This window comes from Panthera leo, chromosome D3 (assembly GCF_018350215.1).
Source record: "Panthera leo isolate Ple1 chromosome D3, P.leo_Ple1_pat1.1, whole genome shotgun sequence".
Lineage (NCBI taxonomy): Eukaryota > Metazoa > Chordata > Mammalia > Carnivora > Felidae > Panthera > Panthera leo.
The window spans coordinates 31,328,541-31,450,436 of record NC_056690.1 but is presented as its reverse complement, the minus strand read 5'-3'; the positions used below and the strand labels follow the sequence as shown (position 1 = coordinate 31,450,436).

Sequence of the window (121,896 nt, the reverse complement as noted above, 5' to 3'; positions counted from 1 at the left end):
ATCCCCATATTCTACCATACAGTGGCCTTGTTTATAATGCCTGAATGGATTAAGAAATCTTGAACCCACTGGCCTGAACCCAGTGGGAAGAAGACAGGATAAAGCTAGATGTGTCTAATACTTGCTTCTTTCCTCCCAAGACACCTTCAGCCCAAACTATTAAGATCTTTCAAATTCCTGCAATTACCTTCTAAGATCACTGAAGTAGGACAGCCTATAGTTCCATTTCATCCTGGAGCATAAAGACTACAGTGGGGTCTTTTATTTGTAAATAAATGGGGGTATATTCTGTAACAAAAAAATAAACCAAAGATTACATTTGAAGGCATAATTTTATTACATTCACTACTGGGAGAAAGGTAATCTCAATGTATGCATTCTTTCTCTACTTCGTTGAAATCTAAATAGTACACTGTTGTATGCAAAAGGTTGTTTCAGTAAAAGATAGTTTTGGTACTTTAAAAGGCTGGTTTTGCTATTATTCTTGAAAAAACTAAGTCTCTTGCCTGACCTATTTTTCATGTCCTTTGTTAATTTGCTGAGCAAACCCTTTTCATCCACTTTATTTTTTTATTTATTTTTTTTTTTGACAGTCACAACAAAGTTTATTGCAATAAGAGGCAAGGCCAACTGATCGGGACCGACACTCTGGACCAGAGTGTGGTCTCATCCACTTTATATATAAAGTATGTAAGTTAAATCTCAGTCATAGCTCCCTCTTTATCCTGTCAACATATCTTAAAGACAGATATGCATATCAGACTTGGGGTGCTGCTCTGCCTCACTGCTCACAGAAAGTAGGGGCAAATTAATCCAAAGTACAAAGTTGACTGTAAATGAAATGGAGTTTACTATATATAGCAAACTGTATACATTTACTGTGTATGTACACACACACATACACATATATATGTGTGTGTGTATGTGTGTATATATATATATATATATATATATATATATATATATATCGGTAATTTATTTAACTTGATGCACATTACTATATTCTGTTAGCGTGCTATTAATATTCAAAACATTTACAAGTATCTCCTTTTAAGCTATTTGTAGCTTCCCTTAAAGACTAGGTTAGCAATATGGTAGCAACAGCATTTGATAGGATACAAATATTCCTGATGATAAATAATGACAAAAAAACTCATATTTCATATAATATTTTACTAAACAATTTCAAAGTACTCATCAGTATCTCACTTTCTATAACTGGATAAACACAATAATGAAACTGGAGGGCAACAAAATTCAAATGGATTGAACAAAAAGTGGATAGTCAGGAAAAGCAAATCTTAGTCTCAGGATTATTGACTTCTAAGAATCCCAAATTTACCCCTATTGGAAAATATGCCCTGTGCAATGTGAAAAATAAAAGTAATTTGTTTTAGAAAAGTTTCATATAAGATTTTAAAACAAGGCATAGTCTCAAGTGGTTAAAAAAAAATAAGAAATTTGTTAATAGCATTTAATATCTTCAAAATATGATTAATTAGCAAGCTAAAACATGTAAACTGTGTTTAGATTTGAATATGTGCTGTCAATCTGAAATCATGGGTTCCATTGTGTATCAGGAGACCAAACTGTTCTGCCTGAATAAAAGTGTGTGTGGTAACGCAACAGTGGCCCCCTCGCTGCTCCACCCTGCCTCCCCCACAAAAAAGGAAAGATTCTAAACACAGCATATTAACTTACAAAATGTTCCAATACAATGATTAGATGTATCATATGTAAGCCTTTTTTCCTTTAACTTATTCTCCAAATTTGGCCAAACTAAATATTTAATACATAAATCCTGCCCCATAGCAGTGATTCGCACAGGATTGTTTCTTGTAATCCCTTTGATATTCTCTTGCCTTATCATATCACTCAAAACAATGATGGTCTAGAAAGAGGTTCTGAATATCAACTCAAGGGTTAGAGTTTAAGTAAAAGCAGTTAGAGCAAAAGGAAACAGACACACACATCCTCAAACGCACTCAATCAGGGCAACTCTCCTGACAATGGCTGAATTTCATTCCAAACAGATTAATTTAATGATAGCTTTGCTATTAAAACAATTTTCAAGTAAAATGCTCAAGCATATTTCAATATAAGGAAAAAAGGATATTTCACTAAAAGGGAAAAAGCAGTTTAAAAGCAATTTAAAAATTTACTCCACAATGAAATGAACATGAACTCTGAAACAAAGACACAGAGAGAGTGTTGGCCTGTGGAGACAAAGGCCTGCCACGTGGCAGGGGGAGTGACTCAGCTCTGGGACAACCTAATGGCACTTTCCTTCCTCCCACACCTGTATCTGCTTGAGAACCACAAACTTGAGTCATGGCTTAAGAATATTTGATTTCAACAATAAACTTAAGGTAGTATTATTTTCACTTTTCCTCTGAAAGATTAGTTGAGAGAGAACACAAATGACTCACAGTAGAGATTTATGCTCTATGTATGTATATGGCCATATATATTTGTTTTAAAAATTTTGATTATGACAAGCTTCAGGTAAAAATCATTTTCAAAGGTTCAATTTTTCATTTACATATAACCAATACATCCTATTTACACATGTATGACTCCATTTTTATTCAACTTCCTTCATATAAAGTGTATATTTTAACTGGTGTGTAACTGTTATATACTGTTTTTACAGAAACACTAAACATCCTCTTATTCACTAGCAGTTTTGATAATAGTTTTGTCTCCACATTGAGAAATGAATATAGTTAAAAGCTCAATGTATAACATAAAGATGAAAACCCAGTGTTAACATCCTGTCTAGGGCCACATCAGGTATTCAAGGAGTCAACTGCCCCAATTGCATATATTATAGTTGCAACAAAACACAAAGCAAATATGATTCTTAAGACCCTGAAAAAGAGATCTGACTTATGAGATATTAACCACTGCTTAATGGTATTGATGTTCATTCTAACCTGGGTTCATTTTTTTTTTTCCCCAAAAGAACACTGATTTTTCTAGTAATATTTAACCTTAAAAAGGTATCTTAGGTCTTTAACCCTCAGAGAACTGGTATATTTTGGTAGCTAATCAAAAAAATAATCAGGAACATGTATCTTTGCGCAGTCTCCAAAGGGTTAAAGTGCAGAAATTGTCTGTCACTTGTTATATAAGGCACCCTATTCCACTTTTTTCTTAAAAGAAACTTTTTCTTTGGTTTCCTGTAATTTTTCAGTGAGTCTATCCTTTGTTTCTTCCATTTTCTCTGTGAGAAGCTCCTTGGTCTCTTCCATCCTGTCCTGCAGATACTCCTTAACAGGAGGTGGTGTTGACATGTAGCCCCGACTACGCAAATACTTCACAGTAAAGGAGGTTCCTCCCAAAGTCACGGTATATCGGGCAGGTGTTGCGATCTGAGGAGAAAACACAGGCAGATCAACAGCCAATCATGATTATCGTCTTAAGCAAAAACAATTTGAAATTAAAATTCTTACTAATAGCCAAACAGCATAAATTACTTTATTGCTTGATCAGGCCAACATAGTTACAGCCCACATGGTTTACCCTCCTAACAAGGGATGCTTCTTCTGTAAATGCATTTCACAAATATCTGTCACTTAGGCACTGACCCAAAGATTACAGAATATTTTTTTTAATGTTTATTTTTTTAATTTTTGATAGAGTATGAGCAGGTAAGGGGCAGGGAGGGAAACACAGAATCTGAAGCAGGCTCCAGGCTCTGAGCTGTCAGCACAGAGCCTGACACAAGGCTCAAGCGAATGAACCACAAGACCATGACCTGAGTCAAAGTCAGACACTTAACCAACTGAGCCACCCAGGCGCCCCAAGGACTACAGAGTATTTACAATAGAAGCACTGGGGCCTATAACCATGTGCTAGTGAACATGGGGACATGCTCATTGGGATATGAGGAAGATGGCTCAGGATCACTACGAACAACAAACATGCAAATGCTTCTGTTCCTTAAAAACCCTGCCAATCTATAGACTGTGTATCTAGAACTAAACCAGAACCAAACTACTTCAAATGGGCGAGAGGCAAACATGAGCCAAATGTTTATTCTTTACTGAATTTAGTTTAGTTTCACTTCCAAATCCCTTTGACTTTTCCAGGCCTTATGCTACTTTCTCATTACAACCCACCCTGGGTCTGGAATCCCAACTGGGAACTTCCAGGAAGCCAAAAAAAGTAGTTGGTACATATGTTGCAGACACACACAGGTTTAACTCTGACCAGAGATTTAAGGACTAAAGCTAAAAAGCAGACAAACTGGTCAAAGAGCAACACAAAAGTGGAGAGAGTCTATATCACATTCTGAGGCTTCCGTGTCAAAATTCAGTACCAAAACTCTTTGAAGGAGCCACCTCTGTTCTCTACCTCCAACTTCCCTCTTCATTCTCTCTTGAACTTACTCTAACCGAGCGTTCACCCTCCACCTCTCATCATAGTCACTGTAGAGGCCTGTGAACCATTAGAGGCAATGGAGATAGCCCCCTGCCCCCATCTACTCCTTGGAGCATGCCCTCACCTGGCTGCCACGCCCTCACTTCCCTGGTTTCCTTCAGCTTCAGAGGCTGCCACTTTCCAGTCCTACCTGTCCATTCCTCCTCCCGTTGCCTACCTCTGAGCACTATGGGGCAGCATTCAGTCCCTGCACTCCTTTTCTCTGCCTCGCTCACTCCCTTGGCAGTCTTTTCCAGTTTCATGTCTGTAGTGCCATCTATACATTAATGATTCTTAGATTTCCAGACCGAGCCTTTTCCCTAAATTCCAGTATATACAACCTCCTACTCATTTCTGCCTGCACATCTAATAGGATCTCAAAATATCATTTATTCAAAACTGATCTCATGATGTTCAATGGTCCCACCCCAAACCTGCTCCTCTTAAAGCTGTCTGCATCTCAGGAAATGGCAACTCTATTCTTAAGTTGCTCAAGCCAAACATCTATAAGACAGTTTCGACTCCTTTCTCTTGCATAATTTACATTCAACCATTAAAAAATTCCATCAGCTCCACCTTCAAAACATATCTAGAATCCACCTACTACTTAGTGCCTCTCCTGCTACCACCTGGGTCCTAGCCTCTATCAGCTCTTACACACACCACTGCAATAAACCCTCCTTTGCTAGGTCTCTGGGCTTCTGCACTTGCCCTGCTATATATACAGACAATACAGCAGCCAAAATGATTTTGTTAAAACACAAGTCAGATGCTCAAAATTGCCCAGTGACTTTCCATTTCCTCTGAGTAAAAGCCAGAGTGGCCTGTAAGGCCTCTGTTGCCTCTCTACTGTTCACTCATCCCAGCCACACTGGCTTCCTCCCTGTTCCCTCAAATACGCAAGGTATCCTGCAGCCTCAGGACTTTGCACTTGGCTTTCTCCTCCTTGAATGCTCTTCTCCCATACAGCTGCCTGATTACTCCCTCACCTTCTGGCAACCATCCCTCTGAAAAAAACAAAAACAAAACCAAAAACCAGAAACAAACCCCAAAAACAAACACATCCTCTCTTGCTGGTTTGTTCTCTCTTCTGAGCATTTACCATCATCTAAACACTGTGTGTGTGTGTGTGTGTGTGTGTGTGTGTGTGTGTGTGTGTGTGAACTTTACTTTCTTTGCTTAACTGCCTCCCACTATTAGAATGTAAGTTCCATGAAGGCATGTACTTTGTGCCATTTTATCGAATTAGTTATTCCCAGTACCTAGAATGGCACTTGGCACACAGTAGGGGCTCAAAAAATTTTTGTCAATTCAAACAAAGGTGCATTTTCAGGACAGTGCTAGCGGGCTGACAAGTGTGTCACAGTCAGTACCAGAAGGTCACACACAGGTTGTTTTTCTCCTCTTTGCCACACCTCTTTTTGGGGCTTTGCTTTATTGAAGCAATAAATCTCAGTCTTTGTTACTCCACCTGAGAAACTGTGGGTTACAGAAAATACCCAGGAGAATCCCCTGCACATTTCCCACCTCAGAGGGACAGTGAGAGGGAAGAAACACTGCTGATACTAACCTAACTACACGTACAAGTTCATGTTTCAAATCCCAACCTACAAACATGTACTGAGCACTAATGTGCCGACAAAGCACAATACCAGGCATAGCGAAAACAAAGAGAAAGGAGAAATGACTCTGAATTCCCATTCTAGGCTCTTAAAATCAAATAGAGAAACCAAACATTAAAAAAACAAAAACAAAAAAACCCTAACACTAGACCAGGATATGAACACACATAATATGGGAGCACAGGATAAGGAGCTATTATAATTAAGGAAATGATAATCATACCCATTATAACTAGAAACTTGATAATTTATGAATTTAATAAGTTTCAATGTTGAAAAACTCAGCAATTAAATGTTAAACCTCTGGTCAAAATTACAATAAAAAAGGAAATCTCCCAAGATTTCAGAGGATTTTAATGAAGATGACAGAACAAAACAATGATACTTATACTACTATAAAACCATAATTCTAAGCATTTTTATACAACAGAATTAAAGTAACATCTAGCTTCCAAATGTTTTCTACTTGTTTTCTTTCTTAGAATGAAGACATACAGAACTTCTTAACTGTCAACTGAGAAAAATTAGATTAATATGGCTAATTTCCACAATTCACAATGAATCTCCTTTTCTAAAATAAAGACCAATAGATATAGAAACTCTGTTTATAAAGATGTCATTGTCTCAAATCCAGAGAACAGGTATTAAAAACTGTAAACTTCTAAAATTAAATATATGTAATGCTACTAAGTCTAAGGTTTATCCCATAAAACAATTTGAACTAAACTTTATTATTTTACTTATTAAGAAGAACTATTATAAACTGTAAAAGTAAATGCTAAATATCACTAAAAGTCAGGTGGCATGTGGATCTCTGAATAAGGAAAATTAATATACTGTAAGTGGGAGAAATGTCAAAAAGATGACTTCTGGAAATTTGTTTCACATTTGTGTGATCACAACAGGTTAGGAATGATCTACCTATTTTCAAGGCACTTCTTCCTAAACCATCATTTTATTTATACTTAAAATTTTTATTTTTAATTAAAAAAAATTTTTTTTAATCTTTATTTATTTTTGAGAGAGACAGACAGCATGTGAGCAGGAGAAGAGCAGAGAGAGAGGTAGACACAGAATCGGAAGCAGACTCCAGACTCTGAGCTGTCAGCACAGAGCCTGACGCAGGGCTTGAACTCGCAAACTGTGAGATCATGACCTGAGCCGGTCAGACACTCAACTGACTGAGCCACCCAGGCGCCCCATACTTAAAATTTTGAAACTTAAAAAACATTTTAAACTGTAGCCATTAGACATACATGAAATTTGGTATTTTAAGTTACAAAAGAACTAATATGGAGTTTTATGAGGAACTGAGCAGGTCATTGGTTAAGTGTAAAGAGCAACTGATTTACAACTGTACTTACCTTAAACAAGGCATATGCTGTTAGGGCATTTCCACTCTGGGAATTTTTCAGAATGTTTACTACACTGTCAGGTAACCCAATGAGTTCTAGAAAAGGAACGACATTCACTCCTCTAAGAAAGAAACAAAGTAATTTAGATATATGTACACACAAACTTAACGGGATAAATATTTTCAAAAAATTTTCTGAAAACACCAAAACCAAATTTTGTTTAAAAGTCACTTCTGCATTATCGAGCACTGTGATTTCACTCTATAAGAACATGTACAGAACATTGGTGTTGTACCGTATCTGTTTGCAGCTTCTGCTTTGCTTCTGCACATGGTCATCCCTAATTACCACATTAAAAAAAATAGAAGGATCTAGCTGAGTTAAATTAATTGCTTTATGTGATCTAAAAGGAAATAAAGGACCAGAATTATTTACCTGGTCTTAGTTTCCTCAATCAAATACCACTTTCTCAGAAAGCTCCAATTCAAACTTCAAGACCTAAGCTTTTTTTTTTTTTTTTTTTTTTTTAATGTTTATTTATTTTTGAGACAGAGAGAGACAGAGCATGAATGGGGGAGGGGCAGAGAGAGAGGGAGACACAGAATCGGAAGCAGGCTTCAGGCTCTGAGCCATCAGCCCAGAGCCTGACGCGGGGCTCGAACTCACGGACCGCGAGATCGTGACCTGAGCTGAAGTCGGACGCTTAACCGACTGCGCCACCCAGGCGCCCCAAGACCTAAGCTTTTCACCTCTAAAATTTTATGTCAGGTTATACTATTATTGTAAAAGCAATACTACAGTATCACTTGTGTTATTATGCAAAGAAGAAATAATTCTATGGGTATTCTAAAAGGATGCCTCTATTCTATTAGCAGGCTTAAAAGGCAGGTGAAGAAGCAATTACCATAAATTACAACACATTTTTGGAGGGAGGGACAGAAGGCAAAGTCTCTAATATGAACTGTTAAGCTCTAATTTATTTTTAGTTTCCCTGATTATCAACATTTCGCATACTGGTGTGTGCTCTTTCACACTCTTGCTCTATCACTGTGTGTTGTTTTACAGACATTGTGACCCTTGACTCCTAAATCAGAACAAGGTTCTTGTTCTGTGCTTTCCTACATGCACATAATTATCACATTCAGGAAATGTAACATATAACATGAGTATATAATGATACACAATATATTATTTAATATTAAAATTTCCTGAATTGTCCCAGCATATCCTTTAAATCACTATCTTGTCATTTCTCTCTGGTCTCCTTTTCTCTAGAAGTACTCCCCAGAACTTTTTGTTGAAGAGGGCAGGATAGTTTTTGACACCGAGATTTTTGAAGCATCCAGGCCTGTTGCATGGGAGAATATCCCTCAATTTGGATTTGTCTGATTTTTTCCTCTTGATCAGGTTCAGGTTAAACATTTTTCAACAGGAAAACTGCACAGTTAATTCTGTCTGTCTCAGTGCATCATAACAGAAGCCACATGATGTCACTTTGTCCCATCGCTGGTATTGTGACTCTTGGTTAAGGTAGGCTCCACAGTGTGTTCCACTGTATAGATATTCTTTCTTTTTGTAATTAAGAAAGGGAATTGCCTAGATCCATTATTATCATGGATAGCTGTATCCTGTATAATATATAATAGCTAGCAAAATCCTAATTTATTCTTAATATTAAAAAAATAATTTGGGGGCACCTGGATGGCTCAGTTGGTTAAGTGTCCAACTTCAGCTCAGGTCATGATCTCATGGTTTGTGGGTTTGAGCCCCGCATCGGGCTCTGTGCTGACAGCTCAGAGCCTGGAGCCTGCTTTGGATTCTGTGTCTTCCTCTCTCTCTCTGCTCCTCCCCTGCTCGCATTCTGTCTCTCTGGCTCTCAAAAATGAATAAACGTTAAAACAAATTTTTTTTAAATAATAATAATTTGGGGCGTCTGGGTGGTTCAGTTGGTTAAGCATCCAACTTTGGCTCAGGTCATGATCTCGAAGTTCATGAGTTTGAGGCCCACATCAGGCTGTCTGCTATCCACACAGAGCCCGCTTCAGATCTTCTGTCTCCCACTTTCTCTGCCCCTTTGTTTGCACTCTCTCTCAAAAATAAATATTTAAAAAGATTAATTAATTGGGGGAAAGTTGTTATCCCTCTATGACTTCACTATAATACTACAAAATCAGGGACTACTCTCAAGAACATATGGCTGACCATCAAGGAAAATTACCTATCATGTATAAGAGGAAAGCAGATAACTGAAGGAATCTTTAAAAAGTTTTATGAAGTCGACTCTAAGTCCAATCTGGTTTCTTCTTTCTCCACCATCAGTTCCTTTTCAAATCTCTTTCTTAGATAATGACAGATCCCATTTAAAGCAAGACTTAGTACTACAAGGACTTAGCTATTCTGTGGATCGAATCAAGTCACAATGCACCAGAATATGCTAATTATATATTCTAGAACCAATACAATTATAAAATTATTTAATCATTTCCTAGCCCAGTATGTAAAATCTCCCTATTTAATAGCAACCATGAAGGGGGAAAAAAGACAAACATTTGGCCAAAAATCAGACAAAATTGAGTGATGGAAAAAAAAAACCTATCATAAAGATCAAACAATAATTACCTCAGACACCTTGCACAAGTATCTTTTATAAAATTAAGAAGTAAATACTTGGTTCTATTTAATTCTAAAATATTGATTTGACGGTTTCATTATTTTAAGAATAAAAATAACTCTTTCTTTGGAACTGCTGTATACGAAATACTAATGAGGGACTGATTTAAACAGTAATATCTACTTGTCACTTTTTACTTGGAAGTTTCCATGGTCTGACAGAAATCTGTGCTTCACAAACTGCCAGCTTTATGGATGTTTCAATTGATGAAGAAATACGCAAGAGCATAAACACATTCACAGTACAGATAAAATGCAGTAAAAATTAGGCAGGATTTTGCCTCAGAATGGATCTGTAACTTTAGAGACTTAAGGCCTAAAACACGAGGCATCTCACTATGATGCCCTATGGACAAAACCATCCTCACAAAGCTACATTTGATCAGAGAGCATTTCTGGTTGGAAGATGTAAGATCTCTGCAAGGTTTGCCAGATAGAACAGACAACAAAGCTTAAAGTAAAATCTATTAACATATACAATTTAGATCTCCCTGAAATAAAATGTTTCAGAAGTCTAAGATCTTTATCACTGAGTTAACTAAATACAGAATGGCATTTCGTTCTCTGATGTCTAGAAAAGTGGTAATAATTCTAGTTGTCAGAGTGACTAAAACAAACACTGGTCAGTAACACAGTGTGATGTCAAATGCCCATCTTCCAAGTTACAAACTATTTTTTCCCTTTCTTTTACTAGTTAAGTAGGTAATAAGCAAGTAACAGAGAATTTGCCCAGCTACAACAACAAAAAAAAATAAAGCCAATCTCTTGTCAGTTGAATTGAAAACCTATATTTAATACAATCAACTTCAATCTAGCAATAAAACCACATCGCAGTGAAAGATGCACTGCCATTAGAACATATTCTCAATCCTTATTTTGTAAGTATTACCTGTGATAAGATCGTTACTTAGAAGAAATCAACTTTCTGAAGGCATAGGATTTAATAAAAACATTAGGAACTGTTCTGGGAAGCAACACATCCTACAAAATTGAAATTAACTGTGTGATGGTAGAACAGAACTGGACCAGTGCAGTGGTGTTGGGTCTGGCAACCACAGTCCCATGCTGACAAAGAGCCAAAAGGCAAATTGTGATGGATAAAGGGACATGACTTTAAAGTGGATGTTCTTACCACCATGTTTATATACAAACCATTCTGCAGAAAAAGAGGGAGAAGGATAATGCACACACAGGGAACAACAGAATGTTACCACAACCACCTGAGTGCCAGACAACATTGAAAAAGTCTTAAGCATAATTATTCATATCACTAGGTTACTTGGGGTCTGCTTTTTCATTTATAGAACTCTTTTACTTAAGAAGGTAAGGAAAAGTAAAAGGAACAAAAGTGCTCCTTTTAACAGTCCAAATGAGACCTCATATTCAATTAATTAAAAACATAAATTGCTCCCTCCAAGGCCACCTGGCCAAATGCTTATAAAGGGCAACCTAAGGTGGACAGAACTATCACTCATATCATTTTCCAGAGCACTGCATCAGGAAACCCTCAATGGTTCAAAAAAGAACATTTGATATGTACACATTAATTAAATACAGCTAAATCCTATAATAATTTTTATTCAAAATGGTACATGATTTAAACCAAGGGCAGTTTTGAAGACTTCCATAAATATTACACATGTTCATAAAAATGTCATTAATGAGAAAGATAATTCCATTAAGTGTACATATAAGTATCTTCTATAAAGGATAATAATACATGATAAAGAAGGATATAATTGAATATTAGGAAGATAATGGAGAGAAAGATGTAAAGAGAATCAGAACAGCATCAACTACACAAGGTAAAAAACCCTTTTAGAACTTTTGTAAAGAAACACCTCTAATCCTGTGTTTTCCAAAAGTAGTCATTATCTTTTAGCTTGTAAAAAATAACTTTGTCCCCAAAATGACATATTTTATTAATACCTTAATATCAAACCATTAAATAAAACCAAATATTGAATATCAGTGGACTTTTAGAAAGAATAAAATAATTCTAGAGCCATAGGAGATTTTACTAAAATGTCAAAGTAGTGTACAACATCGGGCCATTTCATTGCCCTCAGGATGGTGAGCTCCTTCAGCTCTTATAGCCCAGGCCACTACAAGAAAAGCCCACACAGTACGTTCAAAGAACAGGCACACACGCATCAAAACACTTTGGTTACTAGTGTTAAAAACAAACTGGAAATCATTGAGATCTGTTTCAATGTGTGCTCCTGCTCCTAAAACACCATAAATAACTTACCTTAAAAGAAAGGAAGAATATTTATATTTAACAAGAAAAGCACATTTAGAAATTTTGTGTTTTACAATACCTACAGGCTAGGCCCACCAAATTAACTATTTTTAAAAGTTTATTTTAGTGGTGGTAAGAACACCTAACACAAGATCTACACTCTTAGTTTTAAGTATACAACAAATTAACTTCTGATTAAAACAAAAGACCTTACCTTGACATTTATCAGATGTGGGTAACACTAAAACATAAGTCTGCAATTTGTTTATTTTTGTATCTGCAACAGGTATTAGCCAGGTTTTGGCAAAAATATCATATTAACTTCCCACCAAAATCATACATAAGGCAAAATAATAGGTAATTTTTTATATTCATGAAAACTTCAAGAAATACAGAAGTATAGAACTTATGGTGCTGCCAAATTTCTGAACTCTCTTACATTGACAGATGAGCATAAGAGCACGGGCTCTGAAATAAGCCACCAAAATATTTTGGGAAAACCTAAGTTATTTTGACTTACTATTGCTTAATTTCATTAATAAAATGGGAATAATTACACTACCTGCTTCATATAGTTATGAGAATTAAATGAGATGATACCACTTAAAATGTTAGTATAATGCCTGTTATACACACAAAGCCAATTTAGCTAAGAAAATATCAAAAACAGCTATGACAAACAGTCATCAGTTAAAGACATTAAAGCATTAAAACTATTTAAGGCTTTCATTAGTACAATTAAGAAGATTAACATTCTGATAAAACAGGGAAAGGTGCTCAACCAAGCAAAAACTTACTTTATGGCTGCATAATAAAATGTTCCAAACCAAACACCAGAAGTTATTAGATGTACTGGAATCAAAACTTTTCCATATTGTCTAAATGTTTTCTTAAATCGCTGATAAAGACTAATAGATTTGTCTTGTAAAGGATCAGGCTCTTCCTTTCTTTCCGAAGGAGTTCCTGGGGATGTGGCATTGGATGATATAACCCTCTTGGATAAAATATCTTGCTCCCACTGTCTATGGTGAAGGACCCCCGGTTGGGGTGGATGAGCAGTAAATGGCTTCTTTTCCTTTGCAACACATTGGACAGCTGATAAGTGCAGCCATTGTTTTTGAGGGCCCTGTACCAAAACTACTCTGGATTCAGCTTTATACAAAAGTAATTGTCCCTTTATGTTTTGACAGTGTGGTTCCATGCATGTCCTATGTGCCAGTCGGAATATAGACCTTGATACATTCCATTGCATTTTGAAGAACGGTGATTAGTGGATTTCGGCTTCTACAGAGACTAGATAAAAAAAAAAAATTAGGACTATACATAGATTTCCATTTTAAACTAATCCACTTAAAAACAAATTAACTATTAGGAAATAAAGGACAGACACTGCTACCAAATCCACAGAAATTAATGTTAAGGTATGTAGTTCTAACATATCACAATTTTAAAACATTACTAAAATACATCATTTAAATAGGATATAGTAAACTAGTCTAGCAGACATCACAGAGGATAATGTTTTGAGGTTATCTTATTGTTACAAAAGGGATGTTTGTAGGACTTCTGTTTTTCTACAAAGAAGCTGTGTAGTATAATGGAAAAATCATAAGATCTAGAAACAAAAATCTGGGCCCTCATGTTGTGGGGACATAATTCTATACGATCGCCTTTGACATTTTAAGTCTAAATTCACTAGTAAAATGAGGATTACTTCACAGGGTTGTTATAGAAATTACATGAAATTTCTGATGTAAAACTGCTTTTGTAAGTGAACAAGCATCATGTAAGTTATTACAACTGTTAAGGTCTGATAAATAGTTGATACAAGTACCATTTATTCTATAATCCCTTTGGACTAAATTAATTGCTTTCGCCGATGAGGAGATAGTTTCCAGATATCTAAAACTTTTTGTCAGAAAGACAGTATAATGTAATTTTAGAAGAATATAGACTTTGGAATACGATAGACACAACTGAGTTAACAGTGTTATTATTTTGAGCAAATTACTTAGCTTCTCTAGACATAGGTTCTCCCACTGGTTAAACAGAATTACAATATGCATTACTATATAGCAAATTAGTTCCCTTCCCTTAATATCAGGGAGTGTCACCTGACCACTAATCTCCACCCTGACCCCACACCAGCAATCTTACTACTTCTACTACATTGTGAATAACTGATCTTATTTTTTAAACTGTACACTAAATAAGTCAACAGTATTTGAGTTAGCACTCCAATAAATACAGATACTCCATTTCACATGAGTATCTGTTATCTGGGGTACAAAGCTGTCTATCATTATATAAAAATATCCACTAATGAATTGTCCCCATATGATCTCCTGACTCATCCCTAATTAAAAATTAACATCAGCTTCTATTAGGCTCTCGCTGATAATCCAACAACACAATGTAAATAAATTATGAAATGAAACTGCATATCTGAAAATAGGCTCCCAGGAAACCTTTAAAGGGGATACTGAAGATTACTGCAATGAAAAGCAAAGTCAATGACAACAATCTGAAGAATCAGACCAGTTAACAAAAAACTACAGGGATGATAATAGGTGCTTCAAATAATGACTTAAATATTAAATGACTAAGAAAGACCATAGAGAAAAATGATTAAGTCCTTAATTACTTTTATGAAATTGACTTGTTATTTGTTGTGAAAGTCAAGCATTAAGTAAAGGATGTCTTATTGTGCTTTCTTACAGTCCATGTCCTAAGTTGTTTTGTTTTCTATAAATCTATGCTATGCCTATTCCAAAGGTGAAAAGCATCAACTGATCATTTAGTCTAAGAATTAGCTCAGGTGGAATTATAACCTAAAATTTGTCAAATATATATATGGCTTCATTTTTCACACACAAAAAAATTCCTTTTGAATATTTTACTATGTTTTTTTGGTCTTTATTTTTGTTGGATTTGAGGATTTTCTCCAGCACCATTATCTTTGAATTATTCCTGTCTGTGGCTTTAGTGGTGTTTTCTGAATCAAAGACTTTCTGTTTTGCTTTTAAATCTACTTCCTTTACAAGGCTGTTTTCCAGGAGTTCAAGTTCCCAGACTAACTTTCAGATAATCAGATTATTGTGTGTTTGTGAATAAAAGAAAAAAAAGATTAAAAAAATTTTTTTTATAAAGTAGTTTTATTTTGTAAGTTTTATTTTATTTTATTTGAGAGAGACAGAGACAGAGTGGAGGAAGAGCAGAGAATCTCAAGCAGGCTCCATGCTGCCAGCACAGAGCCCAGTGCAGGTCTTGAACTCACGAAACCATGAGATCATGACCTGAGCCGAAACCAAGAGCCAGATGCTTAACCGACTGAGCCACTCAGGTACCCCTAATTTTTTTTTAGTGTTTATTTTTGAAAGAGAGAGAGAGAGAGAGAGAGAGAGAGAGAGAGAGGCACGAGTGGGGGAGGAGCAGAGAGAGAGGGAGACACAGAATTCGACAGGCTCCAGGCTCTGGGCTGATGGCATGGGCTGTCAGCACAGAGCCCAACGCAGGACTGGACCTACAAACTGCAAGATCATGACCTGAGACAAACTCAATGCTTAACCGACTGAGCCACCCAGGAGCCCCAAAGAAAAAAAAGATTTTTAAAAAGCCTCTTTCCAAGCTTCCAGTTTGTACCCTTTTCCCTGGTTTCCCCAACTACTCCCTCCTAAAGGAAATATTTTTTTCCCATCCCACTTCTTATTGCCCATTAAAAAAAAAACACACATCTTTATTGAGATACAATTCTCATGCTCATTTAAGGTGTAGAATTCAAGAAATTTTAGTATATTCACAATTGTGAAACCATCCTCACAATCTCAGTTTAGAACATTTTCATCACCCCAAAAAGAAACCCCATACCCACGAACAGTCACTCACCATTTCCTCCCCATCCCAGCCCCTGCAACTATTAATCTATTTTCTCTCTATATTTGTGTATTCTGGAAATTTCATATAAATGGAATTATATTATGTGGTCTCTTGTGACTGGCTTCTTTCACTTAGCATCACATTTTTAAGAGTCACCCCTGTATTATTTGTTCCCTTAGAAGCCAACCTTTGGGCTAGTGGTTTCTAAAACTGGCTACATATTAGAATCATGGCAGGGTGGGGATACTGAAGGAAAGGAGAGGTAATCTGAAAAAACCAGATTCCTGGTCTCCATCTAGACCTAACAAATCAGAATCTCCTACTGCCAGGTCACACCTGACAGTATGAATTTGGGGATCATTTCTCTAGGCCCAGCAAATGGCTTCAGTGACAGAGGCAACATGGTGGCAAAGGTATCATCCATTATTGTTGCCGTCATCATCATCATCATCATCATCATCATCATCAAGATATTTTTGAGCCCCTAATATGTGGTAGGAGTTTTATAAACACTTTACATGTATTAACTCAGATTATCCTCATAACAATCCTATGAAGGAGGGACTATTGTCATCTTTTCATATTTGAGGACACTAAAGCACAGAGGAAATATCATTCAACTGGTGAGTGGAGGAGCTGGGATTCAAACTTAATCACTAAGCTATATGGCCACTTCCAGAAGAAAGAAACAGTGCCAATTTTCAGTAAACTAAGACATGTAAGACACATAATAAAAGTGCCCTAAGGAAATATAGGGCCCAAGAAATTAACCTTTTTTAAAAAGTTTACTTATTTTTGAGAGAGAGCAGGGGAGGGGCAGAGAGACAAGGGAAGAGGGAGAGAATCCCAAGTAGGGTCCTCACTGCCAGTGCAGAGCCCAAAGTGGGGCTCAAAACCACAAACTGCAAGACTAGGATCTGAACCTAAATCAAGAGTCAGACACCTAACTGACTAGGCCACCCAGGTGCCCCCCAAGAAGTTAACTTTTACCTTAAAATTAACTTTTAAATTAAAAACAAAAATTAAAATTAATTTAAATTAAATGGCAACATATGGGTAATAGCTACCATATTTGACAGTACAGCTCTATACTTCCAAAGTGATCACAATACTGACGACATACACAGTAAGACTCATTAGATTTCAAGGAACAAACCTACTTCAGATGAATGCAAGTAAAAGTAGAGGGCAAGTACAGACTGAGTAGTATCATACATATCCTGGAATGAACAGGCTTCAGGAACAATAAAACCAAAGCAAGGTAGGAGTTATCTTGTCTCACAGCAAGCACCTGTGTATAATGGCCTCAGCCCACTGGCAGTTTCCATTTCTGGATTTTATTAGTCTGTTCATCTTTTCAATTAAAGATAAAAGTTTTTGGTTATCGGTCAATGATGGAAGTGCTACTCCTCATAAACACTACTCAGATCAAATCAGTTATATCTGGACAAGTGGATGAGTGGCCTGAAGAAGCTGTGAACTAACAGGACTCTATTTCAGATACAAATGCAGAACCTGGAGTGATGAACAACTTAAATTTGAATTTCTTCCAATGAAATACAGTAATTTCAGTAATATATTTTTTAAATCATGAGACTTAGCATATAACAAAAGCTGCCTGTTATTTCCTACCCCTAGATATGAAATTCTCATATCTATAGATGAGGAAGTGTTCTAAACTGCTTATGCTTCAGTTATAGAAATAAATGATGAAATGTATTACAGGACCCAAGAAAAGTGACATGATTACACTGCTTGTTATGACTATCCTTTTCCACTTTAGAATTATGTCATAAAAGCTGTTAACACTACAAGTGAATGGCATATGATTACTGGTGCCTAATTCTCAGTATACAATCCTACCCTGTATGGTAGGGATACTGATTCTGTCATGACTTAATTTTCGTGAGCAGGCAGTAGAGTTTAACAACTGAGAGTATCCAAGAGGTCAGACTGCCCAAGTTCACATCCTGAAAACACTATAACTATAAACTATCTACTAATAAACAAGTTAATTAGCCCCCTTGTGCCCTGGTTTCCAATTTGTAACATGGGGTTAATAATAGCACCTTCTTCATAAGGTTACCAGATGAAAATAAATGTAAAAATGTTCAGAAAATGACTAGCATGTAGCAAGTGCTCATAAAATGTTACAAGTTATTATTGTAAGTAAACAAGATAGTCTGTTGCCCTTATTCACAGTGAAAACAGCCTAAGGATCAGTGCCTGAGCTGAACAGGGATTATACAGGATAAACGAAAACAGTTGCCTAGGATGGCTCTGGCACAAAACTTGAAAAACTATATGAAACTGTACTAATCAAACCAATAATATCCAGTCTCTTAGGCATAGGCCCAAGACCAGGCATGAAGCAGCAGTAATATACATGTCTGAAAGTCCGGTCTCTCATGTAGCAATTCTGAGGCAAAGAGAAGATGAAGACATAGTGGTAAAGAGTAAAGGTATAAAGCTTCCAGTTTCAGGATGAATAAATCATGGGAATAAAAGACAGAGCATAAGGAATACAGTCAATGATACATTAATAGTGTTGTACGGTGACAGATGGTAGCTACACTTATGGGAGCCTAGCATAAAGTATAGAATTGTCAAATCACTACCTTGTATACCTGAAACTAATGTGACATTGTATGTCAACCATACGAAAGAAAGAAAGAAAGAAAGAAAGAAAGAAAGAAAGAAAGAAAGAAAAAGAAAGGAGTAAAAGTATAAGGAAGCAGTGGGAACCAAAAAAAGAGAAGCCAAGTTAAAGGAATGATAGAGAAGAAAGAATGGATTGGAACAAATGCCTTTGAGAAAGCACAAATGTTAGAATGCTGTTGAAATTCTAGAGAAGCTATATCCTCAAATTCCAGTTCCATGAGGCAAATGAATTAGTTCATGAGATTCCTTTACTCCCTCTGTATCCTAACCAAACCCACACTGCTTAAGATTATATGAACATGTTTCTGTTCCTCACAACCTGGAACACTAAAACATTCAAACAGCACTAGAAATACAACTGAGTGCAAAAGGAATTAAGTAATTTATATTCCATTTTTATATACCAAATAACACGCTAACTAAAAAGACAGTTGAAAAAAATTCCAATAGCAAGATTTAGTTTTCTATTGTGTGAATTCAAAAAACTCTTGTCAAACAAAATCTTACTTGGAAGTTCAATAAAAATAAATAAATCAAAGCAAAGTTGCTCAGGTTAAAGCAGGAGTGGGAGGAATAGTCTTCTGGCTTGTTTCAAGTCCTCCAGCCCACAGGGCACTGTCACAGATGCCTTATGCAAACAAAATCACAAAGTAGACAAATCCTCTATAAAGAATGGTTCTACTTTGGGGCACGTGGGTGGCTCAGTCAGTTAGGCATCCAACTTCAGCTCAGGTCATGATCTCATGGTTCAATGGTTCGAGCCCCGTATCGGGCTCTGTGCTGACAGCTGAGCCTGGATCCTGCTTTGGATTCTGTGTGTCTCTCTCTCTGCCCCTCCCCTGCTCACACTCTGTCTCTCTCTCAAAAATAAATAAACATTAAAAAAATGGTTTACTTCTTCTAACTACCATTTTCCTGCAAGTCACAGCACAGCACTAATTCCTTCTGAAGTCCCTGAACCCCACAAACTACACAGAAAATTGCACTGAAAATGTAGATACTGGAATCTTCTTTTTCTCTGTGGACTTTAAGTTCCTGGAGACTGAGGAGTTTGTCTTGATTCCCAGTAGTGACAGGGACTAGTGCAAAACCTGGCATCCAGTGGGTGTTCAACTAATTCAATTCCATGAATGTCAACAATCTGTCAGTTTTTAAAAGACTTGATTTATCTCTAATAAATGACTTCTAAATTCAGTGTAGCATCTTCAATTTGGACAGTTTTGAGCAGTTAATAACTATAATATGTTAAGAGCTTGAATGGGAAAAGTAAACAACATATAATGTAAGCAAAGTGGAAATTCAAAGCATCAAAAGGAAATGTTACAAAACAAATACACTGTAACAGAAATGAAGAATGCCTTTAATGAATTCCTGGTGGATTTATAATCCACATACCCAAGGAAAGAATCAGTGAACCTGAAGGGATGTCAATAGAAACTTGCTAAACTGAAATGCAAAGAGGAAAAAAAAAAAAAAATGCACCCTTTCCCCATACCAAGACACATACAAAAATACCAGAACAAAACATCCAAGCATATGGGACAACTTCAGAAGTTGTAACATACACATGGTAGGAATGCCAGAAGAACAAAGAAAGAAGTAAAAGAAATATCTGAAGTAATAATACATGAGAATTGTCCAAAATTACTAACAAACACCAAACCACAGGTCCAGGAAGCTCTGAGAATCAAGTAGGATAAATATCTAAAATCCCTATCTGGGCATATCATATTCCAGTTGCAGAAAATCAAAGACAAAGAGAAAATCTTGAAAGAATCGGGGGTGGGGGGTGGACCTTACCTAGAGGGGAGCAGGAATAAAGTTAGAGCCAACGTCTCATCAGAAACCAGGCACAAAAGAAAGTGAATATTTAAAGTGCATTCAGAAAAATTATCAAAGTAGAATTCTGTATGCAGCAAAATTATCCATCAAAATGGAAAAGAAATAAATTATTTTATCAAATAAAAAAACCGGAGGGAATTCATCACCAATACACTTGACCTTCAAAAAGGAAACAACATGGAAATTTGGATCTACATAAAAAAAAGAAAGATTGACAGAGAAGGAATCAACAAAGGCAAAATCTTTTTTATTATTAATTGATGTAGAAGATAACTGTTTAAAGTCATACTAGTAATACGTTAGGTGATTAATAGCACATAAGTGAAATGAAAGATAGTGTTGTCACAAGGAATTGAGAATACCCTATGATAACACTCCACAGTAAGGCACATGTAACTACACATGAAGTATTATAGTATCATTTGAATATGGACTTAGATGAGATAAAAATGTATTATGAACTCTAGAGGAAGAAAAATACTATGTGATCTCACTTATGTGTAGAATCTTAAAAGAAAAAAGAAGAGGAAATCTGAACTCATATAGAGAACAAATTAGTGGTTGCCAGAGCCTGGGAAGGAAGACATATATGGCAATGGATGTTAAACAGACTTACCGTGGTGTTCATTTTGCAATATATACAAATATTGAGTCATTATGTTGTACAACTGAAATTAATATCTTATATGCCAATTGTATGCCAATTAAAAAATAGATGTTCAACATCATTTGTCACTAGGAAGTTGCAAATTAAAACAGTAATGAGATACTACTACACACCTATTAGAATAACTAGTATTCAAAACACTAACAAACACCAAATGTTTGTGAGAATGTGGAGGGAATGTGCTGGTGGGAATGCAAAATGGCATAGGCAATTTGGAAAACAGTTTGGCAGCTTCAAAGAAAGCTAAACATAGGCTTACTGTATGATCCAGCAATAGCACTCCTAGGTACTTACCCAAATAAGTTGAGAAGTTATGTCTACAGAAAAACCTCCCACACAAACATTAATAGCAGCTTTATCAGTAATTGCCCCAAACTGGAAACAACCAAGAAGTCTTTGATTAGGTGAATGGATAAGCATGCTGAGTACCTCCAAACAACAGACTAGTATTTACTGATAAAAAGAAATGAGCTATGAAGCTGTGAAGCCATTAAACGACACGGAGGAATCATGTTGCCTAGTGAAAGAAGTCAGTCTGAAAGGCTATATACTATATGATTCCAACTCTAACACATTCTGGAAAAGACAAAACTACAGAGACAGTAAGAACAGCAGTGGTTTCAGGGGCACCTGGGTGGCTCAGTTGGTTGAGTCCGACTCTTGGTTTCGGCTCAGGTCGAAACCCGTGTTTCGGTGCTGACAGCACAGAGCTTGCTTGGGATTATCTCTCTCCCTCTCTCTGCCCCTCCCCCAATCACTCTCTCTCTCTCTCTCAAAAATAAATAAATAAAACTTAAAAAAAAATTAAACAAAAAAAGAACAGCAGTGGTTTCAGAGGCTGCACAGTGAGAGAGGGAAAAGATAATTAGGTGGAGCACAGGGCCCTTTTAGGCAGCAAAATATTCTATATGATCCCGTAGTGGTGGATAAATGTCATTATACATTTGTCAAAACTTACATAAATAATTGTACAAGACAAAGAATGAACCCTAACACAAACTGTGGACTTCAGTTAGTACTTCAATTCTAACAAATGTGCCACACTACTACAAGATATAGGGGAAACTGTGGGGGTAGGGTTAGATAATATGGGAATTCTCTGTTATTATCTGTGTTCCATGTTTCTATAAACCTACACTTGTCTAAAAAATAAAACCCATTAACTTTTTTTTTTTTAAGTACACTATGTGGCCTTGCCAGATACAACTCATATTTAGTACAGCTTTAACCTGAAGAATAGGTATGAGGAAGGGATCAACTGTAGAACTCATCAAGCTGAAACATAACAAAAGGGATAGGAAAAGAATTGCCTCTAGTTATACAAACCCTCTCAATTACTATCAAACAGGAGGACACTCAAATTTGCTTCTTTCAATAGATTAATATTCTAATTTGTTCATTTCAATCTCTTGTCTTAATCACACCTTGACTGATGCTTAGAAAAAGTAAAAGCATGCAAGTTTATTTGTAGTATTTTCTGGGCTGTTACTCTCCTCCTCCTTAATGCATTTGATGCCTTCAATTTAATTTATATTATAAAATCCACCTCCTTCAACCTATTCTGCTTTTGAGCTTTCTAATACAAGAACTGAGCGACATATACAAGCTGTGGTAATGATGGAGCCATTGTTAAATTCTTAACCTTCAAGAAAAGTTAAATCATGCTGCCTAGTGAATTCCTAAAGAATTTCATTAATAATTGATTTCCAGAGCAGTCTTAAATGTGAAATGTATCATTTGTATAGAAAATCAGTGATTTTTTCCAAAATTACCATGTAAATATATTCATTTACATAAAATGTTTATATCTTTATGTCTTTACAGAGGGTCTAAATTTCACAAGGCAAACCATGGTGATCTGTAATCCTAACACTGGTCCAGAATCCACATGGTTCCACTTCTACTCCCTTCTTTTCTGGGCTGGCAGGTGTTATCCCATTGCAATGGGAAAAAAGTAGGCTTCGCAATCAGAAAGATCTGAGTTCCAACTTTTCTGGCATTACTTTACTTAGTTTTTTTCCTTATCCCTAAAATGGGGTTAATTACACTTTTATCATATGGTATTTATGACAATGAAATGAGATACAGTGTTAAGCATCTAGCATTTAGCATGCTGTAACAATAATTAGTTCTAGTTTTCCTTCTTTACCTTCTCATCTGTCAACCCAGCCAAATCAAGTTTGTATTCTTCCTTCATCTAAACTTTTACCATTACTCCATTTGGATGACCCATGCAAAATCCCAGCTTCTTTAGCAATGCATTCCACCTTGAAATTATCTGATATTGCCCCACAACTGAAATCCTGAAACTACACTATCCCACTCTCTGCAGCCTCTACTTTGAGCCTTCACTCCCTTACCTTCTGGATTCTAGTTCCAAGGCCTTACCCCACCCTACCTCCTTTTTTCTTTCAAATGTAACAGCTCCTCCAGGTTTCACTCAGAAGTCTTTATCCAGCTTCAATTCTATAGTGCATTACTTGAATTACTACTCTGTCAATCTGTAATACCAGCCCACAAAATCTAATCTGGAACTAGTCCAACTATCTGTTCTTCCTACAACTACATCTCAATAGCTGAGCACTAACATAAATCACACAACTGAGTAGATTAGTACCAGCATACACTGAGGGTAAATTACCTGATCTCAGAGAAAGGCTCTGAATGTTATGTGACAATCCACAATGGTTCTTGATCCAATCAGCTTCCCTTTCCCTTTCCTCTCAGTGACCATTCCACACCTTTCCCAATTTCTTCAATCCTCTTATACTTTATTTTCAGCCTCATAACATAGAAAAGATACAATCATCTCTCCTATTAAATTAAATTAAAATTCTACAATTTCTCTTACAATAAGGGCATAAGTACTTTTGCCTCACATAATCTCCTTCCTTTCCCTCTCTGAATGCATCACCCACTCTGTCTTCTCACTCTGCTCCAGCCACGATGGCCACCCTTACAGCTCTTCCAACAAGTTAAAGAGTATTGTAGGAATTTTGCATTAGCTGTTCTTTCTGCTTGGAATAGTCTTTCTCCAGATGTCTGCATGGCTAATTCCTTCACTTCCTACAAGTCATTCTTTCTTTTTTAATGTTTACTTATTTTTGAGAGACAAAACCTGCTTGCACACAAGCAGGGAGGGGCAAAGGGGGAGAGAGGGAGAGAGAGAGAGAGAGAGAGAGAGGGAGAGAGAGAGAGAGAGAGAGAGAGAGAGAGAATCCCAAGCAGGATCCACACTGTCAGTGCAGAGCCAGGTGCTTAAATTCACAAACTGTGAGATGATGACCTGAGTCAGATGCTTAACCAACTGGGCCACCCAGGCGCGCCAGTACAAGACTCTCTTCAAATGGTATCCACTTAATGAAGTCTAACCATCCTATTTAAAATTGCAACACCACTTCCAATCTTCCCCTCCTCCCCAACGTCCCAATCTTCCTTATCTTGCTCTGTTTCTTTTCTCACAGCACTTACCTTCTAACATCCTATATAATTTACTTATTTATTGTATTTACTACCTAATGGTCCCACAATAAAGACAAAACTATCCCACCTTCCCTTTAAAAACAAGCCAAAGTTATTAGGAATGAATTTTCTCAACTTCAGCCTTGCCCCTTTTAAAGTTAACTACATCAACACCCAACTCAGAATCCATTAACTTCCTCAGAAAAGGAACTATCTCAGCTCTCCACCATGTTCCAAATCTAACCTCTTCCTGTCTTTTCCAGGACTCCACTCAACCACATTTTCTTTATATTTTTTTACTGCTATTCTCCTTCCTATGTACTTCAACCGCCCTCTCCTCTGGCTTCTTTCCTTCAACATATAGATATGCCATTAAGAAAATAGGTCTCTCAGGGCACCTGGGTGGCTCAGTCAGTTGAGCATCCGACTTCGGCTCAGGTCATGATCTCACGGTGAGTTCGAGCCCCACGTCCGGCTCGTGCTGACAGCTCGGAGCCTGGAGCCTGGAGCCTGCTTTGGATTCTGGTCTCCCTCTCTCTCTGCCCCCCCCCCCCCCCCCCCGTTCGCACATGCGTTCTCGCTCTCTCTCAAAAATAAACATTAAAAAAAATTTAAAAGAAAGAAAATAGGTCTCTCTGTAATATCTGCCCAATTTCCAATTATCCTCACTGTATTTAAGGATCCCTAGTTCATTGGCAGCAGTTTCTGCTAGAACTCTTGACCCACAGAGAAGAGCAATCCCATAGTTCTTCATGGATGCTGGGGTTCTCCTCACCAATTTATTTCTCACTTTCATGGTGAAAGGTATCTCCACTAGACCCTCCCAGAGCGGGTGAGTTGTTCTTACATGATTAAGACACCTTACCATTCCAATCTCCCTAGGTCTCTGGATCCATTTCTCTGTAATATAGCAAGGCAGGTCTGGTATTTTAACTTCATTTGGGGGGGGGGGGGTCACCTTTTGTCCATGCTTCAGCCAACCAACCAAACCCCTAAGGCTACAACAGTGAATCCAGAATCTTTGCTTAGTGGTCCCTATTATCAATAAATTTGGCCTTGTCCAACTTTATGTTCCTTCCACCATTATCCCCCACCTTTAATATCCATTCCCACAAAAAATCCCCCAGATTTCTACATGTATAAGTCAAAATAAATCATGTGGTTTTTAGAGTGCAGTACACCTCGTTCTGGAACACACTTTGTAGCTTCCCCTTGAGGGCCTGCGGGGACTTGGGAGTCTACTTATAGGTCTAGAAACAAAGAAGGGTGGTAGGGGTAGTTCCTGAGGAGAATCAGTTGTCTTGCAAGGCAATTACCTCAGGGAAGGTACCATTACAGGGACTTCCCACAAAGCAAGGTTAAATTCTTCAAAGAGGAGTGGAAGGACTGCTTCTATGGGCAAAGACAACGGATTAAAATTTAGGCGTTCAGTACCCCATTCCAAATTTAAGGATTACATTCCTTCTCAATCAATGCCCTCATTTTAATAGCAGATACTCTGCTATACATTGTAATTCAGCCACTTTGCAGGATGAGACTTTGGGTTTGGTTTTCAGCAATCTCAGCTCTGCAATTACAGGAGATAAGTTTCTTTAAGGCAGATATAAAAAAATTTCAGGTTATTTATGTAGAGTTTGAGCTGGGAATCTGAAGACCTGAGTTCATCCTTTTCTTTTCCCTTTCCCCAGCACAGTTAGTAGCCAGCAGTCAGCAACCAGTCTCATTATACTTGTTAATTTGACAAAAATGTTTTAAGTCATCAAATATGTGATCATCCCATCCTTATCTTGTATAAATACTTGCAAAGGATGGTGATGTTCTGGGTTTTGCATATTTCTGTTGTCACATCACACTATGGGCTATCAGTGCCCTTTTCACTTATTAGTGCCTTTAAATCTAATTAGATTAGAAAGGTAATTCCAGGAACATCATAACCAATTCAGAAAACTCATCTTCAAGAATCTGCTTCTCTAGAACCACTCTCAGCACCAAAATTTGAATCAGGCAAGTTTCTCCAGAGATACAGAACCAAGAGAAAAAATTTATACATACATCTCTAGCTATCTATCTTTAGATTTATCTGTATTTAGATAGACATTTCTATTAGAAATCTATTATTATTTATCTAAATACATAAATATTTAAGATTGGCTCACAAAATTGTGGGGGCTAGCAACTCTAAAATGTGTTGGGTAGATCGGCAGGTTGGAAATTGGCAGAAATCAATGCTGTAGTCTTGAGGAAGAATTTTTTCTTCTTGAGACACTTCAGTTTAAAATTCAGGTCTTCGGGGTGCCTCGGTGGCTCAGTCGGTTAAGTGTCCGACTTCAGCTCAGGTCATGATCTCATGGTTTGTGGGTTCAGGCACCGCGTCAGGCTCTGTGCTGATAGCTTAGAGCCTGCAGCCTGCTTCAGATTCTGTGTCTCCCTCTCTCTCTGCCCCTCCCCCACTCATTTTCCCTCTCTCTCTCTCGCTCTCTTTCTTCTCTCAAAAATAAATAAACGTTAAAAAAAAAAAGTCAGGTCTTCAATTGATTGGATGAGGCCCATCCACATTATTGAGGGTAATCTCCTTTAAAGTAAATTGATTGCAGATGTTAACCAGATCTTTAAAATGCCATCATAATAACACACAGATTAGTGCTTGATTAAATAACTAGGTGGTATAGCCTAGTTAAGTTGACATATAAAATTAACATCACACATAATAAACTTACATTTTTCAACCAAATCTTACTTTCAACTATACCAAAAATCTTTTGAACAAGAATATCTTATGTGCTCCAAAAATGCAGTAAAATTTCAGCAGGAACACTTTGGCAAGTGTACTGGAGGAACAGTCCTTCCTCCAAGACTGGAGAAACAAAACTTCCATAAACAATTCTCTCCCACCTCAAAGAATACCATCATCTTTAGGAAGCTATAAGATTGTATCAACATTTACAATTTTTTTATGTTTCAAAAATGTGATCTTCAACTACACAACAGAAATCACACTTTAAAATTATACTTCTGAGAGCTATCATTTTGGAAACTAATGACTTAAAAAGAGGGATGGTATCTACTGAATCTGTTGCTTACCTTTACTTTGACCAAAAAACTTGCAAGTTACTAGTCCATTTCCTTTCACTGACAAAAGTATAATCCAAACCAGGAAGCAGGCTGGATGACTAATGAGCCAAATAATCAAAACAGTGCATAAAGAAATCTTATAAATGAATTGAAATAAATCTTGTATGTCCTTTAAAAAAAAAAAGGATTTTTACAAAACTTTTCTTGGTAATTCACTCATTCAATCATCACCCAAGTATGCCAGGCACTGTTCAAGGCACTTAGGTTAAATCACTGAACAAAATGATGATCCTTGCCTTGTTGGGAGCTCACATTTTAGCAAGTAATGTCTTTATCGAGTTATTTTCTCTCTGAATATAATAACCCAAGCACTGGGAAGAATCAAGAAATTTTCTGAAAATCCATTATGTGCCAGCCAACTTCTAGTTCTGAGCCTGGCCTTCTAGCAGGCAGGGTTTCATTGTTAGCACAGCTTCTGGTCTCTGGAACCAGCTTGCCTGGGTCCAAATCCTAGTTTATTACTTCCTAGCTTCATGACCTTGGCCAAGTTACTTAACCCTCATCTATAAAAAAAATAAATAAATAAATAAATCACAGCAACTACCCCACTGGATTATGTAAGAATTAAATGAGTTCAAATATGTAATGCACTTACTCTGGCACACAGAAAATACCAAAATATTTGCTATTATTAATTCAAATTTCAGAAAATCAGACATTACTCAGGCAATAATGGGGGAAAATAACAACAATAGTAACTTTTAAAACATTTTTGTCTGGGCCATTCACTCCTTCCACTACAACTACATTCAAGCGTTCTTCCTCTATTCTCAATTTACTGACTTTCAGTTAAGTTTTATAAAATTTACAAAATGTGATCTCTATATATCTCATGCATGACATCAATTCATGGTGGAGTTTGCATGCACACATATTTAAGAGGTTTTTAATCTAATGAAAAAATTTCTTAAAAAGTCAAAATTAGATTCATTTTCCCTAAAATTACAACAGCAATTATCTCAAGAAATTTTAGCATCAGAACCAGTAAATATGGCCACATGATAGCCTAGTTTTAATGCATGGATATGTACATAGTACATTCAATCCCTAGGACCTATACCTTTGCAGTTCTCAACATTCAGGAACTGAAGTTAATTCTCAAAACAGCTCACTCCATACAATTAAAAACACAAGCACAGTCATCTGAAATTGAAGGTTCATTCTCATTTGTTAAAAATAGGCCTCATTCTTGGTCCAAAGTTTATAGAGGGTCAACAACCTCAAAAAAGGTTAATGCCCACAATTTAGAAGTGACTGGATTGGAAAGTACATGCTGCAAATGTTGCCACCCCCACTGCAAAGTCTCAATGTAACTACCTACTGACAAGGCAGGCCACTAAAATACGTTTTCAAAGTTGCTTTTAAAGGGATCAATTTTGGTAAAGAATTCAAGATGAACTGTAAATCTAATCACGTTTTTATACCCCTAAGATGGGGGTGCTGAGGCACAACAACGTTAAAATATGCACGCCATCAGTAACTTTAGTTCACAGATACAGTTTTGACCCTAAGTCCCTGGTTGAAAGACCTGAACTATGGAAATCCCAAGTTTCAGTACAGTGGGTGCCATGGGCTCTCCAGTGGAAGCGTGAGGGGATGGCCAAAGTGAGTTTTCCCCCCCAACTATCCCATACCAAAGTCCAACCAACACAGAATAATACCACAATGTTTCTCAAGAATAGGGATGGGCTGCCCCCACTCCAGAATCTGACAGATGAGAATGGCCTCCTCAGCGGGAGGTATGGCAGGTCTTCCCAAATACAGCGGTAGGGAACGACCTACTAGTCCCTAAGACGTTGCTCATTTTTAAAGTAACTCCAAGAGCGGCGGCTCCCAGGCCCCTCCCTCAGCCGTCTTCTGACGAAGGGAAGAACAGAGGGCAAAGGGTTAACAAAGCACAAAGCTGAAAAACTATCCCCAAACCGGATTTGCCGAGCCAGGGGCCTTACAGAGAAGGGCGGGGGTGATCTCTTTCGGCCGCCAGGGCTTGTGGGCAGGATAGTGTGCAGGACCCCGGCCCTGCAGGCGGTTTCCCGGCACGGCCCGAGGAGCGGTGGTCGCCGGGCTGGTGTTGGGGTCACGCCCCAGGTATTTTCCCTAACATGCACCGAATTGAAGGTGCCCTCTCGACCCCTCCCTCAGTTCCTTTCAGGTCTTGGGCCCGGGCTACCTCTTAGGACGTTGAGGCCACCGCGTTTCCCGCCGCACAGGCCGAAAGACAGCTCCTCTGACGCCACGGCGGTGTCACTCAGGAGAGTGACCTGACCAAACGTGGGTCAAGATGCCGGAACCCACCCGGGTCAGGCAGACTCTCGCCGCTCCCGCCCCGCCGCGCCCCCCCGGGGCCCGCCAGCCGCGCCCACTAGCAACGTGCTCGCCACTGCCCGAGCCGCTCCGCGCGTCCCACAGCTGACCCCCGCGCGCTGCACGACGGGACTCGTAGTTCCGGCGCAAAGGTCGTACGACGCTCCACTCTCCGCGGAGAGCGACGTCACGTGATCCGTCCACTCCCCGGAAATGGCGTAACAACAACGCGTGGCGCCCACGGTCGCTTCCGCAAACAGAATCGTGGATGGATGTGTAGGTGAGTGTGGCGGCTGGGACGTTGGCTCTTCTTTGAGTTTAGGCCCTCTGCTGCCTTCGCTATTGAAGGAGGACTCCAACTCTTGACACGCGCTCGCTTCGCGTTAGCCCTGTTCCTTCAGTACCAGTAGCGAGGGATTTATTGTGCACTCAGCCAGGAGCTAAGTGGGCAGTACTTGTAGGAGTTGGCGGGCTCTGTTGCTTCTCCAGACCGAGCGAGCCGGGATCTGGAGAAGCCAGAATTGGAGCCTCAGGCCGCACCGCAGTGGTGCCGAGAAGGCGGGTTGGGGAGGGGTTGTCAGATCCTAAGAAGCGTCTGTAATGAGCGGCGGTTTGGAAATATGGACCCGAGGTTTAGTAAGAGCTAGGCCGCGCCAATGACGGAAGAGGGTGAACTTGTCTGAAGATTTCCCTTCTCGCCTCTGTTGCGTCTTCCTAGGCCCCCGAGTTGACCCCCATCTAGCAGGCGGGTCGGGGCGGAACACTTACCTGCTTGAGGTTAAGCCGGGTGGCCCTGGCGCCCTACTCGGTCGTTCTTTGGAAAACTGAAATGACGAAGACATGGCCTGCCTCAGAGGTGTGACTGGAAAGCCAGGTCGAAATGCCTATTTAGATATTTAATAAACTTCCATCTCTATGTCAGTTTACTCAGTACCTTAAGCTCCTTCCTTGAGGATTCTGAGGGGCAGCTTTCTTTAGTTTGGAGTTTATTCATGATTGCACTTTGATGCTCAGTTTCTACTCTTGCCCACCTCTGCGGTTCTTTGAAATTTTATGTTGTTTATTCTGACCTATTCGATTTTTTTTTTTTTTTGACATCCCTTTCGTGGTAATAGAGTTGCCTATAAAATACAATCCACTCTTACTCCTAATACTAATTTTAGGCGCTGATTGCAGCCAGCGATGTTAAATCACATTGGTTTATTGGAATTTAAACCAATTTTTGTTTCTTTAATAGGAAATAAGTGGCAGGGTGGAAAAGATAGGCATTTGATAATTTTGTGGCCAGTATTGCTACATAATGATTTTAAGTGGTTATTCTGAAAATTACATTTCTGGGTGATTTTTTTTTTCTTTGATTCAGTTCTTCCTAGTTTGGCACGTCTTGGTATTTTGTTACCTACCCCTTGGTTATTGAAAGCTAATATCCCTTGAAACTTTTCCTGGTTTATAGTGACTTGTTTTTACTTATTCCCTTAAGCAACCTCATTTCTTACTCTATTTCTTTACTCAAAAGACCTTTTCTCCCTTCTTCATAATTTTCAGGTTCTGAATTTGCTGAATTTCATGGATTTTTTGACTGTTGCTCTCCCTTATCCATTTGGTTTGAATAATACAGCCTGACATTTTAAAAGTGGTATTTAGGCTGTAAGCTTCTTGAAGACTAACCAAATAGTGCCTTATTGAGATCCTTGTAGTAGGAGTATAGTGAAATTGTCAAATGACTTAATAAATTTCTGTTCCAGGGCGCCTGGGTGGCTCAGTCGTTAAGTGTCTGACTTTGGCTCAGGTCATGATCTCACTGCTCATGGGTTTCAGCCCCGAGTGTGGCTCTGTGCTAACAACTCAGAGCCTGGAGCCTGCTTTAGATTCTGTGTCTCTGTCTCTCTCTGCCCCTCCCCTGCTCACACTCTGTCTCTCTCTCTCTCAAAAATAAATAAACATTAAAAAAACCCTCAAAAAAAATATTTCTGTCCTATAGTTCACTTATTTCTGTCCCCCTTCCATTTTACACATAGGTCTGTGAACATTTGAAACGGACTTAATAGTCATTAAGTTGCAGGCTGGGTCATGAAACTTCTTGTCCAAAGCTATTTATACTGTCTTTCCTTTCCAATTCTGACACCGATTATGAAATAAGGATTTCAGAAGTTAACTGTAGGTTCCCAGACTTTTCCTGTTCTTGGTGCCCTTAATATCTCTTGATTATTTTTCTTAGTTAACCATGAAGGATTACTAATGGGATGTATACACCTGTCAGGTACTCTCAAGCTTTGAAGTCAGATTTGACATTGCCAACTTCATTTCCTGATTCACATTGATTTCCTGTGGTACCACCACAACCTCAGCTTCACAAAGTTCTGATGTCATTGAAAGGAATGTAGTGCAGTCTATTCATTTGAAACCTCTATTTGAAGCTGTATTTGTGATATCTTCCAGATGTCAGATATCATGGTTTCCCTTAAAATTTTAAAATACCCTGCTGTACCTGTACAAGTTTGCTATAGTGTCCAGCTCACAATTTGGGAACCAAGGCTATAAAGTAAAGATCAGAGTAGAAATGAAACTAGTGCTTGTATAATACCCCCACTTCATCTGTCAGTTTCAATGGCAGTAATGACTTTTATGGATAAGATTGTATAAAGTGTTTGGGGATTATAGTTAGTACTTGCATATTAGCATATTCAGAGATTCATTTGTAATATATACTAGTTAATATTTTCAATATTCTCTCTATAATGAGATTTTTTAACTCGTAGTTGATAACTGAGATTAAATGGCTAGCTTCTGGTTAAAATTGTTTTAAAGTTTCAGCCTTGATGTTTACAAGTAATATCAAACTTTTGCCATTCCAGTGTTAGTTCATGAAGTTTTACCATCTAAGTAATCAAAAATGGAAAATTCTGTAAAAGCAGAGTGTGAAAAGATCTCTCTTGAAGAGGCAAAAGCATCAACAGATTCGGAAACAGAGTCTTCATTCAGTATTAATGAAAACACAACCACTCCTGGGACTGGGCCCTCTGAAAAGTCTCCTATCTGTGGACACGTAGACACACCAAAAAAGAGAAAAATGGAATTTGAAGATGATATTGTAAAGGAAAGTTCTAGTTGTGGGGAAGACACTCCAACCAAGAAAAGAAAACTTGATGCTGAAATTGTTCCAGAGGAAAAAGGTTCTGGTGATGATGAAGGCATTTCAAGGAAAAGAAGAATGGAAACTGATGATTTTCCAAAAGATGAACCTTCTACTGGAGATGGCACACAGAAAAAGAGAAAAATAGAACTTGAGGATGTTCCTGAAAAGCAAAAAGTATGTTGAATGTGTTTTCTTTTACTCATAATGGAATATGTCACATTGGAATGTGGAGCAGCTGTGAGAGAATACTGTTTTTTACATAATCTTAAACCTTAAGAATATAAGTTTGTAATTATTTTTTATCTATTTGTAATAGATAATGTCTTAAAACATAGAGTAGGTTTTTAACTCTGTAATTTAGTTGCTTTTATTTAGATGAAACTTCTAATTGAGATAATTTTTGTTATTTAAGAACTCTTATTTGACTAGAAACTTGAAAACCAGTTTTTATAGTTTGCTTTTTCTCGGTGTTTTAAAAAACCAGTTGATACATTTTTTTTCCTTTTTTGTTAGGTATTCATCACTTTCTTGTGTCCTAAATAGTAGAGATTATGACTTAAGATGATAAATTTCAGTATTACACCCAGCTTTACATTCCTTTCTTTAAAAACATTTCTTTTTAATGTTTTTATTTATTTTTGAGATAGAGAGAGACAGAGCATGAGCAGGGGAGGGGGCAGAGAGAGAGGGAGACACAGAATCCGAGCAGGCTCCAGGCTCTGAGCTGTCAGCACAGAGCCCAACGTGGGGCTTGAACCCACGGATTGTGAGATCATGACCTGAGCTGAAGTCGGACGCTCAACCGACTGAGCCACCCAGGCACCCCTACATTCCTTTCTTAATGTGATTCTTTAAATGATATTGTTTCTAACTTCTCATTGGTGTAGTACATGCAATTTTAAGGCTGATATTTAGCATGGATATTCTAGAACAAGGAACAGCAAGTTATTTTCATCTGGGAATACCATATTATGAAGGAATCTGAGGCAGAATCTAGATTTGAATAGAAAGAGTACTTCAGTGAATGAGTAAAAATTCTGCCATCAGTCTTGAAAAGTAAGGTGTCAGATAGGCCAGGCATTTGTCGTTGGTGGAGTGTGAATTCTTGTTAACAGAGGGGAGCTTGTATTATAACCACAGTTTTCAAACTTTATTAGCAGCAGAACCTTTTTTTCAAGTGGAAATCTTAAACCTGATATGTAAGATAGGTAAAAGATGAAGCACTTTGGTTGAACGGGGAAATGTGGGAATTTGAAGCCCTTTACCTACCATAGCATTTTTACAAAATGCTTAGTATCAGGTAAGGAGCACAAACTGAAACTTTGGAGTTAGATGAAGAGAAAAAAAAAAAAAAAAGCCACAAAAACAGAACCATTGACATGAATACAGCTTATTGAGTTCTAATTCCTTTATTATTTAATGCTTATGTGAGTTTTAGGATAATATAACTTATTCCTATTTTATTCTCTTATAGGAACCCCATCCACTGATGGACATTTATTGAATTGAAAAAATCAGAACTCTGGAAGAGTACTGGTTTTATTAAGACATTGACATTGACACCAAAATTATACAGATGAAAGATCAAGATGAAAATTTTAAACCAAGAGATGTTTTTAAATACAGGAAACGGGGGAGAACAAATCTTACATATGATTATAATTAGTAGGATTATGTGGTCAATGTCACTGCTTTTTGAAGTTTACCAATTTTATTAGTATTTTAATCCTTATGTAGGTCAGATGCTCTTTTAAGGCTTATTTTGCTATGTTCTGATCCTTAATTTTATTCCATTCTCTTATTTTCAGAACTTAGAAGAGGGACACAGTTCAGCAGTGGCTGCCCACTACAATGAACTTCAGGAAGTTGGTTTGGAGAAGCGTAGCCAAAGTCGTATTTTTTACCTCAGAAACTTTAATAATTGGATGAAAAGCGTCCTCATTGGTATATATGATTGATTTTTTATTTATAGTTTGGAATTTTTTATTTTAGCTTATGTCTCTTTTTTTTTTTTTTTTTTTCTTTCCAAATGGTTATACATTAAACTACTTGGTCTTTCATTCCTATTCATTTAATTATCCAACCTTGACTTGGTAAAATTGGAGCAAAAATGAAAACTAGGCCTTTAAGATACATTTTTTTCATATTTACTTTTGGAGTAAATAAGATATTGCTGAGTGTTTAATTGATATTAAGTTCATAAGTTAACCAGGCTTTCAAAAGGCAGTATGCTCCTTTTATACTAAGAATTAAGGTTACCTAGTGCTATTAAGTAATTATTCTATGTTACTCTAATAGTTTTGGACCAATGACTCATTGTTGGATTAAGCATTTAGCTTCTATTAAGTCAAGAAAATGGGCATTGTCATGATTTTTCATCTCTAGGCCTTTAATGAGTTGGTAAAGACGGTGGTATCACCACATATGTGGTAATTTTTTATTGAACTTGTACAGTGTTTGGAGAAAAGTAAAGTTTACTTTGAGGCTTGATAAAGACATCCAACTTTTTGGAGCCAGCCAGCATTTTATTTATGGAAACTCATCTTTAAAATTAAAATGTGGGGTGCCTGGGTGGCTCAGTCGGTTAAGTGTCCGACTCTTGATTTTGGCTGAGGTCGTAATCTCGAAGTTCATGGGATCCAGCTCTACACCTGCTTGGGATTCTCTCTCTCTGTCTTTCTGCCCCTCCCCTGCTCACGTGCATGCTCTCTCAAAAAAAAAAAAAAACATTAAAAAAAATTAAAATGCAAATCAGTGGAGAAATATGATTCAGAACATATTTATTACTCTATATATTTAACATATTAAGTAGATTCTTAGGTGAGTTTACAGAATTTTTAAAAGCCAGTGTGTTTTGAAGTTTTTCACAGTAAGATTTTGGTTTTTTTTTTTTTAATTTATTTAAAAGCCAGCCTCAGGAAAAGTGAGAATGCTTTTGTGATGACACTGGAAAGAATGAAGTGCTAATTATGGAGACTTTTTAGTAGTTTTGATGATAATTTACTAATTTTTATTTTACTTATTTTAAGGATTTTATTGTTTTAGTAATCTCTAAATCCAATGTGGGGCTTGAACTCACACCCTTAGGTCAAAAGTCACATGCTTTACTGACCGAGTCAGCAAGGCTTCCTAGTAATTTACTAATTTTTAAAGATATCTTATTCATTCTGAATAGTTATTAGGAGTGGGAACTAGGCTCATTATTTCGAACACATATTAATATTTTCTATCTCACTTTTGTTTTTCATACTCATTTTATTACAGAAATATGACTTATTTGTCTCTGCTAGTTTTCAGCTAGGGTAATTAAATGTTGCCTCCCAATTCCTACCCGCCCCACCCCCCTTTTTAAGGTTAGTATTATGGCATTTTTAGTCTATACTTTTAAGGTAATCTTTGAACCCTAATTCTCATTTCTTTTCAGTTTTTCTTTTCCATTCCTCATCATCATCAGTAACATAGATAACTTCTTCGGTATTTTTTCTGATGTGTCATTTGTTCTTGTATTTATTCATTGAATAAATATTTTTAAGTTCATCTGTATTTTTTACATCGTTGTATTATTTTTATAATCAGGGAAACAGGTCATTTTCAAAAAGTCATAAGTCAGATTTAACAAATTTTTTCTCCCTGCATATTCATGCTATTCTTTCTTCCTTCAGCAACTCTCTCATTGGGTGCTTTGCTGTCTGCACCTGTCTTTCTGATTCTTTTGCCACAGTGTGGTCTGTGCCAAGTTCTGTCTTTGGCTTTTTCCTTTCTCTTTTTAAACATCCATTCTTTGTCATTCATTTATTATGCTATTTAAGTTTTCTAGGGGAAAATTAAATATAGAACACTGTGCTTCTGTCAAAGTTACTTTAACATCCTATGGACAGTGAAAGGCAGAAATATTTACACAGAGTATTTTAGCAGTCACAGTAGTACACACATGAAATAGGAACTGTTAAACTCAGAATAATAAGGACAAGAAGAGTAGATCTAGGATTCAGCATTGTATCAGGTTTTTGAATTGCTGAATACTTCAGTTTTTTAAGAATATTAATAGGCCTTTAACTGATATTTGAACCATTTGGCTATTGATACATTGGACCATACTGATACTATTTGTTGGTTATTAATGTGATTTGGTAGATTGGGATGAAAGATTTTTTAGAGTGGTTTAAGAATTCTGATGATACTGGGGCACTGGGGTGGCTCAGTTGGTTAAGTGTCCGACTTCAGCTCAGGTCATCACCTCACAGTTCGTGAGTTCGAGCCCTGTGTTGGGCTCTGTGCTGACAGCTTGAAGCCTGGAGCCTGCTTCAGATTCTGTGTCTCCCTCTGTCTCTCCTCTGCTTGCACCCTGTCTCTCTCTTTCTCTCTCAAAAGTAAATTAAAACGTTTAAAAAAAATTAAAAAAAAAGAACTCTGATAGTAAAGTTAAGAGGTATGTATAGTTTTGGGACTTATATTTGTTTCTTATATTTGTTTTGGTGGTAAGCCTGACACCTTTTTTGAAAATCAAGCACTCTATGACCCCATAATTACTTTGATTTACGTAGGCATATTATAAGCTAAACATTTAGCTTTCGGAAAGAGAAAACTATAAAAATTACGAGTAGGTTTTTTCCTTATCATGAGCAAGTGTTGGATTTTCTTGTATTAATTAGAATTTAAAATGTCTGCTATTCAGTGTTGAATCAAATTCTAAGAGTAACCTTCAAAAACCTGTCTTAACTTTCTAAAATACCAGGCACATACTCTTTTATCTTTAATGCTAGAGGATGAACTTAACTAACTCTTAGTCATATTTTGAAATGTTTACCAAAAGTTATAAATTACATAAATGAATGTTTAATAGTTTATAGTAAATGTCAGGCAGAAGTTAGTAGGTTTTTAGGGGTTGCAGTTGATGCTGTAGTAAAAATGGAGGAAAGATCATTTCTTATGACTTATTTCTTTTAGGGGAATTTTTAGAAAAGGTACGACAGAAAAAAAAACGTGATATCACTGTTTTGGACCTGGGATGTGGCAAAGGTGGAGATTTGCTCAAGTGGAAAAAGGGAAGAATTAATAAGCTAGTTTGTACAGGTAAGGTAAATAATGGTGTGGGGAAGAATAATTCGTGATCAGTCAGGTAAATGGAAAATAAGCAGGATCTCATTATCACATGATACTAAAAGATCTTATAAGAAGATATCTGAGGCTGTGTGTGAGATGGGTGTTTTTTAAAAATGAATTATGAGACTTTACTGATGGTATTATGCAGTATAGTTAATGAGCCTGGTATAACTTGTCCTCCCTAAAAGGAAGGAAGTAATCAAAGATAGAGTCATGTCTAAAACACAAACATGAAAAGACTTCCACTGGCCAAAGATAGGACAATTTCATCATCAAAAAGAATAGTGATTACAGTAGATTGAAACATCAAATAAAGGGGAAACCCCCCCCCCCCCAAACCCTCAGTATTCACCCTTCGAGGTTGCTATAGGAAACTTACTCATCATTCTGAAATCCATAAATTAAGGGGTGGGGGCTGAGTATGTATCTTCCTTACCTTACGTGAACTGTATTTCAAAGTAACCAAATGGTTGACAAAGAAAATTCCTCTTAACTAAAAACTCCTAATGAATAAATGCAGGAGGAATGATGAAAATCACTATTTTCTACCCTCAATGAAATAATAGATCTAAGCAACAATCATAGAAGTTGCTAAATCTATTAGGTGAAAAGTTGATAGGAATTTAATAACTGAATGAATCAAGCTCCTGAACCCACTGGTCAGTCTTAACACTGAAGTAGGACAAGCAGATGTTATGTTCTTCCAGTGCAATGAAGTGTACAGCACCATCTATATAAAGTTACCTATTTTGACACTTCCCAAATTTTTGGTTTTACGAGTGCCATACACCTTTATTTTTAAGATTGAGGATGAGAAAACTTTTGTGCATGTGCCTATATCTATTGATTATAGAAATTAAAACTGAGAATTTAAAGAATATTTTTCATCAATAAAAAATAAAGTTTAGTGACAAGACTAAAAATATTTTAGTCTTTAAAAATATTTTTCCAAATCCCTTTAGAGTATAGAAAAATAGGAGACAACTAGATTTTCATACCTGTTTCTGCATTCAGTGTGTTTTGATGTGTTATTTTATTTGATGAATAGTTGTAGTGAAGGAGTATTTTAACACTTTTCAGATAATTGAGCATATTCATCTTTGATATTATATCAAAACTCAACAGATAGGGGCGCCTGGGTGGCTCAGCCGGTTAAGCGTCCGACTTCAGCTCAGGTCATGATCTCGCAGTCCGTGAGTTCGAGCCCTGCGTCGGGCTCTGTGCTGACAGCTCAGAGCCTGGAGCCTGTTTCAGATTCTGTGTCTCCCTCTCTCTGACCCTCCCCTGTTCATGCTCTGTCTCTCTCTGTCTCAAAAGTAAATAAAAACGTTAAAAAAAAAAAATTAAAAAAAAAAAAACTCGAGATAGTAGTTCCTTACAGATAGTTATAATGTGGCATCTGAATCTGTATCAATGAACTTTTTATATTCTGTTACATTTAAATCCATTGGTCTGTCTTGCACTTTGAATGGATCTTTTCCCTGTAAGATTTTGTAATATTTGGAAAATAATGTTCACTGAAGTTATGCAGACCTTCTAAATGTTGACATCAAGAAATCACATTTTTTTTAATGTTACCATCAATCAGAAAAGTTTAAGTGTTGGGAAGATGCCCAGCCTGTGGTGGTAGATAGAAGTGTTTCAGATTGTAATTTTTCACTTGAAATCTCAAGTTTTATCATGGGTAACAAATACTGTCCTTTGTTTTCCTTGAAGTGGAGGTTCACTTTGTTCATTTTCAAAAAAATGTCTGCCAAATTACCAAGTCTAAATAACCGGTTTATCTGTCACTGGTTCTTTCAAGTGAAAACTATTTTCTATGAAAAAAGTGTCCAGTACAGCTCACAACACAGTCACACTGGTCCTGTTCAAACTTTGTTAGGTAACACAGATACTCTGTTACTTTCCATTTCATCACACAGAATATTGAAAAAGAGCTGAGCTTTATCAAGAGCATTCTTAAATGAAATTAGTTTTTGGGGTTTTTTTGTCCATGCTAGTTTGTAGTGGTGAAGAAGATATTAAGTATTACGTGTACCATTTGGTGCTGCTACCTTGTATTCATGATAAGGTGCCAGCATTTTACTTTTCATTGCTTTTGCACCATCAGTGCAAATCTCAACATGGAAAAAGCAAATAACATTCTATTAAAAAAAGCAAACTTGATATTTTCTGAGCTGGGCACGTAGTTTACGTTTTATAATTCAAATTGGAGTCTAAATTTTCTACTTTTAACTTGGAATAAGCATTTAAAAATAATGACGGGACGTTTCTGTTGTCAGTATCTATTGAGAAAGCTTTTAATCCTTTTAAAAAGTAATAGGATATTTGCATTTGAACAGAGACTTTCTTTTGTTTTGAAGAAAATAGAACCTCCTTGCTTTTACTAAGGATCAGTTTGGATTAATGTGTAGATTTGTTCCATCTTTGCATTTACATTTTATTTCTGTAGGTCTTTCCCAGTTACTAATGTCTGTCCCTTTCTGCCTTGCAGATATCGCTGATGTTTCTGTCAAACAGTGTCAGCAGCGGTATGAGGACATGAAAAATCGTTGTCGTGACAATGAATATATTTTCAACGCAGAATTTATAACTGCTGATTGTTCAAAGGTACAGAATTTTTTAAATTTGTCTATTTATGTATTTAATTAATTTATTTATTTTTAGAGGTGGGGGTAGTGGCAGAGGTGGAGAGAGAGAAAGAAAGAAAGGGAAAGGAAGGAAAGAAAGAGAGAGAAGGAAAGAAAGAGAGAAAGAAAAAAAGAAAGAAAGAAAGAAAGTCAGTCCCAAGCAGGCTGCATGCTGTCAGCACAAGGCCCAGTGCAGGGCTCCATCCCGTGACCTTGTGATTATGACCTGAGCCAAAATCAAGAGTCAGATGCTCAACTAGGTACCCTTGTCAATTTATGTTTTATATTTTTCCTTTGGATAAATGATGTGTTTTAAAAATCAGTTCATTCTTTTAAAATGTGCTTTGAAACATTAAAAATCTCAAGACATGCATTTTCAGTTTCAACTGGAAATTCTGTTAATGATAAATTTTCTTAAATGACCCACTGAGTATTTCTGGGAACTTTTTGCTTTTAATAATTTGAACTCTTGAAATCACTTATTGCTTTTCCATTCAGGCAAGATTTATTTTCTGGTATTTTGAAAAAGAACTGAACTTATGTTTTGTTTACAGTATAATTTATTAGGGTAGTTTCCCAGCATATCAGAGTTTGGTGCTTTCCACCTTCCACCTGTTTCTGAATTTCTTAACAACTATGAAGTTTAAGAACTACAGTGGCACTTGAATAGTGAAAGTCTCACCTTGACCTTTAATGCTTTGTCTGACTCATTTGCTCATTAAACTATTATAGCTATCTTTAATCCTATACATTTTGTTTGCAGTTGTGAAAGTGAAATGGAAAAGTGGTAGTATACTGCTAGAATGTCAGAAACCTTTAAAAACACTTCTGCATGTTTATAAAGTAACATTTATTAAGGCCAGCTTTATGTTTTTTAAACATACTGTGAAAGTTACTGTTCAACATCATTTTACTTTAGCTTTTAAGTAAACCAGATAAAAGCATCAACTCTTTTAAATGTCATACTTGGTTGATAAGTTTTTAAACATGATTTCAGAATCCCTAGTTTTTAATTACTTTATTGAAGGAAAAGATCATTTTATTGTGGGCCTTATTATACATAATGAGAGAAAAGATAGGTGGTTGGGAGGGGCATGTCTACTTTTGTTTTAAGGACCCTAATTCTGGGATGCCTGGGTGGCTCAGTCGTTAAGCGACCAACTTCACCTCGGGTCATGATCTCATGGTTGGTGAGTTCGAGCCCCCCCATTGGGCTCTGGGCTGGCAGCTCAGAGCCTGGAGCCTGTTTCGGATTCTGTGTCTCCCTTCTCTCTCTGCCCCTCCCCTGCTCATGCTCTGTTTCTGTCTCAAAAATAAAAAATAAACATTAAAAAAATTAAAAAAAAAAGGACCCCAATTCTACAAATTATGTTACTAAAAATTTTTTATGTTGCAGTTAGCTTCAAAATCTTGACCCATTGTATTTTATTTTTTAATATATTTTTTTTAATGTTTATTCACTTTTTGAGAGACAGAAACAGAGTGTGAGCAGGGTAGGGGCAGGGAGAGAGAGGGGAGACATAGAATCCAAAGCAGGCTCTAGGCTCTGAGCTGTCAGCACAGAGCCCAACACGGGGCTTGAACTCATGAACCGTAAGATCATGACCTGAGACGAAGTCAGATGCTTAGCCAATTGAGCCACCCAGGTGCCCTGTTGACCCGTTTTAATTTTTAATTTGTTTCAGGAACTTCTAATTGACAAATTTCGTGACCCAGAAATGTGCTTTGATATCTGCAGTTGTCAGTTTGTCTGTCACTACTCATTTGAGTCCTATGAGCAGGCTGACATGATGCTCAGAAATGCTTGTGAGAGACTGAACCCTGGAGGCTATTTTATTGGTACCACTCCCAATAGCTTTGAACTGATGTAAGTACTTTTGATACATGGCTTATAAGCTACTCAGAGTTAAGTTTTTTTTTTTCCTTAAGTTTATTTTGAGAGAGGGGGAGAGAGAGAGAGAGAGAATGTGTGCACAAACGGGGAGGGGCAGAGAGAGAGAAGGAGAGCCCTACCAGGGGTCAATCTCATGAACTGTGATAAGGGCTGAGCACTTTGGTAATGTATTTGAGTAGATACTCAACATTTAAGGTCAAAAAATAGATATACAGATGGATCTTTAAAACATTTTTATGTATAAATTGGAGACCGATGCTATATCCAGCCAGAGGTTATAGTGCTAGACAAACTCCGGATCAGATACACAAAGACTTACCCAGGAGTCATGAGTGGTGAAACCAATTTCTAGCCTAATTTTATGAGTGTAATTGTTCATTATCTTTTACTTTATTGCTTCTTAAAAGTAGCTGAAATCCAATTAAAAATCCGGTAGTTTTTTCATATGCATAATCTGATCAAAATAAGTCTAAGCTAATAACAACTTTAATCTTTTTATTTTGTTTTGGGGATAACCTTTAACAGAAGACGCCTTGAAGTTTCAGAAACAGAATCATTTGGAAATGAGATATATACTGTGAAATTTCAGAAGAAAGGAGATTATCCTTTATTTGGCTGCAAATATGACTTCAACTTGGAAGGTGTTGTGGATGTCCCTGAATTCTTGGTCTATTTTCCATTGCTAAATGAGTAAGAATGTCATTAATCTGTTATTCTTCTCTTTTTGCCTTAAGAGTGAAAAAAAGGGGGAAAAATCAGTCTTTCCATTCATTCCTTATTTTACATAGAACCCAAAGAAAAAGTATAGCCTTGTAAAGAAAAAGAAAAAAAAAAAATAACGTCATATCCAGTTTTGTGCCATAGGTCTCTAATAGCCTTGCTTATTTAGTTTTCTTTCATCCTTAGAATTACTTTATCCTGTAGGTAAGAAAGGAACCTGTTGCCTTCAACTTGTGGCAGAAAATACCTTACATTGCAAATAGAGAAAGATTTTTTAAAAAAACTGTTAGTAACTTTGGTAATATAAAATGATCCTCTTTTGACAAGGATAGGTATTAAAAGTTGTTTTACATTTCACTATAGCTTTGAAATTGCCTGTGTCTCACAGTCAGTGTTAATAATAATATCCTGATTCAGGAATGTATTCACTCGTGCACCTGGACCTAAGAGTCTTGGCAAACTACAGACATAGGGAAATTTGGGCTATCCAGGCTTCAAGGACTTATGAGACCCCTGGGCCTTGGAGGTTTCCCTGAGACGGAAAGTGGAAAAGTCAAATCTAAGGCCGTGTCACAGTTGACCAAACCTAAGTTGATTTCGTACTTTTAAAGACAAAAGTCTTTTATTGAAGAAAAAGCTTTATTTGCTACTTATTTTGAGTTGGTGATTACTTGAGTTGTGCCTCAGTCAGCTTATAAAACTATAGATACAAGATTTTTAGGATTCTACAATATATAAAAGTTTTATACAATAGTATGAGAAAATCAAATAGCATGGGACTGAACATGAGAAAAATGTTATGTACAATTTATATAAGCTGTAAAATTTAAAACTTTAAATCACTTTTTCCCCCCTTAACATTAGTAAACTCTTGTGAAATGTTTCTGCTCTTTCTAAAAGAAGAAATTAAATTTTTTTAGTATGTCATTTCGTATGTTTAGTATGTTAGCTTGGTGTTTTTGGTTAACAAAGTTGGTGATTTGAGTAGAACCAAAAAGATAAAGGCTATAATGAAACTTTTTTTAAATGCTAAGGAAGCACTAGCAGTCTTTTGTACTTAAATTGCTTAATGGTGATGCATGTGTAAAGTGTCAAGTCATCTCTATAATATCTAAAGTTTTAAAAAATTAATTACTAAAACAGCTATACATTCAGTGGGACAATCTGAAAATGCACAGGATTTTGAGATGCCCTTTTGCCATTTTGTTAAGAAACTGATCAAAAATATAATTAGCTTTTTATATGGCAAACCCATTCAAATTGGTCAAACTGAGTCTCAGTTCTTTGTAATTATGGTATTTCTCAGGCATTAAGCTTGGTTTTATTTCTAAAGCCTTATTTTGTAGATTTATGAGTTTCATGAACTGCCAAAAATAGAAGAGACTCTTTTCTTTGCTCATGTTGTCTTTCCAAGGAAGGCTAATTCAAATTATGGGGAGGCCTTACAGATGCCTCTTACATACAAATCCAGTGGCTCTCAAATGTTTCCATTCTCTCTGTTCCCTCAACTGTCATCTCGCAAGTCTTCTCGTGGACTCTTTCAGAATTATTTTCCCTTCATCTCCTCCTTTATCTGCTGCCTGAGATCATATATGAATTTTGATATATATATATATATATATATATATGTATATATATATATAAATTATATGTATGTGTGTGTGTATGTATATGTGTATATATATATATATATATATATATATATATATATATATATATATATATAAATTTTAACAAATGCAGTGAGGAAAAAAACGAGTATAACAGGGAGACCTAATGTAATTGAGGATTTTGGAGTCCACCTAGGAAGAAGTGATGTTTAAGTCAACATCTAAAGGATGAATAGAAGTTGGCCAGTTGAAGACTGGAAGGGAGAATGTTCCAGGTATAAGTGACAATATGTATGAAGGCCCTGAAATGGGAAAGGGCTTGGCTCTTTCAAGGAGCTAAAGGAAGGCCATTGTGTGGTCATAAGGAATGAGGGCCCAAGTGGCTCAAGATAAGGAGCATTTTCCTTTTTTTTTAAAGTAAGCTCTACACTCAGTATGGGGCTCGAGCTCACAACACCAAGATCAAGAGTTGTATGCTGTACCAACTGGGCCAGCCAGATGCCCTAAAGCATCATTCCTTTATAGATGAGTGCCTTAAAGGCCATGCTGAAGCCTTTTGAATTGTGTGCTGGAGATCCAGTGAAGGGCGTAAAGGGGGAAAGTGACGTGTGTATTTTTGAAAGCTCAATCTGGTTGCAGTTGAAATATTCATTGAGGGAGAGTAAGAATAGAAGCATGGAACCTAGCGAAGTAGTACAGCTGAGTGGTGGTGGTGGTGGTGGTTAAAGCAAGATGGTGGCCAATGAAGGGGTAAGAAGACCTATTTGAAATATATTTTATAGGTAAACAGAGGATGTGTGTGTTGAACACAGCGGGCATTGGAGAGAAGAGGCATGGAGAACTCTGAAGTTTCTGGCATGAATCATTAGATGGATTTACTGAAATAAAGATTGGCAGAATGGTCTAGTGGGATTCAGCCTTGGATTTGGAAAGTTAGAGAATTCCTGTGACACATCCTGGATGTCTCAGTGGAGATTTCTAGGAAGCAGTGGAATAAATGAGTGACGAGAGAGCTGAACTACAGATAGCTGTTGGCATGCTGTGTAAAGTCAGGAAAGAGAAAATGAGTAAGGCTCTGGGCCAAACTCTTCAGAACATTAAAATTTACAAGTTGGGTAAAAGGCATTTGTAAAACAAACTGTGAAGAAGCAGCTACAGGTGTATTATAAAAATTAATAGTGTCTTTTGCTAGAGAATCCAAGAGATGAAAGAATATTTTAAAAAGGAATGGCAGCTGTTTTCAATGCCACTGTAAGGGATTAAGTTAAATAAATGAAATTTATAGAAAAATGTTCCTTACAGCTTTCATCCCTGTCTCACAGCCTTTCCTTTTACTTTCATGACCCATTTATTACAGTAATAGAGTCACCTGTGGCCCATTGAGATTGAGAATACATGTTTTCTTATAGATGTAATTATTGGTATGTTGCTCTTCACTCATTTTGTATCATCCTATTGTGAATTTATAATGATAGTTTTTTTAGTGATGCCCAGAAGTTGTCACTGTTGTGTGAAAGTAAACTATTGAGGAATTATAAATAATGTGGAAGTGTTTTAATTAAGTAATCTATTTTGGACAGAATGGCAAAGAAGTACAATATGAAACTAGTCTACAAAAAAACATTTCTGGAATTCTATGAAGAAAAGGTTAAGAACAGTGAAAATAAAATGCTGTTAAAACGAATGCAGGCCCTGGAGGTAAGTATTTAGAAATTCTAGGTCATGATAAACTTGTTTGACTGTTTCTGAGATTCCTTTCAAGACCATATAGATGCTCAATATTTATATAAATCACACAGATTATTCTTAACTGCTCTAGACCCTTCAGCACCCAGGACAGAGCTCATTACAGGAACTTTCCTTCATGGCTGCTCAGGAAATACTGGAATGAATAAATGAATGGCACTGTCATCAAATTCTGTTTTCTACATAGACTGTTTTAAGATAGGATTTCTTAACCTCAGGATTGTTGGCATTTTGGACTGGGTAATTTCTTTGTTGTGAAGGGCTGTTCTAGTCACAGGATATTGAACATCATCTCTGGCATCTATGCACTAGATGTCAGTAGTACCCCTGCCCCCAGTTGTGAGCCAAAAATGACTCCAGATGTTACCAAATATCCCCTGGGGTGCAAGATTACATTACTTCTTCACAATAATGCCCTTTGGTTACATTAGTAATTTAAAATCTTCCTGACCAGGATCTAAGATGAGCTCATACCATGCCTAGTTTTGTTCTTTGGTGACTATCTAGCAAGATTCTGGTCTTTTAGACTATATTGTTGCTGAGACCTGTTTTAACTCCTGGATTCTTCTCTGCTTTCCCAAATTGCAGCAATGGCAGCTTCTATACAAGCGTTAAATACAGTGTATAGCCATTGACTAGTTTTCATTATGTCCTTTTTCAGTATTTAATGAGATCTGAAATAGTGAACATTTTTGTTATTATCAACAGGGTCATATTAATCAAATGGTTATTAAACTTCTTTAGAGAGTTCGTTCAATTTAGAATATTTTTTAAAGTACTGCAAGCATACTCACTTATTTTGCTAATTACCCCCATGAAGTAGGCAAAACAGTCCCCTTCCACAGTTTAAAATGGGCCATCTTAGGTTCAGAGAGGATACATGAGTTTTTCAAGGCCACAAAGTTGTAAACCTAAGATATTCTTTAGTTTTTATAGGTGGTTTTCAAACAAATCTCCTGCTGCAATTGCATCCATACAGCTTTCCCAATTTTGAGTGGAAAGATCCTCTTTAAATCCTGTTATCTTTTGAAACTACTAACCACTAAAATGTTACATTCTTCATTGGTTATATTTTCTGTATTTTAGAATTAAGAATATTTGTATTTGCTTTATGTTAGCAGGAGAGGTTTGTTTTTGTTTTGAGAGAGAAAAGAAAACTAGAAAAAGTGTGTGTACACAAATCATACACACATGCCTGTAGTTTGTCGTCCTTAACTTGGTGGTGCTTTGCATGTACAATGATCAGTTATTTATATTTTTCTCTTAGCATGTATGTAATGACTTGATATGTGTAATTTTTTCGAAATTGTATGTGGAGAGTGGGATATGGGATAGCAGGGTCCCCTTTCTTCAAGGATCTTATGGTATGTTGAGGAGATAAACATTCAAGCCAGTTATTCAGTACAATATGAGAATTGCAGTAATGAAATACTCAAAGTGCAGTGCTTATCCGAAAGGGTCTTTTGTGAAAATAGTAAACTAAGAGTGAAGGCAGAGAAGCATGAAAGAGTAGGGGATGTTTGAAGAAGTATGAAAAACTTTTCTTTAGCAAAGTGGTTCTCCAGTCTTCCTTTTCCCCCAGTGTTGCCTTTGAGGATATGACTTATCCCTCTGGGAACATACATGAATGTAATAGCATGTAATTTGAAAAAGTTATTTGGTTTTTCCTATTTCTTCACCAAGTTACTTCTGCAAGTCTATAAAGGACTTTGAGCAGGAGACAACATGTCCCACGAGTGGGAACATGACTCAGATGGTAGTATAGAGGATGGTTTGGAGGGGTGTGAAGACCAGAGACACAGTCAGAATGCTAATTGTTTTAGTCTCTGTTAGAGTTTTAAATGGATCTGTTTTCTGATGTTTGCTATTAAAAAAAAAATCTTTTCCTAAAGCCGCCAGCCTTGAGCTGACCCAGAGGTTCAGCAATAGAACCAATAACTTTGCTCTCCTAGAGCACTGTAGCAGAGGGAAGGAAGAATGAAAAGACTCAAGGCACTATGGTTATAAAATCCTGACACCTGTTTTCTTTTCTTTCACCTGCTTTCAAAAGAATAATCAGTTTTGCAGCTTTATAGTCATATGTTGTTTGGTCTTTTAAAGTGATTGAGAGGGGAGAGAGATGTCTAGTGAGAGGCAGATAATCACATGGAGGAATCTTATACTGATACTTTGAAGAGCATATTTACAACAGAATAGTTTGCAGTCATTCACATTAAAGTTTTGAAGCTTTATAATAGGATGAAACCACAAGATGTGGGATTAAAGTTTCAAAAACACTTAAAAGTGGTGTTTCTTATATCCCTTGTATTAAGATACCATAAAAGGTAAAGTGGCTGATTATAGCAATATGGGACTCCAAAAAGCTAAGTACTTTTTAAATAGTAAACAACCAAATTTCTAATGTCTGAGCTTACTGTGGGATACATTTAAAGAAGGGAAAAAGGAAGATAGCAAAGTAGACATTCCTGGATCGATCTTTCTTTCTTTCTTTCTTTCTTTCTTTCTTTCTTTCTTTCTTTCTTTCTTTCTTTTTTAGTGTTTATTTAGTTTTGAGAGGGAGAGAGAGCTCATGCGTGCCTTAACTGGGGAGGGGCAGAGAGAGAGAGACAGAGGATCTGAAGCAGGCTCTGTGCTGACGGCAGAGAGCCAGATGTGGCATTCGAATTCATGAACCTTGAGATCATGACCTGAGCCAAAGTCAGATGCTTAACTGACTGAGCCATCCAGGTGCCCCTGAAACATTTTCTTAAAAATTTACTAGGAAGATCTAGGTCTGAAGTGATTCTTTGCTGGCTGGTTTGTTGTAAAAAGACAAAGAAATTAGAATATATAACCTTTGTAGAGTAGATGGTTGTTAAATATTAAGTATTCTGTGTAGTTCATTATGGTTTCATTTACATATATTACAAAGCAGTACACTTCATAGTATAAAGGGATGTTACTTGAGATGGATTAAAAATAGCACTTGAAGTAATTTGAATAAACATTTGGCCAGCATAGCCTTAAAACAGCATTTTTGTGTATGTGTAGCCCTTCAAATTCTTAGAGAAATATGGAGACTGCCTGTATTTTGGAAGCTGGATTATTTTCCTTACCTTCTTGAACTCACAGGGTTCTCTGTTGATTCATTTTTCATATGTATTTTTAATTTTTTATTTTAATTACCTGGTGCTCATCAGGACAAGTGGACTCCTTAATCCCCATACCCTATTTCACCCATCTCACCCCCCTCCCCCACTACCAACTGCCCTCTGATAACCATCAGTTTGTTCCCTGTATTCAGTCTTTTTCTTGTTTTACTTCTTCCTTACCAATTTGGATGCCTTTTATTTCTTTCTGTTGTCTGATTGCTGTGGGTAGGACTTCTAGTACTATGCTGAATAAAAATGATGAGAGTGGACATCCTATCTTGTTCCTTGGTTTTTAAGGGAAAGGCTTTCAGTTTTCCCCATTAAGAATGATGTTAACTGGGTTTTTCATATATGGCTTTTACTATGTTGAGGTATGTTCCCTCTAAACCTACTTTGTTGAGGGTTTTTATCATGCATGGGTGTTATACTTTGTCAAATACTTTTCTGTGTCTGTTGAAATGATCATATGGTTTTTCTCCTTTCTCTTATTGATGTGGTCTATCACAATTGATTCATGAATATTGAACCACCCTTGCAACCCATTAATAAATCCTACTTGATTCTGGTGAATGATATTTTTATATGTACTGTTGGACTTGGTTTACTAGTTATTTTGTTGAGGATTTTTGCATCTATGTTCATCAGAGATATTGGCCTATAGTTCTCTTCTTTTGTGATGTCTTTATCTGATGTTGGTATCAGGGCAGTGTTGGCCTCACAGAATGAATTTCGAAGTTTTCTTTTCCATTTTTTTTTTTTTTTGGAATAGTTTGAAAAGAATAGATTTTAACTCTTCTTTAAATGTCCTGCACTTTGGTTTTTTGGGAGTTTTTTGATTACTGATTCAATGTCTGTTCACATATTCTGTTTCTTCCTGTTTCAGTTTTTGTAATTTATATGTTTCTGGAAATTTATCCATTTCTTCTAGGTTGTCACAATTTGTTTGCCTATAGTTTTCCATAAGATTCTCTTATATTTTATGTTTGTACTTCTGTGGTGTTGGTTGTTATTTCTCCTCTCTCATTTGTGTTTCTATTTATTTGGGTCCTTTCCCTTTTTTTCTTGTTGAGTCTGGCTAGAGATTTATCAATTTCAATTATCAATTTTTTTCAAAGAACCAGCTCCTGGTTTAATTGATGTATTGTTTATTTTTTGTTTTTTGGATTTTTTTAGTTTCTATATCATTTATTTCTGCTCTAATCTTTATTATTTCCTTCCTTCTGTTGATTTTAGGTTTCATTTGTTGTTCTTTTCCTAGGTCCTTTAGATGTAAGGTTAAGTTGTGTATTTGAGATTTTTCTTCCTTCTTGAGGTAGGCCTGTATTGCTATAAACTTCCCTGTTAGAACTGCCTTATTGCATCCCAGAAGTTTTGGATTGTTGTGTGTTAATTTTCATTTGTTTCCATGTACTGTTTAAATTTATTCTTTTATTTACTGGTTGACCCATTCATTGTTTAGTAGCATATTGTTTAACCTCCGTGTATTCATGGTCTTTCCAGATTTTTTCTTGTGTTTGACTTCTGGTTTCATAGTGTTGTGTTCAGAAAAGGTACATGGTGTGATTTCTATCTTTTTGAATTTGTTAAGCTTTGTTTTGTGGCCTAATTGTGATCTATTTTAAAAGAATATTCCATGTGTACCTGAAAAGAATGTGCATTCTGCTGTTTTAGGATGGAATGTCCTGAATATATCTGTTAAATCCATCTGGTCCAGTGTGTCATTCAAAGCCATTGTTTTCTTGTTGATTTTCTGTTTAGATTATCTGTCCATTGATGTAGGTGGGATGTTAAAGTCCCCGACTATTATTGTATTATCATCAGTTCCTTTATATTTCTTATTGTTTTATATTATTGTTTATATTTCTTACTGCTTATATTTCTTATATTTCTTATAAATATTCTTAATATTCTTATTGTTTCTTATTGTTTATATATTCTTACTGTTTTACCCAAGTACTTGGGTGCTTTCATATTGGGGCCATAAATATTTACAATCATTCTGTCTTCTTGATGGATTGTCCCTTTTATGATCTAGTGTCCTTCTTGGCCTTTTGTCACAGTTTTTGTTTTAAAGTATATTTTGTGTGTTGTAAGTATTGCTACCCAGCAGTCTTTTGACATCTATTTGCATGATGAATGTTTCTCCATCCCCTCGCTCTCAATCTTAGGTCTAAAATGAGTCTCTTGTTGTTGTTTATTTTAGAGAGCACGAGCAGGGTAGGGGCAAAGGGTGAGAGAGAATCTCAAGCAGGCTCTCCACTCAGCATGGAGCCTGATGGTGAGGCTCAATCCCGTGACTTTGGGATCATGACTTGAAACAAAATCAGGAGTTGGACACTCAACTGCCTGAGCCACCCAGGCGCTCTGGGTCTTGTTTTTTATCCATTCTCTCACCCTGTGTCTTTTGATTAGAGTGTTTAGTCCATTTACAAATGGAGTGTTTAGTCCATTTACATTCAAAGTAATTATTGATAGGTATATATTTATTACCATTTTATTATTTGTTTTGTGGTTGTTTCTGGAGATTTTCCCTGATCTTTTCTTGTCTTTCTCTCTTTCATGGTTTACTGGTTTCCTTTAGTGATATATTTGGATTTCTTTGTCTTTATTCTTTGCTTATTTATTAGTGGTTTTGGATTTGTGGTTACCATTAGGTTTTTATAGAACATCTTCTGTATACAGCAGTCTGTATTAACTTGATGGTCATTTGAGTTTGAACCCATTCTTTATTCTTCTCCTCTCCACGTTTTAGGTATATAGCTTTACATCTTTTTATTTTGTGAATTCTTTGAGTTTTTATAGAAATACTCATTTTTACTGCTTTTGTGTTTCCTACCTTCATACTGTCATTTTTGGCCTTTCCACTTAGGACAATCCTCTTCAATATCTCTTGCATAGCCAGTTTAGTGGTCACAGACTCCTTTAGTTTTTGTTTGTCTGGGACACTTTTTATCTCTCCTTCTATTCTGAATGATAGCTTTACTGGATAGAGTATTCTTGGCTGCGTATTTTTCCCATTCAGCACTTTCACTATGTCATTCTACTCCCTTCTGGCTTGCACAGTTTCTTTTGAAAAATCGCTTGCTAGCCTTATGGGTTTTCCCTTGTAAGTTAATGACTTCTTTTGCCTTGCTGCCTTTAGTGTTTTTTCTTTATCACTATATTTTGCCATTTTAATAACAGCATGTTTTGATGTGGATCTGCTTTTGTTGATTTTCATGGGGGTCCTCTGCTTCCTGGATCTGGATATTCACTTTCTTCCTCAGAGTAGGGAAGCTTTCAGCTAATATTTCTTCAAATAAATTATCTGCCCCTTTTTCTCTTTCTTCTTCTGGGACTCCTGTAATATGAATGTTACTGCATTTGATGGAGTCACTGAGTTCCCTAAGTTTATTCTCATTTTGCATAATTCTTTTTTCTCTCTTTTGTTCAGCTTGATTACTTTCCATTACTCTGTTTTCCAGGTCATTAATTTGTTCCTCTGCTTCTTCCACCCTGCCGCTGTTCATTCCATTGGGTGTGTTTCTCATTTCATTTATTGAGCCCTTTATCTCTGCTGTGTTATTCCTTATCTGCATTAATGGCCTCACTGATGATGTCCTTCATTTTTTCCTCAAGTCCAGTGAGTATCTGTATGATCATTGCTCTAAATTCTCCATCAGGCATATACTTCTATGTATTTCACTTAGGTCTCTGATCGTGGCCTTGTAGTGTTCTTCATTTGGGACAAATTCCTCTGTCTTCTCATTTTGTCTAAGTCTCTGTGTATTAGGAAAGTCAACTATATTTCCTGTTCTTGAGCATAATGGCTTTATGAAGAACAAGTCCCATAGTACTGCGCTGTGTAGTGTTCCCTGGCCCCCAGGGCCTGGCACTTCCAGGTGTATCTCCGTTGTGTGCTGTGTATGCTCTACTAATGTGTCCTGGTCTTTTTATCCTTCACGCCAGTCGTTTGTAGAGGTTTTTTTTGTTTTTTTTTTGCCTGTTGTGAGCAGGGTTTGTTCCCTAACCTGAATGTGGGACATTTTACCTAGGTGTGCTGTGGTCTGCTTGTGAAATGGAACCTCTTGCCACTGCCCCTGGAACCAAGGCCCTGCAAAACACCGGCTAGGGAGATGAATTGTGGGCAGGGGGTTGGGCTGGTCTTCTGCTAAAGGGGGCCCATCTCGTTGGGACTAAGGCAAGCATGACTGGGAAGGGCGGTTCCACTAGAGTATAGGCAGGGCAAGGCTTGGTGTAAGAAGTTAGGTAGTGAGTGTTGGAGTGCATTGGTTCCTGCACATGGCTCTATGTTTATGCTGAGGGGTGGGGGAAGGAAATGGTGCCAGCCAGTTCCCTTGTTCCCTTAGGGGTCTCTTTGTGAACATAGTCTCTCTGGGACACATTTAACCTCCCTGCTGTGTGGTCCAGGCAATTTTCAGATGACTGTTTCCACACTGTATGTCTGCAGGCTGTTTGCCCTGCCTTTTCTTCAATAGTAGGTTCAATGCCCTCTGAGCTCTCCCAGAGCCAAGCATGCTGACCTTTAAAACTCCAGGCTTCAAGCCCCACTGGTTGCAGGAACTCATAAAATTCAGGCCTTCTCTATTTCCAGGCCAATGGCTATGGGGATTTGTTCTCCCTGTGCATTCCCTTATGTGTTGGTCTGTCTCTTGCCCTTTTCTGTGACTGCAGCTTTCTCCCCACCAGAGTGGCCACTATTGGTTTCTGTCCCAAACCATGTCTCTGCTCTTCTTACCTTCACTGTGACCCTTTCTCTACTTTTAAGTTGTGGAGTTTGTTTTGCCAGTCTTCAGATCAATTTCTGGAGTATTTAGGATGATTTGATACTTAGTTGTATTCATGGGACAAGGCAAGCCTAGGGGCCTATCTCCCCACCAGCATATTCCTCTCGGCATTTCAAGTTTTTCATCTGTATTCTAATTTCTGTTCATGCTTCTGATGGCTACTATATCACCATAATGTTTAAATTAATATTTAGCTCTTTTTTTTTTTTAATTTTTTTAATGTTTTTATTTATCTTTGAGACAGAGAGATAGAGCATGAGCAGGGGAGGGGCAGAGAGAGAGGGAGACACAGAATCTGAAGCAGGCTCCAGGCTCTGAGCTGGCAGCACAGAGCCTGACGCGGGGCTCGAACTCATGGACCTTGAGATCATGACCCGAGCTGAAGTTGGACTATTAACCGACTGAGCCACCCAGGTGCCCCAATATTTAGCTCTTTTGATAATAACTTCCTTCAGTTTTGTGTTATAACAGAAAAACTTTCACTGGGAGTCAGGGAGATGCAAATGTTTGCTGCTAAGTGGACCAGTTTTGTCCAACTGTAAATATCCTATGATTATCATCAAGGTTGACCATAACAACTGCTTTGTTAGGAGAGGATTCTCTTCACCCATTTTTTTCACATTTCAAAAGTATGTGTAGTTTGTATTCCTGAAATAATACTTAAGGATTTTCTTAAGTATTTTATTTTTGTGATTTAGTATTTTTAATTCCGAATTGTAAGTTTCATTTAATTGCCTAACTAGGAATTTCCCTGGTTTCCCTAGCCATATCCTGCAAACGAGAATTCCAAACTTGCTTCTGAGAAGGTGGATGACTATGAACATGCAGCAGATTACATGAAAAACAGTCAAGTAAGGTTACCTTTGGTAAGTTTTCATTTGTAGCATGTTTTATAGAAAATGAAAAAAAAAAAGCATATAGTATATGGAGACTTATGAAATTATTTCACTAGTTTACAAATCAGATACCTGTTAGTCTGTTTCCCCTTTTTATAGGCATAGAATATAAAATAAAATGTATTTCAGTACTGAGAACTGAGTCCTATTTCTGAGGCAGTAAGGATGGGGAGAAAGTTGTAAGCTTGGTTGGAGAGTTCCTTGCTATATCATTATATCTTAACCTGGGCACTGCTGACTCACTGTGTTCCGGAGGTAAAATTCAGGGGCTCATGAACTTTGATGGAGAAAAATTACATCTCCATTTTCAATGACTTCTGCATGCAAGCTCACATTTCTTTAATTAAGAATGTGACAGTACCACAGTGGTATTAGATATAGCTGTGATTGTCATCAATAGAAATTACAGATATTTTCATAACACATTTCTGCTGAAATCTTAGACTATTGTTTACATTTATCACTTCTTCAAAATCATATTAATTACTGGAATGGCTACTCTATCTTGTTAGTCTAAGGACATGGACAAAGTAGCACATATATTACTATATCAATGTGTTTTTTAGTATTTTAGTAACTTTAAAATATAATTTATTTCTTTTGTATGATATGTATGTTGTGATTCCTTTGTAAAAACACAAAAATCTTATTTCTTCCTACAATGCTATTGGATGTTCAAGAGAGGCTTTTTAATGTTTTCATTTTCCACGTTAAAAATATAAAATTGATGCTTTTTCCAATTATACACACACACGAATACCCTCTTTACACAGATTCACCCTTTGGTTGAGAATCGGTAGTTTAGAGAATTAGGCAGGAGAGCACAATTGAGAGGATGACATTAAAGTCTCATTGACTTTTTTGATATATTTAGATCACAGTAATATTAAAAGTAAATTATGTATACAGTTGACCCTTGAACAATGTGAGGGTTGGGTTGCTGACTCCCCATGCAGTCAGAAGTAAGCCTATAACTTTTGATTCCCCAAAATGTAACTAACAATAGCCAACTGTTGACCATAAGCCTTACCAGTAACATGATCAGTTAATACGTATTTTGTATATGTATTGTATACTATATTCTTATAGTAATGTAAGCTAGAGAAAAAATGTTATTTAAAAATCATAAGGAAAACATGTTTACAGTATGGCATTTATTGAAAAAGTCCACATATAAGTATATCTGCACAGTTCAAGCTTGTGTCGTTCAAGGGTCAACTTATATTTATAGCGAACTAGGGTTGTTTGGGCACTTCTGTCCATTGTTGAAAAATACATGTTTATGTACTTCCATATTCAATCTAAAATGTTCTTTCTTTTTTTTTTTTTTTTAATTTTAGGGAACCTTAAGTAAGTCAGAGTGGGAAGCCACAAGTGAGTATATCATCAGTGTAGATTTACAAAGATTGTTTCAGAGTGATTGTTAAAATTTGAAAACTTTGGAATTTTTTGATATACGTTAGTATGTGTGTGTGTTTTATGTTTACACAGAATCCCTGTATGTGTCTAACTCACTTTTTCTTGCACAGCTATTTAGTGCCAAGAGAAAATATATGCAGGGCATTCCTTAACATAAACTTTCATGAGCATTCTTTTTTTTTTTTTAAGTTTATTTTATTTATTATGAGAGAGACAGCATGAGTGAGGAAGGGGCAGAGAAAGAGGAGAGAGAGAATCCCAATCAGGCTGTGTGCTGAAAGCCTGGTGCAGGGCTCCAACCTGCAAAGCCATGAGATCATGACCTGAGCTAAAACCAAGAGTCAGTCGCTTAACCGACTGACCACCCAGGCACCCTTAACATTCTTAAACATTTTCATTACCTAATTGTTACTACATAGGCATCTGTATTTGCTGTTTTTACCTCAGATTTCTTTGGAAATTTTGGCTTATGGAACACTTCCATGTATTTTGTTTCTAGCCACTCTGATGTTGACTACAAAGGCATAATTAATAAGTACTAGAACATTTAGTGAAGTAGCAATGAGCAGGATATTTTAGAGGGATGTGTGATTGGGAAGGGCCTAGTACAAAGACATTCTGAAGTGAGATACCTGTATTTGGAAGAGAAGTTAGAGGCCTGGCAAATCTGTGAAGTCCGTGGTTCTTCACCAAATGGATGCTGAGAAAGCATCACCCAGGGCCTCCGTGTTAAGATGATAATACCCTAATGTAGCTGTCCTGAGGACATAAAAGGTAGTTCCCACTGTTCATTTAAGTATTTGTTGATTATGTTGAAGGCATAAGTGGTAATCAGAGACAATCTATTTGATAAATGTTGAGTATTAACTTACATAAAGTTCTGTGAAAGGGCTTTGGGGGATAAACAAAGTAAACAGTTGCAGTCTCTGCTTCCCAGATGTTTACAATCTAATGAAAGAAACAGACACAAATAAATGCAGTGCTAGGCAAACTGTTTTAAGTGCTGAAGTTTCTATAATAGGGAAAATAGCTGTAGGAGAGCCTAAGGAAAAGTAGTAAAATCTGGGAAGTAATAATAGTTGGTATAATTGAATATTTAACATGTGCTCAAGCATGACTGGAGCCTTTTCATATGTTGTAACTTATTTAATCCTCACAACTTTAAGGGTAAACTAGTCTCACTAATATCTCCTTTTCACAGATAAGAAAGCACTTAAATAACTTACCTGAGGTCACAGAGCTAACCCAACTGATTCATACTTGTACTCATGGCCTCATGGAAGCCTTTGTGAAGGGATTTTTCTTAGGACTTGCTGAATTGGAGAGAGAGGAAAAGGAAGAAATACAAATAGAGCCAACATGTTGAGCCTGTTTGTCTCAGAATATTGGTGCCCTTAGTGGAAATGGGATTATAGGACCATCAGACTGAGAAATGTGTGCCTAAACCTGTACATTTCATTACTTTTCCCAAAGTGGAGACTTAGGTATCTTAGACATCCTGCCAGTCCTAAAGTATGATGTAAGGAAAACTTTGGTCAAATGCGATGGTGGTACTAGGTATAGTTTAGAACTGTGTTTCTGTACCTCAGTGTGGACTTTAGTGATAGCTTGCAGATGAAGAATTAGATGCCCCCGGACAGTGGAGGGAGAGATAGGTTAGAGATGTGAAAAGCAGTAGGAAAGGAGCAGTGGCCACATTGCAGCCAAACTCTAACATGTCAGGATCAGTGTGGTCTTTCATGAATTACACTATTCTAAACTGGAGGATTTGTGGGCTGGAGTCACAGTCTGATAAGTAGAAGCTGTACTTCAAACTCCTCCTCATCTAATTAAACTCCTATTACAAGAACCTGTTGCTCCTCTAGAAGATTCTTTAAATGTGAAAATAAAGTAGAGAATTGTTGCTTAATTGCTTTTATAAGTGGTTCAGGATTTATTTCTTTAAATTCCAAGTGAAATGCCTACACAGAAGGCATTTTAGAGAGGAAAGAAAGTTATTAATTGTCGATCTGAAGTCAGACACTGCATCTGAGTGATTTTAAATGACCTTAGATTTAGGGAAGGTCAGGATTGCTGGATTGTCTGCCGTAGGTACCAGTGTGTTTGGGGTGGGTAGGACTGGAGACAGATCACTTGGAGTGTGGGACAAGCTAAATAACACTGCCTGCTCCTAAGTCCTGTGATACACTTACAGATATCTTAGACTGCTTTGCTTCCTTGTCTTCTGGAGGAATCTGATGTGTTGCTATGACCCTGACTATTCTCCGTCTATCTTTATACTGTGTTGCCAGCAGTATTTAATTTCTTTCTAAGTTTATTTATTTTGAAAGAGAGAATGAGCAGAGGAGGGGCAGAGGGCGGGAGACAGAGGATCCAAAGTGGGCTCTGTGTTGATAGCCGATGTGGGGCTTGAATTCATAAGCCGTGAGATGATGACCTGCGCTGAAGTCAGATGCTTAACTGACTGAGCCACCCAGGTGCCCCAATATTTCATTTCTCCCAAAAGAAATTAGGAACTAGTAGATAAGAAACAGAGAATAGTATTGCCAAAGTAGCACTTGGAAGGACTGGTGTGGTACTCCTGGACAGCTTGAGAAAAAGCTAGAGGATCAGGAGGTTTTTACATGGTCTGTAGTCATTCATCTGTACCCTGTTCAGAAGTTAACTCATGAAGGGAGGACACCAAGGTACATGGCCTACTATCTTGACTTGCTGGCTGAGTGTCCTAGTGTATGCCCTGAGCATCCTTGTGATGTTTTGAGGATTTTTCTTTTTTTAGATGTTTGCTCACCATAAAATCTACTGGTATCTTAGAAGATATAACAGATTTGAACTTCACTGTGATCCAGAATGAGGAACCGTAGATGCACTTAGGTGTCTTTGAGTAAACACGTGCCAAAGCAGGAAACCATATTTAGAGGAGAGTATTCTTGGGGCTGGAATATCACTGTTGGGCCAGATAAATATCTCTAAGCATCAGTTATCAATATCTTAATTATCAGTTATGTAGCAAAAGCTACATAGCTGTTGGCTCACTTTCCTTATCAGGCCCTACAACACAATAATTGGGTAGGTGGATGAATTTTAACATGCACGCCATGTATGTTCCTTATAGTATGTTCCTTATAATTCTTACTAGTGTTTTTTTGAATAGAAAACCTAGAGAGTCACTGCCAGAAGTCCTCGAGGTAGTGCAGCTATCCTACCCATCTCGTTCCAGATAGAAAGAATTAAGTTATAAGATTTTTTAATTTTAATTTTCTTGGTTTTATACTTTTAATTTTTCTTATCTCAAACTGTTTTTAGAGGTGTTTAGAACTGTTGAATTGGTTTTCTCAAGAGCTGTAATGTCACTATTATAGTAAGTGGATATATGTTTTCAGGTAAACAGATGTAATCCCATAGCTACTTACATATGACTCAAAATAATTGAGGACCCTTAGAAATAATGGGATTTTTCCCTTCAGAAGCTTGAGAATTTTCCCCAAATTATGAACAGGACTAAAATTGTACTGTTTAGCATGACGATATGAGAAACCAAACTCAAATTTCTATTACTTTCTTTTTAGGTATTTACTTGGTCTTTGCATTTGAGAAGCAGCAGTGAGCACATATACAGTAGCCCCAGGACAGCTGTGGCCTGTCTTGTACAGATTTGCGTGATCCATCCTAGATTTGACAACTTCCTGTTTGCTTGTTTGTTTTAATTAGTCTAAATGTGCAGGATGCTGCCGGAAACTCCAGTGTATAAATTCAACATTTGCTGTCTGTGACAGATGAACTTTTGTGTGTGTATATAAGAATGAGTTGGGACCTTTGTCTTTAAAAGTCTATTTTTAAGTAATGTTCTAAGAATTCCATTTGCCTCTCTACTCTATTAGCGCATAAAAATTATAATATGACTTGTTAAAGCTGCTGGACCCTTTCCACAGTGCTCTGATTTGTTTAATGTTTGTTTATAGTATTAAATTTATTGTAGTTGTAGAATTGATGAGGGAGCATACTGGTTTGCCGGGAGTGTGTGCTCATTTCTGTTCTGATATATAGTGTTTTTCAAGATTAAATGGATTGTGTTCTGTACAACTGAATATGTTCAGTATACATCGCTAAAGTTACAAGTTTAAAACAAAATTGTAGATGGTCATAAAGTTATTTACCTAGAATTGTAGCCAGTTATTACATTTCACTGTAAATACTAACTGTTTGCTAATACGATCTAATTCTGGAACTGGTTGGAACGTTTTAGATGCCAGCATAAAATTGTTTTGGACTTTAGGGGCTTTATCTTAAGAATTTCCTTCCATAACAATTAATGCTTCTTGTTATCAAGAATGTATTTAGACACATTTCCCTTTCTTCATTTAACAAAAATGCCGTAGCTGTTTTTCTCAAAATTTAATGAACCTGTCCCATGTGAACCTGTTGCACATTTTCCTCAGACTTACGTATGAAACTGCAATAGGAGGATGTGACTAAAGGGAACGGACAAGCAGACTTCAGGTTAATTCTCCCTGATGTCAGAGAGGATACTGGCACTGTGTGCTGTATAGATTTGTTACTCCCCTTCAGCCCAGAGAGAAGCAGTACCGGTTCTTCTATTACAACGTTGTACTTTGCACAGTAGGGTCCAGCATCTCATCATCATTCAGAATTTGCATTTGCCGTTTCAGAACTGTTACTATTTTCAGCCCTGGCTTCTTGCTTGACTCCTCTTCCAACAGACACCTAGGTGAACTGTTGTCTTTACTTTACATCACTGTTTAAAAAACTTGCCAGTGTTTAGATGTAGTGAAAAACTTACAGAGAACAAAGCAGAGCAATTATTGCGTATTCTTTTAAAAATCATTTGTTTAATGCATAGGTCTAAAGACATTACTTTCTATAACTATCCAGAGTACTTGTTTAAAAGGTAAAGTTTCTTAATTTGTTTATATATGTAGATAATTCATGGTGTTGGAGTAACAGACCTTTTAACAAGAGAACACGGGTTACCTAATTTCTGTTCCTTGTGCAGTCTGTCAACCTCCAAACTGTTACCGGTTTACAAAAATGAAGTCTTTTTGCCTTATGTGGTGGTTTGCCATAAGTTATTTGGAGAAATAAATAATAGTACTTCTGACTGTGGTGGCTGCCATTAACTAACAAAGTTTTTGTAATGGTGCTGGGGAGGTAGGGATGGTGAGCTCTTAGTGTACATATCCAGGTTCATTTTAATTCTGGGGCAGGTACCAGAAAATGTTTTGATAGTTCGATAGAGGATGTAAAGCTTCTTTATCATTTCCTATCATCATTTTCATTTAATGGTCTTAGTTAATTCTAAGCAAGTAATAAGACGTTTTTAGCCTCCTGCTCTTTAGGATCCCACTGAAGGATGGAGTGTTTGGTGGTGATACAAAGCAGAAAAGGAAGGTGGAGTCCCTGGAGCCTTCACTGAAGGGGTAGAAAGGAGCAAAGAAAACACGAGTGTATTGAGCAGATCTCTTCAGTCTGAGCAAGTAAGCTGTTGTGTGTGCAGGAGGCTTGCAGAGCCATACCAGGAGGATGCAGAGTTCTAGTGTTTCCCTTGCCCCTGAGCTTTGTTGGTCTCATGGCTGCCTCTGCTCTTCCCCCCATTCCCTGATGCGTTCCTGCTGCAGCTAAGTGTCTGGGCAGTGACTCAGGGATAACTGTTAAGAAAAGGTGGATCCTGCCCATCATCTCCCATCACCAAGGTAAAAGCTGGGAGGACTTAGCACCGCCCCCCCCCTCCCCCCCACCCCCACATACCCACAGTCTGAAAGTTTGGGGATTTTCCATTCAAGACTTGTAACTTATGAAGAGGACATGGCTCTTCACTGTCAGGTCAGTGATGTGTGAGTAGTTGTGGGAGTGACTACAGGCACTCCAATTTGTCCTCCAAGGATGAAAGAAATGATCAAACCAGCCATTTGTGAGAGGACACAACCTAAGGATTGGGAGGATTGGTCAGGGAACATGGCTGGATTTTGGCATAACAAGAATATTCAGGTTGAAGTCTTTGGGCCTAGAATACACTAAAGGAGAGCTACTGTGTAGCCACAGTGTTCAGGGAGACAAACTGACCATTTCCAGCTGCATCCAACGCGAAGGGGTCCTAACCTGTACACTATAGCCATCTGCGGGTAATGATTGCTCTTCCAGTTCCCACCAAGCCTCTGGTTCCAGTGTTACTCCCCAAAGAAATTTGACTTCTGTTAAGTAGTATGCATGATGAGTCTGAAAGGTAGATTACCAGTACAGAGTTTCCTAGCCTCCCTGGTCCCCAAACTTGGAAATTGAGGAAATGTGATTGCTATTTAAATTATGATAGCACTGATAGGCATCAGAGCAGAGGTGTATCAAGTGACGGGCTATGAGACAGGGTGCAATGTTGGTCAGCAGTGGAGATGCAGAAAAAGCATTGTCCACTATTGGAGGTCCAGATTTCCAGTCTCATTAGTTCTTCTGGGGATGTGTTCTTTGGCCTGTTTATTGCAACTAAGTTATTTTTTGGTAGATCTTCAAGTATCCTTCTACTGAAGATTTGGCTTCTTCTGTAGGTCTGCCTAAGAGGAAATGCCAGTGTGAATATTCTACCTACTGATTATTATTTTGCATTGTGATAAACTGACTTTTTGTTGTCTACCTCAGGCTTTGTATGTATTGTGAGCCAGTCACTGCCAACGCTTCTGCATCTTCAAAGTAAAGGCCAGATCCAGAACCCAGGGCCCTAAATAAAAGTTGTACTAAAATGCCTGTGGTGTTTACTGGCCCTTTAGTCAAATAGGAAGCATAGGTATATGGAATCACCACCTCCCTAGATGCTGTTATGTCAGAACTACACACCTCATTTCTCACCCTCTGACAGAGCAACATTCCTGATTCCTTGAAGGCAGTCAGTGCAGAAGCTCCTACACTTATTTATTTATAGATATATGTGACTAGCCTGGGGGGACAGCCAGCTCTTCACGTTCTCAATTTCTCCTCCGCTCCCGTGTAGCCCTGAAGCATGGGTACCTGCTCCTCACTGCAGTACTAAGCAAGTGTGGGATGCCCAAGGAATGCCCTCCTCAGTTTGGGGAGATTTTTGGGTTAACCCCAAAGCCCTCAGCTCTAGATTCATCCCAAGCCATGCTTGGGGACAGCATACCTTGGCTAAAGCCAAGTTGACAACTAACATTTATTGGGTCAGTTATTTTTCTAAATCTTTTATATGTGTTAATTCATTTTGATTCTAATAATGATTTGAAGTAAGCACTAATCCCTATTTTAATAATGAAACTGAGGCACAGAGAAGGTACAAATTTGCCCAAGGCAGAGCCAAGATTTGAACACCCATATTCCTCAAGTCCAGCCTGCACCCCAATCTCCAGGGGTGTTACAAAGACCCAGATGACTTCTCACCCGTGCACTACCCACAACTTGAAATGTTAACTGGTTGGTGCTCCAACCTTTTGGTTCAAACCTTTGATATTTAAATGTTCCCTGAGAGGAGCATTTATCCTGAGTAAGAGGATTTGGGGCAGAGAGAGCAGAAGAGCATTTGAGTGTCCTAGGGGAGGAGGGTAAAAAGTGAATAATCAACAGGCAGGAGGGCAAAGATCAACTTGGACTTCATATTTTGGTAGACTTGCTCCTTTAGCAACCAGCCCTGTAGCAAATCTAGTTTAGTCTGCATGTTAGGGAATGGGGGATGGTTCTTTTCCCACCCTCATCATTTGGAAGTGGCAGGAGGTGGTAGCATAAGTGTGAGAGTGTAGCCAAAGGGAGAGGTCAAGAGAAGGAATCACTTCTTCAGTCTGAGTTGATTAAGCAGAGGCAAATCATTTTGTTTTAAAATTTTTAAATGAAATGTAACATATACTAGTCGATTTTTCACAAATGGAACACAAATACAGTCATCACTTAAATCAACAAACTGTTACCACCAACCCAGATGGCCCCTCATGTTCCCTTCCAGGTACTACCTCCCCAAGCATAACCACTATCTGACTTCTAAGAACATAGAGTAGATTCGTCTGTTTTTGGACATCATATAAATGGAATCAAATAGTATGTATTCTCTTATATCTGGCTTATTTGCTCTACATTATGTTTGTAAGATTTCTGTTGCATGTATTTATATGTGGTTCCTTCTGTCTGTATAGTACTCCATTGTGTAAATAAACCACATATTTATCCAATGGATGTTTGGTTCATTCCCAGGTTCGGAACTATTATTGATAGTACTGCCTCAAATATTCTAGTACATGAATTTTGGTACACATAGGTACTCATTTCTGCCTAGCATTGTAATTACAGGGTCCCATTATGTACATTATATTCAGTTTACTGGATACTGCCAAACAGTTTTCAAAAGTTCCAATTGCCCCACACTTGGTAGTGTCAATCTTTGTCATTTTATTCTGACAGGCATGTGGTGGTATCTCACTGTGGCTTTAGTTTTCACTGATTATTAATCAGATTTCATTTCACTTTTCATATAATTCTTGCCTTTTGATTATCCTCTTTTTAAATATCTGTTCAGGTTCTTGCCCACTTTTCTGTTCGATGGACTATCTTTTGTATTGTCTTGTGGTTTTCAAAAATATATCAATTTCGGATACATGTCATTTGTTGAATGTATTATGTTGTGAGACTATATGAAATATACATATAATACATATGAAAATAAGCTGTTAATTTTAATACAGTATACCAGTGTTCTCTTTCATAGTTGGCATATTTTGCTTAAGAAATATTTGTCTATTCTGAGATCATGAATGTGTCCTATGTTTTCTTCAAAATCTTTTTTGTTTTACCTTTTACTTTTAAATCTGAATCATACTGATTTTTTTGTTAATGTGAGCTAGGGTTTAAGGTAGAAGTTTTCCTCTATGGATTTTTAGCTCTCCCAGCACCACTTCTTGATAAAAACCATCTTGTTTCCCCTATACCACTGTTTTTTTACCTTTTTGATGTATAAGGTGATCATACATGTGTGGGTTTGTTTCTGAACTCTGTTCTGTTCCATAGGTCAGCTTATTTATCCATGCACCAATACCACACTATCTTAATTATGTCTTTGTAATAGGTCTTGATATCAATAAAAGGATACAAAGGTAGTTTTAGCTTGTTAATTAAGTTGAGCAAAGTGAAGAGTGTTACATGATGAATGCATAGAGATAGGCAAGGGTGGAAAGAAACCTAGATATTCTAAAATCAGTGGAAAGCCACAAGAGGATTATATCAGCGTGACAATCTTTTAAAAGATAGCCCTGATCAATAAAGATAGAAAAGATTTAAACAACATTATCAATGTCATCTATATTATATTATTATATATTATATTAATATAAATTAATATATATTAATATAAATGTCATATATTATATAAATGTCATCTATAGAACACTTAACACAATAGACATTATTTTTAGGCATAAATGAAATATTATTCAGGGTAGACCATGGAACAAATGTCCATAAAATTAAAAGGATTAAAATCATACAAAACATTTTTCCTACCACAATAGAATTAGAAATCAAAGGCAGAAGGAAATTTGAGAAATCTACAAATACTTGGAATTAAACCAAAGGACTTTCTAAATAGCCCATGGGTCAAAAAAGAAATGACAAGGGAAATCAAAATATTTTGAGCTAAATGAAAATAAAAACACATCAGGATGTGTGGGATGAAGCGAAAGCAGTACTTAGAGGGAAATGTATAGCTATAAAAACCTATATTGGGAAAGAAAAAATAAAAAGGAGATCTCTAGTCAATAACCTAAGATTCCACTTAAGAAACTAGAGGGGCATAGGCACTGGGGAAGAATAAGCATATTAAACCCAAAGCAAAAAGAAAGAAGGAAATAAGAATGAAAAAGAAATAGAAGACAGAAACAATAGAGAAAATCAAAATAAAAAATTGATTCTTTGAAAAGATCAACAAAATTGACAAACTGTTAGCTAGATGATGAAAAAAAGATAACTTAGCAAAATGAAGAATGAAAGACGAACTCACTATCCAAAAAAAAAAAAAAAAGGATTGTAAAGGAATAATACGAACAATTTTATGTTAAGGAACAATTTGTATTCAGACAAAAAGGACCCAAAATACTGAAACTGACTTAAAAAAATAGGGAATCTGAATAGTAAAAAAAAAAATCGAATAAGTACTTAAAAATCTGTCCACAAAGAGAAACTCAGGCCCAGATGGCTTTACTGGTGATTTCTGTGAAAAATATTTAAGGAAGAAACAATACCAATCCTTCATAAACTCTTCTACAAAGTAGAGAAGGAGGGAGTATTTCCCATCTCCTTCTATGAGGCTCTGATACCAAAGCCAGGAAAAGACATCACAAGTAAAGAAAACCAGTATCTCATGAATATAATTCCAAAAATCTCCAACAAAACACTAGCCAACGGAATCCAGCAGCGTATAAAAAAGATTATATACCGGGGCGCCTGGGTGGCGCAGTCGGTTAAGCGTCCGACTTCAGCCAGGTCACGATCTCGCGGTCTGTGAGTTCGAGCCCCGCGTCAGGCTCTGGGCTGATGGCTCGGAGCCTGGAGCCTGTTTCAGATTCTGTGTCTCCCTCTCTCTCTGCCCCTCCCCCGTTCATGCTCTGTCTCTCTCTGTCCCAAAAATAAATAAAAAACGTTGAAAAAAAAATTTAAAAAAAAAAAAAAAAGATTATATACCACAATTAGGTAGGATTTATTCCAGTAATGCAAAGGTGGTTTAACATCTGAAAATAAAATTAATATCACTCACCATATTAATAAAAGGAAGAACCACATGATCACTGCAATAGACAAAGTGTTTTATAAAAATCTGACATCTCTCATGATAAAATTCAACAAACCTGGAATAGAAGGGAACCTCTTCAGCCTGATCAAAGGCATCTGCAAAAACCAACAGCTAACATCATACTTAATGAAGACAGATAAAATAAGGTATAAGACAAAGATATTCACTCTCACCACTTCTATTTAATGTTATACTGGAGGTTGTAACCAGTGTAATCAAGCAAGAAAAAGAAGTGAAAGACACCCACATTGAAAAAGAATGAGTGAAACAGTCTTATTTGCAGACAACTATATATAGAAAATTCTAAAATATTCACACCCATAAAAAATTGTAAGTTCAGCAGTTACATGATACAAGATCAATATACAAAAAGTAGGTTGTCTTCCTATGTACTATCAATGAACAATTCAAAAATGGGATTCAGAAAAAATTCAGTTCACAAATAAAATACTTAGGAATAAGTTTAGCAAACAAAAACCCTAAGGTTTGTACATTGAAAACTTCAAGATATTGCTGAGAAAAATTAAAGACCTAAGGAAAGAGGCATTTCAAGTTCATATATTGAGATACTCAATATTGTTAGGATCACAACTTACCCCCAAATGGTCTATAGATTCAATGCAATCCCCATAGAAATTTCAGTAAGCTTTCTTCGCAGAAATTGACAAACTGATCCTAAAATTTATATATTACTGCAAAGGACCCAGCAGCAAATTTTTAAAAGAACAGAGTGAGAGGACTTAACACTTCTTGATTTCAAAATTTGCTATAAATATATAGTAATTAAGACAGTGTGGCATGAGCATAGACATACAGATCAACGGGAGAGAATGTAGAGTACAAAAATAAACTCATATTTAAGTCCATTGATTTTCAAGAGAGATGCCACAATATATAGGGAAAGGATAGTCTTCTTGACAAATGGTGATGGTGCAATTTTGACCCTTATCTTACACCATATGCAAAAATTAACTCAAAATGGATTCAAGACCTAATTTAAGAACTGAAACTATAACACTTTTAGAAGAAAACATAGGGAAAAGTCCTCATGACCCTGGGTTAGTCAAAGATTTCTTAGATATGATACCAAACTCATTCATCCATTAAAATATGATTGATAAATTGGACTTTATCAAAATTTAAAATTTTGTGCATTAAAAGACACTGGTTAAAGAAATTAATAGCCTATAGAATGGGAAAAATATTTGCAAATCATATTTGTGGCAAATGACTTGTATCCAGAATATACAAAGAACTCTTAAAACTCAATGAGGCAAACAATCCAGTTTACAAATCGGCAAAATATTTGAACAGAGGTTTACAAAAGAAGACATACAAATGGCTAAAAAGCACAGGAAAAAAATCATCATCATTAGTCATTTGGAAATCCAGTTTAAAACCATAACACAGTACCACTTTCCATCCACTAGAATGGCATAACCAAAATGAACAGACAAGTGTTGGGGAGGACATGGTGAAGAGGGAGCCCTCATATGTTGCTCCTGAGAATGCAAAACAGCATAGCCACTTTGGAAAGCAGCTTGACATTTTCTTAAAATGTTAGACATAAATTTACCATATGACCCATAAAATCTACTCCTAGGGGTCTACCCAAGAGAAATGAAAACATATGTCCACACGTAAGACTTGTATGTCAGTGTTCACAGCATTATTCATAGCAGCTCAAATGTGGAAGCAATCCACATATCTATCAACTGTGAACAGATAAACAAAATGTGGTGTATCCTTACAATGGAATATTCAGCAATAAAAAGGAATGAACTTCTTATACATGATACAATATAAATGAACCTCCAAAACTGTATGCTGAATAAAAGAGGTCAGATTCAGAAGAGTATATATTGTGTGATTCCATGCATATGAAATGGCCTTTGAAAAGGCAAGTGCATGGACAGAGGTCAGCAAAAATTTTCTGTAAAGGGCAATGCAGTAAATATTTTAGGCTTTGTCAGCCATACAGTCTCTCTTTTAACGAAGCTCTGCAGTTGTTGGGAGAAAGCTGTGGTATACTGTAATGTAAATGAATGGGCACGGTTTGTGTTTCCAAGAAACTATTTACAAAAACAGGCCACAGGCTAGATCTGGCCCATGATAGTAGTTTGTAGACCCCTACTATGGAGGCAGGAAGTAGATTAATGTTTGTTTGGGACAGGGAGATGAAATCTGTGAGTAACTGAAAAGGGGCAAGAGGGGTATTTGGGATAAGATAGGGATCTGCAAACTACTGTTAAAAATTTTTAAAGGAATATGCAGCACAGACCATATGGGCCCATAAAACCTAAAATATTTACAACAGCCTGGACAATGTGGAGTGATTGGTTGTATGACTAGATTACTCTGGAAGTAAAAGACTTGGTTCCTGTTAATAAGAAGTTTATTATGTGTACTAGAAAATGTAAAAAAAAAATATGAAGGTAAAATTTCCGGAAATCTAGAAGTATACCTCTAACCACAGAGATTTGAGTGGATAAGGTTGTATATTGTTCTGACATCAAACCTAGAAGATGACCAACAAAGTCATTTTTGTGAGAGTTCTTTGCAAACACTGCTAGAACAGAAAGCACTCCTATTCTTCTCTGCCTCACCTTTACTCCAACTGCTCTATGAAAACAACCAATCCACACAAAACTGAAGTTGCTCTTCCTGCTTGTGAGATTGAGGAAAATAAAAGTACATTTTAATGACTTTTAACAGTTATTTCCTACCACAGATTGTTGCAATTTATTTAATTATCCAGGGCTAAACTGGCATGCTAACAGGAGATATTTCCTATAACATTTACCTTTGTGTTATTAATGCAACAAATGGTCTTCGTTAGCAATTGTCTGAAGCTTTAAATTTCCTTATATTTCATCCATAAACGTTGGCAGTGAATCCCCACACTTAAAATGAACAGAAGCATTAGCAAGAGACGGAAACCCCTGCTCTTTGGGTTTCTAGTGGCTGAGGTTCCTTAGCTGGGAATTCCTTCCAATTCTCCAGCAGGGTATAATCCAGACTTCTCTACACCCTATGGGTGCCCAGTAAGTAATGTAGACATGTAAACTTATTGTATCCTGTGTCAGCCTTTTCCTGCGCTTCCTCCTCATCCTGCACTCCATTTACTTGTCTTCCTTCCAACAAAAAACTACTTTTGGGACATCCCTTTCAAGGAGATACAGAGAAAAATTTTGTGGTTCAGCGGATAACTATGCATTGTCTATATAGCATACTCTTCTAGGTTATTAGATCCTAACTCCATTCATTGTAACTCTATAAATGATGGTAACTGAAGGATATGCACATTATGCCTTGTTTGGTGAAGACCACCTTTCTGCCCCTTTTCCCCCCACCTCACACATACAGTGTAAAAACCATTTTTGGTCCCTACCTGCAGATTGGATTGGATCCTGTCACCTTGTCCAAATTGTTAATCATTATCCAGTTTTTAATTCTTCCAGTTTCTGTCAGTATCTGGCTACAACCCTCCAAACAAATCATTGGTTCCAATTTTCCTCCTTCCCTCCTGACTCTGACTGCCCAGCTCCTAGGCCACCTCACAATCCTTATGCCAGGATCTGGGGGCTCCTGTGAGTTTAAGGAATGCAAAATTCTGTGACAATAGGCAGCTGAGATGAGAGGCAACAGTGAGAAGTAAACCCTGAAAGGCTGAACATACAATGGACAGCAGACCATAGATGACCACAGAACTCTGACCCACACCCTCTGCAGTAGCCAGCCCTTTAAGCCATGACCTCTACAGCCATGGCTCAGAACAGCCAGGACTTGGTCAGTGACTCTCAGCTTCCCTATCTTTGTTCCCACCTCCATTTATGACCAACCAGAGAAAGCCAAATATGCTCCCCCAACAAATCATGATTGGCCTGCTTCCAACAGGCTGCTCCAGCTTCCCAACACCACCAACTTCCAAACTGGATTATCCTTTTTTTTTAAACTTTCTCCCTCCTCTGGCTGCTCATGAGTGTGTCCAAGGCCCGTAGTGGTGCCGACTCCCTTGCTCCAGCAAGTTCTGAGTAGATAGCTTCTACTTATTCTTGTGACGGGGGCTTTCATTTATTTCCATAGATCCAGAGAACAACTATGAACTGGAAGGGAAGTTACTAACTTCACACGTTATTTGAGATGTCTCTTGAACCATACTTGTTCAAAGGCTGAAGAACAGATTTCAGCTCCAACGTGTGAAGAGCGTGGACCCTCCTGCTTTCCTCTTTAAGAACTTTTGTGATTATATAGAGCCCACTGGATAATAAGGATAACCTTCCCACCTCCAGATCCTTAATCACATCTGCCAAGCACCTTGCCACAGGTTCTGGAGATGAGGATGTAGACATCTTTGGGGGCAGGTGGCATTAGTTATTCTGTCCACCAGAGACATGTGACCCAATGCTGGTTGATGAAATACAGGGGAGTCTATTTAGGGGTTTCTGAGAAAGGTTTAGTCCCTGATAAAAAGTCATAAGACTGTCCCTTGTCTCTGACATTTTGGAACAAACTGATGTGATACCCATCTTGCAACCATAAGGGAACAAGCCTAAGCACAAAAACAGAAGACAAAAGGAGCCTGGATCCATGAAAACAATTTTGAGTAGCTCAGTTAACCTTGACTAGAACCAGCTACCACAGGACATCTTGTTTTATGAGTTTTCTTATGGGATGGAGACAAGATTGAAATTTTATATAGGAGTAGACACTATTAATATATATTGAGTCTTAATATACATGGAGTCAAGATATATCCCTCTTTAAATATAAAAAAGGGCAGTGAGAAAGTTTTTAAATTTGGTGTGAGGTATGAGTCAGTGAAAGAGCCTAAAATTAAGAGAGATTAAGACCCAGGGCAAGATAGAGAGGTCCATTTGCCAGACTGGATTTACAAAGGAGTTGTTCAAGAAGACCAGTATGTCTCCTAATTTAACTCATGATCTGGGACCTATTAGGAACATGAAAGTTCTAGTGAAGGCTTTTTCAAAGAGCACAGCATTGTTTTTGAGAAGTGAAATGTGTGTCTTGGTTACTATTAGTAATGTCTGTAACTGAAAGGAATAAGGAGTGTCCTGGCAAAGCTTAGTATTGTGGCCTTAGTACATGTAAAGACATATGCCATTTTGATTTATAATTTTGTGTATCTGTGAGGTAAGAGATTCCCAGGGTTCTTTACCCTGAAGGGGACAACTCTTAGGTAATGATCCAGCAGTTTATAATAAATGTGAAGATGGGCACACTTGTTGGCTGGGGCATCTGGTACTAAGATGACTGCCTGAAGTTTGGTCTAGTGTGTTGTTTTGGAGTCCTGTCCTTATTATGGACATCCTGGCTGAGGGGAACATAGCACATTCTGCTGGTGGTTAGCACTGTCACTTGTATGGTTCATGAACTCCCATTGTTGTTCACTCAGTTAATCCCAAGGGATGCCCTAGGTAGCTGAGGAGTCTGGGGAATGGGTGACTCCTCTAGAAAGACACTGAGGACAGGGAAGATCACCCCCTCCTGCACATGGAATATGCCAGAGGGCCCATGTTTAGCTCCATCCTATCTTAAGGAGACCTCAGTTGCTGTGCTGTTTCCATGACCCAAAGCACAATGGGCAACAGAAAATGGAGAGTCACAGGCTCAGGGTCTATGAGAGTCCCTATTTTCAGGAAAGTCCAGTATGTAGATATTTGTAGTTTTAAGGGTAGAACATGAGGTCAAGAGGGGCAGTTTCTTGAATTAAATGCCCTTGGACAATTTTGGCCATTATAAGTGAACTTGAGACTCCAGGAGACTGGAAAAGGAGTTGCCAGAGCCTCAAGAGTGAAGGGTTTTGAGGGCACTAATAGGAGTGTCTGTTGATTTTAATTTGAAGTAAAATTTGTAAATGAGGAAGTGTTGCCACCAGAACCCCAAAGAATGAATGAATATTAGAGTTGTGCAACTGTAATGAGTGTGTCAAATGGTCTTGGAGGAGGAAGTCCTCAATGTAATGTCATACCTGTGCTCCTGGAGAAAGGCGCATGCAATGAATACCTTGTCTGCGAAGGTTGTGTGCAGTGGTGGAGACACTAAGGTGTCCCATGGGTAGAGAAAGGTGTATTGTATCCCTTCAGAGACAAAGACAAATTGCAGCTAAGAGGCTGTTGAAACAGGTATTGAACACAATATATTAACCAAATCCATAAGAGCAAAATATTGATAGGTTGTTGATTGGACAGAATCAGTAATTTTAATAATATTGGCTATTGGGAATGGGGCTTTAAGAACTGGGAACCACAGCATTCAGGTTGTAGTTGTCCCATGAAACACAATTTATTTTTTCTGTGTTTAACAATAGGCACAGGGTGCCTGGGTGGCTCAGTCAGTTAAGCCTTCAACTTTTGATTTCCACACAGGTCACGATCTCACATGATTGTGAGAGAGAGCCCTCATTGGGCTTTGTGCTGACAGCTCAGAGACTGCTTGGGTTCTCTTCCTGTCTCTATGCCCCTCCCCTTCTCATGCTTTCTCTCTCAAAATGAATAAATGAACATTTAAAACAAACCAAAAGGAAAAAAAAAACAACAGGCACAATTGGGCTGTCACACAGAGAAGTGGTGGAGATGATCACCCCTTTATTAATGATTAAGGATCAAGGATTAAATGTTAATATTTGAAGGCCTTGTTTTCTCAAACAATTCCTTTATGTTGGGTCATATTAACTATTTTAACTTAAGGGGAGCAGTAATCCATTCTATAAATGTGGGAAATTTAGGCAAGGCTGTTAAGTGAGGTATACCTATTTTTTCTCTATTTTGCATTGGCTACTTTCCTAAGATTATATGTGATACAAAATTTAAATTTTGTGGGATTCACAGGTGTAATTTGAGCCCCAGGATTGATTGAGTTTGTGAGGTTACGTCAACTGGTGCGCTGTAGCAAATGCTAAATTTAATTTAGAACTTATGTTGTAGAGGCACAATCAGTGCCTTTTAATCTTTTGTGTAAATTATTTTAGTATACAAATTCTAGATTTCAGTTGAGTCAAATTATGCATCTTTGTTTTAATCATTTTATTGTATTTGTATTTATATATAATTTATTTAATTCGCTCTTCCCTGCCATATTTAGGATTTGTGTGTGTGTGCGTGTGTGTGTGTTTTAGGATGTTAGCCACCTGAAGCCTCAGGTTCTGTCTGTCTCTGGCTGTCTCTAGCTGATAGGAAGAAAAGGGGTTGTCTCTAGGCAGCAGGCTCTCCCCAGGAGAGAGAGGTCCCTGTCTTAGAATAATTATTTCATTCTCTTTAGCCCTTCTCCTTCCTTCTAATCAAATCTTTTAGAATGGTTTATTCTAAGTGGTAAAAATTTTCCTTTTCTTCCCTTTATTTTTTGCCTCCTGTCTGTCCCTAAACATTTCATCTCCTTTTCTTCCTTTTTGGTGTTTATAGGATGAGCTCCTGGTGGTCCCGAGTGACCTCTTTTGTGAGCAGCAACTTCCATTTTTAGGGCATCTCACTCAACCTGGGCTTTATCCAAGACAGCAGTGGTGGTGTAAGCTTTAGCATTCAAATATTTTGTTTTGAACATGAGACCATTTGCTATTGATAAGCAGCAGCTCTCAAGAGAGCCCATTACACTGATTGAGGTGTTTTGCAATCTTTTATTAATTGGACCACCTCTCCGGGGGCTTTTTGGAGAGCTGGATCCTGATACTCTTTTCCCTTCCCCTTTCTCATTAAACATTGAGCCACTGGTCTTCACAGGTGAGACCTCTTGTATCCCACTGGATCAGGGAAGAAATCTCCATGGCAGCAGGCAAACAATAGCAGAGAAGTTTGTGACCTGAACGAACATTTGTAGGGCGTCATGAGGAGGCCTCACACTGACCCCATGGGTGTCTAAGACACATGAATGAGCATTCAGGTGAGCACTCTCCCACTATTCTGCAAATAGGTCAAATTTATGGCTCAGCAAACTCAGAGGGAAAGATGGAAGTGGTTTATTGAGTGCCCCTAGATATGTCAACATAAAATGTCTTGGATACTAGAGAGTCTCATCTGAATGACTCAGATGCCTCACTGCTCATCAGTGCCCTGTCAGCAGATCAGACTTGTCCCGTGGCACTAGGGGAGTAGTTACTCTTCATCCCCTTTAGACAAACCTATTTCAGAAATGGATGTTGCCAATTACCTTATACACACCAGATGGACCCTGAGTGCTCTACCAACATGGAGAAAAATGGAGAAATGTGTTGAGTGACCCCTCAATACTCAGTCCCAGATACCTGACACTCCAGCTTGTGTGACAGCTAGAGGAGGATTCAACTTTTGGAACTCCTCAATTTAGGATCAGGAATTTATGGCAAATCTGAAAATAAACCCCAGTACAATGCAGTGGGTGTTTTTTCAGGTACATGAATGTTTATGAGTGTTTGTGCATGTTTTTTAACACTGGTTTTAACAAATTTGTGACGTTTTCTTGTTTCTTGTTCTTGGAGTTCATTGAGCCTCTTGTGTGTGTGAGTTTATTATCTTACCAAATTTAGAAAGCTTTCATCTATTATTTCTTCGAAAGGTTTTTCAGTCTCCCCAGTCTCATCCCCTTTGGAGGCTCAAAATATACATATGACCTGATATTGTCCTATATTTCACTGAAGTTCTGTTCATTGATTTTCACTCTTTTCTTTTTCTGCATTCCACTTTGGATAGTTTCTATAGCTATATCTTCAAGTTTACTAATTTCTATTCTGTAATGTCTAATTTGCCATTAATTTCATCTAGTACATACTTCAGCGATTCTGTGGGTTCAGATCCAGACTACTGCAATAAATAAATAAATAAATAAATAAATAAATAAATAGTGAATATCACAATGAAATGAGTCAAATGAATTATTTGGTTTCCCTGTATTTAAAAAATTATACATACATTGTACACTATAGTATAGTATAGTAAGTGTACGGTAGCATTATGTCTAGAAAAACAATATACATACCCCAATTAAAAAATACTTTATTGATAAAAGTGCTAACCATCATGTGAGCTTTCAGCAAGCCTAACCCTTTTGCTGCTGGAGGGTCTTGCCTCAATGTTGATGGTGGCTGACTTATCAGGGTGATGGTTGCTGAAGGTCAGGGTTGCTGTGGCAATTTCTTAAGACAACCAAGAAGATTGCCTCGTTGAGCAACTCCTTTCACAGCTGATTTCTCTGTAGCATGTAATGCTGTATGATAGCATTTTACCCACAGTAGAACTTTTTTCCAAATTGAAGTCAGTTTTCTCAAATCCCATCTATACCTTATCAACTAAGCTTATGGAATATTCTAAATCCTTTGCTGTTGTTCCAACAATCTTCACCAGGAATAGATTCCATCTCAAAAAAACCACTTTCTTTGCTCATCCATAAGAAGCAACTCCTCATCTGTTCAAGTTTGATCATGGGATCACAGCAATTCAGTCATATCTTAGTCTACTTTCCTTTCCATATAAATCTGGGACCTCTTTTTCACATACTGCTATGCCACATCTCTGAGGCCTGGCCAGAATACTGATAGATAAAATATTGTGACTGGGTTTTTCCCTTCCACCTGTCTCATGATGGGGTCCTGACCCACTTACCCACGGAGCTGCACATGGTTCAGAGATTTTTTTGAGAACCAAGCTGCTAGCTATTTCAGACTCATGTCTTACAAACTGATGAAATACCGTTAATACACATTTTCAAAACATGTCTTCTATTTGCTTTTCCTACAATCTAGTCTTTGGTCTTCTAGCAAAGAGCTCATGGCTCCCTCCCTCCCTCACTGGATACTCTAGCCTGAACCTGAAATGTCTTTCTTTCTTTTTTATTTTTTTTAAAGTTTGATGCTATTATATTTTAAGTTTATTTATTTATTTAGAGAGAGAGATGCCGAGAGAGGGGGAAAAGAGAGAATCTCAAGAAGGCTCTGCACCATCAGTGCAGAGCCCAATGTGGGGCTTGAACTCAACTGAGTCGTGAGATCAATACCTAAGCTGAAACCAAGAGTCAGACGCTTAATGGACTGAGCAACCCAGGAGCCCCTGAAAAGTATTTCTTAAGTGGGAAGACTTGAAAGTCAAAATTACTCCTTGATCCATGAGCTGCAGAATGGATGTGTGTTTGCAGGCATAGAAATGACATTAATCTTGTTCATCTCCATCAGAGCTCTTGAATGACCAGGTGCATCGTCAATGAGCAGTAATATTTTGAAATAAATCTTTTTTTTTCGTGAACAGTAGGTCGCAGTAGTGGGCTCAAAATATTCAGTCAACCATGTTGTAAACAGATGTGCTGTCATTTCAGCTTTGTTTTTCCATTTATAGAGCACAGGCAGATTTAGCATAATTCTTAAGGGCCCTAGGATTTTCAGAATGGCAAATGAGCACTGGCTTCAATTTAAAATCACCAACTGTATCAGTTCTAACATGGAAAGTCAGCCTAAACTTTGAAGTTTTGAAGTCAGGCATTGACTTCTCTCTAGCTCTGAAAGTCCAAAATGACATCTTCATCCAATAAAAGGCTCTCCTTTCATCTATACTGAAAATCTGTTGTTTTGTATAGCCATCTTCATGAATTATCTTAACTAGATTTTCTGGATAAATTGCTGCAGCATCCACATCAGCACTTGCTCCTTCACCTTTTACTTTTACGTTATGAAGATGGCTTCTTTCCTTAAACCTCACAAACCAGCCTCCACTTATTTCAAACTTGTTTTCTGCAGCTTCTTCACCTCTCTCAGCTTCATAAAATTGAAGCGAGTAAGGGCTTTGCTCTGGATTAGATTCAGTTTGCTAATATTTTGTTTAGGATTTTTGCATCTTTGTTCATGCATAGGATTGATTTGTAATTTTCCTTTCTTATGACACCTCTCAGGTTTGGTATCAAGGTTATACTGGCCTTAAAAAGCTCACAGAGAAGTTTTCTTTCTCTTTATATTTGGTAGAAGGTTTTGTGAGAGATTGGCATTATATCTTCTTTAAATGTGTGACAGAATTTGCTGGAAGCCATCTAGGCTTGGGATGTGTGTGCGTGTGTGTGTGTGCGTGCATGCATGTGCGTGCATCTGTGTGTGTGCATGTGTGCCTGCATGTGTAAGTACATGCACATTTTGAATTGTTATATATTTTCCATGAATTGAAAGTTTATAAAATAAATAACTCTAGTAATAATTTTTGCCTTAAATTATTCTTTGTTTGAAATGAAATATAGTTACTGTAGACAAGCTCTTTTAGTTTGTGTTTACATGGTATAATTTGTTTCTTTCTTTTACTTTCAGCCTTCCTGTGTCCTTACATTTAGGATATGTCTCTTCTAAACAGTATATCATATTTTTAAAATCTTGTCTGACAATCTTAGCTTTTAACTGGAACATTTGCTCTATTTACATTTAACATATTTCCTGTGTAAGTCTATGTCTGATAACTCCACTACTGGATCCCATCTGACTGTGTCTATTATGTGCTGATTATTTGTGATTGAGTGCTGGACATTTTGTATGAAAATTATAGAGATAATTCAAGGCACCTGCCGATGTTACCTTCCTCCAAAGGGGATTTATTTTTACTTCTGGTAGTCGGTTTCACTAGAGGCAGTAAGTATTCAAAATCATCCTTATTTGATTAGGATTTGAGATAATTCAGGTCTGAGTTTAAGATCCTGTTGGTCTATTTCTTTCTAGTTTACCCTTATTCCTAGGATATACCTCTTCAGGATCCTAATACAAGTGGAGAGTAATTGGTTGCCTAACCCTCATTTTTGGCTAGCCCTAAACTCCAGTTTCCTCCAAGCCCTGTGACACTTTGAAAGTTCTACTCACATTTACAGCCTCTCAGTAGCCTATTCCAGAATCACCAAGTGCTCTGGGGTAAAAGCTATTCCAAATGCAGGGTTTACTTCTCAGAGTTTTCTTCTTCTCTCAGGTTTTGGGCCCATAACTTTCCTATGACTTCATAAAAAATATTTTGTCTAGCTTTTCTAGTTCTCTGTAGGTAAATTGTTCTGAATCTCAGTCTAGCATGGTATACATAGAACTCTTCCCATACATTTTATGTGAGATAACAAATCCCTTTATTGTTTATATTTCTTTGGCTTGTCTGTTACTTGCTACCAAACACATCCCAGTAAGTACCAATGCCCTGTGAAGAAAGTATTTTCATTCTAGTAAGTCTGAAAAACACCATGTAGTAAATTCTCCACTTAGAAATTCATAATATACATTACATTAAATATCAATGAAATATTACATAAAGAAAGTTTGTTTAATCTTCTGCCTAAAGACATTACATGAAGAAACAATCCTTTTAAATAAAATCACCTATTAAACCCTATGGAATTAGGATTGTCTTCTGTTGGCTTGTCAACTACCTTTTTTTTTTTTTTCTGAGCATGAAAATTAACTCTTCTTGGGGAATTAATCTGACTTCCCATTCAGAGACTAAACTCCATCTTAGTACTCCTGAAACTACATATAATTTTTTGTGTTTGTGTTTGTGTTTTGTGTTTGTTTGTTTACTTGTTTGTCTTTCTCATTAGATTGTGTGCCCTTGAGGTAGTTGGTGGGGTGCACCTTTATTTAGTGTGACTCCAGTACCTGGCATTTTAATTTGACATTTAATAATTCTTTTTTTTTAAGTTTATTTATTTATTTTTAATGTTTATTTATTTTTGAGAGAGAGACAGAGTGTGAGTGGATGAGGGGCAGAGAGAGAGGGGGACAGAGGAACCAAAGCAGGGCTTTGGGGCTCAAACTCATGAACCATGAGATCATGATCTGAGCTGAAGTTGAACGCTCAACCAACTGAGCCACCCAGACACTCCTAAGTCTCTTTCTTTCTTTATTTTGAGAGAGAGAGAGAGAGAGGAAGAGAGAGCACTAGAAAGGGAGGGGTAGAGAGAGAGGAAGAGAGAGAATTCAAAGCAAGCTCCATGCTTAGCATGAAGCCCCAGACAGGGCTCAATCCCACAAACTGTGGGATCATGACCTGAGCCAAAATCAAGAGTCAGGCACTTCACTGACTGAGCCACCCATAACTATTCTTATTCAATCATTTGTCAAGAATTATTAAATGTTAGAGTGCCTGGGTGGCTTAGTCAGTTAAGCACCAACTCTTGATTTTGGCTTAAGTCATGATCCCACAATTCATGGAATCGAGTCCTGCCTCAGGCTCTGCACTGACAGTTTGGGATTCTCTCTCTCTCTCTGTCCCTCCCCCCATCTCTGTCTCAAAATAAGTAAATAAACATTAAAAAAAAAAAAAGAACAGTTATGGGACACAATAGCTCTTTGGACAGATGAACTACAAGGAAATGTTTGGGGTCAATATAAAAGAGAGGTTCTTTTTTTTAAACCAGAAACAAATTTTTATTACCCAAGTGTTATCATGTAATTGAATATTTCTCTACTTTGTACACAATTATTGTTATTTTCCACAGAAAGGCTGTTTCTTAGCTTCTCATCTGATGATGGCAAGTATTAAAATCCTGATTTTAACAGAATAGTTAAATGTGGTAAAAATGCCTCAGTGATTTAAGCTGAAAGCAGTACATTGGAACACAGCTCTTGTACTCAGTTATCAGGAATGTACAAATGTCTTTTTATTTAAAAACGTGAAATAAATTATTTGTCAGCATGGACAATGACAGCCATAGGCCATTATTTACTGTCAATTGAAACCATTAACTCATGATTATAGTGATTTTCTTAAACATCAGCCATCTTTCTCTTTAGTCATTTCCTTCAATTGACTTCTCTGAAGTTATTGTTGAGGAGCACTATCTTGAGCTTCACTACTTCATTACTAATGGTAAAGCACTATTCTAGGAATTAGAACATTCCACCTGCCATTCCACCCATTCTGCCTATTACAGAATCCTTCTCTTCAAAAGAGAGTTTCTTAACCTGTGAATCCATGGAGAAGCTTCCCCATAGTCTGTGAGCCTCCTCAAATTGCAAGCAGAATTTCTTGTGAATAGGCTAATTGGTCTGCAGGACTCTTACTCTTCCACATGGCTTTTCCTTACTTTTTTCATTCAGACTTCTATAAAGTGGAACCTACCTCCACTCTCCAGCCCCATTATCCTGCTCCTGCTTCAGCTTTTTTTCTGAGATTTATCACCATATGGCATTGATAATGGTCTTCTCACCAGCATGAGAGTTTCACAGGGATGGAAACTCCTATTTATTTTACTGCTATGCCTATAACAATGTCCTGAATGTTCTAGTGCTTAGAACAATACCTATGTGGTCAACACATTTGATGTGTATAATCATACGCTATTTTCTCCCCCAAAGGAGAGGCCTGCCTGGATCTGACCTTATGCTGAATTTACTATGCAGACCTGAACAGATAGTAGAAATGAATTAGTCTGGAAAATGACAGGTGGGTGTGGGGAGAGAAGTGTGCTTTTCTATGTCAGATTTTTAACCAATTCTATGGAGACTTCTAAGCTGTATAAGTCTATTTATTTCCATTTTGAATGTAAAAAGATGTTTAGAATGTTTGAACAGAGAAGACTTGCTACACACATGTTTTTAAAGGACTTTTGGAAATTTCTGCCTACAACAGAAGAGATAAGTATTTTATATGTAGTTAAATGAAAAATAAATATGAACTATCCAGGTGTCTCTTTCCTGCCCAAGTTCTCTCTGACCTTCACGGAATACTCTAGTCAGCATGCAGCTTATTGAGTCTTTAGAGGGCAGGAAATACTCTACATATTTAAGCCATTACACATGTCCAAAAGGAGGGGAATGGGGGAATATTTACATCAGTTACTTGGATACAGTCCAATTAACTAGCAGAAACTGCATTTTGAAGCACTATTCCCTTGAACCTGCATAAATGTGTTTTTAATAATATAGAGAGGCAAGCAGATAGTATCAGAGTTGCAGATAGGAGAATTTTAGTCTTTTTGCAGTGATTTATTTTGAAAGAGTCAGGGGACCACAAAGGACAGGGAAGATATTTCCCCACACAGGAAAGGGGGTTCTATCAGCACACAGACAATGGCCAGAGATGAGGAACCTGTCCTTTTCCAATCACAAAACACACATACTCTTATGGAAGCAGAGCTATAGTCTGGGGCCAATGAAGCAGGGGGGAAAGTGTGAGTGATACAAACCCAGGATTCTTGAGTCCACAGGGGATTCACCAAGGAGCTCTGGAAATAGACAGGCACAGCAAGGGGTCACAAAAGTATTTGGCTAAAAATGCTCTGAGAGCATTGCATCCATAAGGGGGCTCTTTGGTGGCAAAAGGTGTTTTATTCATTGGTAGCATGATTCATCTTATTTTCAGGAAAAAGAAAGTCATTTACACCAGGCTGGTAGAATACCCACCTAGCATTTTTTATTTTTCCAAATAGGTTTTAGTAGGTAAGAGTGTCAACCTTAATTCCTCAAGTCTCCTCCACCCCAAAACAATGAGCCCAAACAGACAATCTCTTGTCACTGTGCCCTCACTGCAGCAATTCATCTAGGCCACACATATCTACCTTGCTCCTACTCAGTTGCTTTCCTTTATCACCAAGGTTGTTGGATAGACCTATGCTGCATGAATAAAATAAGGGTTCTGATAATAAAGAAGAAACAAAAAGCAAGTGTGGAATTTGGCCACTTTCAGGGTCTGCCATACTTCTGTCCACTTCTCAGCCACAGCAATATGGCTTCCACCACACATGACACAGAAACTTCTCTGTCAAACCTACCAGTGCTTTCTTTGTTGCATCTCGCTTAACTTTTTTTGGGCACTGGTCTATTGAGCCTTCCCTCCTCCATGGCACCTCCTTTTCCCTTGGCTATTGTGGGGCCACTTTCTCCTAATTTCTCTTTTCTGTTTCCTCCACACACACAGTAAATTTCAGCACTCCTGAGGTGCTGGCCTAAGGTTTCTACTCTTCCTCTGGATACCTCTTCCAAGTTACTTCATCCAAGCCTTTGGCTTTAAGGGCCACCTCCTGCTGATACTCTCCCTCCATCCTTCATCTCTTTGTTCAGACCTCTATGCCCAGTGCCCTTCTGGACATCCCCACAGTAATGGCTCACAAGCACCGCAGACTTAACACATACAGAACAAGTTCCTCACTTTTTATGGTAAGCTTGCAATTCCATCTATGGTTCTTCTTTGAGAAATGGATCCATCATCTCACACATTTCCCAGGTAGGAAACCAGGGCACCATTCCTTTCACTTAACCTCACATCCACTGTAAGAGATGCTATTATGCCCACACTATGGGGCTGGCACACCTGTTAATCAGCTGCTTGCTACAGAGATTGATTGCTGGTGATCCCCACACTTTCACTCTTTTCTGGAGGACAACTCTTGGCTGAGCTGTCAACTGTAAGGTTCCTAGGGGATTACATTTCCTCACCCCTGCATGGCCTGAAGCCAATACTGACTGAAGTAGAAGGTATGGCAGCCCAGCCCTCTCACCCCTGGACAGGACAACCTCTGGTGCAACTTAACTCCACATCTACCCTGAGAGCAGGCTGAAACCAGACTTACCATGAAACCACATTTGTGCCCAGGTTCTTCTGCCCTCACTTGCTTTCCTCACTTCTGCATGGATTGTTCTGAGACTCTCCCATAAATTGATTGTGTAAGGATCCCCATCTCAGGTTCTGCCTGAGGTACCCTGGCCAAAGGTCTCAGATTCCATTTCCAGGTTCCCTACATCTGTGCACCTGTCATCTGTCTGCCACTATCTTAGTCATACTGCACTGGTTTCCACCTAGCCCAATGCCACCAATAGAAACAGAAAGCGAGCCAATGCAGCATTTAACTTTTTCTAGCAACCACATTAAAAAAGCCAGAAGAGTGGGGTGAATTTAATTTTGGAAATATATTTTATTGAAACCAGTATACCCAAATTAGTATCATTTTAACATGTAATCAATGTAAACATTAAATAAAAATTATTAATGAGGTAGTTCAAACTCTTTTATTTATCGAAGTTTTCAAAATCTAGCATGTGTTTTAGTCTTACAAGCACAATTCAAATGCTAAATTTTCAAAGAAAATACTTAATCTTTAGATTTAATAAAATTCAGCTGGAAAAAGATTCACATACCCAAATTGTTTTCAAGCATATATCAGTCTTCCAATCACTGAGTTGTGTATCAATTTTAAAAACTTAAGTTAATTAAGATGAGATGATATTAAGAATTCAAGTGCTAAGTAGCCAGTGGCTACTGTATGGGGCAGCACAGGCCTGGACTGTCAAACCTGCATTCCTTAACTTCCTTGCTCCGGATACCAATGTGTCTTCTACAGTATCTGTGCTATTTTAACTATGCATCTTACAAAGGAAAGATCAGTAGCACTTATCCTGCCTTTATTCAAATATTGATAATTTATTCATGGTGTACTTTTGGCATTAATTTTGATTTTTTTAAATAGTGCATTACCATATTAAGTTATCTTGATTACAAGGGTTTGGCACTCAAATTTTGTGTCTGAGTGAATGCCTCATTTGCCTCTCTCTAGTCCTGGCCTTGCATAATGTGATTCCTGCTTATGTCCTTTCAAAGTCTCCCCATGGAGACTTTCAGGATCAAGCCCATGATGGACAAAATATCTCCTGTGGGGGCCTTCCTTCCTGCTCCCTTACAGACACTTTTCACTAATGGTGGGTGAAAACTGAACTGGAGCATGTCACCTTCCTACCTTCATTCACCCTGTTTACTTTGCTCAGAGACTCACTTTTCTGTTTTCTTTATCTAATTCCTACTCAGTCTTCAAACCTCCTCCCTGGGAGCAGGTTGGGGACTGTGTTGCAGTAAATTCCCCCACAGTCTCCACCTTCTAGGCTGCACTGGGTAGTCTACACATGCCTGCCCTCACAGATCCCTCTTCCTGGAGGGACTCCTGGGAAGGAGCTGGCAGGAGTTGAGATGGGAAGAGAGAGTGGCTGCCTGGATCCCAGCTCTCTCCCTGGGTTCTGACAGAGACCACACCCAGCCCCAGCTCCTGCTGGCCTGGGTGCTTGCCTCTCCCTGGGCTCAGATCACCCTCCCCTGCCCCACAGACCCTCATGGCCTCCCCCCTGTAAGTGGTCCCTCCTGATTGTCACCCACCCTAGTCTAACCATCTTCACAGAACTCCAGATTCTGCTGGGATTTTGCTAGGACCTTAGACACATGCCTGTTTCCCCCCACCCCTCAACTCCTATAATTGTTAGTTCTTCTGATTCTCCCTGTCTTCCTCCTTTTTTTTCCCTCCTCCTCCTTTTCCTCTCCTTCTCCTTCTTTCCTCCTTTCTTTCTTCTTCTCCTTTCTCCTTCTCGTTCTCCTCCTTCTCCTTCTTCTTTCTTCCTCCTTCTGCCTTCCCCCTTTTTCCTTCTTCCCTCTCCTTTTTTCTTCCTTCTTACATCCTGGGTTATATAATCATCACTCCAGACTTATCTCTTTCTGCTTCACTTGACTATAACCTCCCTGAGCATGAAATGGGACTTCCTGATCCTGATGTCCCTCATGAAACCCAGCACTGAGCCATTTGGCAGGGGCTCTGGCCTTCGTGAAGAAAGGGCAAACATTGAGTTGTTTAGTTCATAGATGTTTGTATTTTTAAATAGATCGTCCATGAGACCAATACTCAAATTATTCTCAAAGGGGTTTTAATATGAGACAATGCTTTCTGAATATTACTTCTTTTTTCTTTTGTCTGGAAATAGCCTCTTCTTGATATATATTTTCTGAAAATAGAAATTCATGTCAAGATACTACATTACTCAACTGATCTATCATTTCATTCCACAAAAGCCTTGTAACTTCAATTGGAGATGGGCATGCCATTTGAACTCCTGTCCACATGGATTAGAACCTATTTATACATGGATATGGCTGCTGTTGCTTCTTAGAGTCATACAGTGTTTCATTTAAAAACAGATTGTTCCAGGTAACATAAAATGTAAAAATGAATGGTGAAAAGGAAAGTGTTTTTAGAGTTCCAACTCATCCCTTTTAATTTTTCTTTATTAGAAATTTGTTTTTACATAAGCCACATTGGATTTAGACTTGTAAAATCCTAGTGCCACCACTTTCTAACTGTGTGGCCTTGAGCATATTAATCATATTGAACTTCAGCTTCAGTATCTGTAAAATGAGGATAACCCCTTCTTTGTATATGTACAAATGTATGTATATGATGCATATGCCATATACCATATACACAATATACAGTTATTCTCAAATTTTACTGTGTCTAAGATAAGGAGCTAATTAAAGCCACAGAATCCTAGGCAAGTCTCCCAGAGTTTCTGATTCAGAGGCCTGAAAGATCCTCTGAAATCTGTATTTGTAATAAGCTTCTCAGGTAAATCTAATGCAGATGGTTCATGGTCTGCACTTTAAGAAATGCTGCCATAGATCCTAAGTTCCTTGGATTATAAACATATTTCTAGGAGTTTTGTACTTCCCATGACCTCCTCATGACATGTGTGCTGTAATACAGCCTTGTGACATCAAAGGTCATGCTCATCCTTTCCATGCTGCTTTGTGATCTAGCTACCTTGACATTCATGCCTCTCTGGGCTGTACAAGCATGGTTGGCAGCTGAACACTAGGACTCCAGGTCCATGTAGACTCCAGTCAGATTCAAAGCCCTAGAGAGAGAATCCATTGGCCATCTTATGTCATGAGCTGACCTCCATGAAGAGAAGGAAGGTCTGGGTTGCAGGTGGGAATTTCTTCTCTTTTCACTCATATAAATTTGCTTATTCTTCACATTCTCCATTATGAAAATAAAAACTTGGGCAGTAGAGCACCAATTCAGGGAATTGGAAGGAAGGGTAGAGCCCGTGTCTCACAGGTAATGGAAACCTTAGAAAATATATTCTCAACACCTTATGTTTGGCATATTGTTACTCTCCAAATCTCCAACCCCTTTTCTTCCTTAGTTGGCCAACTTTTCTGCCCACTTCCCTCACCACATCGTATTTCTGAGGATTATTTCTTTATATATAATTTTTTTTTTTCCATTTCCCTTCCTATACCCTAAACTAGATTTCTTTGAGTTTAGAAAGGGGTAAAGAAGAAATGTCAGGGTGGTGTCTCCAGTATTTAGATTATAAAGAAGAGGAAGATTTGACTTATTGCAATTGGCAGTTGAAATTGGATACAGTTATGCCTGATTTTCTCAAACTCTTGAGTTTTCTGAGAAAGGATTTACAGTATGGCTAAAATTTCTATGAATCATTTAAAAAATTCATTTTTTTAATGTGTGACTGAGCTGGAATATGGAGTACCCATGGCCTAGAGGGTCTCAATTGCCCAGGTACTTTCATCTAACTGCTCATCTCATACCCAAACACACATATAGAAAGAGAGAGAAAATCTTGATTATTTCTCTTCTCCCTACCAAGTGACCAGTAGGTAAGTCAATTTTGGAAAGAATGTTTTGATAGTTGTCTCTGAGGTATTGGCAACCAGGAAAGATAGTCAATTGTTAATAGACTCTTAACAAGACTTTTCTTTCTCCTCCCCGCCCCCCCAAGATTACACAGAATGGAATATTGAAAGAACTGACTTTGGTTTCCAGTTCAACATGCAAAACTTTAGAAGTTGTCAGTCTCATCCTTACAACAAGAAAAAAGCTGAATAACACCAATTCATGATAAAAACTATCAGAAAACTAGGAATAGACCATGTTATGCTATCTGTTAGCTAATTAAAATTTAAATAAAAATTGAAAAAAGAGAAAACTAGGAATAGAGGGCAACTTCCTCATTTTGATAAAGAACATCTACAAAAAATTTACTGCTTACATTATATATAATGGTGAGAGACTGGATAGTTTTCTGTTAAGATTGGGAGAAAGACAAGGATATTCCTTCTCATCACTCTTATTAAACAACATACTGAAAGTCGTAGCTGATGAAATAAGACAGAAAAGGAAATATACGGTATAGAGATTGGGAAGGAAGAAATAAAACTATCCTTTTCCTCAAGTGACATGATTGTCTGTGTAGAAGATCCCAAAGATTTGACAAAAATACTCCTGGAACTGATAAACAATTGTAGTAAAATAATGTGAGGTTAATATACAAAAATAAATCACTTTCCTATATACTAGCAATGAACAACTGGAATTTGAAATGAGAAACACAACGCCATTTACATTAGCACCAGGGAAAAGCACAAATCTAACAAAATATGTATACTATGAATTGAGTTATATCTTCCCAAAATTCATGTTGAACCCCTACCCCCTCAATGTGACTGTATTTGGAGATAGGTCTTCAGGAGCTAATTAAGGTTAAAAAAGATCATAAAGATGGGGCTCTAATGCACAAAGGATAGGACTGTGGCCTTGAAGAAGAGGAAGAGAGAAATATCTGTGTCTCACCACTGTGTAAGGACACAGCAAGAGGGTAGCTGTCTACAAGGCAAGAAGAGGATTCTCACCAGAAACTAAATCAGCCAGAACCTTGACCTTGGACTTCTAGCCTTCAGAACTTTAAGAAATAAATTTTGTGTTGTCTAAGCCACTCAGAGTATCATATTTTGTTATTGCAAACTGAGCAGACTAGGACAATGTACAAGATCTATATGAGGAAAACTACAGAACTTTGATGATGGAAGTCAAAGATGATTTAAATAAGTTAGAGAGATGTTCTATTTTCATTAATATTGTTTAGATGCCAGGTCTTCCCAATTTGATCTATAGATTTAACACAATTCCAATCAACATCTTAACAACTTATTTTGTAGATCTCACCAAATTGATTCTAAAGTCTTTACAGAAAGGTAATATGCCCAGAATAGCCAAGACACTACTGAAGAAGAACAAAGTCAGAAGACTGATTTTACCTGACCTCAAAACTTAACTTTATAGTTAAGTGATCACATTGTGGTGTTGGTGAAAGAATACATGTATTTGTCAGGGTTCTCCAAAGAAACAGAACCAAGAAATAAACCTACAGAAAATATACTCAACTGATCTTTGACAACAGAGGAAAGGCAGGTCAATGGAGAAAGGATCATCTTTTCTTTAAAAAAATTTTTTTTAATGTTTTATTTATTTTTGAGACAGAGACAGAGCATGAGCAGGGGACGGTCAGAGAGAGAGGGAGACACAGAATCCGAAGCAGGCTCCAGGCTCTGAGCTGTCAGCACAGAGCCCAATGTGGGGCTTAACTCACGAACTGTGAGATCATGACCTGAGCTGAAGTCGGATGCTTAACCGACTGAGCCACCCAGGCGCCCCAGGATCATCTTTGCAACTTTTCAAAGGATAGTGCTGGAACAACTGGATATCCATATGCAAAAAAATGAATCAAGTTTTATATATATATATATACATATATATGTACATATATATATAAAACTATATATAACTATATATATAGTTAATTATATCATATATATAGATGGTTATATGTATATATATACAGTTATGTATTTATAATATACATAATATATATATATATATATATGGTTTTGTTTATACAGATATAGATACTATGGAGGATGATAAATCCCATGATCTACCATTTTCAAAGAGGTGGCTCAGGGAAGCCAGGGTGCAGTTGCAGTCCAAACCCAAGAACCTGAGAACCAGGGGAGCCAAGATGTAAATCCCAAATGAGTCTGAAGGCCCAAGAACTAAGAGTGTTGATGTTCAAGGGTAGGAGGAAATTGATGTTCCAATTCATAGAAAGCAAATACACACTTCCTCTGCATTTTTTGTTCTGTTCAGGCCCTCAGTGAATGGATGATGCCCACCAGCATTGGTGAGAGCGGATTTTCTTTACTTAGTCTAGGATTCAATGCTAATCTCTTACACATCCAGAAATAGTTATACCAGCTATCTTGGCATCCCTTAAATTGACACATAAAATTAATCATCACAGTAGACAAATAGATCAATGTATTCAATGTATTCAATCACCACAGAGAAAAGGGGCCAGAAATAAACCCACACAATATATACTCAACTGATCTTTGACAACAGAGGAGAGACAATTCAATGTAGAAAGGATCATCTTTTCAACTTTTCAAAGGACATCCATATGCAAAAAAAAAAAAAAAATCAAGATATTGAGTCTACACCTTTCAAAAATCAACTCTAAAAGTATAGGTCCAAAGGTAAAATGATACAACTTGTAGGAGATAATATAGGAGATGATCTAGATGACTTGGGGTTAGCAATAAGTTTATAGATATATACCAAAAGCATGACCCATGAAGGAAAAAAATTGATAAGCTTATCTTCATTAAAATTAAAAACTTCTGCTCTGCAAATGACACTGTTAAAGAATAAAAAGACAAGCCACAGGCTGGTAGGAAATATTTGCAAAACTTGTATCTGATAAAGGACTTGTATCCGAAGTATCTGAAATATACAAAGAACTTTGCATAAAAAATATACAAAGAACTCTCAAATTTCAACAGTAAAACAAACATCCCAACTACACAATGGGCAAAATGTCTGAACAGACATTTTACCAAAGAAGATATACAGATATCAAAGTATATAAAAAAGATGCTCAACATCATATTTTATGACATATGCAATTAGGGAATTACAAATTAAAACAACAAGATGCTACTACATACCTATTAGAGTGACTAAAATCCAAAATACCAACAACAAATGCTGATGAGGATGCGAAGCAACAGGAGCTCTCATTTATTTCTGGTGGGAATGCAAAATAGTGCAGCCACTTTAGAAGACAGTTTGATGGTTTCTTACAAAATTAAGCATACTCTTACAATAGAATCCAGCGATAACACTCCTAGGTGTTTACCCAAATGAATGGAAAACTTATTTCCACACAAAAACCTGCACAAACCACACAAAAACAAATGGCATTTTTTATTTTTAAGTTTTTATTTAAATTCTAGTTAACATACCATGTAATATTAGTTTCAGGTGTACAATATTGTGATTCAACACTTCCATACAACACCAGATGCTCATCACAACAACGCACACAAATGTTTATAACAGCTTTATTCAGAGTTGACAAAATCTGGAAGCAACCAAGATGTCCTGCAATAGGTGAATGTATAAACAATTGTGGCATATCTATACAATGAAATATTATTTAGTGATAAAAAAGAAATGAGCTATTAAGCCATGAAGAGACATGGAGGAAACAAATGCATATTCCTAAGTGAAAGGAGCCAATCTGAAAACGCTCTGTACTGTATGATTACAACTCTATGACATTCTGGAAAAAGCAAAAGTATAGAGATAATAAAAAGATCAGTAGTTACTAGAGGTGTAGGAGTGGGGAATGAGGAATACATGGAACACAGGACATTTATAAGGCAGTAAAACTATTCTGTATGGTACTGTAATGGAGGGTAAATGGCATCTTACATTTGTCAAAACTCACGGAATGTACAACATCAAGAGTTAGGCAGTGGTGGGAGCCCAATAAGTTCTCTGTTCCTCTAGTGGGCCCCTTTTAAGGCATTGACAACAAATAAGTAAATGAATTTCTGCTAGTTTTAGAGGGTGCACATCCATAATTCTGTGCTTCAAAGACACGCTTGGATGAGCAAGTCATTGACACATGAGCTATCTGCCACCTGGGATTTGGATCACATAGGCCTTGGGACTTCAATTGCAATAGCAGGAACCTATCTAGGTTCAGTTCCATAATACTTAATAATGACATTTTTTTGGTCACAAACGATTAAGCGGCAGGTGCTATTAGACCAGTGTCTAGAATTTGTTAATGTGTGTTGGACATTCAATCAAAAAATGTCTGATGAGTAATATGTAGAAACAATATCTATTTGTACTTGGCACATAAGACTTGGTTCTGTCCCAACCAGAGCTCTTCTAAAAGAAATAAACTTTTTCCAATTCCTCCAATAAAAAGAACCCAAAGAAGCTCTATCTGGTACCATGTTCCTCCATTCACCAAATTGCCAGTCCCTTTATCAATTTGGTATCCCATCCATTTTCTAGCCAGGAGGACCTAAGGTCAATTGTTGGACTTTTCCTGGATTCCTGGTGTTTGAATCCTTATGCTAAATATTCAATTACTTGACATACTTTAGACAATTTCTTGTAACAAAAAGCAGCTTATCAGAGAGCATCTATGACAAACATTACACTGCACAAGGACCCAGTCAAGAAAGTAGATGGGAGTTGAAGTCAGTCTGCTTCTTAGGCTGTCCATCAGTGTTGGTAGGGGTGAGGGGCTATCTTCCTGGAAGGAGGGATGGCTTTTTCTGATTTCCACAAAGCCATTGTTCAATAACCAAGCTATGTGTCAGTGTGGCTGTCTGCCCAGAGGAGACCCCTTTTCCTAATTTGTATCACACCATCATATAAACTAGCTATGATTTAGTGACATATTTAAGGATGGGAAATTTGATATGGCACCCTGTTCAATATATTACAAAATTCTGACTCAGTATATATCTTTATTGGGTTGCACTATCTTTTCAGCTTTTGTTTGAAAATATCAGGCTATGAAGGTGCTAGCTCAGGGAAGTAAGTCTTCCCCCAAGTTCTTCAATGTGATGAAAGAGAAAGAAAACCATTATTAGAAGCTGCAATGGTTAATCTCTGAACTGAAAATGACTGACATAGATGTAGTTCTAGTAGGATTGGACCCAGGAGTGTTGTTAAGCCATATACTAAACAGTGTACTCAGAAATTTATCCCTCTGAAGCAGTCTTGTATTTCAGAGACTTCAGAAGATTCCAGAAGTTGGAGCAGTTTCCTGAGATTTTTAATGGCTCCCACCACAGATATCTGCAGAGGGTGCTTTTTCCTAGCTTTATAGGTAAGTGCAAACTTTGAAGCACTGAACAAAAGTAACAGCCTATGGGTGCTGTGGATGCTGACTAAGATAGTGGGAATCAGCTCTTCCCAGGGGCTTTTTTGCATGGCAGCTTTTTTGTGAATGATTGTCTTTGCTCATTCACAACATAGTCATGCACTGTCACAATGGTAAAAACCATGCACATCTTGAAGAACACAGGAACATTAGCAACTTGGGAAGAGAGCTATGCCATTTACAATGAATTCCACTGCAAGCCAAAGGAACCTTGGCTCAGGCTAGCTTAAGAACAAGAAATTAATGATCTCCTATACAAGTTGTCCAGTAGTGGAATAGGTTTAGAGTTGGTTGACTCAGAGGCTAATCAAATTCCCAGGTTGTTTCTGTCTCTCTCTTCTACCATACACAACGAAGACCTCACCTTCATGCTTACTAGAAGTTGCTTCAGCAGTCCCAGAGTTTCATGCACACTTGATGCTGCCTCCCAAAGAAAGAAGAACCCTGTTTTGTTTTGTTGCTGTTGTTGTTTTGTAGCTCTCTTAGAAGCCCTTCAGCAGATTCTTCTCCTATTTTATTGACTAGAATTAGCAAAACCATGAGGCCCACTCCTGGGACTGGGTGTGGTAGGGAGACAGCTTCCTGTAAGGAATGTGGTTGGCAGTGGGTGGGGGGAATGTATCCCTGAACACAGTCCAGAATCTATAGGGAAGGATAAAGGATGAAAACCCCCAAACTCCTAAGCAAGAAAATTTAAGTGCTGCTGTGGAAGATTCCTATACCAAAGCTAATGCATCAGTGGATTTGATTTCCATCTCATTCTCTAGTCTTTAAGAACCACACTGGAAAAGACTGGACGAAATAGTGCCTGTGAGAGCTTAAGATCTCCTAGTGTCACACATTCAGAGTTTTAAAAATAGTTCCTGAGCTTTACTTTCAGTAGAATCTGTACTTAACATTCTTACATCTGCAGATAGACTTCAAGTATTTAGATTTCAGGGTTAGGACAGAGACTATGAAATCCATATATGATTCAATTTGTGAAATTTAACTCTTAGAACAATTATTGGGTCCTGAAAGTTGCACTTCCACTAATCCCTAAAGTTCTGAATGTACCAGTCTTAGGTGAAATAGTGATGAATAATAATTTTATTAGGGAAAATTAGACTCCCAACTTGCCAGGAATGCAACATGCTTTTTGTTCAGCTATTTTGTTACCTCCTTTGTTTAAGATAGAATAGAAGGTTCTCAGAAAATGAATGCTAGAACTCTTCTTCCTAACTTCCAGGTTTTGTCTGAATATTTGGGAGATTTAGACTTTCATGGGGCTGCCTAAGTAGTGCCATCTGTGATCAGGAGAGGGCAGCAAAGAGTCATCTGAGTCAGGCCTCTGAGGGCCAGTCTGCCAGTCTGCCCAGGAATCAATTAAGGAACCAAGGGAAAATCCCAGCCTCAGTTGATACCAGCAGAAATCAGGGAAGATTTAGAGCTAAAGCAGAGTCCAAAGCATGTGTATTGCAACAGGGTTGAGGTTAAATGGTGCTAGAATCCAGGAGGAATAATCGCATCAGGAGGGGCTTATATTTCCAAAACAAAAACTGGTGTTAGCAAAGTGAAAACTGGCAAATTTGAGTCAGATAGAAGTCAGGCCAGAGGGATTGGGTTGGATCAGAGAGTTATAGAAGGTTAATTATATTGATGGTTTGAGGTGAGATGCAACATTTTTATTTTAAAAATACTGGGGTGCCTGGATGACTCAGTGGGTTAAGGGTCTGACTCTTAAATTTGGCTCAGGTCTTGATCCCAGGGTTGTGGGACCCAGCTCCACTTTGGGCTCTGCATTGAGCATGGAGACTGCTTAAGATTCTCTCTCTCCTCCCCTCTGTCCCATTCCCCTGCTCACACACTCACTCTCTCTCTAAAATAAAAAAATAAATAAAAATAACATTTGTAGTTTATAATTACAAATATAAAATACCTTCACTATAGAAAATCTGGAAACTAGAGAAAAAGACACAGAAGAAAATAAAACTCATTTGGAATTGTTAACTCATCAGAGGTAACAGTGCTGGTATATATTCAATCAGTTAATCATGTATTTGCCCAAATAAAATTGAGATCATGCATTTAACCATATACTATCAACATTTCTCTTTGCTATTAAATATTTTTCCAAATCATTTTAAAAACTGTCTTCATAACATTCCACCATATGGATGTGTCACGAAGCGTTTAGTATGTGCTGTCTAGTCCTCTGGAGGTCATCCTGGAACTGCTTTGCACTGATTGATGTCAAACCTCATCAGATGCTCCAGATCAGGCATGATAAAATAAATATATTCAAAGCTTGGGAAATTAAGAAAAAAACAAATCATTGCTGAGCCCAGTACCCTAGTCCATTTTTATTTTTGTATATTTCCTCCTAGTCTTTGTCCAAATGCATAAATATTTTAACATGATTACAATCATTATGTACCTTTGAATCTTATTATATTATAAACATTTTAAAGCTGATTAATGATTTTCCAAATTTTTAATGACAGGGTAATATTTCTGTCAGTAGACACACAATGATTCAATTAGTCATTATCCTATTGCTTCTTTTTGGTATTATGAATAATTCTTCAATGAACATCTTTATGATATTGCCCTTATCTTTTATTATTTGGAACATATCCTTAAGCAAAGTCTTTCAAGGGGGTGATAGAGTCTGCTTAAACTCTAGTAGTAATGTAAAATTTCTTGACTTACACATTGAGAGTGGATCAAAAAAGGTTTTTGACAGTGGATTTGGATTGATTTTGTTACTTAATTATTTTTTAAATTGATTTCATTTTTATTCCTAGAAAACATGTCAATTGGATAGAGGCACAATTTAGAAAAGAAAAAAGCTGATTTTAAGTGAGATGAGACAGTAATTGATTTTTACAGAGGTATTTTTGAGTAGATGATCTTTTCCTTCCATATGCAGCCATAGAGACTTGAGAGGACTAAGACACACTCATAAAAAATAACTAAAAATATACTTGGCAAAGTCTTTTCACATTAGATTTTCCTTATGTGTAAATTTTTATTTTTATTTATTTTTACTTTTTAATGTTTATTTATTTTTGAGAGAGAGAGGGAGGGAGACAGAGAGAGTGGGGGAGGGCCAGAGAGAGAGACAGAGACACAGAATCCCAAGCAGGCTTCAGTCTCTGAGCTGTCAGCACAGAGCCCCACGTGGGGCCCGAACCCATGAGCCGTGAGATCATGACCTGAACCAAAGTCATACGCTTAACTGACTGAGCCACCCAGGCGCCCCTCCCTTATGTGTAAATTTTTTAATTTATGTGTAAGTTTTTTAAAGGCCAAGACCAGTTTTATGTATGTACTAGATTATGTGTGATAAATAAGGAAATTCAAGAAGTAAATGGAAAACTATGAAAACTCTTCCTTAGTTTTATATATCTCTCCTTGGACTAATTTATGTTCAGTACAGTATTTAGTAAATGATGTTTGATAGGATGGGTCCAAAAGCTAAGATCCTAACAAACCTTTTTCCATAAGAATTCCCACAAAAATGGAAAGCACAAGCCACAGAATGGATCCAGAATGCTTTTGGCTCATTGTCATTGCTCACATTATCTATTGCAATAGCAATTGTAAGAGAGTTCATGGCTAAAACATCAAATTAATAAACATAGTTTCTAAAAACTTATAAAATATGTAACAACAAAAACAAACAGGTAAAATATATATATTTTTAATTTTAATTTATTTTGAGAGAGAGCATATGTGAATGGAGGAGTGGCAGAGGGAGAGGGAGAGAAAGAATCCCAAGCAGACTCCATGCCCAGTATGGAGCCCTATGTGAGATAATGACCTTAGCTGAAATCAAGAGTTTGATACCTAATTGGTTGAGCCACCCAGGTGCCCCACCAAGAAGTAAAATCTTAATAACAATGACCACCTTGCTGTAAAAACTGAGGAAAGATATTCTTAGCATCACATCCTGATTTTTCTCTCTCTTATCACTTACCTCCTCTTCACATCTTTCCATGCTCAGAGGAGGAAAGCTGATGTTAAATTTGTCCTATATTTTTAGATTTATATTAATTTTCTATTATTTATTCCTGAAACCATTGATTTCTTAGAAATTAAACATATTTTCAAACATTATAATTCTTTCAACTGTTCTCCAGGTTACAGCCAAAGTAATACTGCCACACGCACTGAAACTTCAATGTGTGGCTTTCAAAGGTCAAAACCTTTCCCTCCTTTTCAGATGTGACCAAAAGTGTGAATGAAACACTTCATGGCCATTGCTTAGAGTATATCCTCTTTCTGAGTACTGCATGACCCCTCCAGTCCTAGTGGGAAGGTGTGGGGCCCTACTGCCAAGCTTGTATCAAGGGAAGACCTACCTGGCCAAGGCTGATTGGCCCATAGCTAGATCAATGATCTATGTGCTGGGCCAATCTGATAAGGTTTTGAATTTGAGTACAGAGACTTGTTATGACATTCTACATCACTGTTCAGCAAATATTTACTCCATTTCTCTTTCCCCTACATTCTGATGCTGAGCGTGACCATGCAATTTGCTTTGGCAAATGGAATATTAGCAGATGGGTTACAATCATAGGCATTAATTATGTTTGCATGTCTTGACTTGTTAATGTTTGCATGTTTTGACTTGTTTCTTACACTCTCTGGTGGTAGGAGGCCATGCCCAGGTGACCACTGTGCCTTCATCTTGACCTCAGGATGAAGTAGGGAGATACTCATGGTAGCCAGTGGAGCAAGGACTGAGCAGAACTGAAAAACCCTCTAGTCTGAAGTCTTGGAGCCTGATGTCTGGTGTAGCCTGGTGGGGCTGCAATTGAAGTGAGCATGAAAATAGGTTATTTTTATTTTAAGCCTCTGTATTTTAGTGTGCTTTATTATGTAGCATTATTGAGACAATAACTGACTCATAAACTAGGAATTATTTTATTGTGTTTCTTGAAGATGACATGTCATTCAGCCTGGGCTTGAAGTGGCCATTTTGGGACACTGTAAGCTAGTGAACAAGTAGAGAGAACTGCAGCTATCTCTTGTTCCTTTCCCCATTGGAATGTATTCCTTGTTTCTTGAGGACTGATTTTTAAGTGGTAGAGAAATAGAACTGACTCTTAGTCAAATGTATGATGTGTATTTTTCCCCAATGTCTTCTAGACATTATTTTTCCATTAGACTAGAATTTTGTAATGCAGGAGACCAGTATCTTGAGTACACTTTGTTGGTAAATGTAAGGAAGGACTATATAGTGATTTAATGGAAAGTGGCACTGGATTTAAATGTTTATAATAAATTCAAAGGAAGGAAATTCTACTTTCCTTTCAAAGTAGTCACAATGTAAAATGAGAACAAAGTGAAAGCTATTCAACTTGAAAGCTGTTGAAGTTGTTAAATACTCAGAGAATATTGTAAAAAATGCACTTTCCTGCTTGCAGATGTACAAAAGGACTTTCTGGAGATTCATGAAAACATAACAGTCTACATTGATCAGTGGGCTTATTGGTTAGTTGAAAACATAGTCAATGAGCTAGATGGAATCCCAGTCTTCTTGATGTGAGAAAAAGATTTTTTTCCATAAATGAGTTTGTATCACTGTATTTATGAAACTATCAATGTACTTATACCTTTTATAAAATGTCAAAACAGAAAAATCCTTGAGTTGCTATGTAAGAATTCAGATGTTCTGTGCTACTGTAGGATAGTCAAGACAAAAGAGAGTGTGCAATAGAATTTTAAGGATGGTAGGATCCTTTTAGTTGCAAATGTAAGAAAGCCAAATCAAATTTATCTAAATAATGAAGATAATGTATTAACTCATGTAACTGAAAGTCCTGAAAATGTTGGTCTTGAAGAAGGGCTGGACCTGGTCAGTCAACATCAATCAGATCCTGTTTTGGCTCCTACCGTTAGGCTCAGTCCTAAGGCTGGCTGTCCTTGGGTTGGCTGTCCTATTATTTAACTATTAATAGGACTACATAGTTAGGGCTTTAAATCATACTTAGCAGGGGAGATAGAGTGCACCTTTTGTGGTAGCTACCACCAATAGAAAATAAAATTCCTTCTCAGAAGTCCCTGAGAAATGTCTGCTTTCCTCTTGTTTTCCTGAATTGGGTCGCATGGTTAGTCTCCAACGAATCCTGTGGCTAATGGTTAATCAAGGCCACACTGAGTTCACCTGAATGGGAAGAAGAAAGGGAAATGTCAGGCTAATGCTGATTATGGGGCCACGGAGGAGAGTCCTGCAACCAGGAAGTCTATAATCTACTAGGGAAGATGTCAGACAGATAATTATAATACAGGGAGATCAGAAGGGGGCAACCACTTGCATTGTAAGGATATCTTTGCAAAGACTCTCAGCAGGAGGTACTGGCCTGGATCTAAAAGAATGAATAAGAATTTAGTGGACAAAGGAGGAGAGAAAGAAAGAATTTTGGGTAGAGGGAGCATAATGTTATAAAACAAAACAAAACAAAACAGTTTTATTGGGAAGCCTGAAGTATAGAAGAAACTTCTTGAATAAAAATTGGCAAGGTAGCCACAAGAACAGTAAGAAAAGATTTAAAAAGTGGCAGAGGCTTTCCTCTCAGATCTTGTGGCTAACTTCCTAATGATTATCTGAATGTTGACCTAAGAAATTTCTATATGCCCCTCCAGTGAGCAATACAGTATCTTACACACACATTGAGTAAGTTGTTTGTTCATTAGGATTTATATGCTTCTAAAAGGGGAGAACTTTCTCCATTCAGTTTTTTCTCTAAGATCCTTAGCTTTATACCAAATACAAAGATGGTTATTAAATCTGGTTTAAAGTTGAGACATACATAGGATTTTAAAACTTACCCTCCTCAAGGACTTACAGAGTCTTGACTTACATAGCTTGATGTGACATGGCATTACAGAGACCATGTCTTTCTGGTGGTCAGAACAAAACAAACTTGAAAACAGTAAAAACAAACAAATAAAATTTAAAAGCCCCAAACTCCACACCAAACCCCAAACTCCATGTCCTCCCTTTCTTACCTGAGAAGGAACATGGTAGTGTTGGTGTGATGATACGCATTGTACTGTCCAGTGTCTCTTTGTTCAGGGCCATCTTTGGTTTTCAGTCTTGGTGTGCAGGTGGGTCTACAGGATGACTTTATAATTTTGCTGCTACTGCAAAGAGTTTGGTCCAAGCAGAATCAGCCCAATCACAGGATACTGGGTGGATATAGAGACACAGCCCAGGGACCTATCTGTCTTATTGTGAGGCATTGCCACTGACTTGCAACCTTCTTCACTCTTGAGCTCCTCTTGTTCCATCTTATGACTGTATTGATCTGCTTAGGACCTTGCAAGGCTTCCTGTTGCTCTTAGAATGCGGTCCTAAGCTTTCACCACAACCTACAAAATAAGGCATGGTCTGGTTCTGCTTCCTCCCCAGCACCTCAGGCTCCAGTCACCTGGAATTCCCCCCAATCCTCAAAGAAATCAACTCCTCCAATCTCAGTGCATTCATGCCCCCTGAAGTGCTTCCTTGAACACTATGCTCCCACCTATGGCTGTCCTTACCTACCTACCTCTGCCCATTTGCCTCTAACCCACTTTGCTCAAGTCCTCCCTCTTCTCTTCTCTGGCTGGCTTCTGGAGTCCTGAATTTCCTACTCTATAGCATGTGACTAAGTCACAAGATTGAAGACACTAGACTGTGTGTTAAGCATAGTTGTGGTTAAAAACTGGATTCAGGTCCTGATTTTATCATCAGTTGGAGTCAGTCACACAACTGCTCTGAGCTTCAGTTTCCTCATCTGTAAGATGGTGCTAAGTATATTGACTCCCAGGTTTCTGGGAGAATTTGCTGAGAATCTGGACATGCAGAACATGGTAGGCTTTCAATAAATGTTTCAATAAATGTAGGAAATCTGGTGCATATTTAGGACTCCACTGTCTATTGTTCATATATGAACAGGGGAATGTGTGTATATGCAGGCATGAGCTTGGGAGCAAGAAGACCTGGCCTCAACAGCTGGTACCACCACTTATTACCATGTGATGTCAGAAAATTCACTTAGCTTTTCTGAACCCCAAAGTCCCTAACTATGAAAATGGCAATAACATTAATAACTCCCAGGGTTGCTATGAGGATCAAGTGAGTTAATACAGGAAAATGTTTTATAAACCTTGAAGTTAAAAATACTGTAATCTACATTTATGCAATTATTCTTTGTTCTATCAGTGTTTAATCAGGTAAGTTTTGTCTCTGTAGCAGGACTCTAAGTCCCATTGGCTGGACCCATGATGGCATTTAACATGGACCTCAGCACAGCAATCATATACAATAAGAGTTTGCTGAAAATCTAACCCACAATGAGATATCATCTCATGCCTGTTAGGATGACTATTGCCAAAAAGACAAGAGGTAGTAAGTGTCAGCAAGGATGTGGAGAAAAGGGACCCCTTGTGCACTGTTGGTGGGAATGTAAATTGGTGCAGCCCCTCTGGAAAACAGTGGGAAAAACTGTCTCCTAGTTTATTTAACAAAGTCAATGTAACTTAAATAGCAAAATCTGATAAAGACAGGGAAAAGACAAAAAAAAAAAAAAAACCTGCAAAGCAAATCCAATAGCATTTTAAAAGATTAAGCCTGGAGAGGGGCAAACATGGCGGAGAAGTAGGGAGATCCATACTTCCAGTGTCTCTCAAACAAAGAAGGGCTGAAGCCAAAGGACTTTGAATCTCAAGAGTCTGGGAGGAAAAGAGACAGAGTCTACCAGGGAGAAACTGGGACAACCTGATGGGCCAGAGGTGGGTGATTGTGAACTGGGGGGTGGGGGGGGTGGAGAAAATGGACTGCATAGGCACAGAGGAGAGGGATCCCCTTCTGCGGAGAGACAAAGGGAAGAAAAGAGTGGCTGGGGAAGCGTAGGACTATAGCTGGACAAGAGAAAAAACCTCAGACTGGGACAGAGAGGGATCCCATCTCTTACTGCAGGGCTTTCTTTGGACTGAGGCCAGCTGCCCTATTCACACACCTGGGGATGAGGGGAGCCACCTCTGGGTTTGGTGGTAGGTCAGTGGTGCAGTCCACAGCAGAAGAAACAAGTCTCCTCCCCTGAAGTGTTGTGGCACAGAACAAAACCAGCTAGGACCACATATCCAACAGCATCAAGAGGCACTTCCCCAGTACTGGGGCGCACAGAGCAGGAGTTTAAGTCCCAGCCAACGCTGGGGCACAGGAGTCTCGTCTGCTCCCGAGGCACAGTGATGATAGCTCCAAAGGAGTGATTTGGGACACTGGGTTGTGGAGAAGAGACTGGGGGGTTGCCATTTTTCTCCCCATCACCACCAAGGCGGGGCCTCAGAGATCAGTCCGATGGACCCACAATGGAGGCGGGACCAGCCTGCATCAAACCACACCCCTCCATGCCAGTGTATCTACTGGAACAGGATAGACGCTGTGGAACCAGATGGACCCCTTCTCCAGACCAGCGCTGCTGCATTTCTGGATCAATTCTAGAACAATTCTTCTTATATAGATATATTCTCCTTTCCATTTCTCCTTCTTATCTCTTTCCTCCTCTAGGCTGGGTACTCTGGTTATTGGTTTGTTTAAACAGACACATTTAATCCATTCTCTTGATACATGTTCCACTCCTCCTTCTTTACTTTCCTTTCTCTCTCTGGAGTAATCAAGCCATATAGTTTGTCTGGGTAACTTTATCTTCGTTCCCCCCTCCCCCGCCTCCTTCCTTATTTTCCTTTCTCTCTCTCTGAATTAACCCTTTTAGTCTCTCTGCCTGGTTAATGTTTATTTTTTCTTTTTCCCTGCCCCTGTCATTTCTCTCTTTGTATGTGCTCTTCCATCAGCACCACCTCCACCCTGTTCTTGTAGCTGTTGTTTCTGGTTTTTTGCTTTTGTTTTTAGTTTTTTAGTTTTTGTTTATTTGTTTGTGTGTTTGTTTGTTTGTTTGTAGTGTGTTTTTGTTTCCTGTTTGTCTGTCTGTTTGTTTTCCTTTCCAGGGCTACTTCAAGGAACAAATCAAAGCATACCTTGTGAAGGGTCCAAAGCATCACTACGAGCAGGGAAATAAAAAACTAAAGTCACAACAACAGAGAGCAAGTAACACTCTCCAAAAAAACACCTCCTGAAGGGCTAGGCCCTGGACAGTGTATGAACACCCTTTAATATGGCAGTACTTGCAAGTGAAGAACACATAACAAGCTTTTAAAACTCATAAGGGACAGAAAACTAGCCAAAATGACGAAACAGAAGAATTCTCCTTAAAAGAAATTCAAGGAAGAAGTGACGGCTAAAGAATTGATCAAAACAGGTATAAACAACATAACTTAACAAGAATTTAGAATAATAGCCATAAAATTAATGGCTGGGTGTTGTAGACTCTAAGTCTAAAGTTCTCTTTTGGCAGCAAAAGAGTGGACATAGGATTAAAGCAAGACATGGCTAATGTCTGGGAAAAGACAAGAGTCCCGAATAAGAGTCCTTTGCCCATATTTATTAAGATCAGAAGGCTTACAAATGTGATAAGTGTGTACAAAGAGACAAAGAAACTGGGAACATTAACTTGGGGACATGAAGGAAAAGGGGAGTTTTGAAGATGTACAGTGTTTGGGGTTTGGGTCAATGTGAAACAAAATCCTGGTGCTGGGCAGATGGGCAGATGGCTATTAATGGCAGACAGGAGGCGCTGTGTCTATTTAACTTAGCTAGCTAGGGGATGAGGCAGATAGGGGAAATAAACTTAGGGTTAACAAGACACCTTTTCTTTTGTTAACCATTTCTGCTCTGGGCTGCTTCACATCCAGCGCAGTGGTCTATAGTCCAATTCACCAGTTTATGTAACTTGGCACTTTCCTCCTGTGAGAGGAGATTTTCTGTTATAGTACTAAATTGGGGGGCGTTTTCGCCCTGCATGCCTGATCTTGCTTACCTCAATATATCCTTGTATTGGGAGTCTTTGCTCCCATTCCTATTTTGGGCCTTTGCCACTCCCTTTCTATCCTGGGGTCTCTGCAACCCCTTTATATGTTGGAATGCCAATCAGGTTTACCCAAACTTGGGTGTAAGCATTCTATGGCTTTGTATTTCTTTATGCCTTATTAACCCATTGTTTTATGCCCAGGGGATTACTAAGCTTATCACCAACAGCTGGGCTTGAAAAAAGGCCTAGAAGATAGCAGAGAATCTATTGTTGTAGAGATAAAGGGACTAAAAAATCATCAAGATGAATTTAAAAATGCTATAAATGAGGTGCAAAATAAAATGGAGGCAGCAACAGCGCAGATTGAAGAGGCAGAAGGAAGAAAAGGTGAATTAGAAGATAAAATTATGGAAAAACATGAAGCTGAGAAAAATAGAGATAAAAAAAATCCAGGATCACGAGGGGAGAATTAGAGAACTAAGTGATTCAATCAAACAGAACAATATCCGTATCATAGGAATTCCAGAAGAAGAAGAAGAGAAAGGGGGTGAAGGTATACTTCATAGCTGAGAACTCCAATCTGGGAGGAAACAGACATTGAAATCCAAGAGGCACAGAGAACTCCCTTCAGACATAACTTGAATCCATCTTCTGCAAGACATATCATAGTGAAACTGGCAAAATACAAAGATAAAGAGGAAAATCTGAAAGCAGCTAGGGATAAACAGGCTCTAACTTACAAAGGTAGACACATAAGAGTAGCAGCAGACCTATCTACTGAAACTTGGCAGCCCAGAAAGGAATGGCAGGAAATCTTCAATGTGATGAACAGAAAAAAAAATATACAGCCAAGAATCCTTTATCCAGCAAACCTGTCATTAAGAATAGAAGGAGAGATAAAGGTTTTCCCAAACAGACAAAAACTGAAGGAATTCATCACCACTAAACCAGCCCTACAAGAGATCCTAAGGGGGACCCTGTGAGGGAAATGTTTCAAGGACCACAAAGTACCAGAGACATCACTACAAGCATGAAACCTATAGATAACACAATGACTCTAAACCCGTATCTTTCCATAATAACACTGAATGTAAATGGACTAAATGCTCCAATCAAAAGACATACGGTATCAGAATGGATAAAAAAAGAGACCCATCTATTTGCTGTCTATAAGAGATCCATTTTAGACCTGAGGACCCCTTCAGATTGAAAGGAGGGGATGGAGAAATACCTACCTTGCTACTGGAAATCAAAAGAAAGCTGCAGTAACCATACTCATATCAGACAAACTAGACTTTAAATTAAAGGCTGTAACAAGAGATGAAGAAGGGCATTATATAATAATTACAGGGTCTATGCATCAGGAAGAGCTAACATAAATGTCTATGCGCCAGATACAGGAGCCCCCAAATATATAAAACAATTAATTGTAAATATAAGCAATCTTATTGGTAAGAATGTGGTAATTGCAGGGGACTTTTATACTCCACTTACAACAATGGAAAGATTATCTAGACAGAAAATCAGTAAAGAAACAATGGCCCTGAAGGATACACTGGACCAGATGGGCTTGACAGATATTTAGAACTCTACACCCCAAAGCAGCAGAATACACTTTCTTCTCGAGTGCACATGAAACATTCTCCAAGATAGATCACATACTGGGTCACAAAACAGCCCTCAATAAATATAAAAGAATCGGGATCATACCTGCACATTTTCAGATCACAATGCTATGAAACTTGTAATTAACCACAGGAAAAATTCTGGAAAACCTCCAAAAGCATGGGGGTTAAAGAACATCCTAAAGAATGAATGGGTAAACCAAGCAATTAGAGAAGAAATTTTAAAAAAATATGGAAACAAATGAAAATGAAAATACTTTGCAATCAAGGCCTAACTCAAGAAACAAGAAAAATACCAAAAACAAAATCTAACAGCACACCTAAAGGAACTAGAAGCAGAATAGCAAAGAAACCGCAAACCCAGCAGAAGAAGAGAAATAATAAAGATCAGAGCAGAAATAAACAACACATAATCCAAACAAACAAACAAACACTAGCACAGATCAATGAAACCAAGAGTTGGTTTTTTGAAAACATAACCAAAATGTAGAAACCTCTAGCCAGGCTTCTCAAAAAGAAAAGAGAGAGGACCAAAGTAGATAAAATCATGAATGTAAATGGATTTATTACAACCAATCCCTCAGAAATATAAGCAAGGAGTAATTATCAGAATTATCAGAAATATTATCAAGGAGTACTATGAAAAATTGTATTCCAACAAACTGGATAACCTGGACGAAATGGACAAATTCCTAAACACCCACACACTACCAAAACTCAAATGGGAAGAAATAGAAAATTTGAACATTCCCATAACTAGTGGAGAAATTGAATCAGTTATCAAAAATCTCCCAACAATAAGAGTCCAGGACCAGATGGCTCCCCTGGGGAATTCTACCAGACACTTAAAGCAGAGTTAATACCTATCCTTCTCAAGCTGTTCCAAAAAATAGAAAGGGGAGGAAAACTTCTGGACTCATTCTATGAAGCCAGCATTACTTTGATTCCCAAACCAGACAGAGACCCAGAAAAAAAAAAAAAAAGGGAACTACAGGCCAATATCCCTGATGAATATGGACGCAAAAATTCTCAATAAGATATTAGCGAATTGAATTCAACAGCACATAAAAAGAATTATTCACCATGATCAAGTGGGATTCATTCCTGGACGCCAGGGTTGGTTCAATGTTTGCAAATCAATCAATGTGATAGATCACATTAAAAAAAGAAAAGATGAGAACCTTATAATCCTGTCAATAGATGCAGAAAAATACAACATTGACAAAATACAGCATCCTTTCTTAATAAAAACCCTCAAGAAAGTCGCGATAGAAGGAACATACTTAAACATCATAAAATCCATTTATGAAAAGCCCACAGCTAATATCATCCTCAATAGGGAAAACCTGAGAGCTTTCCTCCTGAGATCAGGAACACGACAGGGATGTCCACTCTCACCACTGTTGTTAAACATAGTGCTGGAAGTCCTAGCATCAGCAATCAGACAACAAAATGAAATAAAAGACATCAAAATTAACAAAGATAAAGTCACACTTTCACTTTTCGCAGAGGACAGGATACTCTACATGGGAAAACTGAAAGACTCCACTGAAAGGCTGCTAGAACTGATACATGAATTCAGCAAAGTTGCAGGGTATAAAATCAATGTACAGAAATCGGGTGCATTCCTATAGACCAATAATGAAGCAACAGAAAGGGAAATGAAGAAACTGATCCTATTCACAATTGCACTAAGAACCATAAAATACTTAAGAATAAACTTAACCAAATATATAAAAGATCGGTATGCTGAAAACTATAGAAAGCTTATGAAGGAAATTGAAGAAGACACAATGAAAAGGAAAAACATCCCATGCCCATGGATTGGAAGAATAAATATTGTTAAAATGTCAATACTACCCAAAGCAATCTACACATTTAATGCAACCCAATCAAAATTGCACCAGCATTCTTCTCAAAACTAGAATAAACAATCCTGAAATTTTTATGGAACCACAGAAAACCCAAATAGGCAAAGTAATATTGAAGATAAAAATCAAAGAAGGAGGCATCACAATCCCAGACTTTAGCCTCTACTACAAACTGTAATCATCAAGGCAGTATGGTACTGGCACAAAGACAGACACATAGACCGATGGAATAGAATAGAGACCCCAGAATTGGACCCACAAATGTATGGCCAACTAATCTTTGACAAAGCAGGAAAGAGTATCCAATGGAAAAAAAGTCTCTTTAACAAATGGTGCTGGGAGAACTGGACAGCAACATGCAGAAGAATGAAATTAGACCACTTTCTTACACCATACACAAAAATAAACTCAAAATGGATGAAGGACCTGAAGGACCTGAAGGACCTGAATATGAGACAGGAAACCATCAAAACCCTAGAGGAGAAAGCAGGCCTCAGCCACAGCAATTTCTTAGTTGACACACCTCCAAAAGCAAGGGAATTAAAAGCAAAAATGAACTATTGGGACCTCATCAAGATACAAAGCTTCTGCACTGCAAAGGAAACAATCAACAAAACTAAAAGGCAATCGACAGAATGGGGAAAGGTATTTGCAAGTGACATATTGGATAAAGGACTAGTATCCAAAAATCTATAAAGAACTCACCGAACTCCACACCAGAAAAACAAATAATCCAGTGAAGAAATGGGCAGAAGACATGAATAGACACTTTTCCAAAGAAGACATCCAGATGGCCAATAGGCACATGAAAATATGCTCAGCATCACTCATCATCAGGGAAATACAAATCAAAACCACACTCAGATACCATCTAACGCTGGTCAGAGTGGGTAACAGAATAAATCAGGAAACTATAGAGGCTGGCAAGGATGTGAAGAAACGGGAACCCTCTTGCACTGCTGGTGGGAATGCAAACTGGTATAACCACTCTGGAAAACAGTGTGGAGTTTCCTCAAAAAATTAAAAATAGAACTACCCTATGACCCAGCAATAACACTGCTGGGAATTTACCCAAGGGATACAGGAGTGCTGATACATAGGGGCACTTGTACCCCAATGTTTATAGCAGCACTTCCAACAATGGCCAAATTATGGAAAAAGCCTAACTTTCCATCAACTGATGAATGGATAAAGAAGATGTGGTTTATACATAAATGGAATACTACTTGGTAATGAAAAAGAATGAAATCTGGCCATTTGCAGCAATGTGGATGGAAGTGGATGGTATTATGCTAATGGAAATAAGCCAGGCAGAGAAAGACAGATACCATATGTTTTCACTCACATGTGGATCTTGAGAAACTTAACAGAATACCATGAGGGAGGGAAAGGGGGAAAAAAAGTTACAGGGAGGGAAGGTGGCAAACCATAAGAGACTCTTAAATACTCAGGACAAACTGAGGATTGGTTGGGGGTGAGGGAGAGGGGAAAGTGAGTGATGGGCATGGAGGAGGGCTCTTGTTGGGATGAGCACTGGGTGTTGTATGGAAACCAATTTGACAATAAATTATATTTCAAAAAATAAAAAAATATAAAGAATAGTAGTTGAACAACACACAGAAAAACTTGTTTACAATAAAAAGTTTTTTCCACAAAAAAATAAATAAATAAAAATAAAAGATTAAGTCTGGTAATAACCGGGGTTCCTTGCACTGGGCATCAAGCTGGGGAATTGCTTGGACTCTGGACTCAGACTGCCAGGGTTCTTGCCTAACTGTGCTTCCTGCCAGTGTCAGGAACTTGAGTTTGCCATGTCACCTCTCTATGCATTGTGGAACAAGATTGGTAATAGGACCGACTTCCTGGTAAGGATTAAGGTAATTCATGTACTGAGTATCTGCGCATAGGCTTAGAGATAACATATGACCATCATCAAAGACAGCCATGCCATGTAGTCCAGACAATTATCTTTAATAGAAACCTCTAGTTTTACTATTTTGTTGGGAAACCAGGATCTTTTGAACAGCCTTCTGTGATCTAGAATATGAGGGACAAATAGAGAATGCTTGAATCTTATGTTTTGTCAGCCATTCCCTTTGTGGAAACAAGCACTACTATTCTCAGCGAAAGAAATCTCTTCACAAAATCCCATCCTATGGCTCTCAAAATGGCACTAAGACACTACTGTCACTGGACCACTTAGTTTGTGGCCTTGTATTCCCAGTTGGAAAGGTTGTCTGATCAAGTGTGAAGCTCTAGTCACATTTCTGGTAGTAAAGCAGCCCTGAACATTTCAGCCCTGGGCTTGTCCTGGCAGTACTTGTGCATCTTTCTCTTGGGTTGATGATAAAGATCCTTTTGAGAGAAGAGGTCAGTGTTTTAGGTAGCAGAGGTCTTGAAACCATTGCCAAAAGCCAGGATATTTGGCCAGAGGAATGTATATTTTCTTCTTTTTCTAGTGGCAGACAGTCTTGAGCCAACAAAGGGGTGTGTAATCAGAGTCACAATTGAGGGCTTCCTAGACTCTGGTTTCTCAGTGATAAGGGAGCCTCAGGTCGGCTGAGGAAAAAGTGCAAGCTAGGGCAGCCTCCTCCCACCCCCTGCTGCTAGGTGAGATGTCTGTGATATTCCTCAGGCACTCTTGGTTGCCCAAGGCCAAAGAAAGGAAAGAAAACAAATGGCGAACTGACAGAGATCACAGTCATACAGGACATGGGTCTCCATCAGTTTACAAATATCTTAGTAAATTGCAAGAAAAAGGCAATCTTATCAATAGCTTAATCTCCAGAAACCTATAAACTCAGTTTCCTGGAGTCCCAACATCACCCCTCCATGATATGGGGAACAAAGGCAAGAAGGAAATGACAGGTAAAATTAAGTTTCCTCATAACCTGCAGCCCATTGGTAGATACTTGAGGCTGGCAGAGTAAAAAGTTTCTCCAGGAACTCCCTACTGTCTTAATTTAATGTTTTGCTACGGGGAAAAACAACCTTAGCTTGACAATAGCTAGGACTCCAGTATCTTGTGAATCTTCCTTAGCATATGAAAATCCCATTGAAAACTTCCCCTTGACTTTACCTCCCCCAACTCCCAAATATATAACCACAGGGTCCGATGCAGCTCTTTCTGCCTGCAGGTCCTGTCCCATGCCTTAATAAAATACATTTTTGCACCAAAGAGGTCTTCAAGTATTCTTTCTTGGTCCATTGGCTCCTGATCCCCCACTATCACTGCAAAAATCTCATCACCTGGGACTGGCTGTCCTGGATAGAAGGACTTAACAGGGATCGGAGAAGCTGAGCTGTCACACTTTCTGACAGCATTTGCATCAGTGCATAAGAGAAAAAGAAAAAGAAGCAATGTCAAAAAGAACAACTAGCTAGAAAATACATCCGAATGCACTTTTGGGGAAAGATTATCCACAAATAGGAGAACACCGTTCTATGCAAGTCACCAGAGCTCCAAAGGCCAATGGCCAGAGCTACCAGGAGGGGCATGCTCTGTCTCTGACCACTAGGTGGTAGCTCAGCCCCTGACTGAGAAGAGAGAAGGCACAGACTCTCATCTAGAGGAGGCGGCGACAGAGAGGCGGGCCTGCTAGGCTGCATAAAGGCAAGGGAACTGTGACTGAGGCTCAAGCTGCCTTAGCACTTTGTTCAGAAGATCCTATCCTAGAGTGATGGCATTTAGCCTGTGGATGCCAGGTACCCAGGCTGAGCTAGCATCTCCAGTGAAGAGCCCAAGGGCTGCTGTGCAAGAGAAGAAGCACGAGGGAGCACTGGTAAATAGCCAAACTTTCTATTAAAATTGCCTTGAAAGGAATGCAAAATCATGTCTAACCTACATGTAGGAGGCAGGTAACTGGTTATTTAAACAATCTGATATGATGTTTAACATAATAATACAATTGGTCATTATCTCTGAGATAGAATTAGACATAAATAACAAATGATTACTGTTCAATGCCTACTTTGTATCGATGATGAGAAGAGAATGCTGACAGAAATTCTAACTCTCTCCCTAGATGTGGTCTGAGTTCGGAGGACAAAGGCATTTGTGAATATAAATCATGGGAGAGAAACTGAGCAATAAAAGAGTGAAATATCTTGCTCTAGGATTTGGCAAATTTAAATCCCTTGTTTCTTTGTACTGTGCTTCTGGGAATTTTAAATCTGTTAATCACACTTTGTGGAATTTCAAATGCAGAAGTCAGGGAAAATATTTATAAAGTTAAAAACAGCATTCTGTGAGCTCCAATTTTAACACATGTGCAATCTAAATTTACGTATTGAAGACAGTAACTTTTTATATGTAATTATGCTCAGATTAACAGATCACAGTAGTTAGTCCTAGTTACAACTAGGGAGACTGAGTCCTACCAGGTTTTAGAAGTGTGTGAGGACAAACGTTGACAAGACACCTGTCTTCTCTCTCTTAAGAGAACGTGGGCCTGTATATCATTTAGAAATCTGTGCTCGCTTGAGAAAAATGCAGTCCATAGCCTCAGAAATGTAAAAATCAGACTGGAAGGGACTTTGTAGGTTATGAGTTTGGTACACTTTTAAGAGCAAACTTGGGTGCCAGGACAACAAGCATAAAAAGTGAAACCATTCTGGGCACACTGAGATGTCTGGTCATTCCAGTAAGAGGTATGTGAAAGAATGGAAACTCAAAGGCAGAGGAGGATGGTGAAAATTCTAAGCCTGTGTGCATGTTGGAGAGACACTATTCCAGGGTTCCAGGCAGACTGGGACACACTAGCCTCATGCTAATGTGTTGAGCCTATTCAACCTTATTCTTAGGTTGTGCTAGCTTTTGGCATGCTGTTGTACTTCTTTGGTGGACTGTTGACCTCTCAGAATCATGGATTAAAACCCGTTTTACTGAGCCTAAATGTCCATCAACTGATGAATGGATAAAGAAATTGTGGTTTATATACACAATGGAATACTACGTGGCAATGAGAAAAAATGAAATATGGCCTTTTGTAGCAACATGGATGGAACTGGAGAGTGTGATGCTAAGTGAAATAAGCCATACAGAGAAAGACAGATACCATATGGTTTCACTCTTATGTGGATCCTGAGAAACTTAACAGAAACCCATGGGGCAGGGGAAGGAAAAAAAAAAAAAAAAAGAGGTTAGAGTGGGAGAGAGCCAAAGCATTAGAGACTGTTAAAAACTGAGAACAAACTGAGGGTTGATGGGGGGTGGGAGGGAGGGCAGGGTGGGTGATGGGTATTGAGGAGGGCACCTTTTGGGATGAGCACTGGGTGTTGTATGGAAACCAATTTGACAGTAAATTTCATATATTAAAAAATAAAAAAAATAAAAAAAATAAAATAAAATAAAAAAATAAAAAAAAAAAAAAAAACAAAAAAAAAACCCGTTTTACAGGGGCACCTGTGGCTCAGTCGGTTAAGTGTCCGACTTCAGCTCAGGTCATGATCTCACAGTGAGTTGGAGCCCTGAGTCAGGCTCTGTACTGACAGTTCAGAGCCTGGAGCCTGCTTGATTCTGTGTCTCCCTCTCTGCCCCTCCCCCACTTACTCTCTGTCTCTCAAAAATGAATAAATGTTAAAAAATTTTTAAAAAACCTGTTTTACAGTAAATTTGTTGCCAAGAAGAGGAGCAATGAATTCCTCATTTCACGTGCTTTTCTTGGATCTCAACCTGAATGCCACAGAAGGCAACTTTTCAGGACCAAATGTCAAGAACAAATCTTCCCCATGTGAAGAGATGGGCATCGCTGTGGAAGTGTTTCTGACTCTGGGTCTCATCAGCCTCTTGGAGAACATCTTGGTCATAGGTGCCATAGTGAAGAACAAGAACTTGCACTCCCCCATGTATTTCTTTGTGTGCAGTTTAGCAGTAGCTGACATGCTGGTGAGCATGTCTAACACCTGGGAGACCATTACCATATATTTAATAAATAATAAGCACCTGGTGATAGCAGATGCCTTTGTGCGTCACATTGACAATGTGTTTGACTCCATGATCTGCATTTCTGTGGTGGCCTCCATGTGCAGTTTGCTGGCCATTGCAGTGGATAGGTATGTCACCATCTTCTATGCTCTGCGCTACCACCACATCATGACAGTGAAGCGTTCTGGGGTAATTATTGCATGTATCTGGACCTTTTGCACAGGCTGTGGCATTGTTTTCATCATTTACTATGAATCCACTTATGTCATCATTTGCCTCATCTCCATGTTCTTTACCATGTTGTTCCTCATGGCGTCTCTATATATACACATGTTCCTCCTGGCAAGGGCTCATGTCAAGCGGATAGCAGCTCTCCGTGGATACAGCTCCGTGCGGCAAATGACCAGCATGAAAGGAGCTGTCACCCTGACCATGCTGCTGGGCATTTTTATCGTGTGCTGGGCTCCGTTCTTTCTCCATCTTATTTTGATGATTTCTTGCCCCCAGAACCTCTACTGTTCTTGCTTTATGTCTTACTTTAATATGTACCTTATACTCATCATGTGTAATTCTGTGATTGATCCTCTGATATATGCCTTCCGCAGCCAGGAGATGAGGAAGTCCTTTAAAGAGATTATTTGTTGCCATACCTTCAGAATACCCTGTAGGTTCCTTGGCAGGTATTAAACAAAAAGTTTTTCTCCCTGTGGCTCTCTTTTATCCTTCATTTACTTTATGACAAAATCAGTTGGTACAGCCAAGGAGTAAGCCAGAAAACTAGAAATCAAAAATGTGTAGAACTGTTTCTCTTTTTTTCTGTTGAATTTGTGCTTCACTTTTCCCCCCTGTGGCAGTTGTTAGGTCAGACATGCATATGTTGCTTTTAAAATTTGGGAATGGGGTGTGACAATTTTTTACTGTCCTGTTTTCCTCTTACTTTTTCTTCTGCTCCCACCCATTTCTGGTAGTCCAATCTATCCTCCATCTAGTAAGTGTGTGCTCAGGGAAGATAAAACATCCTTGGTGCAGGTCTCAGTGTGAGGAATAGCTATAACTGAAACTATAATTATAACTGAAAGAAAGGCTGTGTGATTGCTTTCTTTCCATGGAAGCAGTTTCATAATTTTGCTTGATGCTTGTGGGAGTCATGCATGCTTTTCAAGGCAGAATTGAGTGGTCAAATTCTTTGCATTTGAAATTTCCGTTTCCATTTCATTTGTTATAGGATGACTCTACAGCTCTCTTTTTCTGAACTTTTGATTTTATGGCTTATGTTCATAATTGTCCAAGAATGGAATTTCCTTACCTACACTCTGTCAATCATGTTTTTGCACTTACCTGGACATAAACCTTCATGCTACAAACCTTGCTTCATGTAATGTGAAAGTCTCTGTGACCCTTTCTTAATTGTCTTATTCTGATTCACTCCAGGGTTTCCAAATGAGTGTTTTGGGGTCATGTCAGGGACTCTAGGTGCCCCCATCCTGCACGTAGCACATGCCCATAGCCAAGTTATCTTTGAACTTCTCAGAATCTGTCATGGAGTCTGAAACCCCCTCACCATATTCTTTTCACATTGCAGTCTAACTCCAGCAGCCGGAGGTCAGGTGCCTATCTTTAACACAGGGAGTCTTGTTTTTTCCAATGTAGAATGGAGGGAGAAAATTTGAGTTCAGGTCTTAACTTTGCCACCAACCGACAATGTTACCATAATCATCTCATTTCAGATTCTACATCTGTGCTGACCTCATAGGATGGTCATGCGAACTGTATGGAAAAAATGTGAGAACACTTTGAAAACTTGTGAAGCACCATAAAGATTGATTATTTATTTTAAAGAAATGTTGCACATAGAATAAATACTAGGGAAAGATGCACCAGTCAGTGGTTGGAGGAATGGCCCAGAAACCAGGAGGCCTGCTTTGCCATAGAGCAGTTCTGTTACGTTGGGCAAGTCTCTGACCACTGGGTCGCAATGTTCTTATCTGAAGTGAAGAGCTTGGTCCTTACAGCTCTCATATTTTTGGTATTAATATCTTCTCTTTTGTTTTGGATATCCATGTCTAGACTGTTCCCAATAAAGGAAATAGTATAAATAAAGCTATGGTCCATTAGGGTCACATAATGATGAGCTGTCAACAGCTCAGGGGCAGAGGAACTTCTTGGGTATGGCTCACATAAATAACTTATAGACATGATCCCCACCCTTGACAGCTCAGAGTCTAGGAAAACAGAACAAAACAAAACAAAACAAAACAGTGCTGGTACAAGCAGGAAAGTGCATAAAACATCCAATGCTTAGGAAAATGGCAAATTAGCAGGTTGTTGACAACTGAGGTGTGAAGGGACAGCTAGCTCTTCAAATGTTTCTGGTCCTTTTAACTGAACAATCTTGTGTGTATCCATTAATGTAAGTGATCAGTATGCAATTATGATGGGAAACCACAGTCCATGTTTTACATGGGACATCTCAGGAACCTAGGTTCTGTGAAAGCTGGCTCCTCAGCCTATATGCTCATCTCTGTGGTCCTGTTGTCTGCAGCAGTTTCTGGTACAGAGTAGGCACTCAGGTGATGTTTGTTATTGTTGCTAAACAAATGTGTACTTAATCTGCTGCTCAATAGCAGATTGCCTGGTAGCATTCACTGAGTGCTAATTGAGGTCACTAGGTCTCTGATCCTTGGGTATAGTCAAACTTTGGCTCTAGAGGTTTACATTGACTTCACCTGGGAACCCAGTTACTTGTTAGGCTCACTCTCTGCTCTGGTGCTTCATGGTTTCAAACAAGGTCTGACCTTTTCTATAAGGAAATGCTTTAAGGAAATGCTCAAATGTCTTAATATCTATATGAATGAGACAGAAATAACCAGTATTGAGATGTGTCTTCAGTTGGAAGGAATACATGTATATAGTGACATGGTAAATATCTGTAAACAAGCCAATCCCTAGAATCCCAACACAAAGTCCCACTGCCCCCTCCCCCCCGTCCAAAATAATCTGTGTAACTGTTGTATGGTATTATATATTAACTTTTGTTGCTTATGCAGGGACTTTATATGATTTAAAAATATGTGTTCAAAGAAATGGTTAATAAAATGGAAGGACCAGACCACTCATTTTAACTGGTCATTCTGATGTGTGATATTCAGAGTATTTTTGGTCTTCCTGCCAAATTGTCAGTAACTGCTGCAAAATGAGAAGGTACATTCATTGGTGATGAAGTGTACTTGACAGTATTTATCATCTGTAGGATGGCCAATTTCTCAGTTCCAAATGATTTAACTCCTGAAAATAAAACAAAATTGTAAACTTGACATTATATACTGTCCCCAAATCTGTTTTTTTAGTAAACAAATAAGCATTTTTGGGGATATCAACTATTAGTACTCAGTATGGGGCTAAAACCAGTGGCCATTAGATAATGTCCACCTCTGCTTATGAGGCATAAATTATTTCAAAGTGTGAATATTTCAAGATACATAGAAACATTGTCCATAATTCAAGATGCTGCACATAAGTGTGAATTTATGAGGCCTTGTCTCTTCTAGGTTGTAATGGCAATTTTTGTTGGTGGAATGTGGGGTGCATATCAGAGTTTTGGGGTGCAGGAATAACTTTGAAAAGGTAAAAAGTGTCTCTGCATCAGGTCCAGATGTGGCTCCTCTTGATCTGGAGACCAATAAACCAAAAGGACAATTTATGTGATACCTTCCCTCAAGCCAGTGAATAATGGTGGAATAGGGGACCACACAGACACTCCCATTCAAGAATGAGAAGAATAGGAAACAGGCATTATACTTTCAGGGCTCACCAGCACCCTGTGGCTACTGCCACCATATTGGACAGTTCAGATCTAGACCTATTTCTTAGGTTTGTTGTATATTTCTCCTTTTGCCTCATGACTTTTTCTTTTTCTTTCTTTCTTTCTTTCTTTCTTTCTTTCTTTCTTCTTTTTATTCATGTATTCTTTGAGTCTAACAGGCTTTGGGGGAGACTCATGCATTTAGTTTATTTTCCTTAGACATTTTGTCCAGCTAAAGTCCCTGACTCTGGATTTTCTTGAATCCTTTCTTTTTCTTTTTTCTTTTTTTTTAAGTTTGTTTCTTTGTTTGTTTTTTGAGAGAGAGAGAGAGACAGAGACAGAGACAGAGAGAGATGAACAAGGGAGGGGCAGAGAGAGAGAGAGAATCTCCAGCATGGAGCCTGAGGTGGGGCTCGAACTCATGACCGTGAAATCATGACCTGAGTGGAAACTACCAGTTGGACACTCAACCAAGTGAGCCACCCTGGTGCTCCAAATCCTTTTTTTCCTTAATGATGGGTTCAAATGTGTCCCTAAAGAATCTTATTTATTTCTAACTTTGTGATAAAATACATATAACATAAAATTTGCCATTTTAATTTTTAAGTCTACAGTTCAGTGGCATTAGTGCATTCACATTGTTGTGTTGTCTTTTTGAATCCTTTTTATTCGTGCTTGTATTCAGTCACTTCTTTCTGTAGCTCATCTCTTTCTTGTAGTATAGCATTAAATCCAGCCAACAGTAACAAGCACACACTACTGATGTCCTGTTTTCCAATCTTTCCCTGTATAATTATATGTTTTCCATCAGTCAAGCTCTCCTTTTTTTCCACCACATAGCATGCACTGCCATCTTTCCTTGCACTCTGTGTACCATTTTAAGTTTTGATTCAGCCACTTTTAAGTTACAATTTCTGTACTTGTCAAGATAGTCTAGGCCAGTTTTTCTCAAACTTCAATAACCATATGAAACATGAGGAAAGCTTTTTAGAATCAAATACAGATCTAGTGGGTCTTAGGTAGGAAATGAGATTTTCCATTTTGAACAAGCTCCCAAGTGCTGTTTGTCCAAAGGCCACACTTTGGGAAGCAAGGATATCCTGTAGAAACAAACAGATCCCAAGTGTCAGTGACTTAACATAGCAAAAGTTTATATTTCCATCATGTTACATGCTTAGTGCAAATTAGCAGGGAGTCTCATTGTAGTTACTCAGGGACCCAGGATGATGGAAGCCCCACCCTGACATATGAGTTTCTATTTCCACTCACATTTCCATTGTTAAAATAAGTTCCATGATCTAACATCCAAGTGAGCTGGATAAATCAATCCTACTCTGTACCTGGAAAGTACATAGACATTGGTGAATAGCACCTATCATATGCTCAGCCATAATGCCAGGAGTGTGGCCATTCAGTGTTTTTGTCCTCAAGTATCAAACAGGCCAAGGCCAATTATAATAGGCATATGTATATGAAAGTACATTCCAAGTAATTAAAAATGAACTAGTATGGCATAGTGTGATATTGTGATGTATAATAAAAGTATATATATTTGGTCTGTATCCCTATTCCTGGTACAGAGCTCCTCAAACCTTTGGAATTTCCTAAGCAATGAGAGCAATAAAGTTGTTTTTTGTTATGTCAATAATGTGGCTTTTAGAATGCCCCTAAAGGATTTGTAATCACCTAGAGCTGTCATCAGAGGAACTGACCATGTGATTAGAAGGTCAGAATCTTCAGTCCCACCACCACTATCACCCCACTCCCTGATCTCCAGGAAGTGGGGGTTGCTGGATATTGAGTTCAATTGCCACTGGTCAATGATTTTATCAGTCAGGCTTATGTAATGAAGCCTCTATAAATACCCAAAAGGATAAGCTTTGGAGAATTTCCAGGTTAATGAACATAGGGAGATTTGGGGAAAGCAGTTTGCCAAAAGAGCATGGAGGCTCCACACCCCTTTCTCTGTATGTTGTCCTCTGCATCTCTTCCAACAGGCTGTTCCTGATTTTTTATAATAAACCAATAATCTAGTAAGTAAAATGTTTTTCTGAGTTCTGTGAGCCTTTCTAGCAAATCAATCAAACTGAAGGAGGAAGTTGTGGCAATCTCTTATCTATAGCCAGTGGGTCAGAAGCACAGGTGATAACTGGACTTGCCATTGGTGTCTGAAGTGAGGTGGAGGCAGTCTTGTAGGAACTCAGCTCTTGCCTTGTACGACCTGATGCTAAGTCCAGGTTGGCAGTGTCAAAATTGAGTTGAATTGTGGGACACCCTGCTGGTGTCAGAGAATTGCTTGGAGATGTGTGAAAATATATACACATTGTAACTGGTGTCAGAATCAGAATAGTATATAACTTATTTATAGCAATGAGGAATGAGGGATATGGTGCATTCTCATATCAGTAGCACTAAAACTCACAGGTGATTGTGGGCACACAGCAGAGTTTGGGGATGGGAGTAGGGGGATAAGTTTGGAAAAGGCCCTAAGGTGATTAGAATATATTTGGCTCTTTCCTTCTTCGCCAGGGAATATCACTATGTAAAATTTGAGAGAGGAAATATTAGATTTAAAATTAGTAAAATCAAGGGAGATTAATACATGAGTATGTTTATAAATCTTTGAAGGGTGGAGGAAAAGGGAACATAAGATGCAAGAAAGCAACAGCTTTTACTTGAGTACTCATTAGTGGCAAAATAGTCTGACTACAGCCAAGAGCATATGTTGAGGTAAGAGTGGAAAATCCCTGATACGTATTGGGAGTGATAGAAAGCCAAGGAGAAGAATCTATTTCACTTTTTTTCTTTTTCTTTTTTTAGTGGAAACTAGGGGAGCCATTGAAAATTTCTTTTTCTTTTTTTTTTCTTTTAATAAACATGGCCATGATCCGATAAAATATGTGCTTGTAAATTAGCTTGATGGAAAATGTGCATTTATGTTGGGAGAAATGGGAGAGAGGCTGTCACAATCAGGCAGGATGCAGGCCTGAGGCTTGGATCAGGTGTGCAATTGAATGTAGAGAACAGAAGTCATCTACAGGAAGGATCCCTCTGCTCAATGTCCAATTAACTACCAAGTTTTACAAAAATGTACTCAGATTCTAGTTTGCCAATTATTGCTACTGTCTTCTGACATTATGTTGGTTCCTCTCTCAGTATCCAATGAAATTATGTTTAGAGTTTTTGACCTCTATATTGAGGGTTAACTCTTATTGTCCTTTTCCTGATATCTTTCAGATCACAATTTGCTCTGTGTCTGTCCGATCCCTCCTTCACCCCCCTTCCTGGTTTTTTTGTTTTTTGTTTTTTGCTTGTTTGTTTGGCATCACTACCCTTACTTGAAGAACAAATACACTTTTAAGTCAAGTTAAAAAAAAAAAAAAAGACTTGACCACATGTTTTCCACATATTGGCTTTGTCCTTACCCATGATACGCATTTTAGGTAGAGAATGACATTCTTATGTGTTGATTGACGTATAAAGAAGAGAGGCTTGACCCTTCTTTGCATTACACTAGAGCATGCCTCAATCATATCAGCAGAATTGAAAGCAGGAACCTATAAAAAGACCCTTAGAAATCTCCCAACAGAAACGTGATAACTTCTTAAGCTAGTTCTCTATTTTTGTCCTCTGCTTTTACCACTAAACTACTTTTCGTTTCTTTTTTCTTTTCTTTTTCTTTTTTAAATCCTGGGCTATTTTTTAAAATTCTTTTCTTTTTTTAAGTTTAGTTATTTATTTTGAGAGAGAGAGGGAGGGAGAGAAGGAGTGAGAGAGAATCGCAAGCAAGCCGTCTGCATGGAGCCTGATGCCGGGCTCGAACTCATGAACTGTGAGATCCTGACCTGAGCCAAAATCAA

At 37.9% G+C, this 121,896-nt stretch overlaps 3 protein-coding genes across 19 annotated transcripts; 2 read left to right on the top strand and 1 right to left on the bottom strand.

Moving 5' to 3' along the window:
• Positions 1–1,158: 1,158 nt before the first annotated feature.
• On the bottom strand, positions 1,159–30,434 carry FAM210A (family with sequence similarity 210 member A). Of its 9 annotated transcripts, none has more exons than XM_042911666.1 (4): positions 30,369–30,434; positions 13,112–13,598; positions 7,412–7,523; positions 1,159–3,374 (listed from the first exon to the last, which is right to left on the bottom strand). In XM_042911666.1, exons 2-4 carry the CDS (start codon positions 13,564–13,566, stop codon positions 3,141–3,143), a joined length of 801 nt encoding a protein of 266 aa, XP_042767600.1. In that variant the 5' UTR covers positions 13,567–13,598; positions 30,369–30,434; the 3' UTR covers positions 1,159–3,140. The 9 variants fall into 9 exon arrangements, with proteins under 9 accessions (XP_042767600.1, XP_042767593.1, XP_042767592.1 ...); XM_042911659.1 differs by having other exon boundaries at positions 30,322–30,386; XM_042911658.1 differs by lacking the exon at positions 30,369–30,434 and adding an exon at positions 30,125–30,243 and having other exon boundaries at positions 13,112–13,607.
• Positions 30,435–30,456: 22 nt separating this feature from the next.
• RNMT (RNA guanine-7 methyltransferase) lies at positions 30,457–88,814 on the top strand. Of its 7 annotated transcripts, none has more exons than XR_006195565.1 (13): positions 30,457–30,538; positions 33,114–33,568; positions 35,203–35,338; positions 38,342–38,467; positions 40,992–41,107; positions 42,813–42,994; positions 43,547–43,711; positions 46,932–47,049; positions 55,780–55,881; positions 57,252–57,285; positions 75,856–76,015; positions 87,616–87,787; positions 88,605–88,814. XR_006195565.1 is itself a non-coding variant. In XM_042911653.1 (11 exons), the coding sequence occupies exons 2-11, from the start codon at positions 33,152–33,154 to the stop codon at positions 82,433–82,435; spliced, it is 1,428 nt and encodes a 475-aa protein (XP_042767587.1). In that variant the 5' UTR covers positions 30,457–30,538; positions 33,114–33,151; the 3' UTR covers positions 82,436–82,456. The 7 variants fall into 7 exon arrangements, 3 of the variants coding, with proteins under 3 accessions (XP_042767587.1, XP_042767585.1, XP_042767586.1); XR_006195567.1 differs by lacking the exon at positions 30,457–30,538 and adding an exon at positions 30,600–31,114; XR_006195566.1 differs by lacking the exon at positions 30,457–30,538 and adding an exon at positions 30,600–31,132.
• On the top strand, positions 87,699–114,921 carry MC5R (melanocortin 5 receptor). 3 transcript variants are annotated; one of them, XM_042911656.1, is made up of 5 exons: positions 87,699–87,787; positions 93,763–93,860; positions 98,556–98,720; positions 112,334–112,405; positions 113,918–114,921. In XM_042911656.1, exon 5 carries the CDS (start codon positions 113,944–113,946, stop codon positions 114,919–114,921), a length of 978 nt encoding a protein of 325 aa, XP_042767590.1. In that variant the 5' UTR covers positions 87,699–87,787; positions 93,763–93,860; positions 98,556–98,720; positions 112,334–112,405; positions 113,918–113,943. The 3 variants fall into 3 exon arrangements, with proteins under 3 accessions (XP_042767590.1, XP_042767589.1, XP_042767588.1); XM_042911655.1 differs by lacking the exon at positions 112,334–112,405; XM_042911654.1 differs by lacking the exons at positions 98,556–98,720; positions 112,334–112,405.
• The last annotated feature ends 6,975 nt before the right edge of the window (positions 114,922–121,896 follow it).

Excerpts from the sequence above, each read along its gene's own strand:
- FAM210A (XM_042911666.1), bottom strand. The coding sequence starts at position 13,566 with ATGCAATGGAATGTATCAAGGTCTATATTCCGACTGGCACATAGGACA. Across the intron at positions 7,524-13,111 it reads TTTTATTATGCAGCCATAAA|AGGAGTGAATGTCGTTCCTT; the intron begins GTAAGTTTTTGC and ends TTTCTTTCTTAG. Across the intron at positions 3,375-7,411 it reads CAGCATATGCCTTGTTTAAG|ATCGCAACACCTGCCCGATA; the intron begins GTAAGTACAGTT and ends TTTTCTCCTCAG.
- MC5R (XM_042911654.1), top strand. The coding sequence starts at position 113,944 with ATGAATTCCTCATTTCACGTGCTTTTCTTGGATCTCAACCTGAATGCC.
- RNMT (XM_042911651.1), top strand. The coding sequence starts at position 33,152 with ATGGAAAATTCTGTAAAAGCAGAGTGTGAAAAGATCTCTCTTGAAGAG. Across the intron at positions 35,339-38,341 it reads GATGAAAAGCGTCCTCATTG|GGGAATTTTTAGAAAAGGTA; the intron begins GTATATATGATT and ends TATTTCTTTTAG. Across the intron at positions 41,108-42,812 it reads TAACTGCTGATTGTTCAAAG|GAACTTCTAATTGACAAATT; the intron begins GTACAGAATTTT and ends AATTTGTTTCAG.